Source organism: Falco biarmicus, unplaced genomic scaffold (genome assembly GCF_023638135.1).
Source record: "Falco biarmicus isolate bFalBia1 unplaced genomic scaffold, bFalBia1.pri scaffold_27, whole genome shotgun sequence".
NCBI classification, from domain to species: domain Eukaryota; kingdom Metazoa; phylum Chordata; class Aves; order Falconiformes; family Falconidae; genus Falco; species Falco biarmicus.
Genome location: NW_026611833.1, coordinates 89,331 through 218,427, shown reverse-complemented (window position 1 = coordinate 218,427; position 129,097 = coordinate 89,331). Strand labels below are relative to the sequence as shown.

Genomic DNA, 129,097 nt, shown 5'->3' with positions numbered 1-129,097 from the left:
TCAAAGAGGTGTAGATGTGGTGCTCAGGGACACAGTTTAGTGATGGACTTGGCAGTGTTGGGTTAATGGCTGGACTCAATGATCTTAAAGGACTTTTCCAACCTAAATGATTCTATGATTCTATGCTGTTCAAAGTGACCTGCAGTCTTCCTTCAAAAAAGAGGGTTTATAGTGCTGTTTCAATCGTTCTGGTTATCGGGTAATCCAGCCTCATAGCACTCTTTAAATTAAAGTTTACAAGCACCGAGATATTCCCCAGTGACTGCACTTTAGCTAGTTTGATATTAAGCTAGACATTTTTCTTAACGGGATTAGCAGCATACCTCAAGCTATGTTTGAACATATATTCTTAGGTGAATGGGAGATACTACCAGCTTTTCATTAGACAGAACATATGGGTATTTTAAAAAGCCAAACTCTAACAGAATACACAGCACAAGCATGTCTTTCTGCCAAGATATTTTCTATTAAGTAAATCAAATGCATATGTTCGGTCTCTCCCTCTTCTGTCCATACTTAAAATCCAGGCAAATTTGCAGAACAGCGCAAAGAGCAAGGTGTTAGAACTTAGAGAGAAGACCCACAACTTCTCTCGCACATGCTCTTCTGCTACCGGTAGCTACGTGCTTCCCTTTGCACTCACATTTGTTACACAGCACACTTTGGTGCCCGGGAATTTGATTGATTTAGATTCGCCCTGACAGAAGGAAACCTTTTTTCTTAACCGTTTGACCTTGTTTCACTTCTAACTGGAAGATCAGTCCTGCCAGGAAGGAGAGGTGAAACCTCACGACAGCTGGAGGGTGAATAATCTCTCTTCAAACTCTAAAACTCTGCGTATGAAGTTTCCTTTACAATTTGTACTCCACCGGGCTATTAAAAATCTATGAAAAGCACAGCAAGAAATCAAGCCGCCCGCCAGTACAGAAGGTGCCAGCAGCTCCTCCTCGTTTCGCGAAAATCCAGCCCTCACCCTGAGGCTGCGGGACCAAATCCTGTGCAGCTGGAAGCGGCAGCGAGCCCTGGCCCCGGGGAAGGGCAGCTCAGCACCCTGCAAGGACGAGGCGCATCGCTCCGCTCCCCGCCACCCCGGGATGCCACACAGCCCCGGCGCCGGGCAGCGGCGGCAGCACGGGCTCGCTGACGGTAACGGCGACCCTCCTGCCTCCCCCGAACGCGTAACGAGAGGCGAAAGCACCGTCCGGGCCGGCGGGCAAAGCACCTGGAGCCGCATCTCCCACCCCGGCAGGCCCGCCACCCGCCGGGCCGCCACCCCCCTCGCACCCAGACGGGGGGCGAGCCCCGGGAAGGGCCGCTGCCGCACCGGGACGTCGCGCAGCCCCTCCGAGCGCCGAGCCCGGCCGGGGCTGGCAGCGACCGTCTCCTCGGGACCTGATGCTGCCGGCCAACGGCCGGATCCCATCGCCCGCCGCGCAACGGATCGAGCACCCGCACGGCCGAGGGACCAGCTACGCGTGTCTGCGGGGACGGGAGCTGGGGGGCAAACCCACAAAGCTAGCACAGCTCTTCGCGACAGGAAAATACTTTATACCCCTGGAAAAACCGTTTACGATGACCTTTAGTCACACTTAATCCTCACTGGGTCTTACGAGCCTCGTCCCCATTTAAAGGCACAGCGGTCTTTACTTTCACTCAAGTGTTCATGCACAGTTCAAGTAATTTCTGTTTGGTCCCATTAACCAACTGGTTCTCCTTGAGCTTACCTTGTGCCCCAGCTTGCCCCATGGCGTCTGTTCCCCCTCCCGAGGCCGTGTGCTGCCAAGCGCCTGCGACACGCGCTGTCCTCCGGACCCGCTCCGCTGCTTCGCTGCAGACACATCTTGCCTCTACGCTGCCACTTAAGGCGCAGAGCTGCCTTCTGCTGACCACCTACGTGCAAGCCGTCGGTCCGCAACGCTTCCCGGGGCGCCGGGGGCTGCCTGCGGCGCGGCGCGGTGCGGGGCCGGGGGCGGCTCTGCGGGGGCTGCCGGCGGCTGAGGCGGAGCCGCGAGTGCGGAGCCGCGGCGCAGCCCCCGGGTTCGCCCCCTGCGCAGGGCTGCCCGCTCCCTTCCCTGCGCGCTCCCCGGCGCTCGCCGCCTCGCTCCGGCCTCTCCCGGAGAAGGGGTCCGCTCTCCGGCTGGCAAACGGCTCCCCCGAGCCGGGCACGGCCAGCGCCGCCGTCGCAGGAGCGTGTCGGGCCGAGGGGCGGCGGCGAAACGTCTCGAACCTCGGCAGCGACAGCCCCGACCGCGCGGAGACCCGGCAGCGAGCCCGGGCCCCCCGCGGGAGGCGGCTCCGGCTGACCGGCACCTTCACGCCGCACTCGCGGCCTCTGCCGCGGTCGTGCCCGTCCTCCGCAGCCGCTCGGGGGGCGCCCGTCACCCGCAGCTCCCCCGGCTCGCCCGCGCCGCTCCCGCAGCCGCCCCCGGGCAGGGCGGGGGGGGACGGCGGAGCCCTCCCCGGCTGCCGTGCGGGCTCTGCGGCCCGGGCACAGCGGCCCCGCCGGCGCACCCCGCAGCGAGCGCACCGCGGCGCGGGGGGGCGGGGGGCGGCCACCGGCTTCCAGCCGCCGGCTGGCCCCGACGGAGGGGCGGGCGGGGTCGCTCCAGCCCGCGGCACCGGTGCCGGACCGCCCGCCGGCCGGGAGGGGTGTCCCCCCGCCCCGGGTGGCCCCGCGCCCCCCGAGCCGCCCCCCTCTCGCAGCCCGGGCTGCTGCCGAGCTCCGCTGCCGAGAGCCCGAGCGAGATCGCTGCCCCCCGGGCCCCGGTGCCCACCCGGCGCTGGAAAAGCGCAGCCCCCTGCGAAGGCATGGTATGTAAGAACGCAGACTTAAAGCAACAAGGAGCAGATTTGCATTCAGGGTCAGAAAGAGTTAAAACAGAAGTGCTGTAGCAGAGGCAGGCTTGTGTAACCTGCAGAGCAGGAAGAGCATCTCCTGCCCCGAACCCTTCTGCTGGTGGGGAGGAGGGGGTTGCTCTTGCTGACAATTGAGCAGAAGGACCTGACAATGTCACCCCGATTGCTGCAGCATTTGCAGCACAACAGGACCGGTAACGGCCCCTCTAGGGCAGGCAGCGGGTCTGAGGAGAGTGAAGGTGAATCTGGGATGGGGAAATTTAGATGTTGGAAAGTTGGTTGTGAATAGGCCTGGATAGAGGTTTGAGTTGATTTTCACTAAGGTAATCGTGATGTGGAAAAGTTGATAGAAGGAACAGGGAACACGTATAGAAGGTAAGAGAAGAAGAGCTGGGCAGAAGTGAAAGAGTGAATCCCTCTCCTATGGGATCGGATCACTGTGCATATTGTAGGGAAAGTGGACACTGGAAGCGAGATTGCCCTGAGCTAAAGAACCAGCAAGGCGTTCTGGCGAACTAGGGACTAGGAAAAATGAGGTGGAATTTTTAGTGAATGCAAAACCAACTTATTTGGTGTTAAACTTCAGTGAAAAGAATTTGTTACAGTTGTGGGGGAGCTGCTGGCCACCAGGAAAACATTCTGAAACCTTTAAAATACAAACTAAGAAAACAATAAGAATGCTAAATTCACCAAAATCTTTGTTGGGATGAGATTTATTAGAAGATCTGGACGTTTAAAGAAGGAGAAATGAAACTAAAGGCTAAAAATAATCAATTAATTGAAATCTTGAGCTTATCTTTAATTCAACAGAAAAGTGGAAAAGAAGACCTCCCTGAAGTAAAAGAAATCTATAACCAGGTATATCTGGAAATAAATTCCAGGTAAGGCAAAAAAAATGCTTTACCTGCTACAGTAAAAATGATAAGGGGAAGGCCTGTCTAGCTCAGGTAAAACAATATCCCTTGGTCAGCAGGGCTGTAGGGGATATTGGCATGAAAACTGAAATAAAATACACTCTGTAGTAGTTCTACTAATGTAAATCTGTGTGTTTTGCCATGACAGTGACTTGTTATGGGATGTGCAGATGAAACTCTGCATTGACAGCGAAGTACAAGGAATAAGGTTGGTCAGGTGCCTCCTACCATAGTCAAGGGCAAGACTGGGTTGGCCTCTGTGTTTGCCACCAAGAAGAATCTTGAGCTCCGCTGTTGGCTGCAACCCAGTAGGCGTTGAGCGGTGGGAACATGTGCCATGCCAGACCCTGATGTGAGGAATGGCCCCCTCTGTTATAAGAGGGTCATCCAGGAAGGAAGAACGTAAGATGACCCATTGAGGCACTGATTTGGAGATTGGAAACTGCCTGGCTGACCACGAGGCCAGACGAGCAGCAGAGAAAGTAGGAAAAGAGGAATTACCCTTAATGCCAGACGGTAAATTCCAAACTGTAAGTGCAGATCAGGAACCAAACTATTCTAAAGAAGACCTAAAGCTAATTCAGGACATGAATCGTAAAATAAAATTAAATAAGTGGGCTTATTTGGCAGATGGCCGTATAGTGGTACCATCCAATTTAATATGGACCACAGCCCTAACAGAATATAATAAGACTCATTGGGGAGCTGATACTTTATATAAAAGGCTAAATCAAAAATTGATAGGGCAAAACTTATACAGTACAATAAAGCAGGTGACTCAGCAATGCGAAGTGTGTTTACATAATAATCCCAATGTAACAAATAGAATAAAACTAGTGAACATTAGTAGACGAAATTATCCAGGATAACAGTGGCAAGTTGATTTTTCTGAACTCCCAAGAAAAAGGGGGTGCCAATATTTATTAGTTATGACTGATACATTTTCAGGTTGGCCAGAAGCTTTTCCTTGTCAAACAAAGCAAGAGAGGTAATGAAGGGATTGTTGAATGAGATTATTCTCCGTTTTGGGGTACTGGCAACAATCTCTTCTGACAGAGGCTCACACTTTTGTGACAAAACAATACAAGTGAGTACAGTGTTAGGAATAGATTGGCAATTACACACTCCTTATAGGCCTCAAGCAAGTGGACAAGTGGAAAAAATGAACCGTTTAATTAAAAACAAATAGCAAAAATAAGGCAAGAAACAAATGTAACTTGGCTACAATCTCTCCCTTTAGCATTATTAAGAATCCGAACTAAGCCAAGGACAAAGGAAAATTTAAGCCCTTTCGAAATAGTATACAGGAGACCATATCAGTTACAATTTGCTGAACAAGATCTGAGACAGCTGGGAGAGGGATGTTTGTGTGAATATGTGAAGGCCCTCCAGGGACAATTAAAGGTTATAAATAAACAGATATTGGGAGCAAGGGCCAGGGGGTTAGATCAACCAATCCACTCCTTTAAAACTGGTGACTATATGTATATAAAGACTTCTTCAGGGAAACCTTTAGAAGAAAAGTGGGAAGGACCCTATCAGGTGCTGCTGACAACCTTCACCGCCGTCAAGATAAGAGAACAACCAGCCTGGATTCACTACTCTTGGACAAAGAAGGCTTCTGAGAAATCACGGGCTGTCACCTCAGCAGGACCCATGAAACTACGATTTATTAGATCATAATTGTAATAGTAATAATTTTTTAAATTTTAATAACTTCTAGAAACACAATGGACTGTCAAAAGGATCAGGGATATTTGTGTAGAGTTATTCTGATCTTAATTGTAATAGCTGTAGAGATGTTAGAAACTGAAACATGGATAAACAATACCCGTCTTCAACACTCCAAAGAATTGTTAATGCCACGAAAGCTAAGGAATGCTGGATACGTACCTCTCTTCCTAAGGGAGGCCTGATAACACCCCTGTATGGGGTGGCCTCCCAAAACTGGAATTATCTAGATGGCAAATGGCCTACATGGCCAGACTTTTGGAAAAAACCAACCTATGGTGGAGGATATTACCTATTTGATAATAAAACTTATAAGTTGGGTCCCAGGTTTGATTTACAAATATTAAACCTAACCACCACAGTAGTTATGAAAAGTGATAATAACTGTCATTAGAAAGCTAAAACAAGACAGGAGGAACATGTCCTGGAAACCCAGGACAAAATACTTGTTCCCAATCTGATGGATGGAATGATTAAACAGACATCCATAAGATATGGAACGCGGTGCAGATCCTGCATGAAATTACTAAAGACAATTTCTCATGGAGTTTTGAAACTATATGGAACAAACTGACTTCGTGGTTACCTAATTTGGAATGGTTAAAGCATGCTTTTGTTATAATACTTATTGTAATAGTTTTAGGAATAATATGTATATTACTTCAATGTTTTGTTTGGTGCTGTCAAGGAATGATCATAAGGCATAATGATTTTTGTAGTTGCAAAAGAATTTGCAGAAGTTGTTAGAAAAGGGGGGAATGAATAGCGAATGCTGTACCACTTATCTAAAGGATGACGCACCTACGTTTAGTTAAAAATCAGGAGATGTCCGAGGACCCTTACTGCCACATGACGGATGCACAGACTGCTAAGTCCTTGGGTTGGTTATCTTCAGAAGGGACATTCTGTCTTAGATTCCTGTTGTACATGCAACGTGGCGAAGACAAAGACTTTAAACATGGCCCCTGAGGAATAGACTCTGCAGGCACGAGATACGTAAATGAATTCCCAGAATTGGAATGAATATGTAAACAATTTCTTGGAAAACTAATGAATAGGTCTGAGTAGCTTGTATAAAGGGGGGACTGAAAAGTCACCTCGGGGTGCATGACTTTGGCGGAGCGATCCCCCATGCACCCAGCGCTGCCGAATAAAGATAACCTCCGCTCGCCTGCGTATTGCTGACTGATTCTTCAAATCAGTAGCAAGTCTGGTACTGCCTCTGTCTTAAATAGAGGACACCATGGTCAACTCAATGTCTTTAATCAGCATTATGTAAAACAAATCCAGGAAAATATAAATTATTTACTAAATTTTTCCATTTCCTGTGTTTTCTGGTTTTTTTAATGATGAAAGCTAGATTTAGATACACCATTTACTTTCCTTTGTAAAGGTTGCTTCCAGTTTGTTAGGCTAAACCACAAGCAGCCAGAATATGAGAGAATGGGGACTTCCCGATGATGACAGCTAAAAATTTAGTTAACAGAAAATTAGTTAAGTGAACTGTCACTCAGTCTGTCTCTTCATTTGTTAAGCTAAGACAGAACATACTGATAAGCAGCTTTTTTTCCTCTTATTAACTCATAGGATAGTGGTACATTATTTAACTTTTCATTAGCCCAATACTGTACTTTTGTGATAGAGTCCACAGTATAAACCAAATTTTCCACTCTGCGTGTTTAAGGGGTTAAATTCTATGGTGGAAAGATTCTAGACAGCAACCTTAATCCTAGAAAAAAAAAATCTAAGCTTAAATTAAGCTCTGAAATTCACAGTTAAGGTACCTAAACAACATTTGAGCTTCGTAATAATGAGTATTAAGTCTACTATAGTAGCAGCTACTAAGAAGTTTCAAATGCTATGCCAGGTACTTACCTGTCCAAAAAAAGGTTGTTAGACAATTATTTTTTAAAATCTTTGTTTACATTGAATGCCATTAATTACCACCTTCTTCTGCAGATATACTTCATGAAACTAAAAAATGGATTAACCATTCCTGCTCAGCATTAGTCACTTGTCCAAAGGAAGATGAATACAAATTCCATGTTATAATCTTAATGAAGAAAAAAATTATATGGATTTATGGTCAACTGTCAATTCCCATCTTTATTAAAAGATATGAGAAGGAACAAACAGATAACATTTAAGATCTTATCAGTTGTAATCCCATACACTCCATACAGCCCCTTGGGGTGGGGGATGGATGTGTGGGAACAAATGTTTTCCTCTAAGGTGCAATTTCAAAGAGGGAACAGCCCTCATTAACCATTAATCAGATGGCGTAAAACCAGCCTAGATAAAACAAACATTACATCACCAGCCTAAAAATCAAGTTATAGAATCATAATATCTAAGGGATATTAATTTTTATTAATGAGAATGTTCTGATAACAGGCCAGACTGACAGAAACCAACGCCTAGGCTGGCAGACACATGGTGATTCAGACATGCGCCCAGGCACCAAGCTACTCAAGGGGCTGTTCTTTTGTCTCAGTATTTTGACATGCTGTTGGAACGGAAAGTAGTCTTAAATGGCGGTAATGGCCAATTTTTTAAGAATTTTTCTTTCATTATTACATCTCAGCATTTCCACCCTACCAGAATTAAAATGTACGATACGAGGCTGTTTCTGCAGGTACATACTTGTTCCATATCAAAAAAGTACTGCACAGATCATGTTTTTAAGGCATTACGATTATTGGAATGAAACTATCTTAAAGCCTTGTCCTCTCCCATATTTACTTTCCAATCCAGGCCTAACTCTTCTTTCCTTATCTCCAAGACACCATCAATATGCATTGCTATGCGTTTGGCATATTCCAGGCACAACACTCTCCAAGCTGCTTGTACCTCTCTACTGCACCGCCAGCAAGGGGATATATTATTACATGAGCTCCTATCCTCACCACTGCCAGGTGAAGCCAAACCACCCCATAATTCTGCCATAAACACCAACACATTTTACTTTCCTGAAAATGCAAAATATTTATCTATATCTTGTCACCTGTAACTTGCAAGGTACTTCTAAATGCCGCACTGCGTATTTACTTATATATTGTACCTATGAACATGTCTACCTTTACATGTAGCACTTCCAATTTATATTCACAAGGTTTTGTATTAGGTCTTTCGCGTTAGGTCATTTCTCCCTGTAAATACCAAGAAAATGTTACATTCCAATACTACCTTCCTAAGCCTCCAATATTTCTCCCAAGATAATACCATGTACATCGTTATTTCTTCACACACATTATTAATGAAATTACAAAATCAAAAGAAGGTGAAACTTTTCTGCTTCTTTAATTACCAATAACATATTTTTCATCACCATGTTGACTAGGCACAAAGAACGTGCCTCACTATGCTAAACACTATGCAACAAACAGGTAATCCCTGGAATAAAGCAATCCGTATACACCAAAATAACAAATGGATACAGACCAACACATACACACACACACACACATCTTTGAAAAGTGTACTTTATATTTTTTTGTATATCCGCACATCACTAGTCTGAGATACCAAAATTCACACATGCAGAAACAGAGACCCAAGAGCAACTAGTATGTGAACTTGCAGCTTATCTGTTGCCACACTGCATTGGCCTACCTACATACACTCACTTTTTTTTGAAGAACAACTAAGGAAATCTGCCTCATATTTGTAAATGAAGAATTCAGCAATCAGACACCTTTGTTATGGCACTTGCCAACTATACAGGTGAAATAACTTCCCATCCACCTTCACACAAACTGTTTAACATTGACTTTCGTCTGATGTTAAAACCCAAAAGAAGCAAACAACCCTTACAGGCACTTACTGTGTTTACAGATGGATCAGGCAAATCACATAAATCTGTTCTCCTACGGTGGGATGATCAACGGAGACGATGGGACTCGGACATAGAGACAGTCTCCGGTTCACCTCAAATAGTAGAACTCAATGCAGTTGTTCGTGTTTTCCGAAGATGGAACGTACCACTCAACCTTGTTACTGATTCCGCTTATGTTGCAGGTATTGTTACACGAGCCGAAGCTTCTGTGCTGTGGAGTGTTTCACATTCACAACTTTTTACCCTGTTACAGGAACTTATTTTCCTTTTGGATTCTCGATCTGCGCCTTATTTTGTTATGCATATTAGATCGATCTCACACCTTACTACCTGGTTTTCTTGCAGAAGGCAATCGACGAGCTGATCTATTGACGTTACCAGTTCAAGTACTGCCAGACCGCATTGCACAAGCTAAACTAAGTCACTCTTTTTTCCATCGAAATGCTGGAGCTCTTAAACGACAGTTTGACCTTCCTTCTCAACAAGCGTCAAATATTATTGCTGTCTGTCCTGATTGTCAAAAACATTCTTTCCCATCAGTTGCTGCAGGAGTTAACCCTAGAGGATTACAAAGCCTACAATTATGGCAAACAGATGTCACACATTATTCTGAATTTGGTAACCTTAAATATATCCACTCTTCCACTGATACATTTTCAGGTGCCTTGTTTGCCTCTTGTCACACAGGAGAAAAGGCACGAGATGTTCGTAGACATCTAATGCGTGCTTTTGCTACTTTGGGTATTCCCTCAAAGATAAAGACAGATAATGGTCCAGCTTATATTTCAACAACTATAAAAACCTTTTTTGCCCTATGGGGTATAACTCATATTACTGGCATTCCTCATTCCCCCACTGGTCAATCTCTCATTGAACGGTCTCATCAGTCTCTAAAACGTCTATTGCAACAACAAAAAGGGGGAATGGGAATGGCTATTCCGGAGGAACGGTTACAGAAAGCATTGTATGTTTTTAATTTTTTAAATTGTTCTTTAATAGATAACAACCCACCGATAGTTCGACATTTCACTGCAAATACCTCTTTCGAGGCACGGGTTAAAGCCCCAGTATTGGTCCGAGATCCAGAAACAGGTAAAATTATGGGACCACATCCTCTTGTTACATGGGGAAAAGGTTATGCTTGCGTCTCCACAGAAAAAGGACCCAGATGGATCCCAGCAAAGAATGTACGACCTTTCCGTGAACCTTTACCGCAGACAACTGATACCGACACCGACCCTACAGAATGAAATAAAAACTGCGTGAGGATTTCTGTTTTGCATTAATGTCAGGTAAACAAATTCAGGATATAGCATCTAGATTTCGCTTTTTACAGCGCTTGGAACGGACAATATCGCCCTGGATTAAACCACTTAACAAAGGTAATACGATTGGACCAGACCAGATCCCCAACGCGCTGACGGCACCACTAGCAGATATTATCTTCCCTTACATCGACTTTCAACGACACTGTCATGAGCCAGATTGGACAGCGTCTCGATTTCTACAGTTATGTTGCTATGAACACGGACCATCTTGTCGACCGTGGATCAAGATTCATTGTGAACTCTGTGATCACGATCGCTGGCGAGTTGTAAGACTAAAGGACAGATGGGGTCATTGGATGTGTTCTGAGTGTAATAATCAAATATTAAGGTTTAATCAGATACAGTGAGCTGAATGTTTTATGGGAAAACCTCTTTTGGAATTAGAGGGAGTTATAGGGTTAGGTTCTGAGATTTTGTCAAACTTAGTGTTTGCAAATTTTTTATCATTGATTGAAAGCCTAGAAGTACGGGCTATTGCACGGTTGTTGTTTCAATATATTGCATTAGCAAGCAGAATTTATATTATTAACAAGAACATTATTGTAGGATTAGAGTGTGGACAATCAATTGCAGTGCCTCGGTCATGGACAGTACGACCAGAAAAATGGCTGGTTGTAAAAAGACGATGGAAAAAGAAAAGGAGAAACAAGCATTGTCAGTAATATGGATAATGATGTTCACATCTGGACCTTGGCCTATTGAAGGTAGCTCTTATCCCCCTTTTCTACCAAAGGTAAATGTTTGGGTCACGTTGGCAAACTTGACTGGACAGGATACTCTGTGTCTTGCTATGGCCACTCCGGATCAGCCTTTTTCCACCTGTCTTGTGGGCTTACCATTAGATGAATGGCCTGTATTAGGGACCTTCAAAGTCTTTTTCCACCCAAAAACGTATCAAAAAATGTGACAGACAATTAGGATGTATGGATACCCCATCTCCCACTGGCCACTTTGGAACCACAAGAAATTGAACTCCTTGGTTCAGTAAAAATGGATTTTTGCATAAAATTTAACTACACGGAAAAGAATCGATCTAGGGCATGGGACGTTTCCCCTATTCATCCTGTTTTTAGAAGTGCAAGTATCTGGTGTAATTACACTGCTAACAACTTGTCTAAATCTAGCAATGCTCCGCTCTCACTACCTGCTGGAGTATTTTTTATTTGTGGTGATCGAGCATGGCCTGTCATTCCTTCTCATATAAAAGGAGGTCCGCGTAGTTTAGGGCGACTTTCCATCCTGACTCCTAACACATCTATGATTTTACAACATCGCTACTCTCGAAGGACAAAGCGCGGCGTTCATGCATTTGCCTCCGATTGTGATGATAACATGCAATTTTGGTCCTTTGGCCAACGCTTTACTGCATCTCTTCTGTAGCCTGGAGCTGCTGCAGGAAAGGCTCTAGCGACATTAGATAAGCTTGGCTGTTGGCTTGCCAAACAAACTAATGCCACAAGCAGTGCCCTGTCTGGTCTTTTATTAGATGTTGATAGTGTTCGCCACGCGACATTACAAAATAGAGCTGCAATAGATTTTTTGCTTCTGGCACAAGGTCACGGTTGTGAAGAGTTTGAAGGGATGTGTTGCATGAACCTTTCAGATCATTCGGAATCAATTCATGCTAGCATCCAAAGATTGAAGGATGGAGTTTCTCATCTTCAACAAAGTGATACTTGGGATTGGTTAGATAAACTGTTTAGTGGTTGGGGCATTTCAGGATGGTTAAGAAGTTTAGTGAAGATGATTATATATGCTTTAGTTGCTTTTTTGTTTGTTTTATTACTTATACCTTGTCTTTTACAAGGCTTACAAAAATTAATAACTCATTCGATTTCAGGGGTTCTTTTTGTGCAACAGGAAGGGGGAGATGTAGGACAAGGCCTCAAGGACAAGAGTCCAAGTACTGATAGCCTGATGAATAGAGACTTGTTAGAACTTGCAGGGCACAAGCCCTGGGAACAAAGGAGCAAGCTAACTGCAGACCCCTGAGCCGTCACAGTTGAGGAGGCAACCAGACAGACAAAGAGGAACAAGTAGCCAGATAAGGGAATGGATAGTGCCGATAAGGAACTTTATTAATTAAGAAAGTCACGTAGGAAGAAACCCCCTAATCTTAGAATAGGAATTGTTGCTATGACAAGGTAAACTAATAAGTTCCTATTGTTCTAACGGTGTGCCTTAAATGTCAACCAATCAGTGTTTTTACGCTTAAGATTTAACCAATCAGTGTGTAATATGTAGAAGGTAGAAACGTATATAATTGTAAGAAAATCACTAATAAATGGACAACTTGCTTGCATCAAGCTGTGTCCTGTCTCTTCATTCGCCGCAGTGTTGATTTTTTTTTTTTTTTTTCAGTTCAATAACTGAAGAATCGACGACTAATTCTACCTTCTGAGGACTAGACTAATCTATAACCTGGTATTATACAACTGGAAAAATGAAATGCGTGCGTCTGCCTTAAAGTGTCTTTCAGTTCATTTTATCGTATCATGGCAGCATATGAACTTAAAACAGTTAGTGCCTAATTTTTTTTCTTTTACAAAACATAGCACAATTCTTTAGCTATGATTCTAAACAACGCTTCCTAGAATCACTGAAAAAAGGTACCACAGTTTAAAAAAAAATATCTGAAAGGCTATCTTGAAGTAAAGGGGTCTTCAAAGCTTTCACTGCATTAGCTTGAACCTTAAGAAACCGTTTCCTGAACTATCTTGGCTAAAAAATTAGATCAGTTTTAATTTCTATTCTCCTGAAGAGGCAGAAAGAAGACTAATGCAGTTACCTGTTACCACTGCTGTTACCACTAGACAAACTTCACCTTTTTTTTCTTTCATCAGCTTTTGAGTGCTTGACTCCTCGACATAGTCTTCACTGATCCAACTTAATTCTCTCAAGAACAATGTCCTCCACTCTCACATCTTGCTAACTCCTCTCCTTGGAGAGACAGGAAAAGGAATATAGTGCACTGAGGTCGCCTTTCGAATTATTTCATAATAAAAAAAAATAATATTGGTGTGAGGCATTAAAAAACCCACATGTTTTCATTAAGTACCCTGCTTCATTTACAAGAACATAGCTTCCTTTTGATACTGGCTTTTTGGCCATTTGCAACTGAACACTTAGAAAGAGAAATCTGGACAATTGCATTCCTAACCAATATTCTTTTTCATTTTGCTTTCAAAAGGTGTCTCCGGATTGGAGAAGTTACAGTTCAAAGTTATAATGAACACTCCTGATAGTTTGTAAAAATTTCATCATTATCCCAAATCACATCGGCCACACTTACATTTAGGAATCCCATTTGAAGTCTGCCATGTAAACCTAAGCATGTTTTCCTGAGGCATTGCCTAACTACATAGCAAACACCGCTATCATATGCAGTTCAGTGTAACACCATGTTTCTTGTGGTTTTGACATTTCAGCACTTGTTCATTAGGAAATTCAAACCCCACTGCCATTAGATGCTACAAGATAGAAGAATGCAGTTTAGTTACACTGTGAGTGACAGACAATTTTTGATGTCTTGATTCTCTGTTACTAATCTCTCAAATGAAGCATAACGTAGAACTCCACAGTACATCACAGTACTTCAGTGATTTCATTTATCATAAAAACCCCGTTCATTGTTTTAAAACACATTCTATACATAGCTTTTTAGCAAACCTGTGGTTTGAAGCATGACATTATGAGAAAAGAAAAAGCTAATTAGACTTCATGTTAAAGTAAGCATCTTTAATGAAGCCAGTTTAAAAGTTTTCCCTTGTGTGGATGTTGTGATCTGGTTCTATCTCAGTCAGCTCATAAGGTAGAAGAGAGAAATCATAATTTATTATGCCAAATTACAGAAAAAGGCATAGCTTGGTCCTAAGACAAAAGTCCCACATATGAATAGTAAAGGTCACAAGTTTAATTCTTTTAATGAAAAAAATTAAAATTACGATAAAAGGAATAAAGATCATGCTAGACTGACAAGAAACTTTCAACCTCCAGAGATTTTTGAATGTTTTAAAATTTTCACTTCCACATAACCAAACAATGTGACCTCTTTCCCTCTCATCTCAGGAGCTACACAACCATCATTAAACACACCCTAACTCATTGCAGGGGACACTACTTCCACCTGAAGGGACAGAGTGCTTTTATACAAGTGGTTCTGTTAAGGAAACACAAATCAGCATTCTCAGAAACTCCAACTACCCTTGCAGTCTGCATCCTGTGAAAGTGCTACCTGGAGTGTCATGTACCTCCAACAGTGCTGTGCAGAAACAGCACTCCAGGAAACCTCAGTGTTGTACCAGCTGCCTCGTGGCTTCCTGCTAGCAGATATCCAACAGATTCTTTCTAGCATCAGCAGGCATAGGATTCATGGGAAGAAAAGCAGAGAAAGGTGTATTTCCATAAACCTGTTTCTCCTGCATACTCTTTTTATGCATTCATAAAGAAGTCAGATCAAGCACAGAAACGACCACAGAATTCGGAGAAGAGGGTGGAATACATGAAAATAAAGATGCTTTACTATGTCTAATATTGCTTTCCTTTTCATTGAAGGCTTATAAATGCTGTCCCATCTACTCCAATAATACTCAGAACTAAAACACTACCTATTAATATATTCAACATACATTTCATTATGCAGAGATGATATATTCTAAATTAGTATTTCTGAGAAGCCAAAACAATTGTGACTGTGCATAGTTGGACTTCGTAGCTTGGCTCCATGAGAACTGAATGGCTAAGTGGTTTTGTTCCATCCTTATCAGGGACAAGATTCATTACACCATCTCTGCTCCTACTGAGGTTTCAAGTAGGAAATACAGAAGCCATCCATGACAACAGCTAACTGCTTTCCAGAGCAACGAGAAATTTTATTTGCAATGAAACACTGCAATTCACAAGAGATAGCCTGATATTTAGGGATCATAGAGAATACTATGCTGGATCAGGCAAGGTCCCACATGTGATCAAGTGGATTACTGCAAAAGCTTCCCCAAATGCTCCAGCATATTCGGTCTGGGCCTGCACTTTGGCCTCCCTCCATGACTCTTCTTTACACATACATCATCTTTTCTCTAGGCACGTACACTCGCATTTCATGCAGCTTTGCTGGACGTTTAGCTGTTTGACCACATTTTACATAGCACTTTAAAGGATTTCTCCATCATAATATAAAAAGATGACATCTGGAATAAAATATATAAGTCTCAAGTGGAAGTACTGACTGTAACGGAAACCGTCTAAATATTAGCAAGTTTCCTATTTATTTTATTAGCTTTCCCCATATTTAACAAATAGAAAGTTGACTTCCTTGAGCAAGAGAAACAGATGATACCATCTTTTATAATCAGGCAACCTTCTGATTTCTAGAGTTCTCTGTAAACACAGGAACATTAAATTATCTATGGATCAAATTAAACTAATGACATCCAAGAGGTCTCTGAAGTTTTTCTTGCCCAACAGACATGTATTTATTTACACTTCAACATTCAGTTTTAGAATTTCCTACACTATGACAAATTATCCTCATTGTTTACCTTCAAATATTACCCACTACAGAAGATGAAATCCATTAACCAAACACTGAAACTTCATGAAGACTACTGACTTCATTGCATACTGTGTAGCTACAGAAATCCATCTGCTTGCAGACTTCCAAATGCAGCTCTGAAACTTGCATGACAACGTGTATTTATTTCTTCTATACTATCTAAACAATTCCAAACATGCACACATAAAAATTACGTGCAGAAAGAAACCAGTGAACACACAAAAGATTCCCCAATTAATTCAATGGGCCAAAGGTTTCATTGTACTTCTTCAATAGACTTGTCCACTAATTAAGAAGCACAATAAAAAGACAGAAGACAAGGAAAGGGAATGGAGGGGAGGAGAGGAGGAGGAGGAGGAGAAGGAAAAGAAAAAAGGAAAAAGAAAGAGAAAAAAAGCACGAAAACCCTCAACAACAAGGTACACAGCGCATGGGGTGAAAGGCTGGATGAATGGCTCAAGGAGTTAGTAGTGCACGGGGCAATACCTGACTGGTGACCAGTCCCCAGCGGTGTTTCTCGGGGCTCAGTTCTGGGGCCAGTTCTCTTCAATAGTTGTGTCAGTGACGTGGATGCAGGATTTGCAGAGCGCTCTGGATAGACCGGGGCAATGGGCAACCATCAGTGGCATGACATATAACAAGACCAAATGCCGGATCCTGCACCTGGGAGGGAGTAAAGCCGGCCACAAGTACAGCTTGGGAGAGGAGTGGCGGGAGAGCAGCCCTGCGGGAAGGGCTCTGGGGGTGCTGGCTGACAGGAGGCTCAGCAGCAGTCAGCAGTGTGCCCGGGCAGCCACGGGGGCAAACCCCACCTGGGGTGCACCAAGCACAGCGTCACCGGCCCGTCCAAAGGGTGATCATCCCGCTGCGTTTAGTGCTGGGGCGGCCTCCCCTTGAGCATTGTGTGCAGGGCCCCCCCATTTAGGAAGGCTGTTAAGGTCCTTGGTTGTGCCCAAAGTAGGGCTCGAAGGCATGTCCCACATCCTTTGTGGAGTGGCTGAGGGCTCTGTGTTTGCCTAGTTTGGAGAGAAGGCAGCTGTGGGGTGACCTCGGTGATCTCTACGGCTGCCCGAGGAAGGGACGTGGAGAAGGAGGTGCTGAGCTGTTCCCCCCGGTGCCCAGTGCCAGGATGCCTGGGAATGGCTCAAAGCTACGTTGACAACACAAAGAGGGTGGTTAAACCCTTGAACAGGCTTCCTGGCCAAGTGGACATTACCCCATTCCTTTCAGTGATTAGGAGATATTTGGATAATGCCCATTAATATATAATACCATTATATAACACCGTGCTTTGCTTTTACTCATCCCTGAAGTCATCAGGCAGTTCAAGGAGATGGCTGCTGTAGGTACCCTGCAACACAACTAGTCTACTCCCATTCCATTCCATTCCTTGTTCTCACCATGAGTTCAATAACAACGAGACTGTTAGTTCCCTAAAATGCCAGGGGTTTCTTGGCTCCCTAAACACTTTCAAGGACACAAATCAGAAAGGTTACAAGTAGAAGCAGGACTTTTTTCTTTTGAAGCTGCTTTGAAGCACGTGTTCACAAGCATGAAGACAACGCACATGTGTAGCCAGGAGCAGGCTGGTGCATCCCTCGGTTCAGCTGGAAAAGCCATCCCTTGCAGCCTGGCACAGGAAAGGCACAGAGCCACGGAGAGGAGCAGCAGGGACACAGGCCAAGAGGGATGCCAAAGATGGAATCCGGTTTTAGAAACTCTTCTAATATGCACCCAGTACTTCTTCTATGCTCTAATTGTGTATGATAGCATTTGATGGTATATAAATCCTTAATGGTACTGAACAAAGACTGGGTTATAAGTGGAAACACACAACACATTTTCATGGATGGGAAATGAGTTCATTGTGATGGGAGCGATTAAAATGCATTTCAGATGAAACTAATGGCTGGATGCTTACAGTCTTATATTTTAAACTGCTTTCCCTCATGAATTTATTTTGGTATATTTTCTTATGGTGCTATAGATAAGGATTCATTTGGCATGCATGTGCACCTTATCCCTATTTCCATAAGCATTCCGTTAGTTAATAGATACTGTAATGCTTGTTACGCCTCTCCCTCCTCCCTGCTGTTTGTGGACTATTTCTAACGCATGGTTTGTCTCTGTTGCTATTATTTTGCTTAATTTAGCGTAGCACAGAGACTCTGCAAGTGGAAAATGATTTCTTCTTTCTTGGGCCTTAACATATAGGATCCTGAATCATGTTAATAAACTAGAAGTATTGTGATTAGATTCTGCGGATGGATACAAGCTCCCCTCCTGCATATGTTTCAAAAAAGTAGTATATGGATGTATCTTTGGCAGGTGTTTAGAAGTTGAATTCACCTGGGGACAGAGCTGGAGATGATTTTCACAGAAAGCTCGTCGTTTGCACGGAGTACAGGGTTAGATTCTAGATTCTCCTCTAAATGTATAAGACTATTATTTCAGGACCAAATTGTACTTGTTAGTATGTATTTATATTATAATAAAAGAAATATATACTGTAATTGCAGGTGTTTGCCCTAGCTTCTAGATTTAAAAGACCAATTAAGCAGCACACCAAATAATAACTTACTGAAGATTTCTTTAAGGAATAGCCAGTTCCAGATATTTGCATTTTTAAGCTTCTTAGAAATGGTTGGGTGTATTTTGCAGATACCTTGCCACATTTTCACCTTTTATATGGAAAGATAAATTGTCTTAGAAACTCCTTCTAAGCCAGCTTTTTGGGCTGGAAAGTAGGTTTCTGGAGACATTCTGAGATGGGTTGTTTGTGGGGTTTTTTTTTGTTTTTTCTTTTTTTTTTCTTTAAGTGAGAGAAAGAAACAACAAAGCATTTTAAGCTAGACAGTAATAAAAAATTGCACCGCAGTGTTTGCGTAACACCTGTAATAGTTTGTACATATAGTACAGCAATGACTTGTGTGTTCATAGGGAAGAGGCCAATACATTTTCTTTCTAAGCTACGTATTCTTGGTTTCAGTCTATAGCTTCTAAGCTAAGGAACTAATTTTTCATACCTGTTTCTTTTTTTTTTTTTTTTTTTCCCCACCCCGGAGGATTGCCTTATTTGCTAAATATGACACCTTATTCATCTCACAGCACCGCTCCGAGTGCTCATATGGCTTCTTCCACCACAGAGCTTTCTATATAAATTTTTCCATTATGGTGCCCACACAAGCAAATGGAAAAAAAAAAAAAAATCTACATTTTTGTATTCCTCAGGAAGCAGAATCCTGGTTGGATTGAAGCCTGTGGTAAAACCTCTACAGATTTCCTGGGGTCAGGATAGCATTTGTGGCCTTGACCACCGGTGCTTTTCTAGGTTGAACCATTTCTGTTACAACTTTCAGATGTTCAACCAACCACTTAGAATAGACTGGCCCTTTTGTATAAAATTGCATCAGAGAGAACAGAAAATTCAGAAAATAGTGCAGCAACTCAACTTTTTGCACCTTTTTGTCTCTTGGGGATCATAGCATTTTGCAAAATCACTCCTGCTCAGGGATAAATTGCTCAATTAACATATTCAAACAAATCAGAATCAAAGCTGTTTATGGATCTATTCATAGCAAGTAATTAAGTAGCCATCTGAACTATAGCTTTTGCTGCTTTTAGTTATGCATTTCCTGATAAGGTAAAGTCATATACAATTGCACTAATATATGTTCTGCTGCTAATAATAGCTTAAATAACTTTTTTGTATACAGTGTAAACTGCATCAAAATGCAGTGTTTGAGGGAAGTCTGCATATTAATAAACCTGTTTTGTTGTGGGGGTTTTTTGGCTTCGGGCACAGTGGTTAAAGAATTCTCATTGCCATATCCTTTGAGAACCACACTTGAAGATTAGTCTGTACAGGCTAAGAATTCTCATTCTTCTATTATGAGTTTTAGACTTTGAGTCTTTATTCCTCCAGGTCCACGTCTTTTTTTTTTTTTCCTAATCATGGGCTTTCATCCAAGAAAAATAAGATGTACATCCCAGAGAACTGATTAAAATCATTTCCAACAATACATTGAGAGTGATTTTACAGGTCACAAAGCCATTGACGTTCCACTCAGTCTGAAGGAAGCCAGTAATAAGATATTCCATGTAAATTAAATCATAAGGGACTTCTGAAAACATACCCAAACCCAAGAATCTTGTAAGACTATAGGGTAATTCAGGTCTGAAGGAACTGCAGTAGGCCATCTACTCCACTATTCTGCTCAAAGCTGGATGAACAGTCCTTGTCTAGTAGTAAGTAAAGACTATCTGAAATTCAATTTTCCTTCCTTGCAGTTTTGGGGTTTTTTGGGGGGTTTTGGTTGTTTGGGGGTTTTTTAATTATGATTATTTTGAACTTGCAGCCCAATATATTTAAATTATGTTTGGAGCTAGGGATCTGTTTACAAGTCGTAACAAAGGATGATTAGAAAAACAAAATTAGTCGAAATAGTTTGGAGACTTTCTTAAGAAAGTGCAAAACCAGACACCTCTGTGAAAATACACTATGTTATCACAATAAACAATAAAGATCAGATCCCAGCCCCTATATGATACCTTTTTTTCATAGTGAGTTCATCAGGTAAACCTATAAACACAGCAGAACGCATATGAACTTGAGAATGCATATGTAATTACTAACGTATGTGTGGCTGATTGAGGTATGAAAGTCCAAAATGCATCTTCTTCCAGGAGTATGTTTGAGTGTGTTTTTTTAGTGTGCTTTTTATGTGTGTATGCTTGATGTTATTTATCAAAGCAGACTGTTAAAATATTTCTCTGAATTGTCTCTGAAACAGAGTGCCTGAAATAGCTTCCCCTTTTCACCCTGTGAATAATTCTGCATGTTTCCCCTACTTCTCCACATTTTCTGCATAGTGTAGCCCATTCTTTCCTTGAATCCCCTTCAATAATTTCATACTCTGCCTGCATACGTTTGCTAATGTTAAACTATGTCACTTAGAGCAGCCAACATTGCCTAAGCGTGTACGAGGACGGAGTTTTACAAAAAGTTAGAGTATGCAGGAAGTATAACATATTTAGAATCAGGTTCGCTACCATCATTGCTATTGTAATCTGAGGGAGTGCCTTGTCCCCTTGAACTTTTGTGCCTATATGTGCTTGTGATATAAGCCGTGTGTACCTGTAGATTTCTTTGCGGAAATATATATGTGTGTGTGTGTAATATATATGTATATATTCCACATATATATATATGTGGAAATCTATATAGGTATTTCTATAAAGGGGGTGGCCTCCAGGTAATGATCACTTCCTCCTGGAAGGGATTACTTCAACAAGATCCTTTTCCAATGTACCTCTTTAAATATTTCACGTGAGATTTGCTCAATGTGAGAAGATGAAAAAGATTCATTTCCTGTGTTCTGTAAGGTAGACATATTTTACTGCAAACGCATATGGACAGTAACTTCTGTTGTCAAGGAATGTGTGTTGCCAGCATAAATTATTCATGATCACTTCCTTAAATTGTTGGAATAAGGAGTGGGAAAAATATTTCACTTGATTGATAGGATTAGGAATAAAAAATCAAGAACCATATTTTCTGGAAAAATGGATCTGCAGGTTTAAAAAAGAAAAAGAAACGATGCTTCCCGTACCTACTAGTGGAGATTTAACTTTGTATCTGGGCATTTGTTGGCCTGTACCACGATGAAGATGGAGCTGCTAACAAGGTGCAAAAGACTGAAATGCAGTTCAGCATTTCAGAAGCAGCAGCTAAAGATTTGGAATCAGTTACCAACGTAGCTGTTAAACTATAATGAGTTTCAGAAAGTGGCGGCTGATTAGCACACGCCGCTCTCTCTGTTACCCGAGAAAATACCCATTAGGCTGGTTTCTGTTGGAAGCGTACCCCAACACGGCTTTGCAGAAATAGCTGGGATGTTTGGGTAGTCAGCATGGACTCTGTAAAGCAAACACAAACTCCACAACTCATCCTGGGGTTTCACCTGCAGCTCGTTAAGGTCCTGTGCATTGCCCCAACAGCAATGATGAGGCTTGGTTTAAACTACGGGTATACAATTAGGTACACGTGACTTATAGGATAGATCTTACTAACTCATAGGTTCAAGATATATTTGATATCTATCAAGCTTTTTTTAAAATTACGTGGCTCACAAAGCACTTACATAGATGAACAAATAGCTCTAATGAATCTATTTTACCGAGTTTAAATTGTAGCCACAAAAATATTTCTATTTTGGAACATGCTATACTACTAAACAGAATCTTTTCTCCCACCACCTTAAGAACTACTAATCTGCTTTGTGCTAACATTAGTCTATCTCAAAAGTTCTTTTTACATTTATCAATTTCCCTTTTTCTCATTGCTCTTTGATGCTTTATTGTGTCTCTACCTCTGATATTTGTAGCATATTCTGATTTCATATACACTTTTGTAACATCTTCGTAGTATTTACAGTGGTATTACTCTTGAATGACACAGAAGTAACAGATCAAAGCTTCTTTTCTTTTTAATCATCTGCCCCCTATGGCATAGACTGTGTTTTCATCATTCTTTGCAAAGCACTGTGTCAAGTAGCAAGAATGTTTGGAAGAGATACTGAACCAATTTCCTTTCTGGAAAATCTGAAATTGCAAGCAGACCAAAAAAAAAAAAAAAAATAAATCAGACATATAAGATAACTCATCTGTGATGACGCTCTGCGCCACTGTGCCAATTTTTCACCCACAGATCTAAAAATATCTTAACACAATCTCCAAACGTTAGGGAGTTGGAAGTGACGAAAGTTTTGTTTTGTTTGGATTGGAGGTTTTGGGTTGGTTTGTTTGAAGATTCCTGCACAAAGTCTGTTTGAATGTAGCGGTCCTGAGGAATTGAGAGGATTGCTGAACACAACTTGATGATCGATGCAGATCAACATTTACCATGCTAAGCAAAGAGCAAGCTTAATCTGACTGAACCAACATCAACTTGACTCTTGCTCTCATTAGTACTGCCTATTGATCTGTGGCCTGATGGCCAACTCTTGTTCACAATCATGTTCAAGTGCCAAAAATCTGTAACATCAGCAAGGCTTTGGGAACACAGAAAAAAACAAAGGATGAGTGGTAACTAAAAGTCTGCCAAATTAGGTCCCTCCTCTGGTAAATTTAAGGTTTTATCTGGAGAAATTCTTCCTGACATCGACTTAGCTCATTATTGAAGTGGAACAATTGAATATGCAGCATCCCAACACCAATGTCTGCTGTTCTTTGGACTCACATGCAAATTTTGTATTGTACAGTAACACCTGGACAAAGACAGCTAAAGCAGTTACTCATTATGTCAAATCACTTGGCATCCTCTGTGGTCTGACTGTTAGTGTTTTGTATTATATACGGGTTCCAGTGAGCACAAGAAAAATAATAAGCATTTCCAGTGTTTATAGTATTACTATTGTCAAGATTCATTTTTATTCAAAGTAGTGCAACTATATGAACTAATGCTTAGAGAAAGAGAAAAGAGTTTGATTGTTTTTTGAATGTGATGCTAACTTTAGTAATCCTTTTATTATATGCCTTTTCATCAGGCCTTCACTGTATATCTATATTTTAAGAGAAAACATAAAAAAAAATCCTGTCAATTCAGTCTATTAAAGGATTTTTTCTCTCCCAAACTTTGTAATCCTTGCTTGGAGTTCTGACGGAGGAATGGTAATAGGAGAGCTCCGCTTTGTCAAGGACTGAAAAACAGCAATGCTTGCTTGCTGACAAAATCTTGAATAAATAAGCTGAGCACAATCAAAACAAATTTTAAAATAATTTCTCTCCTACTGCAGGATATTATTTGAGATTTCTCTCAAATTCTCTCAGATTAATTGCAGTGCAACACTGTTGGCAGTAGCATGGAACTTACTGAAGTCCTATCTCCTGTATTAAGAGAAATGTTGATACCGTGAAAACTTACTGTGTGACACCCTTGCCCTCATGAAAGAGGAGGCAGAGACTCGCCGGGCCGACCCTGTCTGTGATGCGGTGGATGTCTCTGTCCTGCAGGGCAGTGGGTGGGAGTGAGCCATCACCCCCCATCCCCCCCGGGCAGCAGGCAGGGAGCAGCAGGAGCAAAGGCATCTGGAGGGGCCGGAGAGGAGCAGCAGCGAACTGCTCTCCCTGCCTGAAATCCTGAGGCTGCAGAGCAGGCACAGAGGCTCTGCAGGAGAGTTTTACTGCAGGTCGATGTTTGAGCGCATTCAGGTGAGAGAGTGGCTGGGGAAATGGTAGGTGAAGAACTAATTGCTTAGTGAAAAGGCTGCTTATTCCGTCTGACGTGCGGAATTAAACTGTGTAACTCGGGGTAAGTTATAAAGCGGGGTGTTTATTGCGGTGCCGGGTGCAAGGGGGGTCGCTCCTCCTGACTTGCACACGTAGTTTTACTCACAATACATGTTTACACAGTGAAGTTGGTTAGTTCCGCCCAAAGCCTACACCTACGAGCTAATTATTGGTTAGTTGCCTTCTCGCTGCAGTTTAAAGGTAGAGTTCATTTTAAATTTACTCCCCGTGCTCCCCGGGCGGGGGGATTCGCTCTCTTCGGGGGCCCATTTGAGCAGGAGGTCGGGATCTCCCCCACCACAGTGATTGTACCCCGGTGTCCTTGAGCCTTACCCCTTCAGCAGCCCGTTTCTTCCAGCGGCTCGCAGGCCCCTGCAGCAGGCTCCGTATTCCCACGCCGGTGGGCTCAGCTCCCCCTGCCCTGGCTGCCCCCCGAGGCGCTGAGCGGGCCGAGCCCCAGCCCTTCTCTGCAGGCAGGGAGGCTCCTGCCCGCCTGCCGACGGCTGCTGGCCCCGGGGCGGCTCCTGCCTGCAGCCCGGCTTTCGGGGGGCACCGCGCGGTCTGGGGTCGGGGGGGCACAGCCCTGAGCGCGACAGCTTGCCTGCCGGAAGGCAGAGCCGCTCGGCGTTAAGGTCAGCGTCGGTTTTGCGTGTGTTTGGTCGTGATTTGGCTTCAGGAAAATGATGCTTTTGAGGTGTGATGGCATGAAATCATGACTGAAACAGAGTAGGCGTTTGCAGGAGAAATACCAGCTTGGGTGTAAGTCGGTGAGCTGTTTTGCCTCTCCCCAGCATTACCTTTAATGTTCGTTGTTGGAGGGAAATCGGTCGTGCCAGAGGTATTGTTAGAGTTCACCTGTCCAATGAAATGACAGAGACTGGCCAATTAGAAAATGTGATTTATTAAAGCAAGCGACAAGTAAGCAAAACAGCGCTGGGCGGCCGGGGAGTCTCCTGCTCCACCAGCGGCGCGCAAATTCAAGCAAGCTGAGCAGCTCTTTTTCTCTTCCCCGAGGTCGCTTCTGACACCTTCAGTAGCCCCTCTGCTGCTTCTGTTATCCTGGTTTCTCGTCAGACAGGACGTTCCCATGTTTGGTGCAGCAAGATAACAGTGTGGAAACGTCTCTTCTTGTTAAACAGGACGTTCTTAAGGCCACCACGATGGGTTCCTTCCTCTCGCTTACCTTGGTCGATCAGCAAATTACCTTTAGTTACTTATTACAATTCCCCCCTTCTTTTATTTATAAGTAATTTGCTGATCAAACCTAGACAATACCTCACAAGCTGCATCTAATTCAGGATTTTCATTTGGTATGATTTTCATCTCTAGTTCCGATTGCTTCATCACCATTAGCTGCACTTTTTCCAACCTGTTTTTCACAACAGTTACAAATTTATTAATGATACAGGGTCCGAAAGTCAGAACCAATAACAACATTATGAGGGGTCCCACCAAAGTAGAAATTAAAGTAGTCAGCCAGGGTGACTGTGGTTGTAAAAGTCTTTACCTTGAGCTTTTCCTTTTTACCTTTTTGTTCTTTAATAACTCTGTTGGGTCCCACTGCTTGTGGCGTTTTTAGTTCATGTTTCTGAATAAATATTAAGACCCCTCTATCAGCTCCAGGTTCCCAATATCTTATTCCCCAGGTTCGTCCTAATAGCCATCCGTGGTCATTAGGCTGCAGGATTTCTAGTACATAACGTGCTTACAGCTGCCAAGATGGGGGTCCTCTGTGTGTCTATCCCAGCTAGGAGCTGGCGGATTGCATCCTCTGGGTCCCCATGTGATATTTAAGAATCTATGTTTAATGGCTACGTCCCAGTTTGAAGCTATGGTTTCACATCCCCGATATGCACAGTAATAGTGATTAGGGAAATTGCAATAGCTTTTCCCTGGATTCGAACTGGGGCAGAGATAAAAAGGTTTTATTGTTCTTTCTCGTTGACTGGGTGGGTCTAGTTCATAAAAGACTAAATCTTCCAATTTAACTTGCAATTTTGGGGATCCGGCTGTCACGTTATACCGAACTTCTATTGAATCTTCCCATCAACCTATGGTCCAATTGAAGGGTAATGCTCATTTTCTTTTTTTTTTTTTAAAGTCATGGTAACCAATACCATTAATAGGATACTAGCTTTCATTTCCCCACTGTTCAGTACCTCTCTGCCTTCCTCGTCTACTCTTTTGCAGAGAGCAACGGGATATCAATATCTTCTCGGCAGCAGCAGGTAGTCTTGAGGGGAATTTTGCTGTTATCCTGTCAATAATTTCCAAGGTCTAAAGAGTTAGTTATCTCTTAAATATATTTCCGCCTGTTTGCTTGTTGTGCCCGTTTCCAGGCGAATCTTATAGTACACTGTCTTAAAACTCTGCACCAGTCTGTTTCATGTACTTCCCAAAGTTCAGGTACTGACAGTTCCCATCCACAAAATAATTTACGAATTTCCACTTGATCCTCTGGTCCCCTGGTACGTATCGAATCATTGTGACATTTCATACAGTAAGGTTGTCTCTTAAATGAAACACAGGACCAATCCCTCTCACAATTTAGACATCGGCAAACAACCCAACATGAATGTCCGGAAGTGGGGTGTTTTAAGCAGGGTATTCCCCGGAGATCTCCTCTTCTGGGTGATTCGGGTATCTCCGTCTCTGTGGTGTTTTGCGGTCAGCCAGCAATGGTGAGACAGATAGCGATGTCCCAATAAGGTCCTTCACACCGCCCCGTGGCTCAACAGTGCTGCTCCGTGGGTGGCATAGATAGAGAAAAGATTCTGCCAACTATACAAAGGAGGTTAACAATCTTTATCTAAGCATTAAACCCATTTGCCATTATCAATAAACAATAACAGGCAATAACTACAAATGACTAACAAGAACTACAAATCCCTAACAAACGTTAGCTAACAATTCAAAACTCAAACATGTCATAAGCTAGTTTCAAAACATTATCATAACAGGATGACATAACAAAACACAATACAACATTTCTTAGCATATATAAGGTTTGTTTGTGGGGGTTAAGAATCAAGAGCCAAGAGGGGCATTTAAAGGGGTAAATTTTCATGCCCCTTTAAGGTTAGGCTGCGCATGCGTTTTCATTGTGCAGTTTTGGTCAGGGCATTAGCCTGAATCTTGACCAGGAGGGTCACGGACCAATTTGTTTGTCTCGCCACAAACAATCCTTATCATTTTGGAAAGGATGGGAGCAGGAGACGACACGCTCTGTACGGTTTTGCTGTTCAGCCTTGGTCTCATCGTGACTACAGTAACCATCAGCATGTGCTTTTGTGAGTGTTTTTGGTCACGCCGGTACAGAAGAGTGGGATCTCTTCCTCGCAATCCGCCCCGAGTAGTGGAACCCATGGGATACCAAAGCAGAGTGCGAGAGACTGTTACATAAACAAAAGAAAACTGTTGATCTCCAGCAGTTACCACGTGACTTGTTATTTGTTTCTGTTCATCTTCGTTACCTCGTGAAGAAGAATACCAAGGACCAGACAGACTATCGTGGAGGGAACAGAGGGAGTTACCACCCCGACATTATTCAGGACTGTGCTGGACTCACGAGTGAAGAAGCCTGTTTTCCACCTCACATGAGACTTTGCTGGACTGTTATTCTGTTATTCAACTTCTAGTTCATGTTTGTTAAGAAATTGTTATTTGTTGTTTACTGGTTGTCAAACGATTCATTGAATTTACTTTACATCTAACACACGGTTTTCAAAATAAATCAAAAGGGTTGGGTAATACATATAATAATAACCTACAAAAACAAAACCTATAAACAACACTTATAACTATACATGCCACTTAAGTAATAAATGAACTATAAATACTATAGTTTCTTTAAACATTCTTTTTTTATTAATATATATGCGTCACTATCATGGCTAGACTACAGGGATTTCGCATGCGCGGTCTTTCCAGATTGTTCCAGTACATTCTGTGGGGTTTAAAATTGTGCATGCGCATGTTCAAAGGCATACACGATAAAAGATGGCTGCTGAGTGTCCAGATGAAGTCCTGGACCCATTTCCCGAGCTTACCACTCCGGTAAGTTTGTTAATGGTAACATTTGTGGCACTATGGCCAAATGGCAGGTCCTTGCTTTCAATGCAATGTTTTCTCACCATCAGACCGCCACGTCACCTGCCAGGGAGGAAGGCTCTGGAGTGCGCATTTCCCCCTCTGAACATCCCGTAAGGTGAGTGTTTCTTAAACGTCTAACCTGTATGGTTCATTATAAAGGGGAATCAAACCCCTTTTTTTTTTTTTTTTCTCGTTGTTTAGGCAGAGGGTGCGTTTTTCTACTGTCACACGTCAAGAACTTATGGCGGAGGTGGAAAAGTATAAAAGACGTTACCACATCCCCATCTGTGTGTTCCTGCTGGTTGTTTTCTTTGCTATTCTACTTGTATTCTTCATCAGCCTACATTGTTGTATGAATTGTTAATAGTTAATTATTCCCAGATTCCTGTTTGCTATTAAATTGTTATTGTGCTAACTATATAACCTGTATTGTCGACTGTACATTTCGGCGTACTACTCGAATTTGTTTAACGCCATTGGGTGAAATCATAGTAGCAAATTGCATGTTAGTTATAACGTGTTGAATTAATCTTATAAAACGTGGAACAGCACATGGCAAAAACAATAAGGTGGCTAATCCACATAACAAATAAAATAGGATTCGTTTTACCCAGGGGCTCCCGAGAAGCCAGGAAAGCAAGTCAATGTTCCAGTCTTTCCAAGTTCGGACGGGAACATGGGCTAACTTCCCTGTCTCTGATGTGATTTGTTTAACTCCCTCACCATTGCCATCAATTTTCAAACAACAATTGGAAACATTTCATTTACCACAAACACTTCCTTCTTCGGCTAGCAGGAAATCGAGAATCATTAGAATAGTTTGGCTCCTGATCTGTACTTACAGTTTGGATTTTACCATCTGGTATTAAGGATAATTCCTCCTTTCCTACCTCCTCTGCTGCTGCAGAGTTTCACCTGCACATCCCATAACAAGTCACCCTCATGGTAAAACACACAGATTTACATTAGTAGAACTGCTACAGAGTGTATTTTATTTCAGTTTTTCTGCCAATATTCCCCATAGCCTTGCTGAGCAAGGGATATTGTTTTACCTGAACTAGGCAGGCCTTCCCCTTATCATTTTTACTGTAACAGGTAAAGCATTTTTTCCTTACCTGGAATTTATTTCCAGATATACCTGGTTAAGGATGTCTTTTACTTCAGGGAGGTCCTCTTTTCCACTTAAAGATTTTGGTGAATTTGGCATTCTTACTTGTTTTCTTAGTTTGTGCTTTAAAGGTTTCAGGATGTTTTCCTGGTGGCCAGCAGCTCCCACAACTGTAACAAATTCTTTTCACTGAAGTTTAACACCAAGTAAGTTCGTTTTGTATTCACAAAAATTCCACCTCATTTTTCCTAGTCCCTAGTTCACCAGAACGCCTTGCTGGTTCTTTAGCTCAGGGCAATCTCGCTTCCAGTGTCCACTTTCCCTACAATATGCTCATTCGCTTCTGCCTGATACTCCTCCTCGGCCTCTGCTTCATCTCCTCTACCAGTTTAGCACGACCCAGCTCTTCTTCTCTCACCTTCTGTACACGTCCCCTGTTCCTTCTATCAACTTTTCTACATCACGATTACCTTAGTAAAAATCAACTCAAACCTCTATCCAGGCCTATTCACAACCAACTTTCCAACATCTAAATTTCCCCATCCATCCGAGATTCACCTCTACTCTCCTCAGACCCGCTGCCTGCCCTAGAGGGGCCGTTACCGGTCCTGTTGTGCTGCAAATGCTGCAGCAATCGGGGTGACATTGTCAGGTCCTTCTGCTCAATTGTCAGCAAGAGCAACCCCCTCCTCCCCACCAGCAGAAGGGTTCGGGGCAGGAGATGCTCTTCCTGCTCTGCAGGTTGCACAAGCCTGCCTCTGCTACAGCACTTCTGTTTTAACTCTTTCTGACCCTGAATGCAAATCTGCTCCTTGTTGCTTTAAGTCTGCGTTCTTACATACCATGCCTTCGCAGGGGGCTGCGCTTTTCCAGCGCCGGGTGGGCACCGGGGCCCGGGGGGCAGCGATCTCGCTCGGGCTCTCGGCAGCGGAGCTCGGCAGCAGCCCGGGCTGCGAGAGGGGGGCGGCTCGGGGGGCGCGGGGCCACCCGGGGCGGGGGGACACCCCTCCCGGCCGGCGGGCGGTCCGGCACCGGTGCCGCGGGCTGGAGCGACCCCGCCCGCCCCTCCGTCGGGGCCAGCCGGCGGCTGGAAGCCGGTGGCCGCCCCCCGCCCCCCCGCGCCGCGGTGCGCTCGCTGCGGGGTGCGCCGGCGGGGCCGCTGTGCCCGGGCCGCAGAGCCCGCACGGCAGCCGGGGAGGGCTCCGCCGTCCCCCCCCGCCCTGCCCGGGGGCGGCTGCGGGAGCGGCGCGGGCGAGCCGGGGGAGCTGCGGGTGACGGGCGCCCCCCGAGCGGCTGCGGAGGACGGGCACGACCGCGGCAGAGGCCGCGAGTGCGGCGTGAAGGTGCCGGTCAGCCGGAGCCGCCTCCCGCGGGGGGCCCGGGCTCGCTGCCGGGTCTCCGCGCGGTCGGGGCTGTCGCTGCCGAGGTTCGAGACGTTTCGCCGCCGCCCCTCGGCCCGACACGCTCCTGCGACGGCGGCGCTGGCCGTGCCCGGCTCGGGGCAGGCGTTGGCCAGCCGGAGAGCGGACCCCTTCTCCGGGAGAGGCCGGAGCGAGGCGGCGAGCGCCGGGGAGCGCGCAGGGAAGGGAGCGGGCAGCCCTGCGCAGGGGGCGAACCCGGGGGCTGCGCCGCGGCTCCGCACTCGCGGCTCCGCCTCAGCCGCCGGCAGCCCCCGCAGAGCCGCCCCCGGCCCCGCACCGCGCCGCGCCGCAGGCAGCCCCCGGCGCCCCGGGAAGCGTTGCGGACCGACGGCTTGCACGTAGGTGGTCAGCAGAAGGCAGCTCTGCGCCTTAAGTGGCAGCGTAGAGGCAAGATGTGTCTGCAGCGAAGCAGCGGAGCGGGTCCGGGGGACAGCGCGTGTCGCAGGCGCTTGGCAGCACACGGCCTCGGGAGGGGGAACAGACGCCATGGGGCAAGCTGGGGCACAAGGTAAGCTCAAGGAGAACCAGTTGGTTAATGGGACCAAACAGAAATTACTTGAACTGTGCATGAACACTTGAGTGAAAGTAAAGACCGCTGTGCCTTTAAATGGGGACGAGGCTCGTAAGACCCAGTGAGGATTAAGTGTGACTAAAGGTCATCGTAAACGGTTTTTCCAGGGGTATAAAGTATTTTCCTGTCGCGAAGAGCTGTGCTAGCTTTGTGGGTTTGCCCCCCAGCTCCCGTCCCCGCAGACACGCGTAGCTGGTCCCTCGGCCGTGCGGGTGCTCGATCCGTTGCGCGGCGGGCGATGGGATCCGGCCGTTGGACGGCAGCATCAGGTCCCGAGGAGACGGTCGCTGCCAGCCCCGGCCGGGCTCGGCGCTCGGAGGGGCTGCGCGACGTCCCGGTGCGGCAGCGGCCCTTCCCGGGGCTCGCCCCCCGTCTGGGTGCGAGGGGGGTGGCGGCCCGGCGGGTGGCGGGCCTGCCGGGGTGGGAGATGCGGCTCCAGGTGCTTTGCCCGCCGGCCCGGACGGTGCTTTCGCCTCTCGTTACGCGTTCGGGGGAGGCAGGAGGGTCGCCGTTACCGTCAGCGAGCCCGTGCTGCCGCCGCTGCCCGGCGCCGGGGCTGTGTGGCATCCCGGGGTGGCGGGGAGCGGAGCGATGCGCCTCGTCCTTGCAGGGTGCTGAGCTGCCCTTCCCCGGGGCCAGGGCTCGCTGCCGCTTCCAGCTGCACAGGATTTGGTCCCGCAGCCTCAGGGTGAGGGCTGGATTTTCGCGAAACGAGGAGGAGCTGCTGGCACCTTCTGTACTGGCGGGCGGCTTGATTTCTTGCTGTGCTTTTCATAGATTTTTAATAGCCCGGTGGAGTACAAATTGTAAAGGAAACTTCATACGCAGAGTTTTAGAGTTTGAAGAGAGATTATTCACCCTCCAGCTGTCGTGAGGTTTCACCTCTCCTTCCTGGCAGGACTGATCTTCCAGTTAGAAGTGAAACAAGGTCAAACGGTTAAGAAAAAAGGTTTCCTTCTGTCAGGGCGAATCTAAATCAATCAAATTCCCGGGCACCAAAGTGTGCTGTGTAACAAATGTGAGTGCAAAGGGAAGCACGTAGCTACCGGTAGCAGAAGAGCATGTGCGAGAGAAGTTGTGGGTCTTCTCTCTAAGTTCTAACACCTTGCTCTTTGCGCTGTTCTGCAAATTTGCCTGGATTTTAAGTATGGACAGAAGAGGGAGAGACCGAACATATGCATTTGATTTACTTAATAGAAAATATCTTGGCAGAAAGACATGCTTGTGCTGTGTATTCTGTTAGAGTTTGGCTTTTTAAAATACTCATATGTTCTGTCTAATGAAAAGCTGGTAGTATCTCCCATTCACCTAAGAATATATGTTCAAACATAGCTTGAGGTATGCTGCTAATCACGTTAAGAAAAATGTCTAGCTTAATATCAAACTAGCTAAAGTGCAGTCACTGGGGAATATCTCGGTGCTTGTAAACTTTAATTTAAAGAGTGCTATGAGGCTGGATTACCCGATAACCAGAACAATTGAAACAGCACTATAAACCCTCTTTTTTGAAGGAAGACTGTAGGTCACTTTGAACAGCATAGAATCATAGAATCATTTAGGTTGGAAAAGTCCTTTAAGATCATTGAGTCCAGCCATTAACCCAACACTGCCAAGTCCATCACTAAACTGTGTCCCTGAGCACCACATCTACACCTCTTTGAAATGCCTCCAGGGGTGGTGAGGCCACCCTGAAACTTCCCTGGGCAGCTGGTTCCAGGCCTTGACAACCCTTTCAGTGAAGAATTTTTTCCTAATGTCCAATCTAAACCTCCCCTGGGGCAGCCTGAGGCCTTTTCCTCTTGTCCTATCCCTTGTATCCTTGTTGGATCTGGTAGAAATGATCCCCAAATGGCAGTGTGTAAAGGATTAATTTAAATTCCAGATTCTGGTTGCCTGGCATTAGCAAAAATAAAGCTTTTGTGTTATTTCTCTTAACAGTTAAAAATTAGATGCAGGAAAAATAAAGAGAAACACTAAGTACTGCATTTCCACCACCACCCCCCCCATTTACCTTTTGGTAAGACAGAACTAATTTGCTCTCCTATCTGCTGTGCATCCTGGTGCTGAGCTAATCTTTTCTATGCCCTAGATTGTTATTAGCCTTGCTTGCTTATTACTGAAAGATTTACTTTCTAGGACTCCTTTTAATTCCATTTGCTCCTACACTGCCTTTTGTCTTAAATGTTATTTTTTTGTAGTGTCCTTTGAAAGATTCTTGGCCTTTTCTAACCTGGGACAAATTTATAGTAGCCTGGTCGAGTTTTCCTAATCGTTAATGATCTTCCCAGCAGGATATGTTCTTTGTCTTCTTCCTAACTTGATTCAGGACACATTCTGTTTTGAAGTGCCCTTACCCTTGAGCCATTGTGCTGGGATTTAGTGTATTGACCCAAACTCTACTAGATTTTTCTTGAGGCTTTTCTGTGTCACTTTGCACAGCACTGGTAAGATACCTGCTGTCAAAGTGCTTGTATTTTAGTAATAACTCCTTGGCATTGTTAAAGTAAGTATGTTTAAATTTTCCTTTGGCCGACTCATCTGTTTTAATTCCTTAAGTATTCAGATTTGTTCTGAGACAGGTCGAGGAAAGGAGCACTTGTTCTTTACAGAGGATGAAACAGCAGAAATAAATGTGTAAATAGGCATGACCATTAGGCCATCAGGGGTGTTTCTATGGGTATGCCTGCTATGCCCAGAATGGTGTAAGAACAGTAATGCGCTTTGCAGATTTGGCTGTATGACCATATCACTATGTTTAGAGGTGCAGGCATCAAGAGATGCAAGTGTTTTCACAGAATTAAGAAAACCATCTTGTCCATGCAGTCCAGCCATAAATGATGCAGAGAACAACAAATAATAGAAAAAAAAATGTCTTTTCAGAGGCATATGAGTAAATAGAGTATTCTGTGCTGTCCTGTACACGCATGTGTGTACATGTATTCGTAGCCAGTGAGTTGTGGCTCCTAAGCCTGATTTAAAAACTGAATGAGTTCATTATAATCCCCTCCTCCCCCGCCCTCCCCCCCCCCCCAAAAAAAAAAAAATCTCTGAGGAATCAATCTAATCTCCTTTACTAAATGAACATGTGAAAGTGCTTACCAGGGATAAACCTGGGGACTCTACATATTTCTCTCTTTTTCCTCCAACAGAATGAAAACACCTTTGAGACAATAAAGGAGTTGGAAGAGGAGCCAGTGTGTCCCATTCAGTATTCTCTGTGTATCTGCGTGCACCGCTTCCCCTGTTTGGTTTCTGATCGAGACGGGAAGGACAGGGAGGGTGTAAGGACATTGCAACTCTCAGAGAGAAGGTAGGCTTTTGTGCTGGCTTCAGGCAGTTCTGAGCTCTTTGGGGCTTAAATCTCCCCAGAATGGGTGTGATGTTGTCTACTCCAGGGCAAATGGAGAGGAGGAGGGGCGCCTGGAGGGAGGACCCAGGGCGCAGGGGACACCCTGAGCATCAGAAGTTCTTGGAACCAGTGATGACTAGAGCTGTGACCAGGGGGGACCTCTCAGATTTCTCTGCATGTGGTACCCCAGTTGCTGGGACATACATGAAGCAGAGGTTGTGCGGTGTGGCGGGAGGGTGACTTGGTTTGCAAAGGGGGAGCTCAGGCCAAGCCCCTGCAAGGCAGGTAGAACTGCAGATCCTCCCTGTGCTTCGTGTTCACCTTGCCTGTGACAACCTGCCGCAGAGAAGCTGAGCACAGCCTTTTGCTGACGCCCAGCAGCTTGTGCTCCCTGCTGTGCCCCTCTGAAATATTTTGGTTGATCGTCATTTCATGGCGAGCTCTATTGTCCCCACAGCCAGGGCTACTGCAGCAGTAGCAAACCAGGGCTTCTAGTTCCTCCCCGACGCCTGCCTTCCTCCCCCTCTGCATCTCCCCAGCTCTCACAGAGGAGGGGTTGCCAGTGGTGCCTTCTCCAGGCAGGGCACATCTGCAGCTTCCATTGAATACCCTCCTTCCCTTTGAAAGCCCTGCCTCTTTCTGGCGGGTGGGGTTTGCTCATTTCCGTGAGCGCTTTTGCAGGTGGTGGTGACATGGGAAGGAAAGGGACATACAGTGCTGGAGGTAAAGAGCCGCTGCGCGTCTGGTTACACCGTGTTTGTACAGCTGAGGTGGGTACAAATCGGGGGTGGCTTTGCTGGAGAACTTTGCCAGGGCTATAACTGACCGCCTGTTTGGGAGTCCCAGAGCAGCACGTTCGGTAACAGGAGATCGCTGCGCTGCCTGCCCTTGCCGTTGCTGTTGCGCATGCGGCAGTAAACACCTCCTCTGCACAAAACTGAGTCCGGGTAGAGTCCATGGAGACAGTGTTGGTAAGAATCCCAGGTGCTGCAGAAAAGCAGTCTGAGGTCTCAGCTGAGCTGTACTGCTTCAGAAGGGAGATTAGCCATAGATAGGTACGTGCTTTCTTTCTCAGAGAGGGGGAGGATGGTGTGGGATAGTCCTTTGCTCGGTGGTCCTGTGGGCATGTGCACTGGAGAGGAGCCATCATCACAGGCCACCTCTTCCTGAGCAAGCCGCCACTGTGGGAGGCACTGAGATGCTCAGCAGAGGCAGTTTAGGAGCGACAGGGGTGATCTGTCCCGCTGCTTGGAGGTAATCCCCTCCATACAACCCTGAGATGCAACGTACCCAGCTAGAGGGAATCCCAGTAGAGGTGGATGATGAACACGTGCAGGTATTGCTCCCCAGCAACATGCGGAAAAATTCATCAGCCGTACATATCCTGGCATGTACCCGTTCATATGGAAGGTGAAGATTTATGGTTTTTAGTGTAAGTGAAAAGTTGTTGGACAGTCTGTTTTGCCTTGGAACGAAACCATACAATTAAATTTCGCGAAGCAACCCGTGTTTCACATCCGTGGACAAGGTGAAATGCCATGTGCATGAGAGCGTTTCTCATCAGCGCGGATCTTTGCTGTCTCTAAAGCAGTGCAGGCTGGGGCTGTGGGTGCTACTGGAGATATGCAGCCCGCCTGCACTGCAGGAAGGTCATTCTGGTCTGACTGTCAGCTGGACCTGTATGTTGTACAATATTGTACGTGTTGTGCCAAGCTTTCTGCAGGTAAAGAAAAGAAAGCAGCAGTCATGTATTTGACAACAGCAATCATAGGTGATGCTGTGAAGAAATTCAGGGAAAATCTGCGGCGCATGTGATTTTGACTACAACCGAGCTGTAGTTCTGACTTGTCTTGGTCACTTTAATTAGTAATGTGTCATTAATTTAAAAATAACCGGTGCAGTTAAAGAGCATGGGTGTTGGTCAGAAAGGCCTGGTTTCTCATGTGTAAATTCACCAAGTCAGAGGCACTGATGCAAGTGCCTGGATGAATCGGTAAAACAGGGCTGGGCTAGCCAGGGCTGGCACGGGCAGCGTGTGCAGCCTGTAGTGGTTTAGGCAATAGCTCTAATTCAGAGTTATGGTGGAGGTGCTGAATGTGCTTGGGTTTGAAAGCACACGGTCTTCGTTAGCTTCAACGGAAACTGCAGGATTCTGCTGTGCAAATCAACGAAACTGTGAGATACAATCCGCTGTTCAGGAAAGTCAGAACATGTTTTTAAGGAAGTCTCTGTTGGGAGGTAAAAGCGCTGCTGAAGCGATAGCAGCGATGGAGCGTGTGTAAAAGAGCCTGGGGAGACCCGCAGCCTTCTGGAGCCAGGCAGAGTATTTCCTGTTCACTTGAGCTATTGGTCACGACGGGAAGATGCTTCCTACAAACTGGGGTTTGTTCTAATGGAAATAGGTGACTTGTGAATAAAGAGGGCAGTGGAGGGTTGTCTTTTTTCCCCATTTTTGGAAAACGGAATGCATTATTGTTCCAGTTTAACAATAGGTGGCACTTGGTTCCAGTGCAAGTAGTTATCTCTTCATTGCCATAAAAAGAAATCCATACAATTACATCAGTTCTGATTCTGAATCAAAGAATGAAAATAGCTTCTGGACAGGGTCTTGACTACTAATTCATGTGCTGTGCTATCTGCGTGGTGTGTCTTCATTGCCTTTCACTAAAATTCCTCTTTCCTGTGAAACCAGTTGTGTTTGTGGGTTTGGGATCTTTTTTTCTTTCCTCTCCTTGTTCGCAGATCCACTTGATTTTTTTCTGGTGGTGTTACAACGAACATTGTGCAGTCCTCCTAATGCTTTGTCCATCAGTAATGTTTTCACTTTTTTCTTGTTCCTGTTTTAAGAGACACTATTGTTTTCTTTCTAAGGGCTGTATTTTTGTTATGTCTTGCATGATGAGTGAATTCAAAGTACTTTCAATGGCATAATACACTTTGTAGTGTAATTTTGTGAAAATGCTTCTGTATGAATTACAAAAAATCATTTTATATTATTTCAGGGGTAAACCCTGAATTAATCAATCTTGGATGTGGTGTTTCTGTCTTCTAGAAATACGTGAAGCTTAACTTTGTTTTTATAGGTTAAGGAAAAAAGCAAACAAAGATGTTCAAAAGTGCAGGCGGTGGCAAAACAGGAGTGTGTGGATAAATTAAATAACATCACTAATCGGCAAATGAAACAAAAGATTACTGTAAGGAAGAATGACTGTTTGAAAATGGAGAATGAAAACACGATAGAAGAAAAAGACAAAAGGAGTTTTTCATCTGGGGAGAGCTCAAAATTGATTAAAGTGCCAATGAAAGGGTAAGCTAAGGAAATAATCTCTAGCTCTTATTTGTAGTGCTATGTAAGTGTCTTAGGTTTTCTGATACTGTGGTAGTTGAAGTAGTTTCCTCAGTGGTGAAAGCCATAGTGAGTAGTCCACTGCTTCTCAAAAAATGAAGAAAAATTCTTTTTTGACAAAATGAAGCGCACGATGGAGGTTCAAATTTATTGCCTGCTCTAAAAAAAGAAAAGGGGAAACCAAAAGAAAACCCCCACCTAAATTCCTGTGATTTCCATGTCAACACTGAGGTAAAATGCATCTTCAAAACCAGAACTGAAGACTAGAAAAAGCAGTTATTTTTGTAGGAAAAGGCCACCTAGAAAAGAAAAGTAGGAACTTGGGGTTTGCTACTCCTCCCTTTTCTAGGTGATTTTAGTGATCTCCGTGCAGTTGGTGTTTTCCTTTTCATTAAGTTAATATGCCCTTTGTCAGGAGAGGGGAAAAGATGATATTACCAAACCAATCTCAAAAGTCTAAAGAAGGCACACGTATTTTTATGCAGACCTAAGCAGGAGCTTTTTCTGTCTGTCCTTCAAAGGAATCTCTGCTCTAGGTGCTTTCTGTACCGTGGCTATTGGATATAGTCCAGCTTAACCTGGATCTAGCTCAGATTCCACGTGTCCCCCTCACTCCTAGGGGAAGGGTTTTAAATACTTGGGCATATTCCACGATCTTTACAGTCAAGTCTGTGATTTTATCATAGATATTTTTTGTCTCGGTTGTTTCTGGACATCATCTTAAGTATGTCTGTTTCACAGAAATATTTTTTATAAACCTATTCACTTGGTGATTTTTTTTCTTTCTTTCTGTGTAATGCAGTAAAATTGCCCTGAATGCCAAAGGTGCAAAGAAAAGTAAAAGACAGCCTTCAAAGCAGAAGGCTCATCAGCAGATGAGCTCTTCCAGTGGCAATCATGGTCAAGTACCGGATGAGAGCACTTCCAGTGAAACATCTGAGGATGAAGGAAGGTATGCCTATAAGGAATGTTGAAAATAAAACTTACTTAATGATAAAAATTGGCCTGAGAGCTAGAGGCTAGTTTGGGTTTTTGTTGTGTGTTTAGGTTTTTTGTAAACCTGACGCCTATGAAGATTCTTGTTCTTTCATGTGACCACCTGATGTTCTTTCTTGTTCTTTCTTGTTCTTTCCTGTGACTACCTGATGCGCTTTGTGTTGACAAACACTTCACTTTTGTTTAGAGTGCTTTTGAACATGCTGGCCAAGTCAACAATGAGGTCACGTGCACAAATTCTGATTAATTACATGAGTGTGTGCACAGGCATAGAAGTATTTCATGTGTTTAAAAAGGGTGAGGTATCTCAGTTTTTTTCACTGCAGGTACCTCAGGATTTTTTGCCCTGCTCCCCGCTCCACCTTTTCTCTTGCAGCTGTTCCCTCCTGACTTCTTGCCCACCCTGAACTTACTTGTGTGGGTTGTGGCAAAGTGCGAAAGAGAAGTTGTTGACACTGTTCAGCCCTAGCTAAAAATCTGGTGTGTTAGCAACACTGTTTTGGTCAGAAATCTAACGCACAGCCCTGTGTGGGCTGCTGTGAAGAAAATAAACTGCATCCCAGCCAGACCCAGGACACCAGAGAATCCAAAATTACAGTTCTTTGACCTGTAGGAGAAGGATTCTCAGTACTGAAGGGAGCTGAACCCCTGGTATTAAACAGGGAATGCACGTAACCGTAGAGCTCCGTGTCTGTAGCTGTAAGATTTCTGTCACTTTGCGTGAAGTTTAGGGAACAGTTATTTCAACTGTTTGCTTAATATCTTGCAGAAAAATTAGCCTTCCAGTAGACATTAATAGCACACAATAATTGTTTCAGTCTTGAACTATATCTAGCAAAGTTACTATACCAGATTTTAGTTTAATTCAGTTCTGCAGTTAAGTTTTCAAAGCTACGGTAGGTATTATTCATAATGCAAAGTAAGCATTTCAGTACTGAAATATATTTCTGTTTTCTAGACCTGCAGCAACAACCAGGAGTGAAAGGAACGAGGTACTGTAAAACTAGTTTCTTGGTAAACAGTCTCTATCAGCTTTTAATCACTTCGATGGGAGCAGTGTTTATGTAGTGATCAACCAGATGTACAAATTGCTGCTGGTACACAGCTTTATTGTATTTGAGACAAATCTGTGGGCTGTGAAGGAGAGAATGAATCATTCCTGCATTTGTAATGGTCTGTAATACTAGACAGTGGAATTACAGAAAGTACTGTATTTTTTGTAGGTCAGCATACCAATGGAAGTAACTGATGGCCCTGGTTTAACTCACTCATCTGACCCAACTTCAGAGGATGTCCGGTTAGAAGCTTCAGCCTACAAGGAGACTATGCTGCTGTTGGAAGAGCTTAGCGTGGTTCATACGGGTATGTTTTCAAGTCTCTGTCTTCAGCTGTTACAAGTTCCCCTTAAAACATGATTTCTTTGTAGGCACTCCTAAGTATTTTAATTTCATATTTTGATATAGTATCTCTTTGTGACTAGAGATCCCCCTCAAAAGCTGTGAAACTGTCACCTAACCTGAGATGTTGCCTGCATTACCAGCCGATGTGCCTTACGTTATCATTGGTTCTCTGTCTAGTCAGAGCTGGAGAAGCAGTTTCTTGCAAAGTACAGTTCAGCTCCTTCTAATGCGGTCATCAAAAGTCAGCAAGAGCTTTTTCTTCTTTATATCCCCTTGATGTGGTTTAAGCCCAGCCACACCTAAACACCTAAGCACCACACAGCCACTCACTTGTTCCACCCCAGTGGGGTGGGGGAGAGCATCGGAAAGGGAAAAGTGAGAAAACTCATGGGTCGGCACGAAAACAGTTTAATAGCAAAAGCCACGCACGCAAGCAAAGCAAAGCAAGGAATTCATCCAGCACGTCCCATGGGCAGGCGGGTGTTCAGCCATCTCCAGGACAGCAGGGCTCCGTCACGCATAACAAATACTTGGGAAGACAAAGTGCCATCACTCTGGATGTCCCTCCCTTCCTTCGTCCTCCCCCAGCTTTATATGCTGAGCATGATGCCGCGTGGCATGGCACATCCCTTGGGTCAGCTGGGGTCAGCTGTCCCAGCCGTGTCCCGGCCCGGCTCCTTGCGTACCCCCAGCCTGCTCGCTGGTGGGGTGGGGTGAGGAGCAGAAAAGGCCTTGGCTCTGTGTGGGCGCTGCTGGGCCATAACGAACACATCCCCGTGCTACCAACCCTGTTTGCGGCACAACTGTAAAACATGGCCCCGTACCAGCGACTGCGAAGAAAATTAACACTATCCCAGCCACAACCAGCACACCCCTCAACAGCTAATGACAAAGAGTACAGCAAAATAATGGCTTTGCTTAAAAATAATAAGTACATGTATATAACAAATTTCAACTGTCATAAGATGCTTGCATATGTGCACAAGGCATTATATAAACATAAGCATCACTTACTAGGGCTCTTAAACTATGCTAAAATTTCATTAGGCAAGTGTTAACCTTGGCCGAAGGCCAAACTCCCCCCCCAGTGCTGCCACTGCCCCTCCTTGACAAAACGGGGCGAAAAAGCTGGTGGGTCAGTGTGAAGGCAGGGCTGTCACTTCCCAGTGACTGTCACTGGCAAAACAGACTCCACCGATTAAAATACATTTGGATAGTGAGAAACAAAGACCCCAAACCTGAGAAGGACACGTCGGCACCCCCCCTGCTCAAGCTCTGCTGCGCTCCTTCCCTGCCACCTCCCCAGGCAGCGCGGGGAGGCTGCGGTCGGCAGTCGGGACGTAGCAGTTTCTCTGCTGCTCCTTCCTCGTCCCTTTTCCCTGCTCCAGTGTGAGTCCTCCCCCAGGCTGCAGTCCTTTGGGGAAAATCTCCTCCAGCCTGGGCCCTCCATGGGTCGCAGGTCCTTCGGGAAGGATCCGCCTGCTCTGGCACGGGGTCCTCCGCAGCACTGCGCTGTGGGTATCTGCTCCAGCATGGTTCTCTCCGGGGCTGCAGGGGAATCTCTGCTCTGGCACCTGGAGCAGCACCTCTCCCTCCTCCTTCGCTGACCTGGGTGTTCGTTTGCGGGGCTGGTTTTCACATGCTTTTCCCCTTCTCTGCCCGTGTGGTGGTTTCGCCCTTTCCTACATTTGTTTTTCCTGAGGAGCTGCCAGCACGGCTGAGAGGCTCAGCTGTGCCCTGCGGTGGGTCCATTGAAACCGTCCATGGCCAGCACGGGGCGACCCCTGGCTTCTTCTCACAGGGACCTTCCCGCTAACCTGCCACCTGCACCTAATACAGCAAAGCACTGAACAGCTTATACATTGGGCAGTATTTGTGCAGCTTTGTGTCTTTTCTGTCTCAAAACAGGTTCTGCTACTTTGTTGAAAATGCAAAACATACTTCTTGAATATGAACAGAGAATAGAACGTCAGAAAAATCAGTATAAAGCGCTCTCAAGAGAAGTAAGGAAATTGGAAGATGAAAGGGAGGAGTCACAGTTCAGAGCGGAGAAGACTCAAGATTTGAAATCCGTGTTGGCTCACCAAGAAGCGGAATGGAAAAGGGGTATCCAAAGCCTTAAGTATGTAAATTGTGGTCTGATAATGTATTATCTTGTCAGTGGTTTTGTTCCGAAAGACACCGATGGTGCAGGCAACAGGATGAGAAGTTTCCAGTCTTTTGGGTTTGGGTTTTTTGAATCCCGTGGGCCAGTTATGCTATGAAGTACATAATGTGAGAGGGGAAAAACGTCCGGATACCAGCTCCATGTACAGTCTTCTGGATGTTGTTCTAACTTTGTTTTCTAGCAAGAAAAGAGCAAGAGAGTGTGTACGGGGAAATCAGATTTGTAAGAGAGATCTGAGAGATGGTTGGGTGTGGGTTTTTTTTTCGTTTTGTCCTCGCAGCTTCAGTTGGCCTATAATACTAGGATTTCTGGTAACTCCACCCAGTGCAAGTCAAACCAGAGCTTAGAGCATTTGTTTGCTTACCTGTTTGTTTGTTGGAAAGGTCAAGTTTGGGATTGCCCCTTTCCCCACACTCCTGAGCTAGACCCGGAGGTGTGAGGTTTCTCATCGCTGTTGACATCACGTCAGACAGGGGTGGCCAGCAGGCACCGTAGGCAGTTGAGCAAGGACAACTGCAGAGCCCTGGCCTGGGAGGGGAGATCTCCTCGTGGTGATCCCCGGTGGGATGGCGTGGCTGGGGAGCTGGCCCAGCAGGGCCAGGCGGCCCAGGCAGAGAGCGAGCTCAGCAGGAGCCACCGTGAGCTGGCAGCTGGGGCGGCCCGCAGCGGCCTGGGCTGTCTGGGGGGCAGCAGTGCCAGGGCACTGGGGGCAGTGAGTGCCCACCCCTCCTCAGGGCTTGCTGAGCTGTGTCTCGAGCCCGGGGTCCGGTTTTTGGCCGCCCAGCCCAGGAGATCTTGCCCAGCCCGTGTGAGGTCGGCAGGGAGATGCCGGGCTGGCGCGGGGGCAGGAGCACCAGCCCTGTGAGGGGAGGCTGCGGGAGCTGGGCCTGGGGGAGTTGGGCCTCCCAGCGCGGGGGAGGGGAGTACGAGGAAGACGAGGCCGGTCCCAGCTTGGCCTGGGTTTGACTTCAGCAGGTGTTCAAAATCCTCAAGCATCTGTCAAGTATAAAGAAGTAGTATTTTCATTCTAAGTGAATTCTCCAAGCAGCGTTAATTTGTACTTTCGAAAGTTACACTTTTTATGAAATTACACTAGAAGTTATATGTAAAGCTTTTTCCTTGCAATATACGCCATTCAAATACAAACGTTTGTCAGTCTTTCAAGTAATTTTAGTGGTGGTTGATTCTTGTTTTGCAGAATTTCTAAAGCAGGCTTTCAATTGGCAGTTCTTCCCTTACGCTGACACTTGATTTTTTAAATTTTTTTTTTTGTTCACTGTTGCGAGTATATGGGAAAAAATAGTCAAAATAATGATCAAACACAAAGCTGCTTGCTTGTTTGGGTACCGTGGGCACACCATGGACCGTTTTTTACCATGTCAGTGCTTATTGCTGATTGTTTCAGTTGGTAAAGAAGCTGACCTTCCATAAGGCTTTCCTTGTAAGTCAGCTTCAAAATGAAATTGCTGTAGTTTCTCCCAGAGGTAGATCCGACTGGGGTTTAAAACTGTTTTTAATCGTATTCAGCTTAAACCCCATGCATTTCTGAATCTGGTTTTGAACACTGACATCCTTCTGGAGTAAACAGAAGCTGCTTGTTCTGCCTGTGGTCAGCAGTTGTTTTAGACTTACAGAAGGCTTGCTGAAAAATTGTTGGGTCTGCCATAGGTAAGTGGCGTGCTGATTCACCAGTATTGCTTCTGGTCACTGAATCCGTAATGTGTAGGCAATGCTCAGTATACTAAGAAAATGTATACTAACCATAGTAAAAGTTTACGATGCTTTGATCTGATGAGACAACAAACTCCTTTTTCAGCAAAATGGCTGTAATATGAAGATGGATTTTTTTAATTTTATTATAGAAGTGTGCACACTGGTGTGTGTTTCCCTATACAAACTTACAAATAACTGATAAATCACTCAAAGTTTTTTTTTCTGTATCTTGTACAACTGATACCATGCACAATGACATGAAGTTAGAATTCTTTAAAAAGTTGAAAAGTACAGTAAAAATATGAACTCTGAAAACGTTTAACATTTTTTATGGTTTGAGTTGTCTCTGCAAGTTCATCATGTGGAATATCTACTTTTATATCAGTGCTTTTGTTTCTCAAATACTCCGTTAAATCCCAGATCTTCTTTGAAACAAGAAGAAGAAAAGAGGCTCAGAGTAGAAGTGCTGTGTGAGAAAAGGAGAGAAGACCTCCGAAGGAAAGAAGATCAATGTTGTAAAGAGATGGAGGAGAAACAGAAACTTGAGTTACAGTCTAGGAATTTAGAAATGGAGTTAAGAACACTGAGAAGGCTCTTGAAACAGGTCTATTAAATAATGAATTAAACTCTTTGTCTTATTTTCTGCTTCTTTTCAATTGTATTCCAGTATGCCTAGAGAAGGAGGCGCTTTGTTCACGGAAGAGGCGTTGGATAACAGTTGTCAAATTTTGAGAACAGTAGAGTACAGTTGGTTCACAATTGGGTGGTTGTTGTTTTTTTTTTTTGCTTTGCAGTTTATTATTCCCTTTTTCCTTTTTCAAAATTTAGGTTTCATTTGTATTTCAGGCAAAGCCTGACCTTTTTTTGAATTACTACAAAACATCCTGTATTTCGCCTTCTTAAATTTTCATAAGAAAATTTAAATTTATTTATTTATAGGTGGATTATCATAACGGTGGGGAATCAAAAATGTTTTCAAGTATGCAAGGGAGAATGGGAAGATGTATTGCTAGCTCTGTTTTTTCTTAAGATGCAAGCAGTTTTATTGTATTACTGCAGGTTGAAGAGGAACGTGACGAAACACAGAGACAGCTCTCTCAGGAAAAGAGGGCCAGAGCCCTTCAAGAAGGAATTTTGAACAACCACCTTGGGAGACAAAAGGAACTAGAAGAAGAGACAAGAAGATCTATCGGAAAAAAATCAGAGGTAAGCAGATTTTTTTTCTAATAAATTACATTTCACCATGTTTGTTTTAAAGTCATAATAAATCTTACATAACTTTTTCTGTTTCTTGATGTTTATTTACTGTTTACCAGTGTAACTTATCTGGGTAAATACCTTTCTTGTTTTCTCTTATGTCTAAAAGTTCTGGAAAGCAGCATCACTCCTGTATGTACCTGAATTACTTGTGCAAGTCGGAAGCTAATAGAAGACACTATTTACCCCGTTTCTTAACCTATCTGTTATTTTCCATTTCATAGACATTTTGTCATCGCTTTTTAGGCTTTCTAGCAGTGAAACACCTAGCTACCTATGGCAAGGTTGACCAGGAAGAAAGTTGTTTGACAGTGTTTGTGTTTCCATTGCTTTTATTTTTTAATTAGTTATTCCCTTATTGAACTTACTTCAAGTATGCCTTTCTTTGCCACCTCCACATAACTAAAATTTTATGATCGACTCTCAGCAATGAATTCAACTCTCTGTAAGAGTTAGAGTAACTGGAGGAGAAAAAGCAATCATAAACACTGTATTAAAAAAGATCTTGAAAAGAGTTTACTGAATTTCCTAAAGAATGTGCAGTGCCTTGAAGCCTTTTTGTTCTTGGCTGTGCTGCCCAATAAATGTAGGGTGAATGTGTTTAAGTGGGAAAAAGTTATACATACAATAAAGAGGAAATATACAGGACTATTGCATTCCGGGGGTGATTGAGTCTTATAGCTAACTTTCAGTAATACAAAAGGATAAGTGTTCAGAAGACATTTGAGAAGGAAAATACCCTTTCTGGCCTTGTTTTTACCAGATCTGTAGCACAACTAATTCAACCTTAAAGGCAGTATTATAAAGGCATGCACATACAAGAAAGCGCTGTCATTTTAAAAGCTTTGGTTGCTGGTTTAAGGGGGGAAAAAACCGTAACTGTATATTTGGGATGTTCATTTAGGTTTTAAGGCTATGTTGCACTTCCGTTGGGTACGTACGTTGTACATGTGCATGGGTTCACAGAGTAGCTTATTGCCTGAAACTTCATCTTTGAAGTCATGCTTCGGTACTAGAAATGTTAAAATGCAGTTTATTGCTGCAGGTTTTTTGTAGATTCATTTCCCAATTGGCTCTTTATTCATTTTCCCTGTCATTCAGGAATCCAGCACTGATAGAGAACAGGATCTGTTGTACAAGAATCAGTTACTACAAGATGAGATTGCTATGCTAAGGCTAGAACTCACTCAAGTAAGACTTAGGCACCAGGAGGAACAAGGAAAATATTTCAAGGAAAATGAGACCTTGAAAGAAAAAAATGAAGCTCTCAAAAAGGAACTTAAACTGCACAAGGAAGCATTAAGACAAATGTTTTTTCAGTTCAACGCGGAGCTGGACTTAGTAAAGAGAGAATCTGCAGTGCTGACTTCCAAACTTGAGCAGACAAACAAAAGCAAAGACAGACTAGAGACAGAAATTGAGTCATTGCGTTCCTCCCTGAACGCTGCAGTTCAAGAACTTAAACTTCATTTGTCATCAAAAAGCAATGCTGAACGAAGATTTCCCAGAGAACGTGATGAATGCCTTTGCTTGCAAGTCGAGCTCCATCGTGACCTCTCTGACGTGCAAGAAACCAACAAGAGCTTGTCTCTGCAGCTGTGTAAAGCTAAAAGCAAAGCTAATAGGCTAGAAAATGAGCTTCACCAGTTGAAGCAAATGCTCGGAGAAAAAGCTTTGCTTTTAGAAATGACAAAAAAGAATTAAGTCAAGGCCAGTGTCGGGCAAAGGAATGTGATCATGCTCGACAACTTGAGAAAGATCCAGTAAGCAAACTTGTAATAAAACAGGAGTCCCTGCAGGAGCGATTGGCCCAGCTCCAGAGTGAAAACCTTCTTACTCCATCAGCAATGGGAAGAGATGCAGAACAAGAGGATCATGAAAGAAAAAATAGCGGATTATGGGCAGGAGCGTTTTAATGACATTTTCAACAAACTTAGAGCTGATACAGAAAAGCAAGTTTATCTAATAGAAGAGCGAAACAAGGATTTAAATGCCAAGCGTACTGATTTAAGGGAACAAGTCTTTAAATACGAGACTGACGTAGTAGAAAGACAGGTAAAGTATATGCGTAGAAAGAACAATTTAAAGTTTGTCCGTTCTTGAAATTAGTTTGTTCCTCCAATGTATCCGGTGTAAGTTACATGCATGGGACCAAAGAATACTCATTTGTTCTGGTTTGTTATGTTTCCCTCGGAATTGCGGAAAGTTTTGGCAACGGGGATATTAGTCCTCAGATCTAAGCAGAGAACAGAAAAAAGGTATCCAAGTCTAAGCTTTGATCAAGAAAGGTGATTCTTCTCTAGAACTTTTTTCCATCTATTTTCCTTAGTCCATGTTATGCCCTATAGAATAGTCTAAAGTATTTGATGGTTTTGATGTAAGTATTGCACAGATGACCTGAATGAGAGTGGTATAAAAGGAGGAACCATCCAATACACGAGGGCTGAGAAATGAAGATACAGAGAAGTGAAGTGGTTGGGGCTAGATTTATATGAAGCTTCTATAGAGGGGAAAAAAGAGGTTCTCTGTAAGCTGCTGTCAAGATTGAAGAGTATTAGTAATGTCCAGCTGTTGATTTCTGTATGTGTTTTGAGGGTTCTGAGGGGCCTGCCTGTTCCTCAAAGTTCATGTCAGACGGTGACCTTAAGCTTTCTCTTCTATGATGTGTAGCCACACTCCAGCAGTACTGTCAATCATTGTAAACTGTGACTTGCTTTGTATTCTTACTACCAAAATAATGGGTTCCTTTTGAAGATCATGTGAGAGAGTGTGTGTGTGTTATATGTATATAGCTATATATATATAATGAGCTATCCAGATTTTTGTAAACCTAATCTATCAGTATTTCTAAAACGAGCTGAGTAAGAAGACTACAAGAGGATGTGATTCAACATACCCTTAAAGTGTATCTCAAAGGAGCTTTCAGATATTTGTATTCATTTAATTGTATTTGTATAGTGAAGAAACAGAAGAAAGAACAATCTAACACAAAGTCCTGCCTTCAGTCACCGGAGTAATATTTGCAGTCATACTGTGGCTCTTAGATCACAACAGATTTCTTTGGGTTTTGTTAGGCAAAAAATACCCGATTGCAGTGTGTTCCTGTGTATTGTTCAAGGAAGAACAATACCTGAGCCTTTTTTATGTGTTAGGAAACAGAAATCCTCATGAACAGCTGCTGATAGTCAAAGGTGCTCAGCTGAGAAAGATGACGAGAGGTCATCATCTGTGCAGATGCCTGCTGGTGGCAGGCAAAATCTCATACTTTTGGGTTCAATCTAGACAGGTCTAACCGTATAACAAAATAAGTTAAAGGCGTACTTCATGTTCTTAGAACTTTCTTCATGCTAATTTAACTGTTTCGTTAGGGCATGTTTGGACAACTGCAGCAGGAGCTTGCTGCTGCACTTAAAAAGCAATCTATGCCAGAAGCTTCACTTGAAGTTACTACACGCTACCACAGTGACCTGGAGAGAGACAAGCTGCGCTTGCAAAAGGAGTTGGAAAAAAAGGTGAAAACTAAGGTAGTTAATGTCTGTAACTATATGAATAAATCTGAGCGTAGCTGTTGAAAGCAGGAGCGAATGTTGTCCTTTTGCAGCACCTTTTGCAGTGTTCTTACGAAAACTGAAGTATAGAGGGAACCAGAGGAGCTTTGCAGGAAAGCTGTAGGGTGATTCTGTGTGTGTGTGCATGTCATCTTATCCCCCAAAGTTGTAACCTCATCCTGTCGCTTCTAGAGTATTCCTTCTTCCCACCAGCTCCAGCTGCTGTTCTTGGTTATGGTTCCTAAGGTGTGTTTTACACTCCACACCAACCTTGGCCATAGGTCTTGGATGGGTGGAGGAGAGCTTAGGCCTGTTTCTGTGTAAGTTACTGCATTCTCCTGCGCTCTTGTCTTTTCCGGCCACCTTACTTTTTCTTCTGCCACTGTTGCTTTCACAGACGCAGAAGCAGAACATGCTGGCTCTGACATCCAAGGACTTGCACAGCACGTGGGAGGAGCACTTGAAGTCAAGATCCCACCTTGAAGAGCGCGTTGCTCAGCTGGACGAGGAGAAGGCTGAACTGTTGCAACAGGTGAGCCCAGAAAATTCTCCGGGCACCGAGCCAATACCCAGGAGAACCACATGCACCTTCTGGTCAGGTTCTTACATATCATTGTTTTCTGTTATCCCTGCCATTCAGGCTGCGAGTACCTTATCGTTTGGGGGTCATGGAGGAAGCAAATAAAAGCTAGATGGGTATCCTTGTGTAAGTTCTGGAGTGGCTCTGTTGGGAAGAGTTCCCAGTGTGGTTTGCTATCAGTTGAGCACATCGAGCAAGGCCACAGTTCCCAGTTCTTCCTTGGATTTTGTGTGGTCATCTTCTGACCCCTTGGTTTCTGGGCAGGTTTAAAATGCTTGATGTTTCCAGTGCGTGTGTGGAGGAGCTGCTGTATGTTTTCAGCGTAGCGGGAGCTTAAAAGCCTTGCCGAAAAACATACTGAAGGAATGCTGGGTAAATGAACGAGTGCTTGGGAAACAAGCAGCGCCTGCCAGTTGCCAAGGGACAGCCTTCCCCTTTTCTCCTTTTCTGTAGAGGGAAAATGGAAGTACAAAGTCAAAACAGCTGCCAGCTCTCCTCTGGTGTGGCTGAGAAAACACCAAGAGGAGGAAAACCAGCATGTGGCTAAGTAAATGGCCACACAGAAGAGGTGGAGGTAATGGCCGAGGGGAATAAAATGTTGAAGAACTCCAAAAGATCAGATTCCTCCACAAGCCCCTGCCTGCTGGTTGCTGGAAGATCCCATGAAAGCTTTGGATGGATCCATGTTCTCCCATGAAGTGCATACCTACGTAATCCCTACTATGAGCAGAGGCACTGCCAAAAGTGTTCTCCAGCATCTTTTCCACCTGTTATGTCTAGAAGAGGATGGCCTTTGCTTCAGCGAGGGCATCTGTTTCTGTAGTTACGTTTTGGTCTGTTTGATGTGAAACCTGAAGGGATGGAATATCCTCAGGAATTCCGTCCCATGGCATTCTGTGGAACGTGGCTAACGGATAGAGACGTCCGGCAGCTTCTCTGTGGAGAGCGCTAGATGCACAGACTGTACCTAGGTATTTTTCCTGTGCTCTGTGTGTGTGATAAATCTTTCTTTTCTCTTTTGAAAGTGCGAGAGTGAAAGAAAGGAAGTGAAGAAGCTGGTAGAGTTGAAACGCCCAGCTGAACTACGTCTGGCCCAAGAAATGAAAAGAAACCTTGATCTGCAGAAAGACTGTAAGAGGGACGGCTTTTTAGCGTGGTGAAGAGGTATCCGTGCGTAGAAGTCATGTTTTATTAAACTTTAGTGTAAAAATAGGTGTACCTAACTGTGAGCAGATGCCGGCCTCGTGTTAGTTCTTGCAAGGTACTTCTGTACACCAGCCCCTAGTTTTCACTAGCTGCCAAAACAACTGCAGGTGCAGGTTGCCCTGCAGTTCTCCTGGGAAAAAGGGAGTCTTTCATTCCTCTTTTCAGGTGAAATCTGGACTCTCCAAGTGTATGTGACACAGGAATACTGGTTTTTCCTGGTAATTCCTAGTGTGTCAAGTACATTAAAGATAAAGCAAGCGGTGTCTGTGCTGTTTACATGAGAGTATGTGAAAAAGTCCAGTTTTGTTCCTTTGCTTCATTGTTTTCATGACTAGTTTGCTGTGCAGGTTGAAGAGGCTGCTGAGCAGAGCTATGAAGGAACTAAGGGTGTATGAGGAGAGAGGGGGACTGTCCCAGCTTAATTTGCAGGGAGAAGTGAAGAACAGGTATTCTGAAGTGGTCAATGAAATTGGCAGATTAAGAACAAAGGTGAGCTTTGCTTTGTTTGGGTTATTGTGGTGTTTTTTCTTGTGAAACCTTTGTTCTTTCTTTATACTTCTTTTCATATTGTTGACTTTTTTTCTTGGCTGTATTTCTGAAATTATTTGGCTGTTTTTTGATGTTCCTTCTATGGTCACAGTAGTAGGCGACTGTAATACTGATGTAGCTCTTAGGGGTAAAGACGGAAGTGTTACGTACACAGCAGTATCTGCGAGGGCACATCAGGGGTAGGCTGTCCTGCAGAGGAAGGGCAAAGCAAGAGCCACAGCAAGGCTGGCAGGGTCTGTGACCACACAGGCCAGGGATCAGCCCCACAGGCCCTCACCAAGAAGAGCAGAAGAGTTCTGGGGACAGTAAGCAGAGTGCGCCAAGAGTGCAGATCACCAGGCCGGTCCATAGGGATGGGCAGGTCTGCAGTCCTACTGGGCCGTCACGTCCATGGGTGAGGGTCAGGGCTGAGAGCAGTGAAGGCCCAGCACAGGCCTGGCTGCAGCTTGAGGCCGTGGCAGCATCGTCGGGCTCCGACGGATGCATTCCCTCTCGGAAGAGAGGGGAGTAACGCCACCATCACTCGGAACAGCTCTGTGCAGTTGGCCTTGCCCAAGGTCACCCCCTGAAGGCTGTCTCGGGCACGAGTTGAGCAGGAGGCAGGTGGGGGTTTGCTTTTCGGAATGGTGTCTTTGCTTCCCAGGGCACAATGCAGTGTGAGGTGGTGCGGAAGAAACCCTGTAACTTGTTGCTTACTAGTAGCTGACTCAGTCCGTCTTTCCCTTGTCATGGAGGCCCAGAAGTAGAGTTCCCAGAAGTGCTTCTGAGGTTGCTCTGGGTGATAGATTCTAGTTTTTAATTTTGCATCCTTTCTGTCTAATAATAAACAAACAGTTCCTGTTGTGCCCTTAACACTATATCCACAGGACCCATCAGCACTCCCTTATCTTCCAAGCCTGAAACTGAATTTCAGCCCAGGCAGCTACCAAAGTCCCTACCAACTAAAACTGGGTAATCACGGGGGGGTTTAATACCATTCTGAAACATTTGACATTGCACAGGAACTGTAGGGTCTCCTGGTCTTGGCTGGGGAATGACCTGTAAAAAACCCAAGTTTTTGTGGCTGAGCATGCGTGCACTTGAAAAAGGACTAGAGAAGAAATACTTCCTCCTGGAAAGAGCATAGAGATGGATTGTGTTTACTCTGTATTGCCACCTTGTAAATAAATTCCTGCCTTTCTTCTAATGTTTGGAAGAAAACAAATACACCCAATTAAAAAATGCATTTTGCTCTCCATTCCCCCATTAAATGGTCAGACTGATTACAGAGGTGCTCTTGAAATGGCTGCTGCTCATAGCCATTTCCCAAAACTCATAGAATTCAGGTTTTGCAACCTGAATTTACTTGGCTGTGTTTTCAACAAAAGTCTTTTTTCTGTCTTTTTAAAATTATTATTTATTATAGCTTTTCCTTCTAGGGATCACGTCTACAATAACAGAACGCTGCTAATACACTGAGGATCAGCTAAGGAAAGTGACTGTACATCAGCCACTTTGGTCGGCGAGAACACTGCCAGAGCGAACAGGCTTGATAAAGCTGTGAAGGCTCATTCCAGAAAGCAAAATGAAGGTTTTAGGAGCTGTACCATTATTAGCGATGAAGAAAAAGAAGGTATTTCAAAGGGCTGAATCTTCTCCCTAAAAAGTGGTACCAGATTCCTGTCCTGTTGTCATCAATATTTTCACTGCTAATCACAGTGAAGTGTGTCCCTCTCTCTGATTGAGGATTTCTTTCCCATCTCTCCGTTTTTCACAAACTCATTGGCAAGAGACAGTTTCTAATAGGAAGAAGTGTGTTGCCAAGGTGTTCCATGAGTCAAACCATCTAGGGTATACTGGACTGTGACATCACCCCAAAACCTTATGGTACTTATAATAAGGTTTCACCACGCTGAACTACCTAGCGGCATCACCGCAGCAGTAGAATAGGAGGATGGTTCCCAACTTATCTACACCAAAGGCGTGACCTGTCTTTTGATTTCTGGACCACGTTTCCATACCCTCAGTGCGCGTTTGTGTTCTTTTGTGGCAGTGCCAGCTCGGCCACATTTACTGGAAAGTAACTTTCTGACCCTGTCATGGCAAGGCAGGTAACTAGATGGTGCCTACAGCCCCCCCCAGCCCCCCTCCCGCTATATTAACCCTTGCTGTTTGTTCCTTTGGCATCCATTTGCCCAGGGCTAACGATGGCACACAAGCAGGACTGCTCAACAAGCTAGGAGGCAAATTGCTCGCAGAGCTGTTTTGGCCATAACTCCCTGACGAGATGCCCTTGCCCTGAACGACAAGCGCTTCCCAGTTTGAGCCATTTGCTTTTAAAACCGACTCGCCCGAGCCCCCCAGCGTGCTCGCAGCGCGGGCCCCGCCGGGGCCAGCGGGGAGCTGCTGCTGCCCGGTACGCCGGCACCCCCCGGGCTTCCCGGCAGCGGCCCGAGTGCTCTGCGGGGGGCGCAGCGCCGCCGCCACCCGCCGCGCCTCTCGCTGCCCCCGGCCCCGCTCGGCAGCGCCGCGGCCGGGCACCGCGCAGGAGCCGCCGGCCACCGCGGGGCAGGAAGTGACGTCACTCGCGCTGGACACGCGCCGGAGCAGACCCCGCCCCCGCCAGCAGAGCCCGCCGGCCGTTTAACCGCCGCGCTCGCCGCTGAGGGAGGCGCTGTCCGCCGCTGCCGCGCTGAGGAGCAGCCTGTGCGCTCGGCTTCCCGCCCTCTGGTGGTTCGCTCCGTAGACAGCCGTACCGGGCCGCTGCCCGGGGCCCCGACCCCCCGATCCCCCTGCCCCGGGGGCCCCCCCCGATCCCCCGTCCCTGCCCCGGGGGCCCCCCCCCGATCCCCCGTCCCTGCCCCGGGGGCCCCCCCCCGATCCCCCGTCCCTGCCCCGGGGGCCCCCCCCCGATCCCCCGTCCCTGCCCCGGGGGCCCCCCCCCGATCCCCCGTCCCTGCCCCGGGGGCCCCCCCCCGATCCCCCGTCCCTGCCCCGGGGGCCCCCCCCCGATCCCCCGTCCCTGCCCCGGGGGCCCCCCCCCCGATCCCCCGTCCCTGCCCCGGGGCCCCCCCCCCGATCCCCCGATCCCCCTGCCCCGGGGGCCCCCCCCCCGATCCCCCGTCCCTGCCCCGGGGGCCCCCCCCCGATCCCCCGTCCCTGCCCCGGGGGCCCCCCCCCGATCCCCCGTCCCTGCCCCGGGGGCCCCCCCCCGATCCCCCGTCCCTGCCCCGGGGGCCCCCCCCCGATCCCCCGTCCCTGCCCCGGGGGCCCCCCCCCGATCCCCCGTCCCTGCCCCGGGGGCCCCCCCCGATCCCCCGTCCCTGCCCCGGCCCACCGGCTGCCTCCCGCCGTCCCTTCCCTGAGGCGGGACCGTGCCCGCGCCCCTGCCGCGGGATGAAGAGGTTTTTCGGGTTCTGGAGGAAGAAGAAGGGGCAGCCGGCAGCGTCCGGCAGCGCCGCCAAGCCCTTCCCCACCGGTGCCTACGAGCTCCGGCTGCAGGAGCTGGGCAAGCTGCACCGTGCGGCCGCCCGTGGCGACCTGGGTCAGGTGCGGCAGAGACTGAAGAAATGCGGCATCGACGAGCGGGACACGGCGGAGCGGTAAGCGGCGGGGGGCAGCAGCGCCGGGCGGTGCTGGGGCGGGGTGCGGGGGGGTTGCGGGCAGCGCCGGGACCCGCAGGTGCAGCTGCAGCCGCCGGCAGCTCAAGGGCGCTGGGAGCGAACGGCAGCATCGCTGCGGGGAGCCTCAGCCTGGGCGGGGAGCCAGGCCTGTGCTGCCAGGAGCCCTTGGAGTCGGCCGAGCATCCCCCGTCTTGCCCCGGCCCCCTCCGTGCCCTCGTTCCCGGGGGTGCTGCCTTGCCTGGGGGCGCAGGAGCGGCAGGGGGCCGGCAGCAGCCTGGCCGGGGGGGTTGCAGAAGGAGCCTCAGGGCCATTCTCCAGGCTCGCTTGGAAGGCAGAGTGCATGCACCTCCGAGGCCTCGGCGTGCGGGGTTAGTAGTTGAGCTGAGCAAGCTGCACTGCCTCAGCTGGAGTAAAAGAGGGTAAGCACTGCGTTTAGGAAAGGGTAAATGTGCTGTGTATTGGTGCTGTGTGGACGGTTGCCTGATGTGCCTTTTGTGACTGTGATGTTGCAGCCAAAGCAACATCAGTCTGATTTTAGGTGGCAGTTACTTTGCTGTTTGCTCTGTGGCCTTGGTACAGCTAATTAGTGCCTTGGATTGGAAAATCTGGGCAGTGCCATGCAGAGGGAGCTGCTGCTTCTGGCAGGTGGTGTGATGTGTGCTTTTGAGTCAAGCACAGCAAGTACTTGGCAGTTATATTTTAGGGAGAAGCCCTGGGCTGCAGCATAGCTCCTCATGATCCACCGTAAGCATAAGGGAATCAGCTGAAGTTTTTGGGTCTTGGATGTGTCGAGCTGTTAATGCCTTTTCTGAAAAGACTCTGAGTCAAAACATCCATGACATTCAGAGGAGATGCTGGTTTAATCGGAGTACTTCAGCATCCTGGGCTGTCTTTTTCTGAAGACTGGACTTTTGCCAGCCAGCTAGCTTATTGCCCTGAAAACACCTGAAACTGTCTAGATTTGTAGGAAGGCGATGAAGAGTGCAGCCAGTCAGCACGTGGGCTGTGTGCCTGAGTGTTGCCAGCCAGTATTTGTTTATGCAGCTGCAGGTGGGGGATGCCATTTAAGGTGGCTTGAGTGCACTTTTGTGCATAATTCAGCTGCCAGAGTCAAGGTGCCCGATGGCATTTATGGAAATAGTTCGGAAAGTTTCTCTCTTTTTCTTCTTACTGCTTCCTGATTCAGTCAGCAGTCAGTCACCAGCTCTTAGCAGACCCTGGTACGAAATTTCGCTAGTTTTTGCGTTTCAAGTTCATCTTGTCTAGAAAGCTTCTTTTCCTCTGAAGGGTTTCCTTCTGTGTGCCAGGCAATTATCAGTGTTATAAGAGGACAAATACAGTCACAAACTGTAAAAAACCAAGCCGGGGGCGGGGGGGGGAGAGGGAGGGAAGAAAGAAAAGGCAGCATACTATGATGAGCACGGTGGTGGTTTTGCCGTGATAATGCCCAGTGCTGAAAAGCGAGGCTGAGAGCAATTTGGTGGCCAGAGCCTGCCTACTTGCTGCAGCCACTGCCCTCTGTACCAGCCATGAGGGTTGCAAGGCCACCTGTGCCCTCTTAGTGCTTGTGGGTGTGATGTGTGTTGTGAGTGACCACCAGATGCAGTTGCGTTTCAGGGCTTCGTGTTGGAAGACTTGGTATCATTGGAAATAGAGGTGAAGAATAGGAAATAATGCAAAGTAACGGCAACAATGTGTGCATTGGTTGTATGAATATCTCAGGTTTGCTGCTCAGGATTTCCAAAAGCAAAATCCTGCACCAGGAGCATGGCAAGGATCACACCAACAGGTTCCTTCCATAAAGTGGGTCCTGTAGCCCATAAGACCTCCCGAAAGTACGCTTGATACAGCATCAGTTAGGAGCAGGCAGCTTTCAGAGGTGGTCTAGCAAAACCTTCAGCCTCACTGACAGAGACGGGCACAACTCTGTAGTTGGAAGCACTGTGGGCACAATGCCAGCTAGTCATGGATCCTGGGTCAGAGCTCATCGCTAAGGGAGATTGACCCTGTCAGCTGCCTGTCAGACTGAACTCCAGCGCTTTCATTGCTTGGCTTGTAGCTGCTGGGTTGTCGGCTCAAGGGCCATTCAAAGTGTGTACTGCCAGCCTGCTGTTTCCCAGTGGGGTTGTTTCGTGGCTGCTCAGGCATCAGCAGTTCTCTTCTACTCTGTAGGTGATCAGCGTAGCAGCAGCAGGAGCAGGAACAGAATCTGGGCAGTGTCCCCAGGGCTGGGTGGCAGAAGAACTTCGGTGTTACTGGAGGCCTCTTGCAGGGACAGGCAACCCTGAGCACTGGTGTTCTCTGCCAGCCTGTTCCCTGAAGTGGATCTTCTGTGGAGCACAGCAGGCCTCGCTCCAAGCAGAGCCGTCTCCTGTTGACAGACTGAGAGGCTTGGTTGAGGAGGACAGCAACAAGTCCAAGTTTTCTGAAGGCTTTTCTGTTTGCAGAACTGATAGTGACTACTTGACGTCTGTCATGCTTCCTAGTGGTTGGTAGTAGCAGCTTTCAGATGATTGTGGACTCCTTCATAACCAGTTCTGGTTAGCTTTCAGATAATCTCAGTCAGTCGTTTCTTCAGAGATGAAGAATCCCGCATGTTTCCATGGGAATTTCTCAAAAAGTGGTGGTAGTTGCTCTTGAGCTACTCCTCTGTCAGTGCTCCAGTCTGTTCCCTGTCTGTAGCAAGACATTCCAAATTCTTTGAAGTTTTCTGTATTTCTCTCATCCTCATCTTTGTTGCAGTGGAGGAGGATGTCAGCTGCCCTGTAGCAAGTATCTGTGTTACAGATTACTGTGTTTCTGCATCACCTGCCACTGCATTTGTGTACCTCTCCCTTTCCATTCCCCCTTAGCCAGGGAGCTGTTGTGCTCCTGTCTCAGCAAGGTACCCAAACAATTGCAAGGCTAGTTGAGCTTTCCTAAATACAGAGAAGGACCTACCTGCAGCGATGTGGTTCAGAACCAGTGCTGGTGTTCCCCTCAGTTCTTGAGGAACTGTGGGATTGTTACTGCATCGCCTTCAAGGGAGGAAGGTCCCAGCTGTTTTCTAGCTTGTCTTCTGCTCTGTTGGGACAGGTGTCCTGCAGAGCAGCAGGTGCTTTGCTTTTGCACAGAGTGAAGCTTGTGCTGATTTGTGCCTCTGATTTAGGGGGAAACACATGCAAGGACTTTCTGGGCAATTTCTTTCAGTATAAGTAGGCTGGTTAATTGACATCAGACCTAAGATGTTCTGTGGTTTGAAGGAGGGGTTTTTTGTTTGTTTTTTTTTCCTCTGGCAAGGCTTTAACTTGAAGAAAAGAGTTTCATTTTCTTATGCTGGTCATGTATTATGGAAACACAGTATTCCCTCCCTGGAGAGGACTTCCTCTGTAGTGGGCTTATTATGACTATCGTAGTTACACGTATCTGAAGGGTCGGGTATTACTTTCCTGTACTCAGGCTTACAGTGTTCTGCTGTCTGGTTTGCTGCATGTAATGGGGGGCACTTTGGTGCAAGTGAGTACTTGGTTTTGTTGCAGTAGTAAGCAAGCTAGAGAAAAAGCAGAAATCCTCGAAGTGCAGGGAAACGCTAATACTCTTTATATAAAGCCCATCTACATCTCTGAGACACTTCTGGCACGTGAATAATCCTAGAACTTAGAGGGTTGCTTGCCATAGTTCTCAGATTCCCAAGCTTTGGTCTTTTTTGCTGTGCCACAGGTGTAGTCCTGCTGGAGGCAGTGACCACCACCTGGGCACGGGAATCTGTGCAGATTAAGTTCTAGAGTGAAGGAAATGGCAGCTTACTAAGCAGATGCTGCGGAGGGGTTTTGCTGGCCAGTCTCGGGTGTTTGGTGCGCAACTGCTGTTACTGGTAACGGAATGAGAAATCTTTTCTTAAGCTTGCTTTGTGCAAAGTGAAACTTGTGGTCATAACAATTTACCACAGCCTGAAATTATTTCTCTAGTTGTCTGTTTGTGCTAATTTAATATGTTTAACTTTTAGGACACCTCTGCATCTCGCTTCTGCGAATGGCCATGTGAATGTTGTTACATATCTCATAGAAAACAAGTGTAAACTAAACCTTACTGACAGTGACAACAGATCACCACTGATGAAGGTATGTGGAATATGTTATGCTTGTCAACTGTGCATTAAATGAGAGGTGGCTGGAAGGATTCTTTACACAGCTCTGTGTAGAAGCATGCATGTTGTAATCAGCGTGGAATAGGCATATGTTAGCTCAGCTTTGAAGGTGCTCTTATTTTCCAGCATTGGGAAGCTGGGGCAATTGTAACAGAGTGCTGGCAGTTCTTCCTTTTTTGCGTGTTGTTCCCAGGCTGTACAGTGCCAGCAAGAAGAATGTGTAGCTATTCTGCTAGAGCACGGTGCCAGCCCCCATCTGGCGGATGCTGACGGCAACACTGCCCTTCACCTTGCTGTCCGATCTCCTAATACAACCGTAGCGGGGCTGTTACTTGAGCATAATGCCAATATTGATGCTCGGAATAAGGTAAATTTTTGTATTTGTTGAAGAAGTTCTTTCAAAAAGTTGTACTAGTATTTCTCTTGTAGGGTTTTTTTTCTTTTATTTTTAAATGTATTTATCTGTCCTTTCAGGAGGGAAACACTCCGCTTATTCTTGCTATCTCTGAACGTCATGAAGATATAGCAGAGTTTCTTCTGCAGAGAGGAGCTGATGTGCATGCTCGAGATCACTGTGAAAGGTGAGTGGTTTGTCAAAACTCTGCATGGGTCTCTTTAGTATTCTTTAGGTTGGATTAATCAGAGGCATGAGAGTGAGCTCTGAAAAAACCCGGGGAGCCACATAGCAGCTATTTCTGTGTGACTTGTGAAAGCACATCTGCGCTTGGCTGTTGTCATACCTCAGTGGGTGCTTTCCTCGTTGAGGATTACAAGAAGGCATTGTCTGTGGTGGCCCTTCTGGCAGGAAACATGCTGTTAGCTCAGCAGCACTGCCTCAATTTGAAAAAACATCTCCTGCATAGTGGCGTAGTTTGTACGTGAGTGTTGTCTATGTGGAAGCTTTGTCTGAAGATTGAACGTTTGCTTGTTTTGACTCCCTCTTGCATTTTATGGTTGCTCTTAATATTTAATGAAAACTGCTTTTTCTTTTGCTCATTCAGTAATGAGGAAAGTAGTTTTTGAGAGCAAACAGGAATAAAAATAATTACAGTGTCTGTGTCAAATGATCTACTTCATAACATATTTTTGGTGTTTCAGAACCCCACTTATGACTGCAGCATCTGGTGGACAGCTTAATTTAATAAAAGTTCTTCTTCGATATGGTGCTGATCTTTTCCATAAAGACAGTAACGGATGGACAGCTGAGGATTATGCTGTTACTCATGGATATTCTAGGTAAATTTTTGACTTTATTGTTAGAATAGGTTGTCAGTTGTCAGTGTGGCTTTTGAATGTTTTTGGTAATAGCAGCAAGGTTTAATGGTGTGTTGAAAGCTTCAGGACAGACAGTGCTCGGTGACGTCTTCTGATACGTATTGTTCCCTGTGTCTACTATTAATCTGGATGTTGAAGAAAATTTCCGCCCCGAATTGTCTGTTAGATGTCAAGTTTTGATGCTAAACTTGCACCTGCCTAATACAAACTCTAAAACATGTCTGCATCCTACAGTTACCCAGAGGTAGAATGTGGCAAACTGAAATGCATGTCAGTCCTCTCCTCAGACCAGCACCATTGTCCTTACTGACTTCCACTACAATGAGCAGGAACTACCAGCCTTTTCTTTCAGAGATCTAACATATCCCTTTTGTTAAAATCTTAAGCAGTTTCACCCCTCTTATGGATAGCTTTGTACCTGTGCGTATCCCTTCTCTAAGGTGGTTATGTGTGCTTAACAGCTAGGCTGAAAATACTGTGCCGAGCTGGAGCTAATAGCTTCATAGGTGTGGATATGCACCTCTAGAGTGAACGTGACTGTAGTGAATATTGAAGTAGGTAGTAGCCGTGCAGTAAGTTCTGTGTGTATTACTCTCAGTGAATGCATACAAGTATATGAATTCCTACGGCTATGAATACGTGTAGGGTGGATAAGTGGCTGTTAACTGTTCTATTAAACTGTATAAGCAAGTATGTGGTTGTTTTTACCGAATACGTTTCTTCTCTTTCCCTATATAGTCTTTGTACACAACTGGTGGCATACGCATTCTGGGGAGACAGAGACGAAGGTGGTGCACAAGGCGACACAGTACCTGGCATTCCTCACCGGGCCAGAGCTGCTGGCTTGACGTTGGGTGCACCTGCTGTGGACAGAGGAGGTAGGATCTTTAATCACGCAGGAGCTCACGAGGAAAATCACTGTGGCCTTTTCTTTAGGGGGTTTGTGTTGTCAGCGCTCGCTGTGTTCGCCGTTGACTTTAGGGGAGGCATCAGGTGGAGTAGCACAAGAAGCTTTGTGAATATGCTGACTTGTTGCTGGTTGGAGGTGCTTCTTGTCAGGGGTGAGGACAGCTGCGGTTTGTGTGCTACGGGCCCACGTACGGGGTTGTTGCGTTCTGCCTGCCAGATTGCCCATCTGTCTAGGTTTTCATACCGAGAGAGAAGGGGGACAGGGAAGGAACTAGGTGAGTGGTTTTGGGTTTGGGGTGTGTACTTGTACCTGTAGATGGCCATTCAGATTGTGAAAACAAATTGCAAAAGGTTCATCCTGAGTAGTTGTTCATCTTCCTGTGGTTGGGAAGCAACAGATGAGTTAGCAGGACTGTACATGTCTTGTTGATTTCCACTGAGTTTGTGCAGTGGTGTTTTAATATTAATAGTTTCACCTGCACTAAGCTGCTTTTAGTGAGTTGTCTTATTTCTCAGCATCAGTTACGGTTGTTTCTGTGTAGGTGCTGTAGAGACATACTTAGGAAAAATCGTCTTGGAAAAGTCACTTGGTTAGAAACAATAATGCAACTTCTGTGTGTACTGTATCTTCATGGACATAGTTTGATTCCAGTAAAAATAAATAACACTTCTACTTCCAGTAATTTTATGAAATAAACGTTAAAAAGTCCATATTAACTTGTGATCCAGAAAAAAAATTGAATTGCCTTGTTATCAAAAAATTAGCTCCTTCAGTGAGTTCATTTTAAATTAAAAAAACCAACCAAACAACTCCTTAATGTTTAAGATCCAGTCTATGCTTATGAGCTCATATAGCCCTAGAGGAATCTTAGAAAACTAATCTTTTAATATAGATCGAACTTCTTGTACTTTACATCTCAGGCCCTACAGTGGGAAGTTCTATCCTTTCTGGTTTTTTTAAGGGTGTTACATCAGAACTTTGTGGCAAATGGGCAGCAGACAGTGTTCAAACACAGTTTATTACTCCTTTTTTAAATATGTCGTGAAATACGAGCAAAACATGGGCTATTTTTCCGAGTTCACTTTTCCCAGATAGGGGAATTTAATTTAGAGCCAAACTTTGTTCCTTTGACTTAGGACTAGTTATTTTGATCTAGTCAGCGATGTGTAAAGTTTCTTGATAGACTGAAGGAAGATGCGGAGGTTTTTATATTTTATTTTATTTTTGGAAAGGGCTTGGTACAGGTAGTTTAATCAACAAAATGTTGCTTTTACCCAAACAGCACTCTGTGGCTGCCTCCTGTGCACATAGATAATTGCTGTGGTACCACATTGTGATGACTGACAGGCCCGGGTTATTTTAAAATATGTGGCTTGAAGAATAATACTGTTGTGTGATTCCAAAATTGATATGCCCTCAGGGAAATAGGGGTTCTTGAACCAAGTGATTTGCTCGGTTCCTTGAAGACAGTAATACTACTAGCATAAGTCCACAATGTTATGGGAAATCCTCACTTGAAGAGGCATAGTAAGTGTGAAGAGCATATTTATGTGGGTTAAGGACTTGGGAAGAGAAAGTGTGCTGTGTTCTCAAACTGTTCATAGTAGGGCTTGTTTTTCTTGAGTAGTACGAATCTTTTTCTCCTTGTGCTCAGTCTCCTGGAAAATGACCCCGGCCTGCTGAGTGAGAGGGATTAGTAGCATGCAGGGAACACTTGGTGGCATTGATTCTGCGGTCTCTTGCTTGCACCCACAAAGCACAGGTCCTGCATCCTGAGTCCCTTTGACAGGCTGCAGTAAAAGCTTTGAAGCCCCTGTTAGAGGAGAAGCTAGACTGATCTTGAGACAACGGAGGAATACCCACTTTGAATTCTTTGTTTTAATCTTGCTCTTCATTCCTATTTTTCTGGGATCTTCAATGTAGTCCTTCCTCCTTTTGCTACTTTTGCACTTGTTGAACATTGTTCAAAATACTCGCCTCTAGTGAGCAAGTCGGTATATTTAAGAAGTTGGCTCATGCTTATTTGAGTGTATACTTTTTGTCAGAACACGAACCTTTTTGTTGATTACAGACAGACTTGCAAAAACCTCCAAATGAATGGCTTCCACCTCTAGCATATCGAATGACAGACTTTTCAGATTTGAAGTTGAAATTTCTTTGGCAAAAAGTAATTATGCATTTTTTCTAAAAGCGAGGGTTCAGATTTCTAGTATGTCTTCAGTGGCAGCTTTTTTTAGCTGCTGCACTGCGTATTGGTGTATTGTTCCTACAGAAACCATTGGTTTTTCGTCATAGAGCTCTTGGAAAAGAAACGAGTGCTTCAGTGTGCTTTATATCTGCTGTATCACCTTTTAAGAAAATTGAGAAATGGAGAAGGAATGAGAAACAATCTTGAGGTCCTTTTTTTCACTCTTACGTGTGTGTTTTTGATAGGAGTCCTCTTGCCACGTCCATTCCATGTATTTGTGGTAACATCAATATAAGCAGGACTCCCTGTTGCTCTGAGGCAAATGTTATGGCCTTGTCACACAGACGTTTGGTGTTGGGTAGCTGCAATAACAGAACCACACCATTCTTACTAAGTAGGATGGGTAGAGCAGGCAGATGGTGATTTGTATTCTAAAGCTTCTGTTCCACAACATAGACACGCGTACACACACAAGCACACATGCATGACACTCACAGCAGTCAGTGCACCCGTTCTGGTCCAGTTGTGGCCTGCCCTATAGCCCTGGGGGAACAGGGTATTCACTCTGACTGCTTGTCATGCCTGCGTTCTGGCTGGTGGCGTAGCTTCTCTCTGTGAACAGTTCAGCATGGTCAAATCAATATATGCAGGGCTTTTACCTCAAACTGAGGTAGGAGGGGGCTGTGTCTGCATCAGGCACCATCTGACACAACTGGCTAGCATATCTCCAAAGTTTGTTGGCACCTACAGATTTTTGGGATGCTTAGACGGAGGGATTTTAAGTGTGCTGTATGTATAAAACACTCTACAAATACGAAGGAATTGCATTGGTAGTCAGTGCTGGGCAAGGACTAGTCAAGCTGAGAGAAATGCAAAGTTGGCAGGACAGTAAACTGCCAAGAATCTGTTTCGGTGTTTCAAAATATTGGAATATATGTTTTCTACAATGGAGCAAGTAAATGAAGTTACAGTGTTTGACACTGTCCCTTAAGAGTAGAGTTCTGTAGGTTGTGATAGGTTTGGCTTCTGCTTCTTGTAACTGTAGAGTAGGCTGATGGTCACAGTACATTCTCCCATTGCTACAGCTTTGTTAATGTACTGGTTAGGTTTTCTGCATTTCTGGGAATTCACATTTATTCTGGTGTCCTTGTTTGGTCTGTCCTTGACATGGCTTTCCCTAAATGGATATAGGAATGCCACAATCTCCTAGCCAGACATCAAGAACAGGAAAACCAAAGAAAGGTATTCTATACAGTAGCATTTCAACTGTGAAACATGTTGCGTGATGTACAAATACTAACACACCTGTGATGTTTATTATCTTGGAGGTCTCTATTCTGATGGTTTTGGTTTTATAAATTAGGTTTGAGAGCAGGCTTGGGGTGCTTTTTGTTGGCATGTTTTGCACAGGTCCTTTATTACTGAATTGAGTGATTGCTTTGTGTCATTAGTGATAGTAAATAATATTATTAAAAAAAAAAACTCTTCTGTTACTCCAAAATGAAAATGGACTTCAATTAAAGTAGAAACAAGTGATCCCTAGATACTACTTTTCTAGATCCCACTTCTACGGTAGGGCATCAAGATCTGTCTGAAAACTATCTCATAAACTTTCTCTCTTGCTTTTTAAAGGAGAATGGGAACTGGTTTTGATCATTGCTTGAAGTTACTATACATGGAAAGCAAAAGTTCAGATAACTTACTCAACATGATATGCCCTTTGTTTTCTTTTCCTTTTAATGATTTTGTCTAAGACCTCGGTTTGGCTCTCATCATACAACTTTATAGAAGGCTACCAATCTCCTATTTATAAGCAACTTCATTTTGTGATGATAGTTAACGAGAACTAATTATCGAGGACTTGAGGAGTGCTGAAATAGATACGATGTGGAGGCTCTATTTGTTTTTTTCCTTTCTGTCCTGGGAATTGAAGAGGCCTTTTATTTCATCTTAGTTGTTGATAATTGAGAGGTTTTCGCACTCTTCAGGCTGGATTCCTAGAGTTCAGGTTTCTTTAGTGCATCAGTGGTGTGCTAGAGTGCGCTATGGTTGAGTTTGCAACATGTGCATCTGGGCCACGCTGCCGTTCAGAGGGATCTTGACAAGCTGGGTAAATGGGCTGTCAGGCCTGTCTTAACAGAATTCAGCAAGGGCAGATGCCAAGTCCTGCACATGGAAAGGAACAACCATTTGCTACAGCACGTGCTGGAGAGCTGCTTTGCTGGGAATAGCCAGAGGGTCTTGGCAGAAAGTGAGCTGAGAATGAGCCAGCAGGGTGCCCTGCCGGCTGAGAGGGTTAACGGTGTCCTGGGCGGTATGAAGAGCAGCGTAGCCAGGAGACTGAGGGAGGGGATTGTACGCTGCTACCTGGCAGTCCCTGGCTTGTGTCCAGCTCCCTGGGTATAATTTTGAGCCCCCAGTGCAAGAGAGAGTGGTCTTTCATCCGTGAGCGAGTTCGGTGGAGGGCCATCAAACTTTGCCAGGAGCAGGACTACTTGCCTTTTGGGGAGAGACTGGGGGAACTGGGCTTGTTCAGTGTAGAGAGGAGATGACTTTGAAGGGGACCCAGCAGCAGCTTGCAGCACGTGTGAGGAGAAGCCGGAGACAGGTGCCTCCCAGTGGTGCGTGACAGGAAGCAAAGGTACAAGAGGCATAAATGGAAACAAGAGAATTTCTAATGGAATGTGGGCAGCTTCACCATGGTGAGAACAGTAAAACAGAGAGGTTGTGCAGTCTCCCTCCTTGAATGGTTCAAGATCAGACTGGAAAATTCCTGTGAGCCTAGTCTGACCTCAGAGCTGAGTCCACTTTGAGGAGGCGGTTGGCTGAGAGACTTGCCGAGGTCCCTTGTGACCTGATTTATCCTGTGATCCTGTGTGCCAGTTGCTTTCTTAATTGATGAAAGCTTGGAGCGTAGTGTAGATTGCCCTGGTTACGCCTGTCTTGCCTGTTGACTATCCTTTTTGGTGCAGCATAGAGACCTGCTGGGGATTTTTCTACCTGAGGATAGGCATTAGATCTTGGTTATGCTTTTTGATGTTTTTTACCTTTTCAGGATAACCTGTAAGTGGGTAGAGCACCAGCTAGTAGAGTATATAAACCAGTAAAATCTCTGTCAACAGTGTGTGCTTGTGTGTGCAGTATGAGTACTTCAGCAGTTCATTTATTTACTGTCTTGCTAAAGCACCAGTATTTTGTTAACTGTTTATTAACGTAGCCTATTCATGCTATGCTGGGCTTTTTTTAGTTTAGAGGTAGTTCTTAAACTTTTAGGTATAAAAGTTCAAAGGAGATATAACTCTAGTCTTTTTTGTTTTGTCAATTCAGTGTGACTTGAAAAAGCAGTTGTTTGGAAAAGCATTCATTCATTCATGCTGTCTTACGTAAAGTTGACTCCCCAAAGTTTCATTCTGCTATGACATGTAGAGTTGTCCAGGTTAAATGTTTGTATGTGCTGGTTGGTTTTTAGCATGCCAAATCTAATTTCAACATGTCAATTAATGTTTGAACAGCAACAGACGACTTGTCGCAAGGAGACTCAATCGGGTAAGACTTTAAACATACCCAGCACATACCTGAGGAATGATTGGAGAGACGCAGTACTCAATTTGCTTTACTTTTTAAGAAGCTTGGAGAAAGAGGGGAGCGATGTCAGTTGGCGTGCTTCTGAGGAAGAGCTCGATTTTTCTCCCAAGGTATGGTGTATTTACAGTAAATGTCCTGTAAAAATAAGTGATCTGAAGGCAAGTTTTCTGGGGGATTGAAAGAAACTACAGTTCTAGCCAATATTGTTTTCTCCTTAGAAGCAGTCTCTGACCTGCCAGCCTTTTTTCTGCTGTGAGTTTTTCCTAAAAGACCTGTAGCTGTGGCAGAGCATGCAGCAGATTTGTGGTTTGAGGCAAAAGAGCCATAGGCGACGAGATAAACCCCCACAGTTTTGTTTGTTCTTGGTCATTTGAGTCAGATTTTAAGTTTATAAGTTACTAATATAACCTGCTCTGTTCTTCCTCAAACACTGTTAATGTTTCCTGTAGATTTCGTGATAGAATCCTAACTGATAAAGGGCACTTTTTAATGAAGATGTACTGAAATTCTTCATCACCTAGTTCTCCTCTCCTCCTCCTCAGGTTACTCAAGAGTGCTCAGCGGATGAGTTACTCAAACGGGTCATCTTTTTTTCTTCTATTGAGATGGCATTCTGTGCTTGCATGTAATCTCACACTGCATGTTTTCCCTCTTTTTTTTTTTTTTTTTTTTGAATATGCTTAGGCAGTATTCTTTTTGTCAGCTACAAGCTCTCAGGCCTATTTTTTTTTTTGCTAGTGTTCTGAAGAGTTATTAACTTCTGCAGTGATGTCTGGAGCATCAGTTCTGTTGCTCTGGGATTCTGCAGCGATGGGGAACCGGTGTTCTAATTCAACCTACTCTGCAATACTGGAGATGCAAGCATGTTTAGTTTTAACATGATTTCATTTTCTTGCACTGATTTAAATATAAATTATGCATTTTTTGGGCATGTTTTTGAAATTTCAGGATATTCTGGTGAGTGTACTTGCAGGGACTAATTAACGCAGTAAGTCTAGGGTTCTTAACAGTTACTTCCCTTGTGCACACTTGCAAGTAAGCATCCAGAAGCTGCGATCTTAAATATAACTGAATTTTACTGAAGTACTACACATATTAAACCCAGATTTTTTAGAACTGCTATGCATGTAACCATAGTTTTGGGCACAATTTTCAGAAGGGTGCCTGCACGGTATTTTGGGGGGTGAAATACTCACTGAATTGCATACGTGAGGAGTGTTTTTGTACTTAGAAGTACAGGATGGAGCCAGCACCTGACCATTATCAAAAGGACAGCCTGATGACATTTAGTGTTCAAGATTTGATGTGAACAAAAGATTTGTTGTTGTCGTTAGTGGTTTTTTTTAAAAAAATAATTGTTTTTTGGCTTCTTTATTTACAGAAGCTGCAGAAGCCAAACTTGACATTCTTAATGAATGTTTCCCAGCAGTTCAGGAAAAACAGTAAGCTATTTGGAAAAGATTGCATAGTATGCTAATATATAAAAGTAGATTTGCTAAGTCGTTTTTTAAACATTTCTTTTCCTATGGTAAATGAGAAAAGTAGCATTTTGAAAACACAGCACTTAGTCACTTCAGAAAACATAAGTCATGTTGTTAAAACGAAGCTATTAATCCCCTCCTAAGCCTTTGTCCCTGGCCAAGTCCTTCCTCCATCCTGCCCATCCTTGACTTGGTTCCTTTTCCAGACATTCCCAGATTACTCCATTAATCTGGTAACATGCCTGTTGCCATTTCCATAACTCCTTTTGTTGTTTTGACATAACTGCCATGTCTCCAAAGACGGTGAATAATGAAGTATCTTGCAAGTCGGTACCAAAGCAAACTGTCTTTCAAAATCTAAATAATTTGCAAGATAAACAAGAAAGTTGGAACAAGAAAAGCATGATTCGGGTGAAGTTTCACAGAAATGATGACTCTGAGATGACAAACTGGAAAAAAGAGACACCTCAGCTTCTCTCAGATAGTTGTGGTCTTAAGGAGAAAAAGTCAAGCTTCAGTAATGGCTTTGAAAGTGATAATAGTTCTTTGTCAGCAGGAAAAAAACCAATGCTTGAAAGTCAAAGACCAAACTCTGTCTTTCTTGAACATGTGGATGATGAAGATACAGAAGAAGAGCAATGTGAAGTAGATAATAAAGTGTGTGAAGCGCTGAAACAAGGAAGTGAACACTTGTGCTTGAATAGGCATGAAGAAAACGTAAGAGCAGCATTTCACTCGAGCACCAAAGTAAGTTATATAAGGATGATTCAATCACAAAGGTATTTTCTAAGGGTAATAAAGGTAAGAACCAAAAGGTAAACTGGATTTCTGTTAATACTTCACGTATATCCATCTTTTGATCTTCCTTTTTTTATATTAGAAAATGCCTTTACTCCTAGCCAAAGCAGTTTCTTAGGTATAAGAACAGCGTTGGGCAGTATTTTCAATATTTTTTTAATTGGTTGCAGTGGTTTTGCAGGAAAACAAATAGGCAGTATAATTTTTCTGAAATAAATTCAGTTTTTCTCAGCTGTATGTACAGTTTTTTATCTGTCAAGATTTATTGCCATTTAGTAAAATACCTGGTGTGATGGCTGAAAGTGAGGAACCAACAAGTTTGAGTCAGATTGAGAGCAGGAAGTTAGTGATTTTCCTGGAGCAAAGTAGAGGAAAAGGAGCGTGTTCCAAAACAATGTAACTGAAATGAAAGCTAGAGTTAGGCTGACAGGAAGAATTGCTTCTCAGGAGCTTTGCAGAGCCAGGGCTAATGACTTAGGGCTAATGTCATTGCTGTCTCCTCAGAGATTCCCATGGAAAAACTGAAGGTGTTGTAAAACAAAGCTCGACAAAGTTTCCCTGTTGTCTTACACAGGAAAAGCATTTTTAAAGTTGTCGATGGGTGGCTAAGAAGGTGCTTGTTTCTGCTATTTCCAGCTGTTTGGTCAATCTCTTCTAGGAAAAATCACCTGAACGGGAAGAAGAGGAGAAGGAGCAGGAAAAGGAAAACACTGGTGAAGAGCTACGAACTGCAGTTGTTGAGGGTGTGAAAAATTCTATTTGTAATGATAGCCATCAAGTCCACAGTGCTTCCAAAGACGACACTGGTGAGAGAAGTGAGTTAGTGAATACTGCTCCCAGTTCTTCCTCTATAAATATTAATGCACAGTAAATGAACTGAAATGGTGCTTGACTTCTGAAACAGTAAGTTTTTCCCTTGCCTGTGAACCCTAGTGGGCATTGGCAAGGAGGAAAGTAGCTTTTGTTCCTTTTCGTTCGTTCCTGAAGAACAAATTGTGGCCTTGGATTCCAAACGATGCTAAATGGAGCAGGTGTCATTCTTGGTTTTGTTGCTGTGTTCTCCCTGAAGCGATCAGAACAAAACGCACGGTTGAAAAAGAGGAGGATTAGAGAGTCTTGGTGTGACAGTAGTATTCCCCTTTCTGGCCCGTGCTGTCAGACTGAAAAGTTGTGATTGCTCTTGGCTGAAGCCTGGGAAAGATTTGAGTCAATCTGAGAGAAAGCTGTTCTGTTCCAGTGCCTCACCTTGTCCAGTTTTAAAACGTAGAAAGTCTCTCCAGTGCCACGCTTGTGTGTGCTCGAAAGCATTGCCCCGTCAGTCAGGGCTGAGCACTCCGGTACTCACCTCGGGTCTTGGAGCAGGAGGAGAAGGCACACTTTGCATTGTCTGTCTCCAGAGAGTAGAGTGGTGTGGTAGATGTTACCAGAGCGTGTGTAGCTGCTGATCAAATGCTACAGAGCGGGCCTGGCAGAACCTGCTGTATTCCAGGTGTTGTGCCTATACGTGCTCTTCTGTCGGTGCATTTTACCATAAGCCTGCATTTGGCACAGTGTAAGTAGTCCTAGCTGAGGCTGGAACCAGCAGTTCCCCTCTGCTAGGACGGGTGCCCTCACTGGTCTCTACCTCCTTTCCCGTTTTTGTGTGCGTGTCTCCACGAGAGCGAATCCTGAATCCGTTTTACCTAACGGACTAGCTTAAAACAGAGAAATGAAGATAGTTTAATCTGGCCAGGAACCTACTGAGACTGAGCCTTGCGTGTGCCTAGTAGAGAAGAGATTGGGATGTTGGCCCCTGAGATAGAGACAAGTTGTGTGTTTGGGGTGAGATTTTGGGCTGTGAGCCTCTCCTCTTTTTAAATGGCAATGCTTAGGTGTCTACCTTCTGGGAAGGTGCAGGGTAAAAACTGCTAGTCAAGGAAGATCTTTTCTGGTAGCGCTACAAAAGGAGCATTGTTTCTTGCTGATCTTAGCGTGAAGATGTGTCGGGTGGTGTTTCTATGGTACTTCTTGTACAGTGGATAGTGGTAGTCAGTGGAAAATTCTGGAGCTGTAGACTGGAGAGCAGGTGACCTAGAACACTATGCCACAGGGCTGCAGCGTGGGGGAGCCTCTTCCTGAGCGTGACACAAACCCGTGTTCACTGCTGCTTGTAGCTGTGTCAGCTGTTGTGCATAGCCATCTCCTGCTGGAGAGGAGGCAAGAGGTGGCGATCCAAAGGAAATACCGTGGTATGTTGTGTGCTGGGTGTGAAGAAGCCCTCGAATTCAACACTCGCTCCTTAGTTTGTCCTCAGCAACAGAACCGCTGTGCACCTTTTGGGCGCAGGGGTGATGGGGAAAAGCAGAGTGAAATAGAAGGGCTCAGTGTCTCCCCTCTTCCTGCATTTGTAGGTGCCCTGACTGCAGTGGGAGCAGAGGAAGAGGAAGATGCTGAATCTCCCTGGGATTCTGAGGTATTCCCTGTGAAGGACACCGGGGTTCCCAGTGGGGCGGGGGTGGGGAGCGAGATCCAGAAGCACTCGGAGCTTGGGCCCTGCCGCGGCTGAGGCTTATTTCCCCTTCTCCTGGTTCTGCTGTATGTTTGTAACTGGGGGCCCTTGAAATACTTGTGCTGTGTGCTAGCTGCTCAGCGAGGCTTGGGGTGAAGGTAGGTCGAGCTAATGATTTGGGTCTCGTGGCAACTGGCCCTTGCAGTTGGGTTTCTAGTACAGTATTGCGGCAGTGAAGTTCCTTGCTGCTTAAAATAGTCTGAGCTTCTCAGCGGGGCTGGCGGGATTGTTGCTTTTTCACCACACAACTCTGTTCCGCTGACGTGTTCAGTGGTTGCCCTTAGGGTCTGCAGCCTAGACGATGAGCTGCTTTCGGAAAGAGCCTTTCTACCTTTTTGGCCCTTTTTGAGAGTAATGTTCAACAGAGATACCGCACGTGCTGGCTGTGTTTGCCCTTTTAGTTCTTCCTGTCTGTGGTAATGGGTTAGAAGAAAGCGAGCAGAGTCTGTAGCTTACGCCCTCTGACTTTTCTTGTGAGGAAGAAGGAACTCTTCCCCACCCGCTTCTTAAAAATACAAGGCTCAAATGCTGCTGGGTTGTTTTGGGTTTTGTTTTTTTTTGTAGAGCCTTGGTTTCTGTAAGCTTTGTCTTGCTTGTCTTTGTTCAGCCCTTGCAACCGGGAGTAGCAATGTGTTCGCTCCCCACTGCAGGACGTGTGCCTGGGGAACATCAGCACAAATTTGAGTATCGGGTACGAGTTCAGTCGAAAGTTGGGCCCCCCCCAGACCTGCGGTTACGGGTTCGCAACCCACAGCTCGAGTTACCGTGTTAATTCTCTCTTGCGGCTGTGCAGTTTGCCAGCGTGACAGACTAGTTTAGATGAGTTGTGAGGTTTTTGCCCAAGATCTGAAAACACACAAGTCTGCTGTGATTTTCCAATATACTGTGCCTTGACGTGCCCTTTCCAAGGGGCTGATCAAAGGCTTTTGTGATTCCATGCTGTGCAAGTTGGCTTAGCAGGAACATTTTGCGTAGAAATGAGTTGAGAATTTGTACCGATGCTCACGCCCGTGTGTTATGCTCTACAGACGGATTCTGAAAGTCCGGAAGAAGGATCACCTGGTGTGTTGCTTCCAGCTGCAGACAGACACGGAGCACGCTCGCGGATTGTTTCAGGGGAGCGCCACACTGGTAACTTCGTGGTGGACTAAATGTTTGTCTGTAAACACGTATAGGCTGAAGTGAGCTTTTATCGATGTCTGCCTTAGGAATGCGCTTACGGTGTGGGTGCGCGCTATAGCAGTGAAGTGCTTAGTATTTGTTAATTAACACCAGCTCTCACGGCGCTTGCTGGCAAGTTGTAAGGGAAGTTACCTTGTTTGCGTTGCGTGTGTCCTTTGGATGTGTTTGTATCTCCTTGGGTTCGGGTTCTTGTGGCATAGTGCTGAAAGTGTATGTGGTTTAGGGCTGACCTGTCTGAACACCTGAACGTTCTCGGATGATAACGTAGCAGGAGAAAGCTATGATCTGGCCAAGCACTTTCCCCCCGTCTTAATTTTTGATACCTTGCTGTTATGCTTTGCCTAGGAGCTAAAATGTGACTGAAAGTTCAGGGTTTGTTGTGAAGGGCTTCTGCCTGTAGTTTGTGCCGCTGTCTCTTGAGCATCTGGAGTGTAGAATGGCAGGGAAGTTTTGCTGTTGGCGTAGAACTCTCATCTGAAGGATTTCTCCTTTACTAAACGGTCAGTCCTGCTTGTAGTGTAAGTATGATAGAATAGCTGAAGAAGCGTATCCAGTTTTAGTTTAGTAAGCTGGAAGCAAAACTTTAAAAGCTCCTGGGAGCTTGTAAATCCCCTTGCTGAGTAGTTGTCATGCTTTGTATGATTCTACTAAGAGAAGTTTAAAGTCAGCGTAAAAAGGAGGTAAAAGGTGATGACGCTAATCTTTCTAAGGTTTTTCTGTACTGCTAGACCACCAAGTTTACTGAAATCAAATGCTGTTTGCTTTTTAACCGCTTTTGTAAACATGAAAATTTTGCTGTGGAGCCCTTCTTAGTAACATTTCGTGCACTTCTTTCATGAGAGGACTCAAACTGTAAGATGACTAAAGCAGAGGACTTGAGAAATATAGGTGGGCCAGTAGATTGTGTGGGTTTGTAAATGATTTCCATGTTGGCCAAAAAATTTTTAAAAAATTACATATTTGGAACTGTGCTACAAATGCAGATTACAACCAATTGTAAGGTGTTGGTTTTTTTCCTTTCCACACAAGCTAGACCCGAACAACCTGATAAGAACTAGTTTGCTTCTACCTCATTGAATGATGTGTATGACGTGTCTGTGTCCGCACCCACGTTTCCTCTGTCCCATCAATGGAAAGGAAAATACTCCTCGACATTAAACACTTGTAGGATAATCGCAGTCGTAGTGCTGCTGGCCTGTTTTATGGTAATTCGTTACAGCAGACCAGCTTTGGCTTTTGAAATAATCTTTGTAGAAGGCAGGATTCAGCTCCTCAAAATAAGTATTTTGATCTTGTTGTTGTGTTAACAAGCATGTCCTTCCTGCTTCCTATGGATTGTCCTAGTTCTGTGAGTATTATTTCTTAAATCCAAGGCGCACGATGGGAAGCGTGCGTTGTCCATTTCTTGTATACCGATACAAATGCTGGATGTTGAAGTGGATTGAATGTTAAGTATCGCAGTCTCGATGGAATAAAGCTTGCGAGTAATACTTAGTTGTAGAAACTGCTGATGTTGAATGGAGTGAAAGGTACCTTCAATTAAATGAAGTAACACTTCCCAAAACGTTTTTTTACCTCCAGGCATTTTGGAGAACCCCGACAATTCCCAGGTAAGTATTTGTTTGTGTCAGACTGCCTACTTGTCCTGCTCGTTAAATATTATGTAGTTACTTTAAGTTTGATTTTTTTTTTTTTTTTTTTTTTTTTTTTTTTTTTTTTGTCGTCATTGGGTTGTCTTTCATAGCTGAAGACCCCTGCACCTGTTTTGGAAATGAATGAAACCTCTCCTAAAAAAATGCAGCAGAAATCAGGTAATGTTCACGGCATGTAGTTCTGGGTTTAGCTTCGTAATCTTTCTAGACGGGAGTATTTAATAAAGCATCTGATTGATTTGTTTTGCGGATCTGTTGGAGGAATTTGGTTTAGGACACGCAGAAGATGTTGAAGGTGTTCATAACAATCTCTTTGTAGTGTTCTTTTATGAACAGACCCATTGTACTTGCAATTTTCTTTCTAATACGAAATTAATGGCTCTAGCAAGGCATCCCGGGAGCAGGTGGTGTGCTGAAATATACCTCGGTGTATGCGTTTGCTCCCTCCTCTAGCCTGCTGTTCAGCACTGTCCATACCCTTCCATGATGTACGCTTCCTACACCGTACTTGCTGTCATCTCCCCTTTTCAGGCAGTCCTGAAAGTCTGCTTTTCTTTCAGGGGCTCAAACCCCCCCCCCCGTTCCTGATTGTCTTGGTCCTTTGAGCATGTGCTGTGGCTGATTCCAGGCTAGGGGGCTGTAGGCTAGGCTGTCCAGGAGCTGCAGGTGAGCCACAAAGGGGAATTCTTGGGCTCATGCCGTAGCTGTAGTTTGCAGGAATTATTACTTGCCTGGCTTTATCTCTACCTGTCTGGCAGTCGTTTTGAAACATGTACAAACACGTTCCTCTGAGGCTTCCCTCTCTTGTTTCATGGAAAATGACCAGCAGGCTCAGAGGCAGGGGAGGGAGGTGAGGAAGAGAGGCAAGATGGGAGGAAATGAGTGTCAGCGTGTTGTCAGGAATTCTTTTTTCTTTGGAAACAAGGCTAAAGTTGAGGCGGCTAGCTGGTCGGCTATGTATTGGGGAGAGGGTATGTAACCTTAATGGGGGTTTTTTGTTTCTTTGTTCTGAGGTTTATTGATTTGTATAGTTGATAATTTGTGTTGTATTTTGTATTAATCACGCTTGTTAATCGGATGAGAAACAATTTGCCATTCAGGTTTTAGAGTTTCTGCAATTGGCTATTGACAATATAAACCAGAGAGAGGTGAACAGATATGCAGAAAAGTAAGCGGACTTGGAACTCTTTGTATTCTCTACTTAGAAGTTACAAGTTCTTTGGCATCTGTGCTTTAGGCGAAGAAAAAAACCAGTATTGTTGTTCTTTTGACAATAATAGAGATGAAACTTCTCTCTAGGAGATGTATCTTCCTCCTTCTCCTCTCGCTCTTCTCCCTCCCCTGTATTTGCAATGGGTAAGCAACAGGTCCTCTCTTGCCCTTTATTTTGCAGTGACGGTGTTCTGGTAAGACACACAAATACTTGTTAGAGGTTGTTCAGTTAAAACTTGAGTTTTGGTTATGCGTGTATTCCACAGTAATGTGAAGCGTAGCCCCACAACAGACCAGTATGTTACGATATTCCCGACACAGAAAGGTTGCCTTTTCGTGGCTCATTTCATGGCGGCTGTTCTTCCTGCGTGGCTTTATTCAGCTGCGTCATGCTGGTTTTTAGCCATATGTTACCTTGAAGGTCAGGTGCCAAGAAGTAGGTGTAGATGTAAAAATTTCTTTCTTTCAAACATTTTGTGTTTGGATTTGGGTTTAAGGAATTTAGGTTGCTTCGGCAAAGCATCATGATTCCTGCAGCACAAATATTTCTGACTCTAAAAGGGTTGAAATGCCATCCTTGACAACTTGATTTCATAAATCTGGAGAACAGGTACAGTATCTTTCACAAGTAAATGTTCAGTGAGGGCTGGAATTTCCCATTCTATTTACTTTGTTACTGTCGCATAGTAATACATTCTTAAAATCTCTTTTTGAGGCAAAGTAGTGGTGTTCTCGTGTTTTCTGTATAGAAGAGTAGCTGCTGTCCACTGCAATCTGCAAAAAGTCATTATGTAAGAGAGTTTATGAGGAGGGAAGCCTCAGAATAGAGTGGAGAGGTGAGGACTAATTGGAAAGAACTCAGATGACCAGAAGTCATTTTTCAATGCTAGCTAGAAGAGCAGACAGAGTAAAAGGTGGGGGATTCGCATCTTTTTGTGTGCGCTGCACTGCAGGCATCCGTTACTAAAAATGCATGGTAGCAATAGATGACAGGCAACAATACTGGAATCTGGTTTACCCTGTGAATTTTTTATATACGTTTTTTTGAATGGTGGTCTCTTCAGAAGCCTTGGAGTAGGGTTCTGCCAGTGTTTTGACTAAGAATTTCTCCCTGTGCTAAAAGCGAAGAACTCTTGACAGCGAGGAGTCATCCTCTTTCACAATGTTGACAGAAGCCAATAGAAGCCAGTGTTGGCAGAAAATAGACTCGTGAATTACTGCTCCAAGGAAAGAAGAAATTTTACTTGCAACAGCTAATGGGAGAAGTCCTTATCTTTTTAGTTGATGTTTTTGAGTTAATTTTTCCAGTGGTTGGAGAAAATAATTACGGACTGGAGTTACTGACACGATGAGAACTGGAATTTTGCAGGTAGAAGAACACTGTAGCCTTTCACCTTTCCTGCTTCTTCCTTGTTCTGTACCCATCATACAGAAATGTCAAGATTGATTAAACCCTATGGAAAAGGGTTCTTAGGGGCTCCAACGTTGTTAAAATCTTACCTAAAAAGGGAGACTTCAGGCTCAGATAGCTGCTGCTGAAAACTTTCCCGTTGACCGTGATGGGCAAGGCTGCAGAGGAGTTAAGGGTTGCTTTTCATTCTAGCAGCATGGCGCCTAATTTTGAAGTGACTGCACTCTGAAACAGAATCCGAAAGACGAAGACACCTACGTACTCTGAACAGAGAATGTGACTTGCATCCTTAGAAGGCCCGTACAAAAGAAAACCCTGGGTGCTCGCAGGTCTGCTTTTATCCAGCTTTCAGGCAGATACGGTTGACCAGAAAAGCTGGTCATTCAGCCTGTGCTGTGCACAGGGGAGGTGTCACAGCTCTCCTGCATCCACAAAATATCTAAGTCTATCTTCTAAGCAAAATTGTGGTGCCCGTGTTACATGATGGGAGTGATGGCGCATATCAAGTTGTATGGTAGGAAGCTGCCTGCATTTTTCTGTTTGTGACCTGAGTGAACACTGGTGAAGTGACAGAAGAAGTCTGGTAAGCGTACCTTCATGGAAGCAGAGTAGGAGCAGCCCCATCTGTCTGACCGACTGACCACCCGCTGCTGTACTTGGGTGGAGAGGCTTCTAGGAGTAGCACATAGACAATGAAAGTTTGTGAAAGGAGTCACCTACAGGAGAAAATGCCAAAAGCGAGGTTGGCCCTGTGATTCATCAATAGTAGACCCTTTTGTATTTTTATGATCTTCTGGATTTTCTTCCTGTCTTGCTCGCTTTTCTTGTGCGAAGAATGTTGCGTCCCTCTCTAGCAGCAAAGCTTTGTGCATAGCCATCTCCTGCTGGAGAGGAGGCAAGAGAGGTGGCGATCCAAAGGAAATAGCGTGGTATGTTTTGTGTGCTGGGTGTGAAGAAACCCTCGAATTCAACACTCGCTCCTTAGTTTGTCCTCGGCAACAGAACTGCTGTGCACCTTTTGGGCGCAGGGGTGATGGGGAAAAGCAGAGTGAAATAGAAGGGCTCAGTGTCTCCCCTCTTCCTGCATTTGTAGGTGCCCTGACTGCAGTGGGAGCAGAGGAAGAGGAAGATGCTGAATCTCCCTGGGATTCTGAGGTATTCCCTGTGAAGGACACCGGGGTTCCCAGTGGGGCGGGGGTGGGGAGCGAGATCCAGAAGCACTCGGAGCTTGGGCCCTGCCGCGGCTGAGGCTTATTTCCCCTTCTCCTGGTTCTGCTGTATGTTTGTAACTGGGGGCCCTTGAAATACTTGTGCTGTGTGCTAGCTGCTCAGCGAGGCTTGGGGTGAAGGTAGGTCGAGCTAATGATTTGGGTCTCGTGGCAACTGGCCCTTGCAGTTGGGTTTCTAGTACAGTATTGCGGCAGTGAAGTTTCTTGCTGCTTAAAATAGTCTGAGCTTCTCAGCGGGGCTGGCGGGATTGTTGCTTTTTCACCACACAACTCTGTTCCGCTGACGTGTTCAGTGGTTGCCCTTAGGGTCTGCAGCCTAGACGATGAGCTGCTTTGGGAAAGAGCCTTTCTACCGTTTTGGCCCTTTTTGAGAGTAATGTTCAACAGAGATACCGCACGTGCTGGCTGTGTTTGCCCTTTTAGTTCTTCCTGTCTGTGGTAATGGGTTAGAAGAAAGCGAGCAGAGTCTGTAGCTTACGCCCTCTGACTTTTCTTGTGAGGAAGAAGGAACTCTTCCCCACCCGCTTCTTAAAAATACAAGGCTCAAATGCTGCTGGGTTGTTTTGGGTTTTGTTTTTTTTTGTAGAGCCTTGGTTTCTGTAAGCTTTGTCTTGCTTGTCTTTGTTCAGCCCTTGCAACCGGGAGTAGCAATGTGTTCGCTCCCCACTGCAGGACGTGTGCCTGGGGAACATCAGCACAAATTTGAGTATCGGGTACGAGTTCAGTCGAAAGTTGGGCCCCCCCCAGACCTGCGGTTACGGGTTCGCAACCCACAGCTCGAGTTACCGTGTTAATTCTCTCTTGCGGCTGTGCAGTTTGCCAGCGTGACAGACTAGTTTAGATGAGTTGTGAGGTTTTTGCCCAAGATCTGAAAACACACAAGTCTGCTGTGATTTTCCAATATACTGTGCCTTGACGTGCCCTTTCCAAGGGGCTGATCAAAGGCTTTTGTGATTCCATGCTGTGCAAGTTGGCTTAGCAGGAACATTTTGCGTAGAAATGAGTTGAGAATTTGTACCGATGCTCACGCCCGTGTGTTATGCTCTACAGACGGATTCTGAAAGTCCGGAAGAAGGATCACCTGGTGTGTTGCTTCCAGCTGCAGACAGACACGGAGCACGCTCGCGGATTGTTTCAGGGGAGCGCCACACTGGTAACTTCGTGGTGGACTAAATGTTTGTCTGTAAACACGTATAGGCTGAAGTGAGCTTTTATCGATGTCTGCCTTAGGAATGCGCTTACGGTGTGGGTGCGCGCTATAGCAGTGAAGTGCTTAGTATTTGTTAATTAACACCAGCTCTCACGGCGCTTGCTGGCAAGTTGTAAGGGAAGTTACCTTGTTTGCGTTGCGTGTGTCCTTTGGATGTGTTTGTATCTCCTTGGGTTCGGGTTCTTGTGGCATAGTGCTGAAAGTGTATGTGGTTTAGGGCTGACCTGTCTGAACACCTGAACGTTCTCGGATGATAACGTAGCAGGAGAAAGCTATGATCTGGCCAAGCACTTTCCCCCCGTCTTAATTTTTGATACCTTGCTGTTATGCTTTGCCTAGGAGCTAAAATGTGACTGAAAGTTCAGGGTTTGTTGTGAAGGGCTTCTGCCTGTAGTTTGTGCCGCTGTCTCTTGAGCATCTGGAGTGTAGAATGGCAGGGAAGTTTTGCTGTTGGCGTAGAACTCTCATCTGAAGGATTTCTCCTTTACTAAACGGTCAGTCCTGCTTGTAGTGTAAGTATGATAGAATAGCTGAAGAAGCGTATCCAGTTTTAGTTTAGTAAGCTGGAAGCAAAACTTTAAAAGCTCCTGGGAGCTTGTAAATCCCCTTGCTGAGTAGTTGTCATGCTTTGTATGATTCTACTAAGAGAAGTTTAAAGTCAGCGTAAAAAGGAGGTAAAAGGTGATGACGCTAATCTTTCTAAGGTTTTTCTGTACTGCTAGACCACCAAGTTTACTGAAATCAAATGCTGTTTGCTTTTTAACCGCTTTTGTAAACATGAAAATTTTGCTGTGGAGCCCTTCTTAGTAACATTTCGTGCACTTCTTTCATGAGAGGACTCAAACTGTAAGATGACTAAAGCAGAGGACTTGAGAAATATAGGTGGGCCAGTAGATTGTGTGGGTTTGTAAATGATTTCCATGTTGGCCAAAAAATTTTTAAAAAATTACATATTTGGAACTGTGCTATAAATGCAGATTACAACCAATTGTAAGGTGTTGGTTTTTTTCCTTTCCACACAAGCTAGACCCGAACAACCTGATAAGAACTAGTTTGCTTCTACCTCATTGAATGATGTGTATGACGTGTCTGTGTCCGCACCCACGTTTCCTCTGTCCCATCAATGGAAAGGAAAATACTCCTCGACATTAAACACTTGTAGGATAATCGCAGTCGTAGTGCTGCTGGCCTGTTTTATGGTAATTCGTTACAGCAGACCAGCTTTGGCTTTTGAAATAATCTTTGTAGAAGGCAGGATTCAGCTCCTCAAAATAAGTATTTTGATCTTGTTGTTGTGTTAACAAGCATGTCCTTCCTGCTTCCTATGGATTGTCCTAGTTCTGTGAGTATTATTTCTTAAATCCAAGGCGCACGATGGGAAGCGTGCGTTGTCCATTTCTTGTATACCGATACAAATGCTGGATGTTGAAGTGGATTGAATGTTAAGTATCGCAGTCTCGATGGAATAAAGCTTGCGAGTAATACTTAGTTGTAGAAACTGCTGATGTTGAATGGAGTGAAAGGTACCTTCAATTAAATGAAGTAACACTTCCCAAAACGTTTTTTTACCTCCAGGCATTTTGGAGAACCCCGACAATTCCCAGGTAAGTATTTGTTTGTGTCAGACTGCCTACTTGTCCTGCTCGTTAAATATTATGTAGTTACTTTAAGTTTGATTTTTTTTTTTTTTTTTTTTTTTTTTTTTGTCGTCATTGGGTTGTCTTTCATAGCTGAAGACCCCTGCATCTGTTTTGGAAATGAATGAAACCTCTCCTAAAAAAATGCAGCAGAAATCAGGTAATGTTCACGGCATGTAGTTCTGGGTTTAGCTTCGTAATCTTTCTAGACGGGAGTATTTAATAAAGCATCTGATTGATTTGTTTTGCGGATCTGTTGGAGGAATTTGGTTTAGGACACGCAGAAGATGTTGAAGGTGTTCATAACAATCTCTTTGTAGTGTTCTTTTATGAACAGACCCATTGTACTTGCAATTTTCTTTCTAATACGAAATTAATGGCTCTAGCAAGGCATCCCGGGAGCAGGTGGTGTGCTGAAATATACCTCGGTGTATGCGTTTGCTCCCTCCTCTAGCCTGCTGTTCAGCACTGTCCATACCCTTCCATGAGGTACGCTTCCTACACCGTACTTGCTGTCATCTCCCCTTTTCAGGCAGTCCTGAAAGTCTGCTTTTCTTTCAGGGGCTCAAACCCCCCCCCCCCGTTCCTGATTGTCTTGGTCCTTTGAGCATGTGCTGTGGCTGATTCCAGGCTAGGGGGCTGTAGGCTAGGCTGTCCAGGAGCTGCAGGTGAGCCACAAAGGGGAATTCTTGGGCTCATGCCGTAGCTGTAGTTTGCAGGAATTATTACTTGCCTGGCTTTATCTCTACCTGTCTGGCAGTCGTTTTGAAACATGTACAAACACGTTCCTCTGAGGCTTCCCTCTCTTGTTTCATGGAAAATGACCAGCAGGCTCAGAGGCAGGGGAGGGAGGTGAGGAAGAGAGGCAAGATGGGAGGAAATGAGTGTCAGCGTGTTGTCAGGAATTCTTTTTTCTTTGGAAACAAGGCTAAAGTTGAGGCGGCTAGCTGGTCGGCTATGTATTGGGGAGAGGGTATGTAACCTTAATGGGGGTTTTTTGTTTCTTTGTTCTGAGGTTTATTGATTTGTATAGTTGATAATTTGTGTTGTATTTTGTATTAATCACGCTTGTTAATCGGATGAGAAACAATTTGCCATTCAGGTTTTAGAGTTTCTGCAATTGGCTATTGACAATATAAACCAGAGAGAGGTGAACAGATATGCAGAAAAGTAAGCGGACTTGGAACTCTTTGTATTCTCTACTTAGAAGTTACAAGTTCTTTGGCATCTGTGCTTTAGGCGAAGAAAAAAACCAGTATTGTTGTTCTTTTGACAATAATAGAGATGAAACTTCTCTCTAGGAGATGTATCTTCCTCCTTCTCCTCTCGCTCTTCTCCCTCCCCTGTATTTGCAATGGGTAAGCAACAGGTCCTCTCTTGCCCTTTATTTTGCAGTGACGGTGTTCTGGTAAGACACACAAATACTTGTTAGAGGTTGTTCAGTTAAAACTTGAGTTTTGGTTATGCGTGTATTCCACAGTAATGTGAAGCGTAGCCCCACAACGGACCAGTATGTTACGATATTCCCGACACAGAAAGGTTGCCTTTTCGTGGCTCATTTCATGTCGGCTGTTCTTCCTGCGTGGCTTTATTCAGCTGCGTCATGCTGGTTTTTAGCCATATGTTACCTTGAAGGTCAGGTGCCAAGAAGTAGGTGTAGATGTAAAAATTTCTTTCTTTCAAACATTTTGTGTTTGGATTTGGGTTTAAGGAATTTAGGTTGCTTCGGCAAAGCATCATGATTCCTGCAGCACAAATATTTCTGACTCTAAAAGGGTTGAAATGCCATCCTTGACAACTTGATTTCATAAATCTGGAGAACAGGTACAGTATCTTTCACAAGTAAATGTTCAGTGAGGGCTGGAATTTCCCATTCTATTTACTTTGTTACTGTCGCATAGTAATACATTCTTAAAATCTCTTTTTGAGGCAAAGTAGTGGTGTTCTCGTGTTTTCTGTATAGAAGAGTAGCTGCTGTCCACTGCAATCTGCAAAAAGTCATTATGTAAGAGAGTTTATGAGGAGGGAAGCCTCAGAATAGAGTGGAGAGGTGAGGACTAATTGGAAAGAACTCAGATGACCAGAAGTCATTTTTCAATGCTAGCTAGAAGAGCAGACAGAGTAAAAGGTGGGGGATTCGTATCTTTTTGTGTGCGCTGCACTGCAGGCATCCGTTACTAAAAATGCATGGTAGCAATAGATGACAGGCAACAATACTGGAATCTGGTTTACCCTGTGAATTTTTTATATACGTTTTTTTGAATGGTGGTCTCTTCAGAAGCCTTGGAGTAGGGTTCTGCCAGTGTTTTGACTAAGAATTTCTCCCTGTGCTAAAAGCGAAGAACTCTTGACAGCGAGGAGTCATCCTCTTTCACAATGTTGACAGAAGCCAATAGAAGCCAGTGTTGGCAGAAAATAGACTCGTGAATTACTGCTCCAAGGAAAGAAGAAATTTTACTTGCAACAGCTAATGGGAGAAGTCCTTATCTTTTTAGTTGATGTTTTTGAGTTATTTTTCCAGTGGTTGGAGAAAATAATTACGGACTGGAGTTACTGACACGATGAGAACTGGAATTTTGCAGGTAGAAGAACACTGTAGCCTTTCACCTTTCCTGCTTCTTCCTTGTTCTGTACCCATCATACAGAAATGTCAAGATTGATTAAACCCTATGGAAAAGGGTTCTTAGGGGCTCCAACGTTGTTAAAATCTTACCTAAAAAGGGAGACTTCAGGCTCAGATAGCTGCTGCTGAAAACTTTCCCGTTGACCGTGATGGGCAAGGCTGCAGAGGAGTTAAGGGTTGCTTTTCATTCTAGCAGCATGGCGCCTAATTTTGAAGTGACTGCACTCTGAAACAGAATCCGAAAGACGAAGACACCTACGTACTCTGAACAGAGAATGTGACTTGCATCCTTAGAAGGCCCGTACAAAAGAAAACCCTGGGTGCTCGCAGGTCTGCTTTTATCCAGCTTTCAGGCAGATACGGTTGACCAGAAAAGCTGGTCATTCAGCCTGTGCTGTGCACAGGGGAGGTGTCACAGCTCTCCTGCATCCACAAAATATCTAAGTCTATCTTCTAAGCAAAATTGTGGTGCCCATGTTACATGATGGGAGTGATGGCGCATATCAAGTTGTATGGTAGGAAGCTGCCTGCATTTTTCTGTTTGTGACCTGAGTGAACACTGGTGAAGTGACAGAAGAAGTCTGGTAAGCGTACCTTCATGGAAGCAGAGTAGGAGCAGCCCCATCTGTCTGACCGACTGACCACCCGCTGCTGTACTTGGGTGGAGAGGCTTCTAGGAGTAGCACATAGACAATGAAAGTTTGTGAAAGGAGTCACCTACAGGAGAAAATGCCAAAAGCGAGGTTGGCCCTGTGATTCATCAATAGTAGACCCTTTTGTATTTTTATGATCTTCTGGATTTTCTTCCTGTCTTGCTCGCTTTTCTTGTGCGAAGAATGTTGCGTCCCTCTATAGCAGCAAAGCTTTGTGCATAGCCATCTCCTGCTGGAGAGGAGGCAAGAGGTGGCGATCCAAAGGAAATACCGTGGTATGTTGTGTGCTGGGTGTGAAGAAACCCTCGAATTCAACACTCGCTCCTTAGTTTGTCCTCGGCAACAGAACCGCTGTGCACCTTTTGGGCGCAGGGGTGATGGGGAAAAGCAGAGTGAAATAGAAGGGCTCAGTGTCTCCCCTCTTCCTGCATTTGTAGGTGCCCTGACTGCAGTGGGAGCAGAGGAAGAGGAAGATGCTGAATCTCCCTGGGATTCTGAGGTATTCCCTGTGAAGGACACCGGGGTTCCCAGTGGGGCGGGGGTGGGGAGCGAGATCCAGAAGCACTCGGAGCTTGGGCCCTGCTGCGGCTGAGGCTTATTTCCCCTTCTCCTGGTTCTGCTGTATGTTTGTAACTGGGGGCCCTTGAAATACTTGTGCTGTGTGCTAGCTGCTCAGCGAGGCTTGGGGTGAAGGTAGGTCGAGCTAATGATTTGGGTCTCGTGGCAACTGGCCCTTGCAGTTGGGTTTCTAGTACAGTATTGCGGCAGTGAAGTTTCTTGCTGCTTAAAATAGTCTGAGCTTCTCAGCGGGGCTGGCGGGATTGTTGCTTTTTCACCACACAACTCTGTTCCGCTGACGTGTTCAGTGGTTGCCCTTAGGGTCTGCAGCCTAGACGATGAGCTGCTTTGGGAAAGAGCCTTTCTACCGTTTTGGCCCTTTTTGAGAGTAATGTTCAACAGAGATACCGCACGTGCTGGCTGTGTTTGCCCTTTTAGTTCTTCCTGTCTGTGGTAATGGGTTAGAAGAAAGCGAGCAGAGTCTGTAGCTTACGCCCTCTGACTTTTCTTGTGAGGAAGAAGGAACTCTTCCCCACCCGCTTCTTAAAAATACAAGGCTCAAATGCTGCTGGGTTGTTTTGGGGTTTTTTTTTTTTTGTAGAGCCTTGGTTTCTGTAAGCTTTGTCTTGCTTGTCTTTGTTCAGCCCTTGCAACCGGGAGTAGCAATGTGTTCGCTCCCCACTGCAGGACGTGTGCCTGGGGAACATCAGCACAAATTTGAGTATCGGGTACGAGTTCAGTCGAAAGTTGGGCCCCCCCCAGACCTGCGGTTACGGGTTCGCAACCCACAGCTCGAGTTACCGTGTTAATTCTCTCTTGCGGCTGTGCAGTTTGCCAGCGTGACAGACTAGTTTAGATGAGTTGTGAGGTTTTTGCCCAAGATCTGAAAACACACAAGTCTGCTGTGATTTTCCAATATACTGTGCCTTGACGTGCCCTTTCCAAGGGGCTGATCAAAGGCTTTTGTGATTCCATGCTGTGCAAGTTGGCTTAGCAGGAACATTTTGCGTAGAAATGAGTTGAGAATTTGTACCGATGCTCACGCCCGTGTGTTATGCTCTACAGACGGATTCTGAAAGTCCGGAAGAAGGATCACCTGGTGTGTTGCTTCCAGCTGCAGACAGACACGGAGCACGCTCGCGGATTGTTTCAGGGGAGCGCCACACTGGTAACTTCGTGGTGGACTAAATGTTTGTCTGTAAACACGTATAGGCTGAAGTGAGCTTTTATCGATGTCTGCCTTAGGAATGCGCTTACGGTGTGGGTGCGCGCTATAGCAGTGAAGTGCTTAGTATTTGTTAATTAACACCAGCTCTCACGGCGCTTGCTGGCAAGTTGTAAGGGAAGTTACCTTGTTTGCGTTGCGTGTGTCCTTTGGATGTGTTTGTATCTCCTTGGGTTCGGGTTCTTGTGGCATAGTGCTGAAAGTGTATGTGGTTTAGGGCTGACCTGTCTGAACACCTGAACGTTCTCGGATGATAACGTAGCAGGAGAAAGCTATGATCTGGCCAAGCACTTTCCCCCCGTCTTAATTTTTGATACCTTGCTGTTATGCTTTGCCTAGGAGCTAAAATGTGACTGAAAGTTCAGGGTTTGTTGTGAAGGGCTTCTGCCTGTAGTTTGTGCCGCTGTCTCTTGAGCATCTGGAGTGTAGAATGGCAGGGAAGTTTTGCTGTTGGCGTAGAACTCTCATCTGAAGGATTTCTCCTTTACTAAACGGTCAGTCCTGCTTGTAGTGTAAGTATGATAGAATAGCTGAAGAAGCGTATCCAGTTTTAGTTTAGTAAGCTGGAAGCAAAACTTTAAAAGCTCCTGGGAGCTTGTAAATCCCCTTGCTGAGTAGTTGTCATGCTTTGTATGATTCTACTAAGAGAAGTTTAAAGTCAGCGTAAAAAGGAGGTAAAAGGTGATGACGCTAATCTTTCTAAGGTTTTTCTGTACTGCTAGACCACCAAGTTTACTGAAATCAAATGCTGTTTGCTTTTTAACCGCTTTTGTAAACATGAAAATTTTGCTGTGGAGCCCTTCTTAGTAACATTTCGTGCACTTCTTTCATGAGAGGACTCAAACTGTAAGATGACTAAAGCAGAGGACTTGAGAAATATAGGTGGGCCAGTAGATTGTGTGGGTTTGTAAATGATTTCCATGTTGGTCCTGCATGTAGTTTTTTTTCTTATTTTGTGTTAAGATTGTTGTCACAAGTAGGGTGATTCAAGATGCACTTTAGGTGTAAGTAAGTAATATGAAGTCATGCTGTTTATAAAAATGTGTGGTTTTTCACTGCAGGTGAGAACTCGGGATCTACCTTTCATATGTCATCATCAGGTGAAAAAGAAGACATGAAGGATGGCATTGAATATTATGGTGTGCAGGTATGTAAACCCAAATATTTTGGATTGCAGTCTGATTCAGTAGGCTGTATTATACACTAAGGTAAAGAAAACTTACCAGTCAGTGAATAATGCTTATGGGACGTCCTGTAGGTGAAGGCTGCGTTACAGTCTGAAGGAAAGCTGGATACAGTCTTCTTATGGTGGGGTAAAATCCTTGTCACTATGTCGGATGCTTGCTGTTACACTGATTTTTTTTTTCAGTTGGTTTGCTTAAATTTTGAGGGGTGTTTTTCCTCTTGTGCACTGCTGAGAAACAGTGCGGGCAAATGCGGGTTTTATTGCCTGTGCAAAATGCACGCTCAAGTGAAGAGGGAGATTTGTCTGTAATAGGCTGATCTGTTTGATGAAACATGCCGGTCTTCCTCTTTGTAAGACAAGGATCAAAGAGAACACCTTGAGATGTGGTGACCTTTCTGAGGCTTCCCCAGCCTCTGCAAAATACGCTCTTGTTTGGCCACGTGAAGTGTTTGAAAAGGGTTTCTCAGAGGGTATCCTAGAGGGGAATAAGGCAGGCGTCCTGCTTGTGTTGGGCGTGCGGGGCAGGGCTGCACAGCGGGGTCTGGCGTCCTCTGGAACACCCGAAGGGACAGCGTAGCAAATGATTTCCACCCCACAGCCGGGCATCACGGGAGAGGGACGTGCCTAATTCTAGCAGGCAAAGCGCAGGACTTAAGCCTGTTGCAAGGTGGTAGTAGTTGGCCAGTGAGCTTGGGAAGGGGGAGGGTGAGACAGGTGGTGGCTGGCTGAGGTGCTCCTTCCCTCTTGTGAGCGGAGGGGTCTTTGCCGCGGGGGAACAGGGCCTGGCTGACGAGAGGAGCGCGAGGAGCGTGAGGGTCTCAGCCCGCTGGGACACCAAGGCTGCAGGCCCTGTTCAGAAGGCACCACGAGCCGAGGAGGCGTGTGGGCAGGACTGTGACACGGGGCAGAAGCAGTCGGAGCTGTTGAGAAACAGAGCGTGGGGACAGGGGCTTGAGGGGGCTGGGTAGGGTTAAGGCGTGGTGCGATTTTCCTGCGAGCTTGGGTTCCTGATTCCTGGGGTGAGGGCAGGAGCAGGCAGGTTTCCCTAATAAATCCTTTCCTTTGCACCTTGGAGTGGAATTTATTATTTCTGAAGCTTGGGTGAAGAAATAATCCTCCCTTAGCCAGTTCTCTGTGTGGTGAACGGTAAAAAGCTTGTCATGTTCATTCCCGTTGGGTTAGCTTAGGTGGCCGGGGACTGTGCAATGCCAGACGGTAGAGCGCGATGGAGGGAGGAGGGTGGGTGAGGAAAATGTTGGCAGTTTAATGAAAAATGGTATTAAAGCAATAAACCGTGAAAAATAAACATGCTCTGTGACAAATGCCGGCGGTTACAGAAAGCAAGCAGGCTAAAAGGTAAAAGCAACCCTAATGCCTAGGCAAACCTAACCCAAGAAACTGCTGACTCTGAGTCCTTCTCTTGTTAAGAAGATGGTGTGCAGTGAACCTTTCATTTAGTGTCCCTTGATTTTTGTAGTGAAAATGGCTTTCAAAATGCCTTATTTCTATTATAGGATGAGTTTGCAACAGAAATTGCATAGATTAACTGTAATATTTTTTCTTGATAATCTTTCTGTCTGTACCTGTTTACTTAAGGATAAATATATTTTAGAAACTACCAACTTGATAGAAAAAAACAGCACATGAAAATCACACTGATAAGGCAGAAATTTTACATCAGAAATTTCACAGCAGAAAATGAGGAATTGCACAGTGCTGACAAGCAGTTAAGTCCAAAACCTTGGGAAGAAAGATATGCAAGAATGTAAGTTGAAAATGAGAAAAGGGAATTGAAAACAAATTGTAAAAATGTTACAGCAGAGCTAAAGCAGCTGCTTGGTGAAATTCATGAAACTGGGAAAACTCCTTCCCTTGTGGAAGAAATGTCAGAAGATGGCTTCAGTGCTGAGCTGAAGAGTTCTCATGTTGTTTTGTCTCATGCAACAGAATCAAGTAACAACTTAGAAAGTAAAGGTGAATTTGGAGATACTAAACTTATGCTAGGTGGGTGAGTACCCAAAATGGAAACTGTAATCCGAGTCTTGGTGTCCTTTCTGATCAAGATAACTGAAATGCAAACATGGAAGATACCTGGAGTACAGATGAAGAAGGTTGCACAACCAATATCAGTGATACAAAGATGCCTCTAGCAAAAGGAGAGAGAGAAAAAAAGCGCCTCCTATGGAAACGGAAGAGAATGAAAATGGAAGTAGTAGAAATGCAGTGGGAGGTCCTGAATACTCCCCGAGATACAGCTTTAAAACAAGTCTTTTGGATGACATTTCTAATATTATTCCTAAAATAAGACAGTTCCTACACGTGGTGAAAATGCACTTCTTGTAACAGAGAGGGAACTTGGAAAAGACTCTGGATTTAGTGATGATGTTCCCAGGGACTGCTTTATCGACAACAAAATAGGAGAAACAGAAATGGAAAGTCTTTTTGCAAGTGCTCAGCAATCATGTGTCATGCTGAAAAGGAATCTTGATGAAGAACTAAACCAAGATACGGGAAGATTTAAGGGTAAGGTAGGAATGCTGCAAATAGTATTCCTGGCTTTGGAGAAAGAGAAGGTACAGCTGCCAGAAGAGGTGGTTCACCTGCTACTCTTTAATCTCGCTCCGGATCAACGGTGCTGCTCACTTTAGCTATTCGTCACGAAGGGGAGATGCTTCCTACAAACTGGGGTTTGTTCTAATTAAATTGGTGACTGGTGAATAAAGAGGGCAGTGGAGAGTTGTCTTTTCCCCCATTTTTGGAAAACGGAATGCATTATTGTTCCAGGCACTTGGTTCCAGTGCAAGTAGTTATCTCTTCATTGCCATAAAAAGAAATCCATACAATTACATCAGTTCTGATTCTGAATCAAAGAATGAAAATAGCTTCTGGACAGGGTCTTGACTACTAATTCATGTGCTGTGCTATCTGCGTGGTGTGTCTTCATTGCCTTTCACTAAAATTCCTCTTTCCTGTGAAACCAGTTGTGTTTGTGGGTTTGGGATCTTTTTTTCTTTCCTCTCCTTGTTCGCAGATCCACTTGATTTTTTTCTGGTGGTGTTACAACGAACATTGTGCAGTCCTCCTAATGCTTTGTCCATCAGTAATGTTTTCACTTTTTTCTTGTTCCTGTTTTAAGAGACACTATTGTTTTCTTTCTAAGGGCTGTATTTTTGTTATGTCTTGCATGATGAGTGAATTCAAAGTACTTTCAATGGCATAATACACTTTGTAGTGTAATTTTGTGAAAATGCTTCTGTATGAATTAAAAAAAATCATTTTATATTATTTCAGGGGTAAACCCTGAATTAATCAATCTTGGATGTGGTGTTTCTGTCTTCTAGAAATACGTGAAGCTTAACTTTGTTTTTATAGGTTAAGAAGGAAAAAAGCAAACAAAGATGTTCAAAAGTGCAGGCGGTGGCAAAACAGGAGTGTGTGGATAAATTAATTAACATCACTAATTGGCAAATGAAACAAAAGATTAATGTAAGGAAGAATGACTGTTTGAAAATGGAGAGTGAAAACACGATAGAAGAAAAAGACAAAAGGAGTTTTTCATCTGGGGAGAGCTCAAAATTGATTAAAGTGCCAATGAAAGGGTAAGCTAAGGAAATAATCTCTAGCTCTTATTTGTAGTGCTATGTAAGTGTCTTAGGTTTTCTGATACTGTGGTAGTTGAAGTAGTTTCCTCAGTGGTGAAAGCCATAGTGAGTAGTCCACTGCTTCTCAAAAAATGAAGAAAAATTCTTTTTTGACAAAATGAAGCGCACGATGGAGGTTCAAATTTATTGCCTGCTCTAAAAAAAGAAAAGGGGAAACCAAAAGAAAACCCCCACCTAAATTCCTGTGATTTCCATGTCAACACTGAGGTAAAATGCATCTTCAAAACCAGAACTGAAGACTGGAAAAAGCAGTTATTTTTGTAGGAAAAGGCCACCTAGAAAAGAAAAGTAGGAACTTGGGGTTTGCTACTCCTCCCTTTTCTAGGTGATTTTAGTGATCTCCGTGCAGTTGGTGTTTTCCTTTTCATTAAGTTAATATGCCCTTTGTCAGGAGAGGGGAAAAGATGATATTACCAAACCAATCTCAAAAGTCTAAAGAAGGCACACGTATTTTTATGCAGACCTAAGCAGGAGCTTTTTCTGTCTGTCCTTCAAAGGAATCTCTGCTCTAGGTGCTTTCTGTACCGTGGCTATTGGATATAGTCCAGCTTAACCTGGATCTAGCTCAGATTCCACGTGTCCCCCTCACTCCTAGGGGAAGGGTTTTAAATACTTGGGCATATTCCACGATCTTTACAGTCAAGTCTGTGATTTTATCATAGATATTTTTTGTCTCGGTTGTTTCTGGACATCATCTTAAGTATGTCTGTTTCACAGAAATATTTTTTATAAACCTATTCACTTGGTGATTTTTTTTCTTTCTTTCTGTGTAATGCAGTAAAATTGCCCTGAATGCCAAAGGTGCAAAGAAAAGTAAAAGACAGCCTTCAAAGCAGAAGGCTCATCAGCAGATGAGCTCTTCCAGTGGCAATCATGGTCAAGTACCGGATGAGAGCACTTCCAGTGAAACATCTGAGGATGAAGGAAGGTATGCCTATAAGGAATGTTGAAAATAAAACTTACTTAATGATAAAAATTGGCCTGAGAGCTAGAGGCTAGTTTGGGTTTTTGTTGTGTGTTTAGGTTTTTTGTAAACCTGACGCCTATGAAGATTCTTGTTCTTTCATGTGACCACCTGATGTTCTTTCTTGTTCTTTCTTGTTCTTTCCTGTGACTACCTGATGCGCTTTGTGTTGACAAACACTTCACTTTTGTTTAGAGTGCTTTTGAACATGCTGGCCAAGTCAACAATGAGGTCACGTGCACAAATTCTGATTAATTACATGAGTGTGTGCACAGGCATAGAAGTATTTCATGTGTTTAAAAAGGGTGAGGTATCTCAGTTTTTTTCACTGCAGGTACCTCAGGATTTTTTGCCCTGCTCCCCGCTCCACCTTTTCTCTTGCAGCTGTTCCCTCCTGACTTCTTGCCCACCCTGAACTTACTTGTGTGGGTTGTGGCAAAGTGCGAAAGAGAAGTTGTTGACACTGTTCAGCCCTAGCTAAAAATCTGGTGTGTTAGCAACACTGTTTTGGTCAGAAATCTAACGCACAGCCCTGTGTGGGCTGCTGTGAAGAAAATAAACTGCATCCCAGCCAGACCCAGGACACCAGAGAATCCAAAATTACAGTTCTTTGACCTGTAGGAGAAGGATTCTCATTACTGAAGAGAGCTAAACCCCTGGTATTAAACAGGGAATGCACGTAACCGTAGAGCTCCATGTCTGTAGCTGTAAGATTTCTGTCACTTTGCGTGAAGTTTAGGGAACAGTTATTTCAACTGTTTGCTTAATATCTTGCAGAAAAATTAGCCTTCCAGTAGACATTAATAGTACACAATAATTGTTTCAGTCTTGAACTATATCTAGCAAAGTTACTATACCAGATTTTAGTTTAATTCAGTTCTGCAGTTAAGTTTTCAAAGCTACGGTAGGTATTATTCATAATGCAAAGTAAGCATTTCAGTACTGAAATATATTTCTGTTTTCTAGACCTGCAGCAACAACCAGGAGTGAAAGGAACGAGGTACTGTAAAACTAGTTTCTTGGTAAACAGTCTCTATCAGCTTTTAATCACTTCGATGGGAGCAGTGTTTATGTAGTGATCAACCAGATGTACAAATTGCTGCTGGTACACAGCTTTATTGTATTTGAGACAAATCTGTGGGCTGTGAAGGAGAGAATGAATCATTCCTGCATTTGTAATGGTCTGTAATACTAGACAGTGGAATTACAGAAAGTACTGTATTTTTTGTAGGTCAGCATACCAATGGAAGTAACTGATGGCCCTGGTTTAACTCACTCATCTGACCCAACTTCAGAGGATGTCCGGTTAGAAGCTTCAGCCTACAAGGAGACTATGCTGCTGTTGGAAGAGCTTAGCGTGGTTCATACGGGTATGTTTTCAAGTCTCTGTCTTCAGCTGTTACAAGTTCCCCTTAAAACATGATTTCTTTGTAGGCACTCCTAAGTATTTTAATTTCATATTTTGATATAGTATCTCTTTGTGACTAGAGATCCCCCTCAAAAGCTGTGAAACTGTCACCTAACCTGAGATGTTGCCTGCATTACCAGCCGATGTGCCTTACGTTATCATTGGTTCTCTGTCTAGTCAGAGCTGGAGAAGCAGTTTCTTGCAAAGTACAGTTCAGCTCCTTCTAATGCGGTCATCAAAAGTCAGCAAGAGCTTTTTCTTCTTTATATCCCCTTGATGTGGTTTAAGCCCAGCCACACCTAAACACCTAAGCACCACACAGCCACTCACTTGTTCCACCCCAGTGGGGTGGGGGAGAGCATCGGAAAGGGAAAAGTGAGAAAACTCATGGGTCGGCACGAAAACAGTTTAATAGCAAAAGCCACGCACGCAAGCAAAGCAAAGCAAGGAATTCATCCAGCACGTCCCATGGGCAGGCGGGTGTTCAGCCATCTCCAGGACAGCAGGGCTCCGTCACGCATAACAAATACTTGGGAAGACAAAGTGCCATCACTCTGGATGTCCCTCCCTTCCTTCGTCCTCCCCCAGCTTTATATGCTGAGCATGATGCCGCGTGGCATGGCACATCCCTTGGGTCAGCTGGGGTCAGCTGTCCCAGCCGTGTCCCGGCCCGGCTCCTTGCGTACCCCCAGCCTGCTCGCTGGTGGGGTGGGGTGAGGAGCAGAAAAGGCCTTGGCTCTGTGTGGGCGCTGCTGGGCCATAAGGAACACATCCCCGTGCTACCAACCCTGTTTGCGGCACAACTGTAAAACATGGCCCCGTACCAGCGACTGCGAAGAAAATTAACACTATCCCAGCCACAACCAGCACACCCCTCAACAGCTAATGACAAAGAGTACAGCAAAATAATGGCTTTGCTTAAAAATAATAAGTACATGTATATAACAAATTTCAACTGTCATAAGATGCTTGCATATGTGCACAAGGCATTATATAAACATAAGCATCACTTACTAGGGCTCTTAAACTATGCTAAAATTTCATTAGGCAAGTGTTAACCTTGGCCGAAGGCCAAACTCCCCCCCCAGTGCTGCCACTGCCCCTCCTTGACAAAACGGGGCGAAAAAGCTGGTGGGTCAGTGTGAAGGCAGGGCTGTCACTTCCCAGTGACTGTCACTGGCAAAACAGACTCCACCGATTAAAATACATTTGGATAGTGAGAAACAAAGACCCCAAACCTGAGAAGGACACGTCGGCACCCCCCCTGCTCAAGCTCTGCTGCGCTCCTTCCCTGCCACCTCCCCAGGCAGCGCGGGGAGGCTGCGGTCGGCAGTCGGGACGTAGCAGTTTCTCTGCTGCTCCTTCCTCGTCCCTTTTCCCTGCTCCAGTGTGAGTCCTCCCCCAGGCTGCAGTCCTTTGGGGAAAATCTCCTCCAGCCTGGGCCCTCCATGGGTCGCAGGTCCTTCGGGAAGGATCCGCCTGCTCTGGCACGGGGTCCTCCGCAGCACTGCGCTGTGGGTATCTGCTCCAGCATGGTTCTCTCCGGGGCTGCAGGGGAGTCTCTGCTCTGGCACCTGGAGCAGCACCTCTCCCTCCTCCTTCGCTGACCTGGGTGTTCGTTTGCGGGGCTGGTTTTCACATGCTTTTCCCCTTCTCTGCCCGTGTGGTGGTTTCGCCCTTTCCTACGTTTGTTTTTCCTGAGGAGCTGCCAGCACGGCTGAGAGGCTCAGCTGTGCCCTGCGGTGGGTCCATTGAAACCGTCCATGGCCAGCACGGGGCGACCCCTGGCTTCTTCTCACAGGGACCTTCCCACTAACCTGCCACCTGCACCTAATACAGCAAAGCACTGAACAGCTTATACATTGGGCAGTATTTGTGCAGCTTTGTGTCTTTTCTGTCTCAAAACAGGTTCTGCTACTTTGTTGAAAATGCAAAACATGCTTCTTGAATATGAACAGAGAATAGAACGTCAGAAAAATCGGAATAAAGCGCTCTCAAGAGAAGTGAGGAAATTGGAAGATGAAAGGGAGGAGTCACAGTTCAGAGCGGAGAAGACTCAAGATTTGAAATCCGTGTTGGCTCACCAAGAAGCGGAATGGAAAAGGGGTATCCAGAGCCTTAAGTATGTAAATTGTGGTCTGATAATGTATTATCTTGTCAGTGGTTTTGTTCCGAAAGACACTGATGGTGCAGGCAACAGGATGAGAAGTTTCCAGTCTTTTGGGTTTGGGTTTTTTGAATCCCGTGGGCCAGTTATGCTATGAAGTACATAATGTGAGAGGGGAAAAACGTCCGGATACCAGCTCCATGTACAGTCTTCTGGATGTTGTTCTAACTTTGTTTTCTAGCAAGAAAAGAGCAAGAGAGTGTGTACGGGGAAATCAGATTTATAAGAGAGATCTGAGAGATGGTTGGGTGTGGGTTTTTTTTTCGTTTTGTCCTCGCAGCTTCAGTTGGCCTATAATACTAGGATTTCTGGTAACTCCACCCAGTGCAAGTCAAACCAGAGCTTAGAGCGTTTGTTTGCTTACCTGTTTGTTTGTTGGAAAGGTCAAGTTTGGGATCGCCCCTTTCCCCACACTCCTGAGCTAGACCCGGAGGTGTGAGGTTTCTCATCGCTGTTGACATCACGTCCGACAGGGGTGGCCAGCAGGCACCGTAGGCAGTTGAGCAAGGACAACTGCAGAGCCCTGGCCTGGGAGGGGAGATCTCCTCGTGGTGATCCCCGGTGGGATGGCGTGGCTGGGGAGCTGGCCCAGCAGGGCCAGGCGGCCCAGGCAGAGAGCGAGCTCAGCAGGAGCCACCGTGAGCTGGCAGCTGGGGCGGCCCGCAGCGGCCTGGGCTGTCTGGGGGGCAGCAGTGCCAGGGCACTGGGGGCAGTGAGTGCCCACCCCTCCTCAGGGCTTGCTGAGCTGTGTCTCGAGCCCGGGGTCCGGTTTTTGGCCGCCCAGCCCAGGAGATCTTGCCCAGCCCGTGTGAGGTCGGCAGGGAGATGCCGGGCTGGCGCGGGGGCAGGAGCACCAGCCCTGTGAGGGGAGGCTGCGGGAGCTGGGCCTGGGGGAGTTGGGCCTCCCAGCGCGGGGGAGGGGAGTACGAGGAAGACGAGGCCGGTCCCAGCTTGGCCTGGGTTTGACTTCAGCAGGTGTTCAAAATCCTCAAGCATCTGTCAAGTATAAAGAAGTAGTATTTTCATTCTAAGTGAATTCTCCAAGCAGCGTTAATTTGTACTTTCGAAAGTTACACTTTTTATGAAATTACACTAGAAGTTATATGTAAAGCTTTTTCCTTGCAATATACGCCATTCAAATACAAACGTTTGTCAGTCTTTCAAGTAATTTTAGTGGTGGTTGATTCTTGTTTTGCAGAATTTCTAAAGCAGGCTTTCAATTGGCAGTTCTTCCCTTACGCTGACACTTGATTTTTTAAATTTTTTTTTTTTGTTCACTGTTGCGAGTATATGGGAAAAAATAGTCAAAATAATGATCAAACACAAAGCTGCTTGCTTGTTTGGGTACCGTGGGCACACCATGGACCGTTTTTTACCATGTCAGTGCTTATTGCTGATTGTTTCAGTTGGTAAAGAAGCTGACCTTCCATAAGGCTTTCCTTGTAAGTCAGCTTCAAAATGAAATTGCTGTAGTTTCTCCCAGAGGTAGATCCGACTGGGGTTTAAAACTGTTTTTAATCGTATTCAGCTTAAACCCCATGCATTTCTGAATCTGGTTTTGAACACTGACATCCTTCTGGAGTAAACAGAAGCTGCTTGTTCTGCCTGTGGTCAGCAGTTGTTTTAGACTTACAGAAGGCTTGCTGAAAAATTGTTGGGTCTGCCATAGGTAAGTGGCGTGCTGATTCACCAGTATTGCTTCTGGTCACTGAATCCGTAATGTGTAGGCAATGCTCAGTATACTAAGAAAATGTATACTAACCATAGTAAAAGTTTACGATGCTTTGATCTGATGAGACAACAAACTCCTTTTTCAGCAAAATGGCTGTAATATGAAGATGGATTTTTTTAATTTTATTATAGAAGTGTGCACACTGGTGTGTGTTTCCCTATACAAACTTACAAATAACTGATAAATCACTCAAAGTTTTTTTTTCTGTATCTTGTACAACTGATACCATGCACAATGACATGAAGTTAGAATTCTTTAAAAAGTTGAAAAGTACAGTAAAAATATGAACTCTGAAAACGTTTAACATTTTTTATGGTTTGAGTTGTCTCTGCAAGTTCATCATGTGGAATATCTACTTTTATATCAGTGCTTTTGTTTCTCAAATACTCCGTTAAATCCCAGATCTTCTTTGAAACAAGAAGAAGAAAAGAGGCTCAGAGTAGAAGTGCTGTGTGAGAAAAGGAGAGAAGACCTCCGAAGGAAAGAAGATCAATGTTGTAAAGAGATGGAGGAGAAACAGAAACTTGAGTTACAGTCTAGGAATTTAGAAATGGAGTTAAGAACACTGAGAAGGCTCTTGAAACAGGTCTATTAAATAATGAATTAAACTCTTTGTCTTATTTTCTGCTTCTTTTCAATTGTATTCCAGTATGCCTAGAGAAGGAGGCGCTTTGTTCACGGAAGAGGCGTTGGATAACAGTTGTCAAATTTTGAGAACAGTAGAGTACAGTTGGTTCACAATTGGGTGGTTGTTGTTTTTTTTTTTCGCTTTGCAGTTTATTATTCCCTTTTTCCTTTTTCAAAATTTAGGTTTCACTTGTATTTCAGGCAAAGCCTGACCTTTTCTTGAATTACTACAAAACATCCTGTATTTCGCCTTCTTAAATTTTCATAAGAAAATTTAAATTTATTTATTTATAGGTGGATTATCATAACGGTGGGGAATCAAAAATGTTTTCAAGTATGCAAGGGAGAATGGGAAGATGTATTGCTAGCTCTGTTTTTTCTTAAGATGCAAGCAGTTTTATTGTATTACTGCAGGTTGAAGAGGAACGTGATGAAACACAGAGACAGCTCTCTCAGGAAAAGAGGGCCAGAGCCCTTCAAGAAGGAATTTTGAACAACCACCTTGGGAGACAAAAGGAACTAGAAGAAGAGACAAGAAGATCTGTCGGAAAAAAATCAGAGGTAAGCAGATTTTTTTTCTAATAAATTACATTTCACCATGTTTGTTTTAAAGTCATAATAAATCTTACATAACTTTTTCTGTTTCTTGATGTTTATTTACTGTTTACCAGTGTAACTTATCTGGGTAAATACCTTTCTTGTTTTCTCTTATGTCTAAAAGTTCTGGAAAGCAGCATCACTCCTGTATGTACCTGAATTACTTGTGCAAGTCGGAAGCTAATAGAAGACACTATTTACCCCGTTTCTTAACCTATCTGTTATTTTCCATTTCATAGACATTTTGTCATCGCTTTTTAGGCTTTCTAGCAGTGAAACACCTAGCTACCTATGGCAAGGTTGACCAGGAAGAAAGTTGTTTGACAGTGTTTGTGTTTCCATTGCTTTTATTTTTTAATTAGTTATTCCCTTATTGAACTTACTTCAAGTATGCCTTTCTTTGCCACCTCCACATAACTAAAATTTTATGATCGACTCTCAGCAATGAATTCAACTGTCTGTAAGAGTTAGAGTAACTGGAGGAGAAAAAGCAATCATAAACACTGTATTAAAAAAGATCTTGAAAAGAGTTTACTGAATTTCCTAAAGAATGTGCAGTGCCTTGAAGCCTTTTTGTTCTTGGCTGTGCTGCCCAATAAATGTAGGGTGAATGTGTTTAAGTGGGAAAAAGTTATACATACAATAAAGAGGAAATATACAGGACTATTGCATTCCGGGGGTGATTGAGTCTTATAGCTAACTTTCAGTAATACAAAAGGATAAGTGTTCAGAAGACATTTGAGAAGGAAAATACCCTTTCTGGCCTTGTTTTTACCAGATCTGTAGCACAACTAATTCAACCTTAAAGGCAGTATTATAAAGGCATGCACATACAAGAAAGCGCTGTCATTTTAAAAGCTTTGGTTGCTGGTTTAAGGGGGGAAAAAACCGTAACTGTATATTTGGGATGTTCATTTAGGTTTTAAGGCTATGTTGCACTTCCGTTGGGTACGTACGTTGTACATGTGCATGGGTTCACAGAGTAGCTTATTGCCTGAAACTTCATCTTTGAAGTCATGCTTCGGTACTAGAAATGTTAAAATGCAGTTTATTGCTGCAGGTTTTTTGTAGATTCATTTCCCAATTGGCTCTTTATTCATTTTCCCTGTCATTCAGGAATCCAGCACTGATAGAGAACAGGATCTGTTGTACAAGAATCAGTTACTACAAGATGAGATTGCTATGCTAAGGCTAGAACTCACTCAAGTAAGACTTAGGCACCAGGAGGAACAAGGAAAATATTTAAAGGAAAATGAGACCTTGAAAGAAAAAAATGAAGCTCTCAAAAAGGAACTTAAACTGCACAAGGAAGCATTAAGACAAATGTTTTTTCAGTTCAACGCGGAGCTGGACTTAGTAAAGAGAGAATCTGCAGTGCTGACTTCCAAACTTGAGCAGACAAACAAAAGCAAAGACAGACTAGAGACAGAAATTGAATCATTTCGTTCCTCCCTGAACGCTGCAGTTCAAGAACTTAAACTTCATTTGTCATCAAAAAGCAATGCTGAACGAAGATTTCCCAGAGAACGTGATGAATGCCTTTGCTTGCAAGTCGAGCTCCATCGTGACCTCTCTGACGTGCAAGAAACCAACAAGAGCTTGTCTCTGCAGCTGTGTAAAGCTAAAAGCAAAGCTAATAGGCTAGAAAATGAGCTTCACCAGTTGAAGCAAATGCTCGGAGAAAAAGCTTTGCTTTTAGAAATGACAAAAAAGAATTAAGTCAAGGCCAGTGTCGGGCAAAGGAATGTGATCATGCTCGACAACTTGAGAAAGATCCAGTAAGCAAACTTGTAATAAAACAGGAGTCCCTGCAGGAGCGATTGGCCCAGCTCCAGAGTGAAAACCTTCTTACTCCATCAGCAATGGGAAGAGATGCAGAACAAGAGGATCATGAAAGAAAAAATAGCGGATTATGGGCAGGAGCGTTTTAATGACATTTTCAACAAACTTAGAGCTGATACAGAAAAGCAAGTTTATCTAATAGAAGAGCGAAACAAGGATTTAAATGCCAAGCGTACTGATTTAAGGGAACAAGTCTTTAAATACGAGACTGACGTAGTAGAAAGACAGGTAAAGTATATGCGTAGAAAGAACAATTTAAAGTTTGTCCGTTCTTGAAATTAGTTTGTTCCTCCAATGTATCCGGTGTAAGTTACATGCATGGGACCAAAGAATACTCATTTGTTCTGGTTTGTTATGTTTCCCTCGGAATTGCGGAAAGTTTTGGCAACGGGGATATTAGTCCTCAGATCTAAGCAGAGAACAGAAAAAAGGTATCCAAGTCTAAGCTTTGATCAAGAAAGGTGATTCTTCTCTAGAACTTTTTTCCATCTATTTTCCTTAGTCCATGTTATGCCCTATAGAATAGTCTAAAGTATTTGATGGTTTTGATGTAAGTATTGCACAGATGACCTGAATGAGAGTGGTATAAAAGGAGGAACCATCCAATACACGAGGGCTGAGAAATGAAGATACAGAGAAGTGAAGTGGTTGGGGCTAGATTTATATGAAGCTTCTATAGAGGGGAAAAAAGAGGTTCTCTGTAAGCTGCTGTCAAGATTGAAGAGTATTAGTAATGTCCAGCTGTTGATTTCTGTATGTGTTTTGAGGGTTCTGAGGGGCCTGCCTGTTCCTCAAAGTTCATGTCAGACGGTGACCTTAAGCTTTCTCTTCTATGATGTGTAGCCACACTCCAGCAGTACTGTCAATCATTGTAAACTGTGACTTGCTTTGTATTCTTACTACCAAAATAATGGGTTCCTTTTGAAGATCATGTGAGAGAGTGTGTGTGTGTTATATGTATATAGCTATATATATATAATGAGCTATCCAGATTTTTGTAAACCTAATCTATCAGTATTTCTAAAACGAGCTGAGTAAGAAGACTACAAGAGGATGTGATTCAACATACCCTTAAAGTGTATCTCAAAGGAGCTTTCAGATATTTGTATTCATTTAATTGTATTTGTATAGTGAAGAAACAGAAGAAAGAACAATCTAACACAAAGTCCTGCCTTCAGTCACCGGAGTAATATTTGCAGTCATACTGTGGCTCTTAGATCACAACAGATTTCTTTGGGTTTTGTTAGGCAAAAAATACCCGATTGCAGTGTGTTCCTGTGTATTGTTCAAGGAAGAACAATACCTGAGCCTTTTTTATGTGTTAGGAAACAGAAATCCTCATGAACAGCTGCTGATAGTCAAAGGTGCTCAGCTGAGAAAGATGACGAGAGGTCATCATCTGTGCAGATGCCTGCTGGTGGCAGGCAAAATCTCATACTTTTGGGTTCAATCTAGACAGGTCTAACCGTATAACAAAATAAGTTAAAGGCGTACTTCATGTTCTTAGAACTTTCTTCATGCTAATTTAACTGTTTCGTTAGGGCATGTTTGGACAACTGCAGCAGGAGCTTGCTGCTGCACTTAAAAAGCAATCTATGCCAGAAGCTTCACTTGAAGTTACTACACGCTACCACAGTGACCTGGAGAGAGACAAGCTGCGCTTGCAAAAGGAGTTGGAAAAAAAGGTGAAAACTAAGGTAGTTAATGTCTGTAACTATATGAATAAATCTGAGCGTAGCTGTTGAAAGCAGGAGCGAATGTTGTCCTTTTGCAGCACCTTTTGCAGTGTTCTTACGAAAACTGAAGTATAGAGGGAACCAGAGGAGCTTTGCAGGAAAGCTGTAGGGTGATTCTGTGTGTGTGTGCATGTCATCTTATCCCCCAAAGTTGTAACCTCATCCTGTCGCTTCTAGAGTATTCCTTCTTCCCACCAGCTCCAGCTGCTGTTCTTGGTTATGGTTCCTAAGGTGTGTTTTACACTCCACACCAACCTTGGCCATAGGTCTTGGATGGGTGGAGGAGAGCTTAGGCCTGTTTCTGTGTAAGTTACTGCATTCTCCTGCGCTCTTGTCTTTTCCGGCCACCTTACTTTTTCTTCTGCCACTGTTGCTTTCACAGACGCAGAAGCAGAACATGCTGGCTCTGACATCCAAGGACTTGCACAGCACGTGGGAGGAGCACTTGAAGTCAAGATCCCACCTTGAAGAGCGCGTTGCTCAGCTGGACGAGGAGAAGGCTGAACTGTTGCAACAGGTGAGCCCAGAAAATTCTCCAGGCACCGAGCCAATACCCAGGAGAACCACATGCACCTTCTGGTCAGGTTCTTACAAATCATTGTTTTCTGTTATCCCTGCCATTCAGGCTGCGAGTACCTTATCGTTTGGGGGTCATGGAGGAAGCAAATAAAAGCTAGATGGGTATCCTTGTGTAAGTTCTGGAGTGGCTCTGTTGGGAAGAGTTCCCAGTGTGGTTTGCTATCAGTTGAGCACATCGAGCAAGGCCACAGTTCCCAATTCTTCCTTGGATTTTGTGTGGTCATCTTCTGACCCCTTGGTTTCTGGGCAGGTTTAAAATGCTTGATGTTTCCAGTGCGTGTGTGGAGGAGCTGCTGTATGTTTTCAGCGTAGCGGGAGCTTAAAAGCCTTGCCGAAAAACATACTGAAGGAATGCTGGGTAAATGAACGAGTGCTTGGGAAACAAGCAGCGCCTGCCAGTTGCCAAGGGACAGCCTTCCCCTTTTCTCCTTTTCTGTAGAGGGAAAATGGAAGTACAAAGTCAAAACAGCTGCCAGCTCTCCTCTGGTGTGGCTGAGAAAACACCAAGAGGAGGAAAACCAGCATGTGGCTAAGTAAATGGCCACACAGAAGAGGTGGAGGTAATGGCCGAGGGGAATAAAATGTTGAAGAACTCCAAAAGATCAGATTCCTCCACAAGCCCCTGCCTGCTGGTTGCTGGAAGATCCCGTGAAAGCTTTGGATGGATCCATGTTCTCCCATGAAGTGCATACCTACGTAATCCCTACTATGAGCAGAGGCACTGCCAAAAGTGTTCTCCAGCATCTTTTCCACCTGTTATGTCTAGAAGAGGATGGCCTTTGCTTCAGCGAGGGCATCTGTTTCTGTAGTTACGTATTGGTCTGTTTGATGTGAAACCTGAAGGGATGGAATATCCTCAGGAATTCCGTCCCGTGGCATTCTGTGGAACGTGGCTAACGGATAGAGACGTCCGGCAGCTTCTCTGTGGAGAGCGCTAGATGCACAGACTGTACGTAGGTATTTTTCCTGTGCTCTGTGTGTGTGATACACTTTCAAAAGAGAAAAGAAAGATGTGAGAGTGAAAGAAAGGAAGTGAAGAAGCTGGTAGAGTTGAAACGCCCAGCTGAACTATGTCTGGCCCAAGAAATGAAAAGAAACCTCGATCTGCAGAAAGACTGTAAGAGGGACGGCTTTTTAGCATGGTGAAGAGGTATCCCTGCGTAGAAGTCATGTTTTATTAAACTTTAGTGTAAAAATAGGTGTACCTAACTGTGAGCAGATGCCGGCCTCGTGTTAGTTCTCAAGGTACTTCTGTACACCAGCCCCTAGTTTTCACTAGCTGCCAAAACAACTGCAGGTGCAGGTAGCCCTGCAGTTCTCCTGGGAAAAAGGGAGTCTTTCATTCCTCTTTTCAGGTGAAATCTGGACTCTCCAAGTGTATGTGGCACAGGAATACTGGTTTTTCCTGGTAATTCCTGGTGTGTCAAGCACGTTAAAGATGAAGCAAGCTGTGTCTGTGCTGTTTACATGAGAGTATGTGAAAAAGTCCAGTTTTGTTCCTTTGCTTCATTGTTTTCATGACTAGTTTGCTGTGCAGGTTGAAGAGGCTGCTGAGCAGAGCTATGAAGGAACTAAGGGTGTATGAGGAGAGAGGGGGACTGTCCCAGCTTAATTTGCAGGGAGAAGTGAAGAACAGGTATTCTGAAGTGGTCAATGAAATTGGCAGATTAAGAACAAAGGTGAGCTTTGCTTTGTTTGGGTTATTGTGGTGTTTTTTCTTGTGAAACCTTTGTTCTTTCTTTATACTTCTTTTCATATTGTTGACTTTTTTTCTTGGCTGTATTTCTGAAATTATTTGGCTGTTTTTTGATGTTCCTTCTATGGTCACAGTAGTAGGCGACTGTAATACTGATGTAGCTCTTAGGGGTAAAGACGGAAGTGTTACGTACACAGCAGTATCTGCGAGGGCACATCAGGGGTAGGCTGTCCTGCAGAGGAAGGGCAAAGCAAGAGCCACAGCAAGGCTGGCAGGGTCTGTGACCACACAGGCCAGGGATCAGCCCCACAGGCCCTCACCAAGAAGAGCAGAAGAGTTCTGGGGACAGTAAGCAGAGTGCGCCAAGAGTGCAGATCACCAGGCCGGTCCATAGGGATGGGCAGGTCTGCAGTCCTACTGGGCCGTCACGTCCATGGGTGAGGGTCAGGGCTGAGAGCAGTGAAGGCCCAGCACAGGCCTGGCTGCAGCTTGAGGCCGTGGCAGCATCGTCGGGCTCCGACGGATGCATTCCCTCTCGGAAGAGAGGGGAGTAACGCCACCATCACTCGGAACAGCTCTGTGCAGTTGGCCTTGCCCAAGGTCACCCCCTGAAGGCTGTCTCGGGCATGAGTTGAGCAGGAGGCAGGTGGGGGTTTGCTTTTCGGAATGGTGTCTTTGCTTCCCAGGGCACAATGCAGTGTGAGGTGGTGCGGAAGAAACCCTGTAACTTGTTGCTTACTAGTAGCTGACTCAGTCCGTCTTTCCTGGTCTTAGAGACCCACAAATGGTTTTGAGGTTGCTCTGCGGCGAATGAAGAGACGGGACGCAGCTTGATGCAAGCAAATGTCAATTTATTGTACAGAAGCACACGTTTTTATACACTTTCAGAAGCTGCGCGTTTCAAACTAATTGGTTCTTGAAGCTAAGCCTTGCATACTAGGCAATCCCTGATTGGTGGTTAACTACCAGCAATTAACAGCAAGGTGTTACCTTTCCTTGGTGCCATCCGTCTCCCACTCCCCTGTGCTCTGCAAACATGCCTCATCATGTTAATTGTTGTCTAGACAAGCTCGAGCACATTCCCCTCAGCTAACCGATTGCCGCGCATGGTCCTAGTTTCCAGCCCGCTCCTGCATTGCTCTGGCCGTTCGGTAGCATGTGACCTTTTAGCTGCTTCTCCGCTCATTACTGAGATAGCTGTGTTTCAAAGTTATGCTCCTTTTTAGAAGATATTATTGTAGAACGAGTCAACTGCCTTGACAGTGGCTCATTTTTAGTTCACAGGTTAGCAGCATATTTGTGTTCCTGTTGGAAGAGTTATTTTGAATGACAGGGAATGGAATTACGTTTGGGCAATTTTAAATAAGTGTAAAGTTTCTACGTATTTTAGAGACTTTCAAGTGTTGACTCTGCTGGTTTCCCCCACTTTTTTAAAAATAAAAGATGATGGGATATCATGTTTTATGGTTAATAGGTATAGACGATGGATGTTTCTGGAGGGGGAAAGAAGGGGATAGAGCTGTAGTTGACCATTGGGACCTATGGGAAGTCTGATATTTCCTGGAAATCTTTTGAAAACAAACTGCAGCTTTGACCTAAAGAGACTGTCTTCTGCCACCACTGCTGCAAAAGCGGTGTTCTGAACTGCTACTTCCAGATCTTTTAGCGTAATGGAAGAGAAGGGTACCCGTTTCTTGCCTTGTCAGTTCTGTGACAAAGCTTTGACCGTGTGACAGCATGTGACAGTTCCTCTGAAGCGTGACACATGGTTCTTTTTCTGATGAAACCAGAATGTGGCTGTGATGTAACTGGGTATGGGTGTGTTTGATTTCCTATGATCGTATGAACATCTCGCAGAAGAATAGCCCTAGTGCTTTTCAGCCTAGCCCTGCGGGTGTCATGCCGCTGGTTTGGTACCTCTCGGTCCGTGACCCACTGCAGAACTGAGGAAGGATGGGAACCTGAGGAATGCTGTCAGAAATTATGTGAAAGCTGTTCTTGTTTTAAAAGAAGAGCCTGGTTTCACTTTTGTGATAAATAGTCTTGATGGCCAACTCCTTTACCAATTTTCACAGATTTGACTAATTTTAGATCCCTCTGAGTTCCCTGTTTTTTTCCCCTTTCCTGTCTACAGGTTGATGAACTTTCCCAGCAGCTGGAGATAGAGCCTAAAAAAGGCATGCAGCTAGAAGCACAAAATCATGATTTGCGAGAGGAGTTGTCCACCATGCGTGGGAACCATGAAAAACTGGAGAAGAGCAAAAGCCAGCTGAAAGAAGAGGTGGCTAATCTCAAACACCATATGGAGACTAACATGGTGGATCGCAGACAAATAGAACAATCCAAAAGAGAGGTGGAAGAGTGAGCTGAACAAGAAATAAGACAAAAACGGCAAGAAGTCAATCTGATTTTGCAGGTAAGTTCATTTCTTATGTGTGTCTGTTATAGACTTCTGTTTTGGTTGTCATTTTTAGGGGCGGGGGGTGGTGCCTGATTCCATGTGTTACGCTGTACTTCTGTTTTTCCTGAAGGGCAGTGGGAGAAGGGAATATGGTTGGGCAAGACGCTTTCATGTGCGTGCAGTGTGCCTGCAGGCCCTGAATCAAAAACTTGCCAAGGTAGAATTTCATTTTGCAGTTCTTGGAGGGGTATCACTGTCCACTGGTCTTGTTCTCATTGTTTATCCTTGAATGGGTATTGCAACTTAGAGTTGTCACAGCCAGGCATACACATCTTCCTTAGTCATTGCACAAGGGGCAACGCTCAGAAAAGAAGTCACCAAAGCTGCAGGGTGGGGGCTGGGGGTGCGGCATCTCCATAATTTCTTTGAGGAATGCTATGCCCTGTCCTACAGAGATTGTGTTCTTCCATCAGTAGCTTTGATGAAGAATAGTGCTAAGATGGGGGTTCTTTCTGAATGAAAAGAATCATTTAGTGTGGTAGTTCCAGGGTTCTGCCCTGGTCGCTGATGGCAGTGAGGAGGCACAGTTGCCTCGCTGAATAGAGCTGGGCCCTTGAAACTGGGTACGTGCAATTGACTGGCGAGGGGAGTTCTCTTTTTCTTTGCGGTGGTTGAAAGTGTGTATCTACTTCAGATGCAGGCAGCCTCCCAGGACAGATTAGAACAAATCAGGGCCAGTCGTCATGCTTTGCTGACAAGCCAGCTAGAACACAGAATTGGAGACCTCGAACGTGAATTGGACAGGATAAAAAATACCCAACGAGACAGTATTTTTCAAAAAGAATCTGTACAGGCAGAAGCGGAAAAGTACAAAGACCTGTATCTGGAGGAAGTTAAAAATGGAAGGTGCCTAGGAAATAAACTGGAAGGGTAAGTCCATGCATTTTTGGCGTGATAATAAGATACTACTTTTTCCTCAAGCAGTTTTCTTCGTTAAATACCTTTTCTACATCTGGTCAGCATTATGCATAAGATAGCATATTTGTGATGAAAGTACCTTAAGGCTCCCCCCTGTTCATTGGCACTATCTTCGTTTCTCTTCAGTGTTCCAGCAGTAACACCACCGATCATGGGCATTAATAGGATATTTTTGAAGTTGAGTTTGTTTTAACAGGCAGCCTTTTTGCCAGTCTCTAATCTCCTCTTCTTATTCTAAGTACGGCAGAAAAGAGAATGTCATGTCCTTTACTGCTTGAATAAGGATAGGCCCTTCAGAGAACGGCATTTGGTGCTATGAAGAAGAACAACAAAAATCTTTTGGCTTCCATTTTAGCCGCATGTCATAGGTTTCAGCTTGCTTTGGGAAAGGAAGGGAAGCCCAGAGTTCTTACGCCGGTGATGTACCTTTCAGGAAGAGCTATGTAAACACACGGTGTGCACAGACTGCTTTGAGGCCTTAATGCTGAGAAGTCCAAAGAATTGGTTAACTCTTGCTGCTTCCTGCAGGTAGTGTGGCTACCTAGAAATAGGCTCTTCAAAAAACCTCAGATCAAATTATGGACATTTTTTTTGAACTCTCTTAATCCCTTCCACTTTCAGAAGTCAGATAATAGTCAAAGACCTGGAGGGTAACTTTGCGGAAGTGTTATTACCAAAGATAATTCTTTGTATGCTTCTGAATGTTTCAGAGCTAATGAGAGACGAGCAGAAGCCAACGCTAAGCTCCTTCAGGAGTGCCATAGAAGCAAACCTTTAATTGCAAGCAGCGCTGTCAGTGGTCCAGTTCTGTATTCAACTGAACTGGGACATATTAGCAACAATCCGGCACTGAATAGAAGTCTAAATCTAGGAGGAAGCTTCCTAACCCCGACCGTGAATACGTTACCATCAAGAAACAGAGTTGAAGCCTATGTGGCTAAGGTAAGCGTTTTTAAATACTGGTCTCAACTAGTGTTGAAGAGTATCTGTAAGCAAGGTTGTGCTTTTCAGTCTAAAGTTAGAATCCATTTCTAGTTCCAAACCATATGCTCTAATATGCTAAACCAAATTGCTCATCAAACCAGTATACAACTAGGTGGTAGAAATGAAGACTTCTGGTCATTAGGGTTATAAAATTTCCAGAAGCGCTCAAAGACCAAAAAATACTGAGTTCTAAATGATGAACTGCGTAACAGGTTTTTTTTGCAAGTTCTCTTTTGCAAGAGAAACTGTGATGAAGAATACTGTGGCATAGGAAGCTCCCAAATAAGCTCTTCAGTAAAATTTAATGCGGATGCCCCATCCCTGGCAGTGCTCAAGGCCAGGCTGGGTGGGGCTTGGAGCAACCCGGTCTAGTGGAAGGTGTCCCTGCCCATGGCAGGGGGGCTGGAACTGGATGATCTTTAAGGTCCCTTCCAACCCAAGCCATTCTGTGGATGACCTTTTTTAAAACAGCTATCTTTATGATGAGTGCAAAATCCCATCAGACTTCTTTGTTTGAGACACCTTTTCCCCCTTCACTGATGTTCATGCTAGCAGTTTCTTCACCGGAACTGGTTTTAGTACAATACCAACAAAGGGATGCTTCAAAACTAGGATGGTATGAACAGGGCACGTTACTTCTCACTTGAGTGCGGGACGAATGCTGTGCCTCGGAGGCATTTGATTTTGTGGGTCCTGCTATGTGGTGTTATATGTAACTGCTCCTCAGGAAGTCTACAGAGCTTTCTAATTTGGTAAAAAGCTGCAACCTCTGCAATACCTCTGGTCAAAATATGCCCTGTAATTAGCAGTCAGCATGATAGCACATCCCTCACAGAATGGTAAACGTGATATCATGAGACTTGGAAACAGATGTCAGTAGTTGTAATCGGTTTCCCACCTAGCATAGGACTGAGGCATGGGCAAGCTTGCCTGTTCAGTCAGTGTCTGTCCCTCGCACATTCTGTTGTTGAATGGATGTGAGAAGCATTTGGTCACCTTTAAGCCTTACCCTGGTTCAGTGGTCCCACCTACATTGGAAAGAATCCATTTAAAATAACGTGTCTACATACTGCACCTGGTTTAAGAAAAAGAAAAAAACCAAACCAAACAACAAAACAAAAATAGACAAAGCAGTGTGTAGGTAGTGCGTAGCGGCGGCAGTTAAGAGATGAACTTTTCTGTATCGTTGTGAATGTGGTTTTTGTGTCAGAGGGGTGGACATAACACTACCTAAAGAACGTGGGAGGCAATTAGTACTGTACCACCTGCAGGGATTATTCTGCACGCAAGCAGCAGAAAGGAGGCGAAATTCAGGGATCCGCTGCAAAACTGAAGTAAGAAGAAAGCCAGGACAAGGGAACAAGAGGGACAGGGAGCAGGGAGCAAGTGAGGGCAGGGAAAAAAGAGAGAGAGACGGGAGCGAGATGTTACAAGAAGAAAAAGGCAAAGGAGGAAACCATCCCACTTCTAGGAAAAAAGCTGTCCTAGTTTAAAAGAAAAGGGTTTAACAGTTGTGGTTTCTTTTTTTGAAGAAGAAACAGGAAAAAAAAATAACCTCCCTGTTACTAAATCCAGCTGCACATCTTTTTATGGTATTTCTTCCTGTAATCACCAGTTAGGGAACGACTGAGACTAATTGTAGTGTCACTGCTTGTAGCCTCGAGTCACCTGACGTTCAGGGAAGTCTTAAAACCTGATCTTCTCTGGAGTCCTTCAGAAGAAAGGAACTGAGTTCTCAGAGGTGCAGTAGTTGCTAGAGGACTAGGCGAGTATTTCGCTTAGAACTGCGGGCTTAATTGTTCTCAGTCGGGTGCAGTATGTCATGTGCATAACATGCATCTGAGAAAAGAGGATTGAATTGCAACGTAAGACTTTGAAGTCAGGAAGTAACAAAAGGGAAAAACTGCATGTATCCCTCTGCATACAATAATGGGTGGCAAATCTCAATCAGTTTCCAAATGCAAAATCACCAGATGCACAGTCTGTGCTGTCATTTCCGCAGGAGTCCCGTGCCATTCAGGAGGCAAGTTGGAGCATGAGGGAAGAAATCAGAGATTATAGTGTTAGTCTATTTTGAAATGCTTTGCTGGTTGTGCTGCCTGGTATTCTGTCTGTTCACCAGACTGTTTCAAAGCAGAAGAATTTCTCTGACTCTAAGCCTTTTCTTCACTTCACTGTTTACTTCAGTTATGCCTCAGCTTTGTTTTCCCACTAACCTGGTTCCCTTCTACAGAATTTGCCTTGCCTTTAAATTCAGGATGCGCAGTGCTGCCTTGGCTGGAGATGACAAATGTTTCTGCCACTGAAGCTCTAAATGACAGGGAGTTAAGAAGCTGAAATTGCAGTGTGCCTCAGGCAGTCCTTTTGCACTACTTTTTTTAGTCAAAGCTCTCTGCAGATTTGGTGTTCCTTGTAGTAGCTTCCTCAAGGTGAGAAGGGCTATTGGAAGTAGGGAACATGCCAGCCATTCTGAAGAGGAAGATGTTTGTGTAAATTTCGTTTGTGCACAAGCTTTGAAATAGCTTCAGGGGCAAAGAGGTGAAAATAGTTCACACTGCTCTTATTCAAAATGATGGTGATCATTGGTCCTGCAGCTGTTGGAAAAAACACTGGTAAATGATGCTGACAAGAGGAAGGAGTGCTCCACTAGCAAGTGGACACAGTTTCTTCTTTAGACTTAACTAAGGAATTTGGTGTTTAAAGGCTTGAAAGATTGCACCGTTTTCCTAAACATGAGGCATGACTATCAGTGATTACACATAGAGCCGTACATGTTGAAGATGGTAATATCACAAGTTCAGCAAAAAATGAGCGTGTTATTCTTAAAAGAGCATAAAGAAATGTGTTCCATTCCAGTATAGCCCCTTCCCCTTTATCAAATATATACGCTACAGAAATGAATAACCTTGAAGTGCAAAAGGATCTTTAAAAATAGAAAAAAGTTCATATTGGCACAAGCTTATTAACCAGTAGAATCCCAATCCCATGCAAATGTCTTCGGGTTTTTTTGGTGTTTTTTATTTGTATTAGAGCTTCAGTAATGTGGAATAAATTACAAGTACTTGACAAATTCTGTGCATGTCATTAGACAGTGACTGTAGCAACTAGCAATTCAGCATTTCAGACCTGCTCCCTTAGTCCATAGCCTAAGGCAAGGAATGTCTCCTGCAAGTGCTGCAAGGAGGTTTTGGGACTGGAGTCCTGCTGTTAGGTTTAACAAATGTCAAGCTTAAATCCTAACAGCTGTGCCAAAGGCTGGTGAAAATGAACGTGCGTGTCTTGACAGACAAGAACAGTGAACTCTGCAACCAGGGTGAATCAGTGGGTAAATGAAACCAGTTTAATGTGGGAAGGGAAATGTCTGCTTCCTCTTCATCTTTCAATTTCTGTTCCATTTCTGATTTGGCTTTCTGCACTCTTGTAGCAGTCTTTGTTGTTAGCTTTTTTACTTGCTTCATTTACATGTAGGCCACGTTCTTGTTTCTCACTGAAGACCTGTGAACATAAGGCCATTTTTCTTTCTTCTTCAGCTCCTTCATCAAAAATCTGTCCCTCTCTCTTCTCTGCAGCCAGATACATGGCAAGGTTTGCAGCCAGCATTGTTTAATGTTGGGATGGTATTTTATACTGGAAATGTTGTCTGTTTACGCTGTTAGGTTTTGATTAAAACTTACTGATGTATTCACATTTTCCTAACACTGCGCATATTTTGAACTTTAGTTTGTCCAAGTGAAAGAATGACTGCTGCAGGGGACTTCTCTGCTTTATGTATTTGTAGTGCAAGGGCTTCGGTGGTAGTTAACCGTCTGTGAGGTGTAGCGCAAGGGCTTCGGTGGTAGTTAACCGTCTGTGAGGTGTAGCGCAAGGGCTTCGGTGGTAGTTAACCGTCTGTGAGGTGTAGCGCAAGGGCTTCGGTGGTAGTTAACCGTCTGTGAGGTGTAGCGCAAGGGCTTCGGTGGTAGTTAACCGTCTGTGAGGTGTAGCGCAAGGGCTTCGGTGGTAGTTAACCGTCTGTGAGGTGTAGCGCAAGGGCTTCGGTGGTAGTTAACCGTCTGTGAGGTGTAGCGCAAGGGCTTCGGTGGTAGTTAACCGTCTGTGAGGTGTAGCGCAAGGGCTTCGGTGGTAGTTAACCGTCTGTGAGGTGTAGCGCAAGGGCTTCGGTGGTAGTTAACCGTCTGTGAGGTGTAGCGCAAGGGCTTCGGTGGTAGTTAACCGTCTGTGAGGTGTAGCGCAAGGGCTTCGGTGGTAGTTAACCGTCTGTGAGATGATAGTCTATGGATTTAATCTGTTATAATGGAACTTTGAGCTCTAGGAGTAGGCTGGTTTACCCTCCTTGCCACTTCTGATATACAAAAAGTTCTTGGTGGTCGCAGCAGTTGTGTCTAGGAACTCAACTTCAGAACAGTACTGGTACTCCAGACTCGGAGCATCATTTCACGGAGTCTTACAGGATCCAGCTTACTCTGTGCTAAAGCAGCCTGTGTGGATAAGTAGTAAGTCAACACCACTTTCTGAAAAAGAACTGTTGAGAAGGTGCCTGCTGCAAATGAACACCTGGTGTGTTACCGCCTGAAGAGATGTGCAGTGAGGTGAGAAGTACCTGCTCAGGAGGTTTGGGACGCTCAGCTGTGATGCCTTTCCCAGGGGTTTGGGGGGAAGGAGAAAAGTGGAGGCAAGTTAAGGTCCTCGGAGGTGTATTTTGCCTGGCTCTTCATTCATCCCCTTTTCAGAAATCAGTGTGTTGGCTTTATTTCCACCTATTTCTCTTCCCTCAGACATGGATGAGAATCACAAAGACGTTGATGGAATGAATAAGAGGAAAACAAGACCTTTTTCTTCTCTTGATTGATTTGTACATGTTGCGGAGGGTCCTGTGGACCTTCTAGTCATTGTGAAGACTCAGGAAACCAGGGAAAGTGGTTTCTTCTAACACCACTAAGTACTACGACTTTGCTTGGGCTTGGTCCTGGGTTTGGGCCGTATTTTGGTCTAGGCATTAGTTTTCCTGCTTTTCTCTGTTACCTGTGTCTCGTCTCAGGAGTTAGGGGGTCCTTTCTCCCCGGAATTTTGCTTCTGCTCGTACCTGCTTGAAAACAATTAGAGATTTGGGGGGTCCTTTTCCATTGTTCATGCAGCTCTGTTGGCACAGAGTATTTCAATGAAGTATCATAGAGTGGTGCTTCTCCTGCAGGATCCGGTGAATTTGGTCCCAGCTTTCCCTGTGTTCCTGGAGAGAGAGCCCTTCCCTCCGCTTCGCTGGTTTACAGCCCCGCTCCTCTGACCCTTGCAGTTACTGCCTGTTACTGCTGCTCTTGTGAGGGTAAGCAGAGTGGTTTCCTTCCTGAGGCTCTTGCTCTCTCTGTCCTGTTGAGTACCCTGTGCAGTGTTTCCGTTCTTCTTGTTGTTGTTATGCTGCTAGGTGGGTCTGCTCATTTCATGAAATAAATGCTCCTTCCCCCAGGAATTCAGTACTAAAATCAAGAGAGTCACAGAAGGAGTGAGGGTGGAAAGGGGCCTCTAGAGATGATCTAGTCCGACCTCACCCCTGCTCAAAGCAGGGTCAGCCGTAGCAGGTTTCTCACTGTTCTGTCCAGCCAGGTGGTGTACATCTCCAAGGATGGACCCTCCACAACCTTTTCTGAGCAACTTGTTCCAGTGGCTGTCCATGCTTACAATTTTTTAAAAAATAATAATTATAAAAATCCTTGTGTTAAAATTTCCTCTATCTGGATTTGTGCCTATTCCTCTTGTTCTTTTGCTTGGCACCGCTGAGAAGAGTCTGGCTCCATCTTCTGTACTCCCCCCACCAGGTACTTATACGCATAGATAAGGTCCCCCTGAGCTTTCCTGTTCTCCAGCAAAGAAACAGTTGCAGCTCTCAGCCTCTGCATATAGCTCACAAGGTCCAAGCCCTGCAGCATCTTCATGGCCGTCGTAGCCCTGGAAGCTGTATGATACGTGTTTGGAAATTCACTTCTGTGTGTCACAAATTTGATGGGAAAAATGTAGGAGTAGCAAGTACCATCAAACGTAAACAACAGCGTATAGCGCTTGGACTGTGACTCTTAAATTAGGAGATGTGATTCCTTCTTGTGAAGGCTTCTGAAGGCAGAATCATAAGTGAGAATAACTTAATTGGTAACAATACCCACTTTCTAGGGGAGAAGAGGCGTAAGTGCTGCTTTGCAGTGATCCAGGCTGATTCCAGCTACATAATAAACCCCACAGCACTCGCTGCGTAGAAGCTGTAGCTGCGGTTGTTTTTCTTAGTACACAGTTTGCAAGAAAAAATTGTGTGTGCTTTTATATTTTTATAAATGTGTGTCGTGGTATTTGCAATAACAATAAAGAAGTTTTGGCGTCATCTGTAGGAGCTCTTTCAATTTCCCATCTTAAGGTGGAGAAAAGAAGAATATTGGCACACACTTTTTTCTGTACAAATGGTGTATGTCAATCCTGCAGCAGCTGCTGGTGCAGCTCTTCTCTCTGTGAAGTTGCAGAAGCCAGCCTCAACTGGCTGATTTGTCCCTGTGGGTGGCATTTGTACATATCTCGGCATGTAGCTGACATCCTGTTTGTGTGTTTGATGATAAACTTCAGCCGTACCTTCACTGCTATAACTGCGCTAGGCTTTCTTGCTTTCTTCCTGTGTATTTTGTTAAATGCCCAGTAATAATCCAGCTGGCGAGTTACAAATTGTTTTGTTAACGTTGCTGAGCAATGAGGCAGCTGCAGCCCGACTGACCAAAAGTTTCTCTTCGAGAAAAATCAAACCCCAAACCAAGGTGTGTCTACTTGGAATTATATTTTTAGGTTTTCTCTCATTATGTGTGGATTTTAAGAATGTTTTAGAAGTTTAATATTAGAAAAATGTAACTGTTAAAATATTAACTATATTTTCTGTATAATTCTAGGTACGGCAGGAACTAGATGAAAGAATCGCTAAAGAACTTAAACAAGGTAATGTGTCACTGTTAGGGGCATTTTTAAGGAAAAAGAGGAGTGTTCCTAACTCCTGAATGTAATGGCTTGAAAGCTGTCAAGTTCCTGTGCTAAGCACAGGGAGGTTTTTCTGCTAGCTTTCCAGTTTAGACTTGAATGTGAAAATTTCCTGCTTACCAAAAGATTGTGTAGAATGTTATGCCGTTGCCTGAAAAAGACAAGTGCAGAGAAAACTAACCCGCTTCCTCTACACGGGTGCACTTGGCTTAAGCTGAAGTCACGTTTTTCTAGAGTGAATCCTTGAGCACAAACATCAAACGTAAAAGAAGCCCTGAGAGAAGACGTTTATAGACTTCAGCCATCGCTGCTTCTTCCATGTGCGTCGGTTGCATTCCGCACTACATCATACCGCGCCCATTCTCTGCTGTTGGGTCTGGATTTTTGCTGTTTCTTGTCCATTGCTTGTATTTGTAGCTTATATGTTGCAGTCTTTTTTGAATAAGCAAGAAAAATGTAATCAGTGATGAAAGATACCCTTTCTTTGGGAAAAGATCATTTAGTAGCACTTAGGCAAACATCAGATGAGTTGAATGCTTTTAACACATAGCATGAAACATGCTCTATAATATGAGGCCAGGTGTCGAAAGAGGAATTCCACCTGTTTCAGGGTAGTCGTTCCTCCAGAGTCACTGCTTTGCTTTGCAGTGACTGGTGCTATTTCAAAGCAGGTAGCCCCTGCGAGAATTTCCTTCTGTTCCTGCATGCTTTTGGTAATACAGAGAGTGTTCAGCTGTAGCTTCACAGCTCGTTCCGTGTGTCCGAATGGACACAAAGCCGTTGCATTTCATCCGTGTGCATTTTGAACCTGACTGTGCATCTGCTAGGTGTCATAGAGTGCGTTTGGTTTCAGGACCTTGTCGGAAAAATGTGGCTGGAGAAGAACAGGAAAGGTGGGCTTGCTTTCCTTGAGTATGTGTTTTTGTGGAGGAAAGAGGGTTTTGCCAGGGTGAGTTACAAAGACGCCCCTCAAAGAAAGTGCCAGGCTAGGAGACTTGTCCTGGCCTGACTGCATTGCAAAGGTGTTTGCGTTTTCACCGGCGGATTCTTTTTAAGTTTGTCACAGAGAAGGCAGAAGCTGGTTTTTAGGAGCAGAGTTCCAATAAATCACTGCTTTGAACATTCAAGGAAAACAGATACTGGAGGTTCGTGAGGTCTGCAGGGGGGCTCAGTTTAGCACTGGTGTAAGCAGGAGTCATTTGTGGGTTCCCTGAAGATGTTCAATGTGTAGCCTATAGAATTTCTGTCACTGGCTTTAGAAATACTGTTGGCTGGTAGGCAAATGTGGAAAAAGATTGTTTCTTCCTTTGTGCCTAGCCCTTTGATTGTTATGTCCCCTTGGAAGTTTTTAAATCTCTTTCTGGACTGTGGTCTCTCCAGTTATCCATGATGTTTTCATAGTGACTGATTTGGCCCTGTCTAGTGTAAAAGCAACACCGGAATGTTGTTTCTCTTCTCCCTAGCCACTGCTGAACTTGAAGCTGGATCTGCTGGAGCTTCTCCCATGGTATCTTCTGACGGATCTTCAGAAAGTATCCACGTTGACAGGATCCCCTTTGCAGGGCAGTACAGGAGCACCGCGATGTTTTAACCAAAAATTACCTGATTTGAACAAAATGCTGGGAAAAAAGCTCTGGAAATCATTTTGTTTACATAGTGCGTCTATAGTTTCTCATCCCACAGTTCAGATGGGAAAATGTGTTTATTGCAGTCCGAATGTGAATTCTAAGTCTATTAAATGGATGTCAAGCACATTGCACTTGCCTGTTGGTTTATTGATGCATAGGTGTTTTATTTTGCACTCGCCACAAGAAGCACACCTATTTTTGTCGGACTAGCAGAATGACTCACCTTGATTCTTGAGCGTGACAGAATTGTCAAAATGTTTCTTGTTAACGTAGAAGCATTATTTTTTCTCCACTGATGTTCTGTGTTTTAACAAAAGCATTCCCTTTGTTCTGCTTAATCCTTTCACCCTATGTGTTTTTAATGTTTCCAGTGTTACTTTAATGCTTAGGACATCATTTGATGTGATTTGAGCCTGCTGCTTCAGTCCAGATGCCGTGACTGCTTCTGCCGATAAAGTGAAATCTTTACCAGTGGTCATGCTGGAGGACGGGGCACTTTACGTTGCTGTCACCTTATGCGCCGTAGGTTTAACATTACTGTGAGTGTGTAGCAGTGCCAAGAGAGTTACGTGGTGGGTTTGGTATGTTTGTTTTGGATCACAGGACCACAGAACGGGTGAGGTTGGAAGGGACCTCTGGAGGTCATCCGTTCTAGCTCCCCTGCTCAGGGAAGGCCGCCCAGAGCTGGTTGCCCAGGACCATGCTGGCTTTTGAGTATCTCCCAGGATGGAGCCTCCATGGGCAGCCTGTGCCAGTGCCCAGTCACCCTGATCGGAAAGAGGCATTTCCTGACGTTCAGCCCCAGCCCTCCGTGTTTCCGTTTGTGCCCGTGGCCCCTCACGGTATTCATCTTGGGGTTTGTGTTAAAGGCCGCTGCAGCTGTAGACGTTCCCAGTTACTACATCGGCAGCTGCGCTGTACCTGAAACACTTCATGTGCGGGAAAAATGAATGTTAAAATACTAACTTCCAGTCTCCTCAGTACTTTCCAAACCTTGTATGATAGGGCAGCCAATCTTTTTGTTGCTGCTAGCAGCTGACGATACGGTGGCGGTAGCCCAGATGGTAGCCAGTGTTCTGGGACATTTGTGTCAATAAAAGAAGCAGGTTTACTTATTTCAGGGAGTTACCTGTTACTGAAGATCTGCGTTGTCATTTCCTGTGCACAGAAGTCAGTAGTGATCAGAAGATGACAGAACAAAGTCCCAGTTCTGGGAAAGGAAGAATGGTTGTCCCGAGATCAATTAAGACTGGAAAAATCTGGGGGTTTTACCCACTAATTCAAGGACCTGAGTTAACAGGCAGTGAGGAAAGCAATGAATGTTGCTGTGACGCTGTTCCTCTTTATATGAATACAGTATATTAACTTCACAAATATGTATTTAATTCCAGGTATTCTGTTTCAGCTTGAAATTTAATAAACTTTGTCATCTAATATATGTCTTTGTTTTATCGTTCCCCTTCTTGACATCGCTTTCTACCCCTTTCCCTAACCGTACAGCTCTCCAGAGCGCTCTGCTCCTTTCAGCTCTGTTCGCCGCTGCACCTTCAGCCTGTCCTGGAGGCCAGGCAAAAGGCCAGCATGTGTGTATGTCCTTTTCCACAACTGTGTTAAGACCACAGGCTGGTGTTGGGGTACTCGTGATCAGTTCCCAGACTTTCCCTGTATTTTAGAGCAGTCCTCCTTGTGGTTTGGGCAGAAGGTAGCAGGTGAGCTTCTGGTAGCCGTGGAACGCTGGGAAATCGCACAGGTTTTGATCCCCTGCAAAGGAAAAAGGTGTAAAGAAACTTCTCCAGCCTGCACCAGAGTGGTCAAAGAGAAGTTCAGCTTTTGCTGCTTTCTAGTGTCTCTCCACAGAGGAAGCAGGGACAGAACATGTTGACGTTCACGTTGTGTTGTCAGTCACTGTGATAAACTCAGACGTGGCCTGTGCTCAAGTTTCTTCACCGCTCTCTGCTGCCAGCTCTTAGTGAGAGGGGAGAGCTCTTGGCTGGTGGAGCAGCAGAGCAGAAATTCGGTGTTGGCATCTGCCATAACCGGCATTGATGGCAGTTATGATGAGGCGTGAGGGGGGTACAGAGAAGGCCAGGCAATTCCTGCGCTCGAAAGTCCATCCCCAGTGTCACTGTGGGGACACTCCTGATGAAGCAGGAGAGGGCATGGCACTTAGGGGAGGCTCTGAGGCCTGGAAGACAGGGAATGTCTGTCCCATCTTCAAGAAGGGCAAGCCCGAGGAGCTGGGAACTGCAGCCTCACCGTGCTGCCTGGGAAGGTGGCGGAGCACGTACTCTGGAAGCCGTTTCCAAAGATTGGGGACAAGAAGTTGGTAGGGAGGAGTCAGCATGGGTTTGCACAGGGTGAAATCATGCCGCACTAACCTGGTACCTTTCTAGCGATGTGTGAGTAACTGAGTGGACAGAGGAAGAGCAGTGCGTGCTGCTTACCTTGGCTTTAGCAAGGCTTTCTCTGGCTTGTGCCCTAACAGTCAAGTTCAGGTTCAGGAGCTTCCTGATCTCTTTCCAAAGGAGAAAGCAAGCGTGTTTCTTGATTTCTTTGCTCAGGTACATTAGAAACCCTTTGGGGTCAGTAGCTACAAGCAGGTTGCAGATCTTTGCAGTCAGTTGTATGGAATAAACAACTCTGTTTCAGAAAACCTTATTATGCCAGTTGCTTTTTCCTCATGAGCAAATGTGTCAGGAGTTTCCCAGGTTTTGCTGTCTTCAAAATACCACGTTGAATTGTGGCTACAAAACATTAGTTTTTCAGTTTCTCATTGGCAGAGCAGTGGTTGAGTAGTGCTGCTGCAGCACTAGTGTGTCTACCCAGCAAGGCCTGACTCCTGAAACATCCAGGCATTTGCTTATGATTCATTGCTGATCGCTGCCACTCCGTTCCACTGATGCTCTGCAGAGGGAACAGTTTAGAAAAGCCTTGAAAACAATTCATTAATGCAATAAACATAAAGGACAAATCGGAGACAGGGCAGCTGTCTTCTCCTTTTTGATGTTCCAGCACAGGCACTAGAAATGGGTAAGCCCTTGCTGAATGAGGGATGGGTGAGCTGCAGCTGCTTGTATTGTCTGTGACAGCCATGAAACACTACATTCTTGAAATACAAATGTGAAAATCTGGTAACTCATTTCTTTTTTTCTCTATAAACCGACACCTTCCTGCTGAAGTTCATCATTTTCATATTGACCATCTTTGTGATAGTAGAACCATGAACTTGACCTGTCTTTGCCGTGTTTGATCACACAGTCTTATGATTGGATGCGAAGAAAAATCACGGTTACCTCAGTCATAACCAGTGGGGATTAATGAAAGGGGAAAAGATCAGGTTATTGTATTTTCTTGAAGAGAAACCTTGGGTCGTTCTCTGCTTTCTGTTGCAATACAAAGATTCCACGAAAAAAAAAATCTCGGGAGGGGTGGAGAGAGGAAAACTTTGAGCTCATGCAGTTGGTAGGACAGCTTGACCTACATACCACTGAATACTCCATTGGAAAACTCAGGAGAACCGTCTATTGCTAGAATTCTCAGTTATAGTAGCTGAAATACTTCTGTGACTCTGAAAATGATAAAATAATTCTTGAACATAAACCAGATTTTAGCTGAGAGAAGGAAAGATTTACACAGTTAATTTACTACTCCCGTTTATGATACCTGCTTGTGTATCTTTTAGCTACGTAAGGGTACCAGAATGGGTTTGACTTTTACATAGCAGCCGGGGGGGAGGCAGCGGTGTGTTTTGCCAGAACATATTTTTCATTGGTAAAGCTGCTCTGCTCAATGAGAGACTATCACCAGAGCTGTCCGTTGTGTTGGGTTTTTTAAAGTGATTTATTAATCAAAGATGTATTGTCTGGCAATTTTTTATAGTTATGTGTTGGCTGCAGCAAGTGCTTTTGGACAAAAAAGGAACAAGAATATTTTTTCATTCTCCATTTTATTTTCAAGACTAGAATTCTTCAAAGCTAATTTTGGTATTTTTAGTTTCAAATCAACATTTTCAGAGCAAATTAAGTTGTGTAAAATTAAGCAAACGGGAAAGCAAAACTGTTTGCAGTAGTTTGCTGCTTTTCTTGGTGTGGTTTTGGCTTTGGGCAGCCTCAAAACTGTTTGGGTTTGCTTTGTATTGTTCTCTACCTCTTACTTTCCCCCAGACATACTCATTGAGCTTGAACAATCCGTGACTCCTACTGCTCAAAGGCTGTTGTCTTACACAAGCAGCTTCTTTCTTACAGACTTCCATGAAACTCAATTTTATCTTTTTTTCTTTGTCAGTAATCCAGATTAAAAGGTTAACAGGAACTGTAGAGTTACATATAGCTTTACAAGCAAGAACTTAAATAGTTAGGCATACTGACTGCAAGGGGGAAGTCAGGATAAAAAAAAAGTAAACCAAATAATACTGTGGCTAAGAGATGAAAAACATATTACTGTTACTGCATTTGCGAAAATGGTAGCAATTTTTATGGTAAGTAATATTTTTTTCTCAAAGTGACTACAGTTGAATGTGATTTACAGAAATGAGCTGTGGTGTTTTGTTGGTTTTTTTCCCCTTTTCCCTGTTAGTGGGCAGGAAAGAATCAAAGTGCAGGGAGTTTTTTATTGCTGCACTTGAGTATGGTCTTTTTGAACAACCTGCCTGCCAAGTTTGTTAGGAATCTTACTTAGATGGCACTGTTTGCTACACTTGTTAGAATATTGCCAAATAGTAGCTTGAAATGTGTAGGTGAAGTTGCACTGATAGCTGAGCTGATTTAACAGCTCAACAGTGCCAAACAAAACTCTTCCTCTTTTCTGCCGGTGTGCCTTCCACCTCCCCTTGTATAAGCTTCGTTCAGAATGCTCTAAGATGCTGCAGCTCACTCAACTATTAGACAAAAGAAAAGTTCTTTGCCAGATTGTAGAGCTGGATCAGCTTAGCACAAGGGCTAAAGAGCACCAAAAATGGCTTAATGCGGAACTAAAAGTTGGTGCATGGGGATGAAGGAGGAGTTTAGGTTTTGAAGAGGATCTGATTCTTCATCCTTTAGTGGACCTGAGCTATTAAGTTGGCTCCAAGGTATGTAATGCTACCGTTTGAGAAGCTGAATTGTACAACATGTTTTTCAGGAAAAAATGTTGTGCCCAGAAGTTGTGGTAAATTCTTCTGAGTCCCTGTCATGCGTCCGCCTGCCCCCCCGTCAAAACTAAATGCATGATCTGAGTCGATCTGTCCTCTTTAAGACTATACGTATTTTCTTCTGATCTGTTTCTGTTATTTTTTAGAAAGTCTTGTCTTTTTTTGTTGTTGTTGTTTGAATTGCTGATGCAGTAGCTACCAGAAGGTGGAAGATGACCTCACCAAAAGCCAAGAAAGGCACAGCATCCAGAAGGGGAGTCCAGAAGTAAATTATAGATGGAACAACAAATTAAGTTGCTCTTTGCCTTACCTCTGGGTTGTCTTTTTTTTTCAGTTACTGTAGCACTGGAATCTATTTCTTTCCTTTTAAAGTGATGAATCCTGAAATGTTGTTTGTACCTGTTTTGAAGAATACATGTTTTATTAAAATAGATGTTTATTAAATAGCTGTTTTATTAAAATATTTGCATGATTTATGAATACTTCAATACGAATGCAAAGTTTTGCCAACTTTGAAGTGAGGATGTGTTTTCTTTATATACACAAATTCATGTCTTAAAGGCAAACTAAAGTGCTTTTTTCTGCTTTATAATGTAGAAATAAAGCTTTATTTACTTTTGTTGTGGGTACTTTATAAAGAACAGTGGTGTTGCATCTGATTTCTTCTAATTTTGAGTGAGTCCTATTGAGGGCCACTTAGATGTACACCAAGAGGAAGTCTGAAATGGTAGAGACACCTTTCAAATATTTTTCAAGTGTTTGAATTAAAAAAAGAGAATGTAAGACAAAAGTCACGTTCTTGCATTCCAGTTTGTTACAAAATATGTTTAAACAATTATTTGGAGAACAGGTAGTGAATGTTAGTTATTTTTTTCATAGTATTTGTGTTTGTGTCACTTTTCTAATTACTCAGATTTTCTCTGGAAAGGAGGAGACCAGCATTTCAGACATAGGGCCCAGGGAAAAGAGAAGAACAAACCAAAACCCAAGGTCCATTCTCAACTGCCCCCTCAGGTTTTCTTTTTATGTTAGTGAAAAGCTGTAATTATTAATAATTTTGTAAAGTGTCTAGTTCCAGTGGAAGCTTGACTCACATGTGCTTCTCATAACAAAATTATGGTTTACCTTTTTTTCATAGTTGAGAAGCATGTAACCTTCCAAAAACTTTCTTAAAAGTACTTCCTTGCCTGGCTTTGAGTCGTTTTCAGAGTTGGAAGTAAAAAAATGCAGTGTTTAATTTTGGTGTGAAATACCACTACTTTACATTTAGATACTGCAAAAAAAAAAAAAAAAAAAAGTTAGGGCATGAACATTATTCTTATCAGGGAGAGTGCTTTATGAAGTTCGGCAAACCAAAATGAATGCGTGTGAGCCAGTGGGTGGTGTATTTGTGTGGATGTCCAGTGCTCTGCTAGCTTGATTTTATGTCTGAATCGTTACTGAAATAAATATGTTGTAGCATAAAATGTTGAATGAATGCTGAGGTTATGTTTTGAAAACAAGGGAATCCATTTTTTCTAAATAAAACTGGAATAACATATTTAAAAGTTCGTTTCTACTCTGACCGCTATACAGACTCAATCAGCAAAGTGTGGCTGGTGACTTTAAGCATAGCATTCTTTTCATTTCAGATGCAAAAACAGGACTGCTAAAGCCTCTCTCATATTTAAAACTCCTCAAACCAAACTATCATTTTAATGACTTCGTTTAATCATTTTGTTCAAAAAGTATGTTACACTCTTCCGAAGAACTGTTGTCAGGAAAGCATATGGTATTCTCTTGCTGTCTTGCATACTCAAAGTTAATGTCATCCTTTTGTACTTTAGTTGTTTGACATTTTAATTGTTTTAGAAACTTACTTACCAGTAAACTTTCTCTTTATTTTGAAGGTTACAAGCAGTGTGTTTTCTTTTGAGACTGCCAAAGCCAAATGCAGGAAGCACAGATATTTCCATATATTTGAAATGTATGTTCTGAGGTGCAGATTTCGTAAGCCATCCCTGCCTCTTCCCACCCCAAAAAAGTCCTGGAAAAAGTTTGTACTGGCAAGTGTTCTGCGAAGAAAAAGGGTGCTTTCCATCCGAGGTGAATGTTGTTTCAGGGCTTGCCGTTGCTCACAAGAGACTGCAAAACTACAGTCTTGGCAAGCAAGAACGTCTTTGGCTCACTGTGAACTGCAATGATGTTTTAAAGCGTGGGATGGTCAGGATAAGCGAAGCGGAAGGCTGTGATAATCCCTGTAGTGCTACTGTACATACCGCGTGCTGTATGTGCTTGCACACGTGTGTGTTGTTTTGCAGAACAGGGATAGGGAAACAGTAGGATTTTGTTGCCATCCCTGTTTGAAAGTGAAGCCCCCAACACAAAAGAAGCAAGCTGCCTTTAGACTGCATCTGCTGCTCCTGATGGCTCCAGGTGTGTGTAAATATTAGAGAACAGCAGGGTCCTGCATTCCCAGAGCCACGTGAGCAGTGCCGTGAAGACAAGTGTCCTTACTGGTATTGCAGTCATACTCCCAAGCTCTCCTGCTGTTTCCAATCTGTGCGCGCAGCCGTGAAAAAAACGGACTGACATTTCCAGCACAGCAGGGAGACTCTTGAGTAGGGAATGTAAAAGACTCCGCTACCTATGTTTCAGAGTGGCCACTATACATGATAAATCTTCACAGGAGAGCTAGTCGGCACTTCAGCTGATGGTGTAATGAGGCTATTGATAATGAAGCACGGAATGCTTCTTTTAGTGCTTGAACGCTTTGCAGACAGATTGTTTCTATTTTTTTTCCTTAATCGAAAATATCTGGCGAAAGAGTCAAATTCAGGATGGGTATAAGATATTTTTTAGATGGTGCTGCTTTGCTAATTTTTACAGGAATATTTCCCAATAAGTTAATCTAAAATGATAAGGTAATTCCCTATGTCTGTTACAGCTAGCATTCAGAAGGGGGTCAGTTGCTTTCCTGAGTAGTTTGACAGACTTTACTCACTGTTTTATCCTGGTGAGCTGCCAGATTTGGGATGCCATAATAACAGTAATGCAATTAGGTTTTCTGCACATTGTCTGGTTGACTTCTTAGTTAAGAGTTTCTTTCCCTTTGGGAATAAGACTAGACAGACTGTCATTTGCTATTACTAATTCTGCTTAGCATTATCACTGGAGCTTTTTTGTAATTAGCTGTCTTAGTTGGCTCTTAAATTTTAATAGCCAATTGAAGCTACATTTTAGCCAAGTTCCCTATCTAAATTGCATTCAGTCCATTAACAAAGTTGGTTCAAAGGCTCTTAAAACAAAAGCCAGTAGATGTGGTTGGCACTCCCATGTTTGCAGCAGTAGCAGTACCAGCCTCCAATGAACATTCTCAAGAAATGGCACTTCCTTCTAGCAAAGGAAGTGAACAAAGAATGACCAAAGTTTGTTTTGGGAAAAAAGGCTGATTATGCAGAATACTTGTAGAAAAAAAATAGAATTGAAGTGCGTCATTTCTGGAAGAAGGTGGGGGAGATGCAGAAGGGGGAAATTAATGGTTCTGCTCAGACTTGACAGGTTCTGGAAAAGCCAAATAAACGAAGTTATGTTTTTCTCCATTTCAGCTGATCAAAATTATTAGCAAAACCATCTGAAGCACCTTCTGGTGGAATTGTCGTCTTGCTGAGTTTAGTTTGTAAAACAACCTGCCAGACATTAAAAAAACTGTAAGCATGCCAGCACATAGGCTCAGAGCACCGCTTCTCTAGTCGATAGACCCTATAATTTTCTTTTATACTGAAGACCATGGCTGGATACCTTAGCCTCCCAAATAATTTAATGTAACATCAGTCTGAATTTTTTATCCCTAATAACACTTGTTTAAATTAGATTTTTCTCCTCTTTTCTTTCTTTAAGGTGTAGACAGGAGATTAACAGCCTTTGGATCATCCCGTGACAAATAATGGCTTTCTCAGACTTTTCTGCTTTTAAAAAAATAAATAAATCTTTACTGTTGTGAAGACATCAAATATTAATACTGCTACAGTTTTAATACAGAGTCTACTAGTTGCTGATGAGTTGTTTCAAGGATGGTTTGGTTTGCAATGCCCTGTATGTGTGACGATAGGTAAGTATCAGTGGCTTCATTGCAGGAGGTGTGAGGCAAACCCCAGATTATGTCTGAATAATCAGTGTGTGTGTGTGTATATATATGTGTGTATATATATATATATATGCTTTTACCAGCATATATAGTGGGACATCTAAATTAGAGTTTCCAGAGTGCACCACTTCCATTGTTCAATAAGACGTAGAGCTGGAGCTCTTTGAACCTGAGTTGGATCCTGTTGCTTGTAGCTGACCTGCAGTATCAAACCGACTGGAAATGCTCTGTGGCAGTAAGTGCCGGTTCCTTCATCTCTCTTGCTGTTCTGGGGGTGCTGGGCTCTCTGTGGTGATGCAGTACTCAAAGGGAGAAGGAATCTCATCTGTCTGAAGGTTGATTTTCATGATGTCCTTTCTCACAGGTAGGGAGAAAGCAGATGTGGTGGGATCAACTTCTCTGGAAATTCCTAGAGTCCTAGTTGATCTCATGGATAGCTTTATGCAACCGCATGCTAACTCACATGCATTTCAGTTTTCTTCCCCCATATTTTCAAGACTGAGCAACTGAAGATTTAGAAAGGTGATTCTATGAATTCTTGCTCCATTTTAGGCCTTCTTTATCTCTGTAGATGATACCTCTATAGCAACAGTTTTGGGGGTTTGTGTGTCTTGTTGTCTGGGTTGTTTTTTTTTTTTCCTTTTCTCCTGAAGCGATACATAAAAAAGGGAATATACTATTTCTGTGAACTGTTTTGCCTGGATGCAGAGTAAGCCGGACAGCTTAGAAAAATGCAGCAGCTCTAATTGGATGCTACAGACTAGTTTTTCTCTGCACTGATGTGCCATGTTTTTAAACGTGAAGTCAACCCGCTGTATTGCACTTGTACTTCTTTCTAGTTGTCTGTGTTTCATCTTATCTCAATCAAAACCTGTCTTCTTTCAGACTAGAGCATATCCTGCTCATATAGGCTTTCATGCCAGATTTTAATGCCCTTGCATCTAGGTCTACTGCATACAAATAACTGAAGTATTTTCAAATGGACCTCAAGTTCCACAACTGCCTAAGCTGCTGACAAGTGAATCCTGACAGCTTTTTCTCCATCATTGTGAATGCTGCAACAAGCCAAAATTGAGGCTTTGCATTTTCTCAGGGATATCCCAAACAGTAAAAGGGTTGTGGAGGAACTGTTATTTGATGGGAGAAAGATTGCCTCCCGTATTTCTGCCCCTTGTGTTGGCAGGTCAGCTTTCCAACCCTGCAGACCTTAGCTGCTGTGATGGGTTTTCATAAGTATACTCGAAAGAAAAGTGACAAGAGCACAGTGAGACAGCTGTGAAGTGTAGTAGAAGTGAAAAGAAAATAGACGTTTATGAACTTTCCGGAACTAATTCCTTTTGCCGAACCACTCCAGACAGGAAGAAGCTGGCACAGTGGTAATCTGCATCTGCAGCTCCTGAGAGAAGGAAAATGCTTCTTTGGCAAATGGAGCAAGAAACCTAGAAAATTAAGGATTAATATGTTCATTTATAGAGAAGCAGTGAGAACACAGTAACATGAAATACAACCAAGGAGGATGCATTTAGAAGACAAAAGAGCCCTGGAAGGGAAGGTACTTAGCTTTGTTAGAATGCAAAGTATAACACACAGTCCTTGGAACTGGTGAGTTGCACAGCTGAACGTTAAAAGAAATTAGTTCATACCACAAGAAATACACGATCTGTGCCTTGAAAACCTGAAGGTACTTTTCTTTTCTGCCAGGAGAGGAGTGGAACACTGGATCTACTTGAAAGTAAGTAACCCTC

At 44.3% G+C, this 129,097-nt stretch overlaps 1 protein-coding gene across 1 annotated transcript; it reads left to right on the top strand.

The window, feature by feature from the left end:
- The first annotated feature begins 55,069 nt into the window (after window positions 1-55,069).
- LOC130143364 (ankyrin repeat domain-containing protein 26-like) lies at window positions 55,070-118,397 on the top strand. The gene is given in 38 exon segments (XM_056326057.1): window positions 55,070-55,388; window positions 59,395-59,509; window positions 59,729-59,902; window positions 60,010-60,116; window positions 60,634-60,771; window positions 61,549-61,688; window positions 65,100-65,150; window positions 67,421-67,454; window positions 67,534-67,603; window positions 68,875-68,935; window positions 69,528-69,721; window positions 70,431-70,587; window positions 72,163-72,224; window positions 73,349-73,451; window positions 87,974-88,059; window positions 89,880-90,129; window positions 90,132-90,280; window positions 90,283-90,403; window positions 90,406-90,689; window positions 91,471-91,697; window positions 92,539-92,688; window positions 93,691-93,724; window positions 93,956-94,094; window positions 96,041-96,254; window positions 98,434-98,617; window positions 99,073-99,219; window positions 100,372-100,960; window positions 100,963-101,102; window positions 101,104-101,325; window positions 102,639-102,794; window positions 103,216-103,350; window positions 104,954-105,091; window positions 107,243-107,524; window positions 108,204-108,439; window positions 109,198-109,429; window positions 116,386-116,431; window positions 117,934-118,014; window positions 118,017-118,397. Coding segments are annotated over 38 exon segments (5,919 nt in total). The 5' UTR covers window positions 55,070-55,182; the 3' UTR covers window positions 118,082-118,397.
- The last annotated feature ends 10,700 nt before the right edge of the window (window positions 118,398-129,097 follow it).